Source organism: Onychostruthus taczanowskii, unplaced genomic scaffold, assembly GCF_017590055.1.
Source record: "Onychostruthus taczanowskii isolate IOZ18803 unplaced genomic scaffold, ASM1759005v1 scaffold55, whole genome shotgun sequence".
In the NCBI taxonomy this organism is placed as follows: domain Eukaryota; kingdom Metazoa; phylum Chordata; class Aves; order Passeriformes; family Passeridae; genus Onychostruthus; species Onychostruthus taczanowskii.
Genome location: NW_024503124.1, coordinates 4,755,399 through 4,885,573, shown reverse-complemented (window position 1 = coordinate 4,885,573; position 130,175 = coordinate 4,755,399). Strand labels below are relative to the sequence as shown.

The 130,175-nt window shown below is 51.3% G+C and overlaps 9 protein-coding genes across 22 annotated transcripts; 5 read left to right on the top strand and 4 right to left on the bottom strand.

The window, feature by feature from the left end:
* The first annotated feature begins 12,997 nt into the window (after positions 1–12,997).
* LOC121342612 (GDNF-inducible zinc finger protein 1-like) lies at positions 12,998–21,530 on the top strand. 4 transcript variants are annotated; one of them, XM_041417159.1, is made up of 8 exons: positions 12,998–13,159; positions 13,392–13,579; positions 15,041–15,952; positions 16,536–17,390; positions 18,226–18,320; positions 18,864–19,031; positions 19,766–19,923; positions 20,960–21,530. In XM_041417159.1, exons 3-8 carry the CDS (start codon positions 15,042–15,044, stop codon positions 21,200–21,202), a joined length of 2,430 nt encoding a protein of 809 aa, XP_041273093.1. In that variant the 5' UTR covers positions 12,998–13,159; positions 13,392–13,579; position 15,041; the 3' UTR covers positions 21,203–21,530. The 4 variants fall into 4 exon arrangements, with proteins under 4 accessions (XP_041273093.1, XP_041273092.1, XP_041273095.1 ...); XM_041417158.1 differs by having other exon boundaries at positions 12,998–13,306; XM_041417161.1 differs by lacking the exon at positions 19,766–19,923 and having other exon boundaries at positions 12,998–13,306; positions 20,960–21,065.
* A 111-nt stretch (positions 21,531–21,641) lies between these two features.
* GZF1 (GDNF inducible zinc finger protein 1) lies at positions 21,642–30,766 on the top strand. Of its 2 annotated transcripts, none has more exons than XM_041417163.1 (6): positions 21,642–21,755; positions 22,942–24,219; positions 26,363–26,457; positions 26,925–27,092; positions 27,613–27,852; positions 29,220–29,357. In XM_041417163.1, the coding sequence occupies exons 2-6, from the start codon at positions 22,955–22,957 to the stop codon at positions 29,225–29,227; spliced, it is 1,776 nt and encodes a 591-aa protein (XP_041273097.1). In that variant the 5' UTR covers positions 21,642–21,755; positions 22,942–22,954; the 3' UTR covers positions 29,228–29,357. The 2 variants fall into 2 exon arrangements, with proteins under 2 accessions (XP_041273097.1, XP_041273096.1); XM_041417162.1 differs by having other exon boundaries at positions 21,643–21,755; positions 27,695–27,852; positions 29,220–30,766.
* A 486-nt stretch (positions 30,767–31,252) lies between these two features.
* Positions 31,253–39,867, bottom strand: NAPB (NSF attachment protein beta). Of its 2 annotated transcripts, XM_041417166.1 has the most exons (12): positions 39,736–39,867; positions 39,211–39,643; positions 37,435–37,514; positions 37,031–37,147; positions 36,239–36,285; positions 36,084–36,161; positions 35,347–35,402; positions 35,035–35,119; positions 34,356–34,460; positions 34,048–34,116; positions 33,788–33,838; positions 31,253–32,882 (listed from the first exon to the last, which is right to left on the bottom strand). In XM_041417166.1, exons 2-12 carry the CDS (start codon positions 39,306–39,308, stop codon positions 32,778–32,780), a joined length of 891 nt encoding a protein of 296 aa, XP_041273100.1. In that variant the 5' UTR covers positions 39,309–39,643; positions 39,736–39,867; the 3' UTR covers positions 31,253–32,777. The 2 variants fall into 2 exon arrangements, with proteins under 2 accessions (XP_041273100.1, XP_041273098.1); XM_041417164.1 differs by having other exon boundaries at positions 39,211–39,838.
* Positions 39,868–39,875: 8 nt separating this feature from the next.
* LOC121342608 lies at positions 39,876–44,525 on the top strand. The gene is made up of 4 exons (XM_041417151.1): positions 39,876–40,177; positions 40,328–40,543; positions 40,686–40,866; positions 40,992–44,525. Exons 1-4 carry the CDS (start codon positions 39,879–39,881, stop codon positions 44,523–44,525), a joined length of 4,230 nt encoding a protein of 1,409 aa, XP_041273085.1. The 5' UTR covers positions 39,876–39,878.
* Positions 44,526–44,880: 355 nt separating this feature from the next.
* LOC121342607 (vinculin-like) lies at positions 44,881–48,554 on the top strand. Its single transcript, XM_041417150.1, has 4 exons — positions 44,881–44,937; positions 45,199–45,371; positions 45,631–45,748; positions 46,721–48,554. Exons 1-4 carry the CDS (start codon positions 44,881–44,883, stop codon positions 46,979–46,981), a joined length of 609 nt encoding a protein of 202 aa, XP_041273084.1. The 3' UTR covers positions 46,982–48,554.
* Positions 48,555–48,694: 140 nt separating this feature from the next.
* ZC3H6 (zinc finger CCCH-type containing 6) lies at positions 48,695–62,145 on the bottom strand. 4 transcript variants are annotated; one of them, XM_041417154.1, is made up of 13 exons: positions 61,903–62,020; positions 61,609–61,797; positions 57,779–57,959; positions 57,368–57,493; positions 56,556–56,811; positions 56,216–56,337; positions 56,009–56,125; positions 54,984–55,095; positions 54,355–54,464; positions 53,623–53,876; positions 52,669–53,171; positions 51,980–52,219; positions 48,695–51,113 (listed from the first exon to the last, which is right to left on the bottom strand). In XM_041417154.1, the coding sequence occupies exons 2-13, from the start codon at positions 61,698–61,700 to the stop codon at positions 49,612–49,614; spliced, it is 3,615 nt and encodes a 1,204-aa protein (XP_041273088.1). In that variant the 5' UTR covers positions 61,701–61,797; positions 61,903–62,020; the 3' UTR covers positions 48,695–49,611. The 4 variants fall into 4 exon arrangements, with proteins under 4 accessions (XP_041273088.1, XP_041273089.1, XP_041273091.1 ...); XM_041417155.1 differs by lacking the exon at positions 61,609–61,797 and having other exon boundaries at positions 56,216–56,355; positions 57,365–57,493; positions 62,008–62,145; XM_041417157.1 differs by lacking the exons at positions 61,609–61,797; positions 61,903–62,020 and adding an exon at positions 60,075–61,573 and having other exon boundaries at positions 56,216–56,355; positions 57,365–57,493.
* Positions 62,146–64,772: 2,627 nt separating this feature from the next.
* FBLN7 (fibulin 7) lies at positions 64,773–69,063 on the bottom strand. The gene is made up of 7 exons (XM_041417228.1): positions 68,646–69,063; positions 68,385–68,555; positions 67,936–68,061; positions 67,715–67,852; positions 67,151–67,288; positions 66,016–66,154; positions 64,773–65,899 (listed from the first exon to the last, which is right to left on the bottom strand). The coding sequence occupies exons 1-7, from the start codon at positions 68,956–68,958 to the stop codon at positions 65,527–65,529; spliced, it is 1,398 nt and encodes a 465-aa protein (XP_041273162.1). The 5' UTR covers positions 68,959–69,063; the 3' UTR covers positions 64,773–65,526.
* A 1,953-nt stretch (positions 69,064–71,016) lies between these two features.
* MERTK (MER proto-oncogene, tyrosine kinase) lies at positions 71,017–87,866 on the bottom strand. Of its 6 annotated transcripts, none has more exons than XM_041417222.1 (19): positions 87,750–87,866; positions 83,876–84,224; positions 83,659–83,762; positions 83,390–83,563; positions 82,173–82,259; positions 81,482–81,597; positions 79,135–79,318; positions 78,711–78,862; positions 76,286–76,439; positions 75,840–75,993; positions 74,645–74,730; positions 74,457–74,552; positions 74,180–74,260; positions 73,974–74,066; positions 73,762–73,880; positions 73,442–73,551; positions 73,132–73,291; positions 72,716–72,852; positions 71,017–71,654 (listed from the first exon to the last, which is right to left on the bottom strand). In XM_041417222.1, the coding sequence occupies exons 1-19, from the start codon at positions 87,817–87,819 to the stop codon at positions 71,180–71,182; spliced, it is 2,901 nt and encodes a 966-aa protein (XP_041273156.1). In that variant the 5' UTR covers positions 87,820–87,866; the 3' UTR covers positions 71,017–71,179. The 6 variants fall into 6 exon arrangements, with proteins under 6 accessions (XP_041273156.1, XP_041273159.1, XP_041273158.1 ...); XM_041417225.1 differs by having other exon boundaries at positions 75,840–75,960; XM_041417224.1 differs by having other exon boundaries at positions 76,286–76,436.
* A 5,139-nt stretch (positions 87,867–93,005) lies between these two features.
* Positions 93,006–118,513, top strand: ANAPC1 (anaphase promoting complex subunit 1). The gene is made up of 47 exons (XM_041417262.1): positions 93,006–93,326; positions 94,103–94,264; positions 94,392–94,443; positions 95,002–95,111; positions 95,274–95,356; positions 96,164–96,237; positions 96,474–96,619; positions 97,246–97,466; positions 98,093–98,302; positions 98,567–98,662; positions 98,917–99,007; positions 99,097–99,162; positions 99,315–99,452; positions 99,782–99,922; positions 100,147–100,207; positions 100,490–100,677; positions 101,125–101,199; positions 101,324–101,589; positions 101,892–101,983; positions 102,279–102,427; positions 103,363–103,441; positions 103,520–103,556; positions 103,649–103,719; positions 103,833–104,011; positions 105,919–106,145; positions 107,313–107,431; positions 107,939–108,210; positions 108,718–108,952; positions 109,685–109,776; positions 109,916–110,050; positions 110,169–110,251; positions 110,364–110,442; positions 110,716–110,790; positions 111,318–111,394; positions 111,578–111,668; positions 111,762–111,815; positions 112,079–112,272; positions 112,491–112,577; positions 113,010–113,127; positions 113,892–113,969; positions 114,379–114,446; positions 115,396–115,534; positions 116,072–116,158; positions 116,725–116,820; positions 116,974–117,172; positions 117,637–117,771; positions 118,268–118,513. The coding sequence occupies exons 1-47, from the start codon at positions 93,114–93,116 to the stop codon at positions 118,381–118,383; spliced, it is 5,856 nt and encodes a 1,951-aa protein (XP_041273196.1). The 5' UTR covers positions 93,006–93,113; the 3' UTR covers positions 118,384–118,513.
* The last annotated feature ends 11,662 nt before the right edge of the window (positions 118,514–130,175 follow it).

Below are 130,175 nucleotides of genomic sequence, written 5' to 3'. Positions count from 1 at the left end.
CTCAGAGAGGGGGATACGAGTGAAGAAATCCCAAAAAAAACCGGCATATGGCTCCACAAAGGGGGAAATCCAACCTGCAGTGGAAGCAGGATAATTCCTGCTCAATTCCTTGTTTTCCAAAGGGGTTGGAATGAGATGGGCTTTAAGGTCATTCCCAACCCAGTCCAGCCTGGGATTATTGTTCTCCTGATCCTAATCTTTCCAGAATCTTCTGCCCGTAGATGATCCCGTTTGGAATGTGGGATCCCTTTGCTGGATCATGTCACAGAACAAATTCCATTTAAAAAAAAAAGGGAATTATAAATATTGGCTAATATTTCTACTGGGAAATCCAGAGCCCCCCACATCAGGCTGGCTGCTCCAGCCTCTCTACCTATCCAAGGACAGATCCTGAAATTCAGAAGGGAGTGGAGCTGAAAGTTCAAATATTCCTTAAAAAAAAAAAAAAAAAAAGGCAGGAAAATGGCTCGAAGAACATGAAAACATCGAGGTCATTCCTGGCAGGAGCTGATCCCAGCAAAGCCTGGATTGCTCCCACCAGCAGCATCACCATTCCTGCTTCCCACACTGGGCTCTTCCAGGTTTTTCCTTCTATCCCGCAAATCTTCCGCCTTGGAGAGGAGGAGGAAGAGGGACAGACTCCGGCAGGGCCTTGGATTTGCCCTGGGAATGGGGTAGTACTCATAATTCCAGGGATAGGACAGGAATCCTGAGGGGAAAATCATCTGTTTTCCTTTCTGCTGATGGAGTTTGTGGCTGGGAGGTGAGAAAAATGGGATATTCCCACTGGAATTTTGTTGTTGGATTGAAAGATTATCCCAGTTCGCTTTGTTTCCCCATTGGATGCTGACTCTGGGTACCTTTTCTAACCAGGAATAGTGTGGGATTCTTAGTTCCATATTTTCCCCCCTTTTTCCCATTCCTTTGCAAACTCAGAAGGAATTTCTGGGATTCCATTACTTTAGGGATGTGCTTCCACAGGGAATGAGATGCTTTGGACTGAGAGCAATTCCACAGGCAGGGAAGTGGGATTTGCTCATGTATCCATCTTTTTTCAAGCAGCTGCTCCAGGTTTTTCCAGGGAGCTCAGGATGCCTGGGGAACCAGCTGGGAAGTGCTGCTGGAATTTTATTCCCATCAAAATCAGCTGAACCCAGGATTGCCAGGGAATTACCCTTTGGGAACCTTATTCCACAGAAACCTCATCCCACATCCAAGTAGAAACACAAAGCCAAGGGGAGCCAAAGTGGGAGCCCATTCCTACTTTTTGATGGATTTGTTTTCCAAGGCCCAGGGTTCAGCTGGAAGTCCCACTTACAGTAGGAAAAACTGGGCCAGGCTTCATTCCTGACATCCTGGAACCAGGAAAACTCTGTTTCCACCCCAAAATTTATATCCCAAGTTCAGCACATGGATTGGAATAACCATTCCCTATTTTTTTAGCTCCCATCCTATGGGAATCAGGCTTTGGATGCTGCTGTTTTCCCACTTGGGATGTGGGATGATGCAGATCCCACTGCCAGGGATTCCTGGGCATTCCCTGCTCTGCAGAGCCAGGTCGAGCTCTGATCCACTTCCTAAATCCCTAAAAATCCCAGGATCCTTCTTTTCCATCTGTGTGTGTGTTCAGTTTAACAGGATTTAAGTGGGAATAAAATTCCGGTTCCCATCTTGGCCAAAACAAGGAAATATTTCCCTGGAATTGCTGATACTTTGGGTTTTGCCTTGAAGATTCCAAGTTTCCAACTTCTTTGGATGTGGATAAATCCTTGGAAAACTGCCCCATCCCTGCCCTCAGAGCCCCAAGGCAACTAAAGCTAAAAAATGCTGTTGGCACATTCCAAAGTTGGAATTTTGGAGGAAAAACTGGCATGGGACTCATGTGGCTCCTGGGACAGCTATCCCAGGCTGGCTCCTTCCCTTCCAGATCCTTGAGAGAATCCAGGAACAAGGAATTTGAGTGGTTTTAACCCAAGTCCTACAAGGTGCTTCCCTAAATCCTGAGCTAGGATCCCTGTTCCATATCCAAGGCCGAGCCTCGGAGCCCACTGGGATGTGTGAGCCTGGAATTCCCATGGGAGAATCCCTGTGGCAGGATCAGAAGTATCCCACCTCCTTCTGGGAGCTGCTGGGAATGACAGAATTCCCATTTCACCCTCTTCAAGACCAGGTAGGTTTGACCTCAGTTCCCATAGTTTGTGTGGAATAGATGGATTGAAAATCCATGGCAAAGAGGAGGGAAGAAAAGCACTCTGCTGTTCCCAGCTGTTGGTGCACCAATTCCATGGTGTGGATTGGGAAAAACACCAAAATTCCTTTTTTTCATGGAAAAGATTCCCAGTCCTGAGCAAAGCCTTGTGGGATTTCCAGAGCAATTCCAAACTGCTTTTCCTTTTCCGTGTTGCTCCAAGCTTTCTTCCCTTTGGTTTTGTCCTTTTCAACTCTTTTCCCTCTTCCCACTCCTATTTATCCAAGGAAATGGGGCTGCTTGGGAATTCAATGGGAGGAAGGCAGGAGCTGCTGGCTCCGCATCCGGGGGCTGACGGGGGGATCCAGAGGTGCTTGCCTACTTTTTAATGGGATTGAGGAATAATCTCCTATCAACTTCACTGGAAAACTGATGGAGGGTTTGGAAAAATGGGATCCCAAAAGCTGGAGCCAGGGATAACAGGGCTAAGCAACTGTTAGGGAATTGGGAAGTTTGGGAAAAGGGAAAAACAAAACCAGCTCTACAATTCCTGGGAAAAGTCAAGCAAGGTTTTAATTCCTTACTTGGACTCTGGGAAGCAAATCCTGCCCTTTTTGCAGCATCACCAGGATCTCGGGTTTTCCTGGAATGGGATGGCCTTTGCTCTGTGCTGGTGATTTATGTGGGAATCAATCCCTGCTCCTGACCCTGGGATATTTGGAGTTGCCAAGTTGGGAGTGAGCTGGGAAGCTGGGAAGTGGCTGGGATTCAATCCCAAATGTGTTCCCAATCCCTCTGCTGTTGGAATGGGGCTCAGTGGCCCAGGGAAATGTCCCCAGATCTTCCCAGAATTTCAGAATTCCAGACTGGATTCTGGCCAGAGGTCACCACCGCTGGGGCAGGACCTGCAGCTCCCTTTGGATTCACTCCATTATAACAGAGGCTGGATTAACAGAATTTAGGGATCAAATCCCTGCCTTAAACCGGGTTCTAAACCCCAACCCAAGGTTTTCTTGGAGCTGCTTTGGGAAGCCAGGGCGTCACTCCATGGCTAATGCAAGAGCTCCCAGCCCACGGCAGAGCAGGACACAGATCCTGGCAGGATTTGTCCGGAAAACTCAGCGCTCCCAGTACAATGCCCGATTTCCTGCTGGGAGGGTCCCAGCAAGGCAGGAAAACATCAGCACTTTTCCAGAGGCTCCGAGCTCTGCTTCCCTGCTCCCTGCTGCCTTCGGAGCAGGGAGGATCAATGCTATGATTTTTGCTGGAATTGCACTGCTGTCAATCCTCACCTTGGATCCAGCCCATGGATGCACCAGAGCTTCTCATAACCTTGGGGATGAGACCTCCGTAAATAAAACTTGGGATTGTTAGGAATGTGGGCAATAAAGATAAGGGCTGGGAAGGCTGGGCAGAGTTTTCTGGCTGGAGAACGTGTCCCAAGGCTGCTCTTTTCCCTCCTTATCGCGGCTCCACAGGAGGTGGGTGCTACTGCCAAGGGATGTGCCGGAGCTGGGACTGCCTCAGCTGGAATTTCCCTGCCTCAGCAAGGAGGAAAAAAAAAAAGGGAATACGAAGTGAAAATTCCCTGGGCTGCTAGGCAGGGAATCACAGCTAGAGGAAAAATCTTTCCTTGATTCCACACCCAGATCCAAGGTGTTTTGTTTTTACCCTGAAAATAGGGAAGAAAATGTTTCCTTAGATATTTAAAAGGAATTTTCCCTCTTTTCCAGCATTATTTATTGGTGTTTCCACAGGATCCTCCTCCATGCCATGGCTGTGGGCATACAGTGCTGGATTTGCCTATGGAAAAGGAATGGATGGAGCAAAGGGAATTCTGGGGCTTTGGTGCAGCACTGGGAAAATGGAAACAGCCACAAAAAACATGGATTGGGATCCATTCTCCAGCTCCCGAGATGGGATTTCACTGGTTAATTATGGTCACATTCTCATGTTGGAAAGGAATTAGGGATCGTGTTCCAGGTGCTCCCTGCCCTGCTGTAATTCCAAGGGTTTTACCTTTCCCGGGAGCAGGCCCAGCTTGCCGGGTTATCTATGGCTGTTTCCGGACCTCCCCATGGAATTTGGTGAAGGCCAGCGTGGAAATGGGAAGAGCCCTGCGGATAAGCATCTGGATCCTGCCATTGTTATCCTGAAAGGAGCGGCAGGAGAAAGGTGGGGAGGAACCCGGGATGCTCCGAGCAGAGATGATGTTTCCAAAGGCATAAAATCCTTGGATTCTTGTCCCTCCCGGCCACCTGCAGGCCTGATCCCAGCTGGAGGCAGCTTTCCACTGATCTCACTGGGCAAACATTCCCTCCTCCATGGTTTTGCAGGGAATGAGACACTGGATGCACAAGACTGAAGGAAAAATCCATGGCAAAAAAACAGGAGCCTGTTCCTAAAGGCTGAGCCCATTCCCAAATCCTGCTAGGATTTTCTGAGGGCTCCAAGCTGGATACCTTCAGCTACTGGAGGTCTGGGGGTCCAATTCCTCTTTTTCCCAAGAAATGTGCTATGCCAAGGCCAAGCTTCCCATTAATTCATCCTGCTGGAGCCAATTCATTTCCCGATTAAACACCCCAGGTTTGGTGTGGTTTTTCCAAAATTCCCTGGAAAAGTTGGAAAAGCCTTATCAGGCAGCTATTTGGATACCCTGACAGGGCAGCCAAAGCTGGATATTATCCCCAGGGAAGTGGGAAGCATGAACTGGAAGTGGGGAAACGTGGAAAAAAATGCGAATGTCATTCTCATCCTGCTGCAAAGAAACAGAGGGAAAAGAGATGGGATGGATTTGATCCCAATTAAATGGGATTGGTTGGTTTGTTGCTGGCATTGCCACAGGACCCATGGCTCCTCTTCCCACTGTGTTACCCTGGGTATGGGAATTCCCAGCAGCTAACCAGGATTGTTCGCTTTGAATGACTCCTTGGAACCAGGCACCATCTCCAGGATTTTTAACAGGAAGAGATGGAAAAGTGGCATCCCATGGCTCAGCCGATGATTTCAGGAATGTGCAGTGCTGGCACCGCCTTTCCTCGGAGCTGTTCCCTGCCTGATTTCCCAATCTTTATTTCCAAATCCGTAGCAGTCCAGACTGATCTCCTATGGAATACAGGCTATAAATTTCCCTGTCAGTTCTGGCTCCGAGTGGGAATGCTGATGTTGAAACACTCCCACCTGGATTTCAAAAGCCATTCCCTAAAGGTGAAGAATCCACCCTATCCCGGGGTGATCCACCCAGGATCAAACAGCCACAGCTCCAGGGATGAAGAGTGGTTTCTTTTGGTGGGATCCATCTTTCCCCCTGGAATTGCTCTCAAGGTATTCCAGCTGTTTCCTGGGAACAGCAGCTACTTGTTCTTCCCAGTTCTGTGGGATTTTAGGGATTGTACTTCCCGCTTCATTCCCTCCTCCTCTGGAGGTCTCAGTGCCAAACTGGGGAGCGCAAACCACCCCATGGGAATAGCCTGGAATGTACCCAGAGTTGCTGGAAAAATCCCAAGTTGTGGTCCCAGCTCTGTTGCCATGGTAAGGAGCTCTTGGATTCCATGAGCACAGTGGAGTGGGGTCATTCCTGGTTTTCCTGCTTGCTCCAGCCGGGATCCCAGCAAGAACAGGGCTCCTTACCATGAGCTCCATATCCTCATCTTGCTTTTCCAAAGGGAACTGTTCCAGATTCTGCTGCTGGACACAGCAGGATCTGGCGGTCATTCCCTGCTTGGAATGCCCTGGGATGGCCGGAGTAGTTTCTTGGGAAAAGGGGATTAGAGGGAACAGCATCTTTCCGTCAGAGCAAACTCTGGCTCCTGCCAACATTTCACTGGGAACAGCTTGAAAGGATTGGAAAAGCTCCAGGGAACACGGATCCCCAGAAAAGATCTGCCTCCTCCGTCACAGTGCGTGTGATCCACCGTCATTCCTGCCTGGATGTGAATTTGGGATTACTCAGGGGTGAGGTGATGGATCCATGAGTGTCCCAGATGTGAACCCCTGGGATGGGATGTGTCAGCACAAGAATTCCAAGGCAGTGCTATCCAGCTGGGAAGAACTTTAGTTTCCCAAAGCCTGGATAAGGAGGAGTTATCCTGGATCACGTGGAGCTGCCAGGCTTGGAATGAGCAGCCCCTGTGGAAGGAGCAAAGTGTGGAGATCCTCTTGGAATTCTCTTCCCAGCAAAATAACCAAAGTGGCTTTTCCACCTTTATTGGGAATGTTGAGAAGAAGGGAGAGGTGCCAAGGCACCCTGCTGTGCTCCATTCCCAACCGCTCCATGCCAGGGGCAGCCCCTGTACCTTGTCCTTGGGATTCTGGAATTCTGCGCTTCTACTTCCTTCCCATACACTCCCATTTTCCAGAGGAACAAAATTCCCACCCAATCCTCCCAGCTCAGCCTGCAGTGACCTTGTCCCAGCTCCAGGAAAAGGCATGAAAGCTCAGATGTTGGCATTCCAGTTGGGAATTCTGGGCCTATAAATGGCTCCCTACTCCTATCCCAGTTCCAGGTACATGTCCTGAATTCCCAGCTTTTGCCCCGGAGAGAAAAGTGTTTGTGGAGTCACACAGATCCACTCCTGAACTTTTCCACAGCCTGTTCCCTTGGGAAGCTGGAAATGTGCATCCACAGCATCACCTGGATGAGCATGGATCCTTGGAACTGGATCCATGGACCTAAAAATGACATTTAAGGAATTTGGGATCTTTTTTTCCCTTCCTTTTCGCTTCCTTCCCTTGTCTCTCCCACATTTTTCCCTGACACTTTCAGGCTCCAACCTGTTTTCCTATTTTTATGTTTTCGAAATGGGGTTCCATGTCCTCACATGCCTGGGAGTAGGCAGGCATTAAATCCATCATATTTTGGAATGTTCTTCCAGCTTCCAATGCAAGCCTGGGCTTGCCAACCCCACTGCAGCTATCCTGGTGCTCCCAAGAGATTTTTGGGATAACCTGGAGCCAACTCTCCAGCTGCTGGAAAACTTCCTGACTCCATGGATCCCCCTGAGCCATAAAAACAGATCCATAAAATCACCGGCCTTTGGAATGTTGGTGGGTACCCTGTATCTGATGTTGTGATTCCCATATGGAAAAATAAAGGAATTTTAGATGGAATTCGGTGCCACATTATGTCCAGCTCACAGGTTTTTGTTTGTTATAATTCCCTATGGAATGTGTTTTCCCTGAGGAGAAGGTCCCAGAGGTTGGATCCATCCCTTTCAGTGCTGGAGTTTGCCTTCCCTGTGGGTATCCCAGAAAATTCCTCCACACACTTGGAGCCTTCTCCGTGCTTGCAGCAACATTTTCCTGTTTCCTTGCAATCCCAGTTTAAAAGAGATAATGAATCCAGATGGGAAAAATTGTGGTGGGACATTCTGGGGTTTGGAACTCCAGTTCCATCCAAAGGGATACTTTTCCTTTATCCACCTTGGCATTCCTCCATCTCTGGAATTCCTGGCAATCATTAAATAGCCCGGAGTAAAAGCAGATGCTTTAACAAAGAGCTCGTGGTCTGACCCAAAGTCATTCCCGCTGCTTTTCCAAAGGTTATCCAGCCATTCCCAACCCCACTGCTCCCCAGGAATATGAATTTTTTAATCCCAGTTGGGTAAATATTCCTTTTAAAGATGAGTGGGTTGGTCTGGGAACACTTCTGGAGATGGATTTTTGTACATTTGAAGGTGGACATGATTCCAAAAGCCATTCCTGGAATTAATTCGGATAATTATTGCGATCGTTATTAGGGATAAGCACAAAGCTGGAAAATTAGCTGTGGGAAAACTGAGCAAATCCTTCTCCTCCTCCTCCTCCTCCTGGAGAAATCCCTAATCCACACTTTTATCCCAAAGGCTGGCACGACCCTCGTGGTCATTCAAGTCTCATTCTGCAGCTTAATGACCGTGCCTAATGACCGTGCTGGGAGCGAATGGTGATGGATCAAAAGGGATTAATTGGGATTTTAATCATCTTGGACACTTGGCTTGGGATGAGTTCCTGGTGTTCCATCGGCTTTGCGGGGATGGGGATGGATCTTGGCATAGACCTTCTCCAAGCAGGAGAGCGGAAAGGAGGAAAGATGGAATAAGATGAAGGCAGATGGGGAGTTTCTTAATGGAATGGGGTGTTAGCGTTGGAATTGCTCAGGGAAGTTTGGAGTTCCTATCCCTGGAGCAGTTCTGGAATGGATAAAAGCAGATGGGAATTTTGTGATGGAATGGGTCGTCAGGCTTTGGAATTGCCCAGGAAGATCTGGAGGCTCACTCCTGGAAGTGTCCTTGAATTAGAGATGAAGGCAGATGGGAATTTCTTCATGGAACGGGTTGTTAAGGATTAGAACAGCATAGAAAGGTTTGGAATTCCCACCCCTGGAGGAGTCCAAGGAATACCTGGACGTGGCAGGTTGGACTCGATGATCCGGGAGGTCTTTCCCAACCTCAGTAATTCCATGGGATTCTGTGGGACTAAAGGCAACCTCCCGAGCTGCAGCTGGGGCCGAGCTTCCCCAGCAAGGCCCAGGATGACTCATCCTGAAATTCCCCAAAATATTTTGCCAGGTGTTTGTTTCTCCAGGCAGCTGCTCCTTCCATGTTTAGTCATTCTTGTGCCAAGATTCCACACCCAGACTGGGACTAAAAAAAGGGCATTTTCTCATCCCTGCAGGAGCACCTGGAGGCAGGAATACTCTCCCTGAAAACACTTAGGCTTAAGACGCAGATATAAACTGAAATTCCTGCTTCTTCCCCAAATAATTTGGATTCACAAACCACGGTGAGCGCTCAGGACTAGGGAAAAATAAACACTGAGAGATAAATATTATTGCTGGGAAGCCAGATATTTACATGTAAAAAAAAAAAAAAAATTGGGATAATTCTTGTTGCTAAAAGTCAAGAGGCTCCTGTAGGAGGATGAGAAGTTTGGGATCTTGCGAGGGAATGCTGCTTTCTGGGGAACAACAGAAAAACACAGCCAGCTGTTGGAAAAACACCACTTAATCTGATGTGTTCAGATTTATTTTCTTCATAATTTTCCCTGGTGAACAGCTGGGATCAGCTGGAATTTGTCCGGAATCACCTCCATGAAATCAGCAGCTCTTTTAATCAGAGTCTTGGAACACCAGGAGCGTACATCTGGCAGGAATTCCCTCTTTTCTTGCCATTAGGAATAACTTTGGGGGTTGTTTTGCTGGATTTCTTCTAGCTGGCAGCCAGGTGCTAATCTGAATTTACTCCCTGGGATCCTCTGCATTCCATATAGCTTTATCGTGGAATATTGAGTTGGAAGGAGCCCTGTGGAGAAGAGTGGGGGGAAAAAAAAAGGGATTTTCCTCCCTACCTTCTTTTGCTAATGGAATATTTGTTTTATATTGAACTGTAACTAAACAGGAGGCAGCTCCTTTCCAAGCGGGAAAAGCATTAACATCCTGTCCATTAGCTGGAGACTAAACATTATCCACCTGTATTCCAGATCCCAGATGGAGAAACAGGATCTTTAGCATATTCCATAATCCCCAGACTCAACTATTTCAAAGTTCAACCAGAACTCAACTATTTAAAAATCAATTAAAACAATGTCAGTTTGGGCTTGACTGGGAGTGTTAAGGTGTTAAAAATTCATGGATCAGGCCTTCAATATCCATGGAATGTGATGGAAAATCCTTTGCTTCCAGAGGCAACTTTTGGGTTTGATGCCCACGGTTTAGCAGGGGTTAAAATATTTGGGAGAAGAAGAAGTTTGCAAAGTGCCAAGAGCTTAAAAATGTGTGATAAACAAGTAAATGAGCTGTGCTGAGGATTTATTTTGTGCCAGAAGGAAAACATCATAGATACACTCCCAGAATTTGGATTTCCATCGCCCTAGCACGTCACTTGTCAGGAGTGTGGGGTCAGGATTGCAGGGAATGAATCCCAGAGCAGCCCCACTCCCTCTTCCCCTGAAGCTGTGGGAATACATCCTATCGCAATCACCGCTACACAGGAATGAGCTCCCAGGAAAAATGAGACGGAATGTGCAGAATTCACAGCCCAGAGCCAAAATCTTGGGTGCCTTCAAGCCCAGGGTGCTGCTGAGCTGGCTGCAAGCTCATTCCAGAGAAACCTTCCCAAACTGGGGTCTTGACCTTGGTGGGAGCCCTTCCAGTGACTCCTGGATGTGTCTTCACATCAGGGACATGGAGCTGTCATCCAAAGTGTTGGCTCCATAACCCCAGGGAACACAGAGGGGTGAAAAGGGATTTTAACACATTTGTTGGGGTTTTTTTCTAATTTAATTATATTTTATTTAATTCATTTATCACCTTGATTCCTTGGTTTTCCAGAGCTCCAAGTGTTCAGCCTGGAGAAGCTTTGGGATGACCCAAATGCGGCACTCCAGGACCTGAAGGAGCTACAAGAAACATGGAGAGAGATTATTTCCATGGGCCTGGAATGATGGGACAAGAGGATATGGTTTCCCACTGCCAGATGGCAGGGATAGATGGGATATTGGGAAGAAATCCTTCCCTGGGAGGGTGGGGAGGCCCTGGCACAGGTTTCCCAGAGAAGCTGTGGCTGCTCCATCCCTGGAAGTGTCCAAGGCCAGGTTGGAGCACCCTGGGGTAGTGGAAGGTGTCCCATGGCAGGGGGTGGGACTGGATCATCTTTAAGGTCCCCTCCAACACAAACCATTCCATGATCTTGGAATTTCACGGTTGGACTTGATGATCTTAAAGGTCTTCTCCTATTCCCCCTTGCTTTGCTCTGGTGTTCAGGTTTTTCCCACCAGAACCTTGGTGGGAATTAAACTTTGCTGGTTTTCAGGATTCTAAAATCTTCTTTTTCAGACAAAACACACATGGGCTTCCCTCAATTCCCGTGTTTTTCAAGTGGCACCGGTATCTTGGAAGCATCCTTCCAGGATATACAGAACTCCTGCTCCTTGAGATTGAACATGATGGGGAGAATCCATGGCAGGTTTGATTTGTAGCACGATCCCATGCCAAGATTTCTTATGGAGAAAGGACAAGAGGCTAAGCAGCGCTCAGTGCTGACACACAGAGCAAAGGCTGCTCTGTGCTTTCCATCAGGATTTCCTCTGGAATTTGCATTTTTAGCCCATGCTGAAAGCTCTGTCCCTGCTCCACGGATGATCTGGAGGTTTGCTTGGCTCCTTGGAAGCTCCATCTGCAGTGCCATGGTTGATATCCAAGGTCGGATTCCTCTGGATTAAAGGGATGAGCAGGGCTACAGTCTGGGCAGCTCTTTCCGAAGCCTGCAGCATCCTCTGGTGGAGCCATAAGGAAGGGATATCCATCCAGGGAAAACACATGAGGATGTTTCATTGGGGGGCTCCAGAACGTCCCCCAGCCTTGCTGAGAAGAGCCAAAATGGCCAATGCCCCTGCACTGCTCCAGGGGGAAGGAACCTGGGATTTGGGAACACTTCCATCGCTGTAGATGTCCTGGCTGACCTCGAGCCACAAACACCCAATGGATCAGGAGCAGAACCTGACTGGCAGAGCCAGCTCCCAGTTTTCCCTCTTTTCATGGCTTTAGTCACCACGATCAAAGCCCAAGGTATCTCTCCACTCCCAACCAAGGGAAGTGCTCAGATAGAATCTGAGTTCCCAGTCTCCAGTTCTTTCCTGGATTTTGTTGTTTTGGCTCAACAGGTTGTTTTATTTCGCCATCCCGGCGCCTGGAATTCTTCACCCACCACAGGACATCTGGGACTGGCATCTCCCACAGCTGCCTCCCACATGTTTCATCCCTCCTGTTGAAATACCAAAATTAGGGATTGGGAAATAGCAACTATGATGCTCTTCCTTCTCTCTCCCCACAGGAGAGATATAGAGAATTCCATGGGTTCTGGAGAGCCCCTGAAGCACATCCAAGTGCACGGAACATTTGGAGAATCAAGTGAATCTCCTGACAAACAAAACTAGTGGCAAAGAGCAGAACAAAATCCAGCCTTGGGAATAATCCCTCCTGGGATGGACACACGGATACAGCCCAGCAGTGTCTCCAGAAATTCCCTCCATCCTTGTGGAATTCAGACTAAATTGGCCGGGAGCTTCCCAGCTCCTCTGGGTGAGAGCTGCCGAGCACGCCAGTTTTCCGATAAAGGAAAAGCAAACACCATTCCCTCGTGCAAAGATACAGGAATATTATCCTGACATTTTCAACATGGATCACTCATATTGCTGCTCATTTTTCCCGCTGCAAGAGCTGTGTCTGGACAATAGAAACATTCCCTGGCTACAAACAAAATAATCAGGACTGAAAACGCGGATAACACAGATGTCTGCCTTTCCTGATTTATTTTTTTATGGAGGAATTTATTTTACATTTCCTCAGGGAATTACAGTCATCCAAGATTTCTACAAGCTGTTAAAATGTGAAGAATTTAAAACCTGCACTTAAGTGGGGGGAAAAAATGCTTCAAAAGAGGAATTTATCTTAGAAAAAAAAATTTGGAAGTTCTTGGTAACCCACCTTGAAATTATTTTATGTGATAACAGACAGGAATATGGGATCACCAGTGGGAAGAAACAGGGAGACGCTGTGTTTCTCCTAATTTCAGATTTACCCCGCTAAAGTTCAGAACTTTATACTGATTTATATAAACACCTCTCTTAACTCTGGCACTGATCTCCCAGTATCCACAGTGGATGTCCCAGTATCCTGACGGATATCCCAGTATCCACACTGGGAGAGCCTGAGGAGCTACCACAGCAAACTGAGGACACTCATCACTTAGCTCATTTAACCTCATAAAACCCGGCTTTTTGAAAGCGTGAAAACAAACTGTTTACAAAACGGTTCGTTTTGGGAACGGGGTTTATTTTGGGGGGTGGGGGATTCGGGTGATTTAAGGTTTAAAGGTTTTTTTCCCGGTCCTGTGGGCACGCCCTGCCCGCACTCAAAATGGCGGCGGCGCTGAGGCGCTGAGGCCGCGGCCGCCATGGCGCTCTCGGGCCGGGCACGGCGGGGACGGCGGCGGGGTAAGGGCGGGCCGGGGCCGGGAGGGACCCTCGGGATGGAGCCCGGGAGCGCCGGGAAATCACCCCCGGGAGCGGCGGCAGCGATCTGGGCTGTTCCTGCCGGGCGAGAGGCGAATGCCGGCTGCTGCCGCCTCCGGAAGCGCACAGGTGACCCCCCTCATGTCCCGGAGCGCTGAGCCGAGCTTATGCCGAGCGCTGGGATAAACATTCCCTGTCTGTGCTTTCCTGGCAGCGCTTCCCAGATATCTGCGCACGGATAAAAATCTTGTGGCTGCATTCAAAATGCAGAAGATGATCCCGGCTGTGCCAGTGGCACGAGGAGCAGCACGGAGCGGCGGCATTCCCAGAGGATGGTGAGCGCCGGTGCTGGGCCAGCCTTGGATTCGGCGGGGGAGGAGCCTTTCCAGGGGTGTCCCGAAGGTAACGTGGTTAGGGAGACATCCGAGTGCTCTGTATTTCAAAAAAAAACAAACAAAAAACCCCATACTTCAGGACTTTTAGAGGAATTTGCTCCAGCAGTTTGCTGGAGGGTGAATGGAAATTCTCTGGAGCATAAATGGAGGTTTTTCTGGTGCACAAATTGAGATTTTAATTTTTTTTTTTTTTTCTGGAGAATAAATGGAGATTGATCCTGGACGATGAATAGGGATGCTCTGGAGCATAAATGGGGATTTTCAGGTGGATAAAATAGAATTTTTTCCAGCAGGTGAATGGAGATTATAAAAATATACAAATACAAATATTTTCTTGGCGATTCAGGCCACTGTTGGGCTTTATTTTTTAAAGGAATTGTACGAGTTCCAGTTGCACTGATTCCAGTTCCTTATCAGGAACTCCGTAATTGAATTGAAATGGGGTTTGAGTTTTGTATCAGTTCTGATACAATTAAAGTGTCTTTGCAAATAATCTCTTGGATTAATTATGCTATCTGCAAACCGTGCATACATGTGCACATTTTTTAAATATTTATTCCCAAACTGCCAGGGAAAAACCTGGAAAGAAGTTACAAACAAACCCATGAAATGAGGAGGAAATGGGGTTTTTGTTTAAATCCTTGGAGTGAGTGTTTTGGAGATGTAAGGATTCAGCAGCACTTTGGAGAACTGAAGATCAGCTTCCAAATGGGAAGAGAAAATACAAATCTCAGGGGTTTTTTCTGAAGGAAAAAATGGTGGGAATTGATGGATTTGTGGAAGGCTACTTCAGTTGCTGGGGGGGGGTGGTTAATCCAGAAGCAACTGAATTCGGAGATGATCTTGGAATTATCTCTCCCATCGGGCTCCGTGTCAGATCCTGGTGTTAGAGGAGCTCCCGTGGGAGCTCGGATCGGGATCTTATCACAGATGGGAATCTCGCAAAGGAGCAGCAGGAAATTAGCACGTGTGGCTCTCATTGATTTCTGTAAGCACTGCACACAAACCAGGATTTCCTGCTGGAAAACACGGAGGCAGCAGATGGGCTGGAAGCTCCTGTGGATTTTGGAGCTGAACCTCGTGATCTGCACTGCTTCCAGTGTGCTGGGGTTGTGTTTCCACGTGGGAATAGTTGGCAGGTGTTGGGTTGGGAGCGTTGCAGAGATCCCTGCTGGCTGTGGGAATTACCCAGTAGGAATCTGGATGTGAGCAATCCTTTTCCAGTAGAATTTAGGAAACACTCTTTTGCCCATATTCCCTGAATTTCCTGCTCCTGGGAGATGGTTTAGTTCAGGTGGTGGTGCTCCATCAAAGGCTAGAGGTCTTTTCCAGTCTCAGTGGTTCTACAACTCCACCTGTGAAGGGTGAACAAGGAATTAGGGCGTGGAATTCCACTGGGCTTTCCCTGCCATACTTGAATGGAAAGATAGGAAAAATCATTCCAACGTTTTTCTGTTTCTTCTGGCAGGATGGAGAAGAAGAAAATCCTGATGAAGTCCAAGGTTGCTGCTCCCAACCTCCTGAGGGCTCTGCATTCCCTGTACCGGCTCGGGCACCTCTGCGACGTGACAGTCCTCACCCAGCACCTGGGAATTCAGGAGGAATTCCTGGCTCACAAAGCCGTCCTGGCGGCTTCCAGCAACTACTTCAAGGGGCTTTTCCTGCACCAGGAGATGCTGGACGCCCAGAAGTGCACGGTGACTCTGCAGGACATCTACACTGAGGAGTTCACCTCCTTCCTGGAGTTTGTGTACACAGCAGAGGTGGAGATCGAGGCGGGAAAACTCCAGAGGATGAAGGAAATAGCGGAAAGGCTGGAATGCAAGGATTTGCTTGATATCTGTGAGGAAGTGAAGGCAGGGGGCAGGAAGGGCTTGGATTTGAGCCTCCACCTGAAAGGGCAGAGGGGTGAAAGTAGGGGATCACAGTGGCCTTGTATCCAGCAAGAGGAAAACCCCAGGAACTCTTCCCAGGTCGTGGCAATTCCCATGCAGAGGAAACTTTGGGATAGGCAGAAACATAAGGAGCTGCTGCCGGGCTATGAGCTCATTGAAAGCCAAGCAGAAGGCCTGGAGCAGGAGGCCACAGCTTTTCCAGCCCCAAAATCCAGGCCGGCAAAGCTGCCCAAGTGCAACAAGCCACATTCCCCGACCAGACTGGGTGTGGATATCACCAGCCTGGAAAACACGGATGGTCATTCCCTCCGCAGGGGGCAGGAGCGGAAGCAGGAATCCCAGGCGTGTCCCTACTGTGACAAGGCCATCAGCTCCAAGTGCGGCCTGGCCGTGCACATCCGGACACACACCGGGGACGGGCCCTTCCGGTGCCAGCGCTGCCCCGCCAGCTTCGCCCACAGGGCTGCCTACACCTCCCACCTCAGGTACGGCATTCCTGGGAATGCGCTTCCTTGGGATTCCGGGATCAATCATTCCTGGAGTCCTCCCTGCCTTAGTCCAGAATTCCTTGGATCTGACTCGAGGCGTGTTGAAATAGGGATTTTTCACTTGGCCTTGCAGTGCAGATGACGAGATCTCCTCGATGGGCAATTTAGGGAATTCCCATTGGATTAAGGGGGATTTGTGCAACCAGATTTCTCTTGAATCCTCAGATTTGGGGTTTTAAGTAGGAATTTTGTGTCTCTTATCTGGGCATTTATTCTCTATTTCCTTTGGTTTAAATCTGTAATTTCATGGCCTGGGAGGAAAAGTCCATCCTCCATTCCTGGTCAGGTGAAAAATACAGATCATAATGAACTGAGGCATTTTAATTTTCTTTAATTATCTGGTCCACCTCTTCCTAAAATCTCCCTGTTTTCAGGCTTTCCAAACGTGCTGGGAATTTCTTAAATTGTGCAAGGAACAATTCAAAGGAAAGGACTCTTCCCCCAAGGCCTGAATTGGAACAGTTAAACAATTAATAAGTTTCAATTAAACTTAATGGAAGTTGTTCTCCATTTTTAACAGGAAAATCCATGAGTCTGGGCAAGAGAGGAAACTCCTGCCTGTCTATTGGATGGTGGTTCCACCCACACATGGCCCAAACCCCACAAGCTGTGACAGAGATCCCGACGCAGAGACTTGGGATGGGACACCGGAAACCTCAGGGTGTGAGGGAGATGCCGGGAGTTCATCTGTTGCTGAAGCAGAAAGGAGCAAGGAGCAAGAGGAATCCCAGGAAGCTGAAGGAGGGAATGAAGATGAAGGTGGAATGAGTGTGAAGGGTGAGGAGCAGGGGGGCTATGACACAGGATACTCGGAAGTTGAAGGAAGCAGGGACAACGAGGAATGTTCTGAGGAGGAGGAGGATGACGCCTCAACAGAGAAGGAAAGCAAAGAACCTGAACCGGGGTTTAAGCTAAAGAAGGCCAGTAAAAGTGTGGCCAACAAGAAATCCATCTACGTGATCCACTGCGACAAGTGCCAGGAGCAGTTTGTTTCCCGGAAAAAATACGTGGATCACTGCCGGGATGTGCACCAGAGCCTGCCCGGCAAGGTGTACCGCTGCGAGGTGTGCAGCAAGGCCTTCGCCAGCTACACCAGCTGGAAGGAGCACCGTGCCTGCGTGCACAGCGAGGAGAGGAGGTTCTCCTGCAGCCTCTGCCAGGCCACCTTCAAAAGGAAGCGGGATGTGAGGACTCACTCCATGCGGAAGCACGAGGGCAGGGCCAAGCGGCCGCTGTGCTCCGTGTGCGGGAAGATCCTGAGCTCCCGCACGGCGCTGGTGTTCCACATGCGGACGCACACCGGCGAGAAGCCCTATGAGTGCGGCGTGTGTCACTCCAGGTTTGCTCAGCCTTCCCAGCTCAAGATCCATACCAGGTCAGATTCCAGCCATGCCTGTTCTTTGTCCCTTAGAGCAGGAACGCCAGGATATCGAGTGCAGTGGGATCCGTGATTAATTCCCTTACGCAAAGGCTTTGGCTCCGTGTTGCATTTCTCAGGGTCGGGATTTCGACATGGATACCCTGTCCAAACTTGCACGGAATATCCGTCATTTGGGACAGGCTATAAAATCCCACGATGGCCCTCAGTGACGAAGAGTGAGTCAGGCATCCTGGAGAAACAGATCCTGAGCCATCCTCGCTCTCAGAGCAAGGAATTGCCATGGGATTTCATCTCCGTGTGCAGCTCCAAATCCGCGCCGCTCAGCTGGAGCTTGACGGGATGAGTTGCTCCCTGGTGATGTCTGTGTGGATGTGCCTTCTCCCAGGAGAGGGTGAATCATCCCATGGAATTTCCCATCTTTCTCCAGAGCAAGATTGATGATAATCCTTTGTCCTGACAGCTCAAAATCAGGAATGATTTTGGACATCGTCCTGTTCGGGTTGGAATAAGTTAAGACCAAACATTACGCTCAGATTTTTGTGATTCTCTGTAATTTTCTGTTATTTTCCCTTTTTTCTCCTTTCCCATGCTCTGAGGTGTCTGGGAAAAAAAGATGGATTTTTCAGGGCCTGAAAGTGAGGAAAATGTAAATTTTAAATGGGAGTTTTACACCTGGAGTGTAGCGCCTGTACCTGGAAACACTCAGTTTTCTGAGGGAGCAGAATTTCCTTTTCCTACTACATTTAAAACCCAAACATTGTTTCAAATCCATTATTTTAGGGATCAAGACCTTATTAATTACTAATCTTTGGTGTTTTCTCTCCATTAGATCCCACACTGGGGAGAAGCCCTACATTTGTGAGGACTGCGGCGCTTCCTTTGCCGACAAAGGAAAACTCACCGGCCACAAAAGGACACACACAGGTGGGAATTAAATATTCCAGGTGGTTTTCCCATGCCTTTCCTGTTTTATTGCTGAGATATGAAATAAATGCCCTTTTAAAATTTTTTTTTGTAATTAATGGAAGAGTATCCAAGTACCAGGAAGGAATTCATAGGGATAGAAGGACTTTTAACCTGGAAAAAAGGAGACTCCGGAGGGACTTTGTTGCTTTCCACAATTCCCTGACAGGAGCCAGGGGGAATTTGGGCTGTGCTCCAAAGGAATAAGTGATAGGATGAGAGGAATGTCCTCAAGTGGTGCCAGGGGAGGTTCAGGTTGGATATCAGGAAGAATTCCTTCATGGAAAGGGTTATCAGGCATTGGAATGGGATGGAGTCCCCGTGCCTGGATGTGTTCAGGGGACAGCTGGATGTGGCACTGGTTGCCAAGGTGGGGATTGGGCGCATGTTGGATTCAGTGACCTTGGAGGTCTTTTCCAGCCTGGGTTCTGTGATTTGTAGACTGACTCTGAAGGACAAAATTCCCCTGGGAGAATTCCCGACATCCGGTTTCTGTTCCCTCAGGAGAGCGGCTCTTCAGGTGTGACGTGTGCGGGAAGCACTTTGCCACCAACGAGTACCTGAAGTGCCACAAGCGCTGTCACCTGGGAGCCAAACCCTACAGGTGTGAGGTTTGTGGGAAAGCCTTCGGACTCAGAGCCTCCCTGGCCCAGCACAGCAACGTCCATGCAGGTAATTCCAAGGCTGGAAAAAGGAATGGTGGCTTTGTGGTACCTCCCAGTGTGAATGGGGACATTCCAATTCCATCCCATTGCTGAATTAGGGGATCCCAGAATCATTGAGGTTGGAAAAGAGCTCCAAGGTCATTGAGTCCAAGCTGTGCCCAATCCCCACTTTGTCACCAGCTCAGAGCACTGTGTGCCGTGTCCAGGCATTCCTTGGACACCTCCAAGGATGGACATTCCGTTGGGAAGCAGAGCTCCTCCTGACCATGGCTCATGGGGGCGTTGCGTGGTATCCTAGAAAACTGAGGCCTGGATTGTGCAGCTGAAGGAATTTAGAGTAGAGGATGGCTGTAGCCTTGACTACAGGTATTGGGAAATGAGTGCCGTGTCCAGGCATTCCTTGGACACCTCCAAGGATGGACATTCCGTTGGAAAGCAGAGCTCATCCTGACTGTGGCTCATGGGGGCGTCCTAGAAAACTGAGCCTGGATTGTGCAGCTGAAGGAATTTGGAGTAGAGGGTGGTGTAGCCTTGGCTACAGGTATTGGGAAATAATTTATCATGGAATGGTGGGGATTGGAAGGGACCTTAGGGGTCATCTCATTCCCCCCCTGCCATGGACACCCTCCACTTTCCCAGGTTGCTCCAAGCCCCTTCCATCCTTGGACACTTCCAGGCAAGAGCCGGCTGCTCTCTCCTGAGTGCCCCTAACCCCGTGTTTGCTGGCGCTGTTATTCCCAGAGACACGTCCTTATTTCTGCGAGCAGTGTGGGAAGGCCTTCACGCAGCAGGGAGCTCTGCGGCGGCACCAGCGCATCCACACCGGCGAGAAGCCCTACAAGTGCCGGGCCTGCGAGAGGGCCTTCACCGACATGTCCACCCTGCGCCGGCACGCGGCGGTAGGGCATCCCCCGGGATCGTCCCCATCCTCAGGGCCACCTCCAGGCCGCCAGAGTCACCCTGGCAGCGGGAATTTCCAGCCCTCCAGAGGGGCTGTGCTAGGGATGAGTTTCAGGGCAGGGCGGTGAGACGCCATCTTAAAATCTCTTCCTGAGCTTTGCGGGGTTTTGCTCCGACGGCACGGCAGCTCCCGGTGCTGGCTGCCAGTCCTGTCATCTCCCGGCCCTAGGGGAAGGGTCACCATCCCTGGAAGTGGCTGGATACAGCACTCCCCGATGGTTACCATCCCTGGAAGTGGCTGGATACACCACTTCCCGATGGTCACCATCCCTGGAAGTGACTGGATACAGCACTCCCCGATGGTTACCATCCCTGGAAGTGGCTGGATACACCACTTCCCGATGGTCACCATCCCTGCAAGTGGCTGGATACAGCACTTCCCATGGTCACCATCCCTGCAAGTGGCTGGATACAGCACTTCCCGATGGTCACCATCCCTGCAAGTGGCTGGATACAGCACTTCCCGATGGTCGTCATCTCCAAGATCTTTTCCTCTAAAAGATTCCGTGCAAATGTTTGGGGAAAGACTCGGGATTTTAGATTTTTTATGGATTAATGCAGAGTCTCCAATGCTTTAGCCCTCATTCCAGCCTCGTAACACCATGGTTTATCCAGCCTCGTGCAGCACGTTAACAGAAATTTACACATTCCCAGCTGGAAAACGCTGAGCTCAGCTCTTCCCAGCGACCTCCAGGTCCTGGAAGTGACAGCGCAGACAGAACAGGAGGTTCCCTTCCAGCTCCAAGTCAATATTGTGCCTGTGTGCTGAAATTCCAGCTGATTTTGGATGCATTCCATGGCAGCAGAGCCAGAAATTCAGCACGGATTTGGCAAAAGAGCCTTGTTTGTGTTTGAGTTGAGACTTGGAGCGCAGGATCATGGAGTTATCCCAAAATTGTTGGATGTAGCTGTGGATGAAGTAAAACATTTGGCAGATCTAACTGTTTTCCTGTCCCACTCCCTCTTTTTTCCCAGATCCATGACCGGAATGCTCACTGGAGAAGCTTCTTGATCGACCTCACACAAAAAAAAGACCACAATTGGTCCAAAATAGAGACTTTAGCGGAAGCGCATCCGGGAGGGGATCCCGTGCTGGAAATTGGGACAGTTGACCACGGGAAACTTTATAAACCAGGAAGTGCTAAAGCAGCAGCAGCACACGAGACACCTGGGCTTGGGGACACCGGGGACACTGACCCCTCCCTTTTGTACTTATAAAGTCAGGTTTAGACCCAAAAACGGGCGGTTGGAGGCAGAATGGTGGGAGTTATCCTTTGGAATGCAGGGAGTCATTCCCAATGGTCACTGCAGCTGCCTCGGGAGCTGCATTGCAGGTGCCAAAGGGGTAATTCCTCATGTGGGTGTTTATTCCACTGAAATGTTTGCATCTGTCCAGAGGTTTGTTTTTCCCAAAGCTGTGGGAGCATCCCATTGGGAACGGGCAGGGCGGGGTGTATGTTTATATAAACACAGCGCGGTGCCGCCGCTGTAAATCACCAATTCCTCCTTTAATAAAGCTGCCAGTGCCGCCCAGCCCGTCCCTCCTTCATTCGCCCGGATTTCCCAGGGGAAAACGCCGGGATTTGGGAATGCCAAAGCCGGGGGCGCGGTAGGCCGCGTTGCCTAGCAACAGACGGCGCGCCTCGCGACGTCACTTCCGGCGCGCCTCCGCCGGGGTCGTGGTTCGTCAGCGCTTCCGGCCGCGCCCGGGGCTGAGCGGGAGCGGCGGCCGGGAACGAACCGGGAACAAACCGGGAACGGGCCGGCAGCCGTGAGTGCGGGGGCCATGGCGGGCTGGCCCCTCCGCCGCCTTTTTCTCCCCTCTTTCCCCCTTATTCCCCCCCTCTCCTCCTCTTTTTCCCCCTTTTTTCCTCTCCTCTTTCCCTCCGTTCTTTTCCCTTCTCTTTTCTTCGCCCCCCCCTTCCCCTCCTTGTTTCCCCCCTTTCCTCTCCCGTGTTTTTCCCCCGTGTTTTTCCCCACCCCAGCACTTCCATGTGATCCAGGGTCCTTTGCAAATGGGATTGGAAGTGGGCACTGTGGGGTTCTCCATGGCTTCAGCAGCAGCCGCCTGGGAATTCTCTCCCCATTCCCCTTTGGGCTGGAACTTTTTGCCTCTTTCCAGCCAGTTTTGCCTCTGGAAGGGGAGGTATTCCTGAGAAATGGACAGTGCTCAAATGGAATTGGAGAGGTAGTTGTGAAATAACAGGAGAAGTAGTTGAAAATCATTTTATTGGGGTAAAAAAAGTGGCACTTTGGTGTCACCGGTTGTTTATAAAGCAGTGGGTGGGACACCACTTAATTCCCAGGACATGGAAAGAAATTCCTCAGATTGCGGTAGGAACAGGGTTAGACTCAACAGATTCCTCAGAGCACCTTGAAGTCCATAGAAACCTGGTTTGTCCTGGGGTTAGATATTGGGGAAAACACCCCAAAACTTCCACGCTTTTTACAAGCTTTGGAGCAGCTTCAAACATTCCTGAGAAATAGGGCCCGATGGAAGGCTGGAAATGGGCCTTCAAAATGTGCAGGCTGTGAGTCCATTTTGGGGAGCTCCCATCATTTTGGGGATTTTCACTGTGTGAGTACCATTATCCATCACACAAGAGCTTGGAATTTTATGTGGAAAGCATTTTCAGGCAGGTTTTTAGGACTGCAGTGAACTTTTGCTTAGTCTTGCCTTCCTTTTATTATTATTGCCTGGTGAGGCCAGGAATCATTCCTTAATTCCGGGTGCCAGCTCTGTTTGATCCATCCCTGACCCAGAGGGTTTCATGGAAAACTGGGGCTGGGATTTAGGCTCAGATTCGCTTCATGGTTTCCTTGAGGCGCTGGAGATCCGTCCGAGGTTGGATGAAACCACCTCGGAGCTCTTCCCAACCCCCGCGATTCCACGAAACTCCCGGCCGCCGCAAACCCGCGGCGTCCCGCCGGCTGACGTTGGGGGGTCTCGTTGGCAGGGAGAGAGGGAAGATGGAGAGCAACCCCGTGCTGCTGGAATCCAAATCCTCCCCCATCAACCTGCTGAACGAGATGCAGCAGCTGCGGCTGCTGGGCCACCTGTGCGACGTCACCGTCAGCGTGGAGTACCAGGGCGTGCGCGCCGAGTTCCCGGCGCACAAGGCCGTGCTGGCCGCCACCAGCAAGTTCTTCAAGGAGGTTTTCCTCAACGAGAAGCCCGTGGACGGCCCCCGCAGCAACGTGTTCCTCAACGAGGTGCAGGTGGCGGATTTCGCCTCCTTCCTGGAGTTCGTCTACACGGCGCGCGTGGAGGTGGAGGAGGACAGGGTGCAGCGCATGCTGGAGATCGCCGAGAAGCTCAAGTGCCTGGATCTCTCCGAGACTTGCTTCCAGCTGAAGAAGCAGATGCTGGAGTCCGTGCTGCTGGAGCTGCAGAGCTTCTCGGAGTCGCAGAATTCCGAGGAGGAGAGCGCCGCCCGCCCCAGCGCCGTGCCCGCGGCGAAGGCCGAGCGGGACTCTACGGGTTGTCCCGTCGCCGCGCCCGGCCGCGGAGCGTCTCCCGAGGGGCCGGCCGCCAAGTCCAAGGAGAAGGTGGACAAAAAGAAGGAAGTGCTGAAGGCTCCTTACGCCAAGATCCGCAGGGCCAGCGGGCGGCTGGCCGGCAGGAAGGTGTTCGTGGAGATCCCGAAGAAAAAATACACCCGGAGGCTGCGGGAGCAGCAGCAGAACGCCGAGGAGGAAAAGCAGCCCAAGGGCGAGGAGGGAGAGCGGGAGCAGGAGGAGAACTCCGGCAAACCCGAGGAGACCTCCCCGGACAACCTCCCCAAGGGCGAGGAGGACAGAAAGAAGCGTGGCGGCGCCTTCAAGTGCGGCACGTGCCAGAAGGAGTTCCTGTACGAGAAGAGCTTCCTGAAGCACATCCAGCAGAGCCACGGCATCGCCTCGGCGCTGGAGTTCCGCTGCGAGACGTGCGCGCAGACCTTCGCCAACCGCTGCAACCTGCGCAGCCACCAGCGGCACGTGCACAGCAGCGAGCGCCGCTTCCCCTGCGAGCTGTGCGCCAAGCGCTTCAAGAGGAAGAAGGACGTCAAGAGGCACGTGCTGCAGGTGCACGAGGGCGGCGGCCAGCGCCACCAGTGCCACCAGTGCGGCAAGGGGCTCAGCTCCAGGACGGCGCTGCGGCTGCACGAGAGGACGCACACGGGACACAAGCCCTACGGCTGCCCCGAGTGCCAGGCCAAGTTCTCCCAGCCCTCGGCGCTGAAAACGCACATGAGGTAGGAGCGGCTTTCCCCGGGCTCCAGGTGCGGCCCTCGGGGTCGGGTACGTCCCTGTTTTCCCCTCAAACGGGGTGCAGCCTTCAGAGGATCCCAAATCTCTGTTTGCTCCTTCAGGGCCTCCGAAATCCCTGTTTTCTCTTCAAATGTCGTCCAGTCCTCAGGGCCTCCCAAATCCCTGTTTTCTCCTCAATGGGGTTCAGCCCTCAGAGTCTCCCCAGTCCCTGTTTTCTCTTTCAGGACCTCCCAAATCCTTGTTTTGTCCTCAAATGCAGTCCAGTCCTCAGAGCCTCCCAAATCCCTGTTTTCTCTTTCAGGGCCTCCCAAATCGCTGTTTTTGCCTAATACAGGCCCTCAGGGCCTCCCAAATTCCTCTTTTCTCTTTCAAGGCCTCCTAAATCCCTGTTTTCTCCTCATATGGGATGCAGCCCTCAGAGCCTTCCAAATCCCTGTTTTCTCTTTCAGGGCCTCCCACATCCCTGTTTTCTCTTTCGGGGCCTCCCAAATCCCTGTTTTCATATGGGGTGCAGCCTTCAGAACCTCCCCAATCCCTGTTTTCTCTTTCAGGGCCCCCCAAATCCCTGTTTTCTCTTTCAGGACCTCCCAAATCGCTGTTTTCGCCTGATACAGGGTTCAGCGCTCAGGGCCTCCCAAATTCCAGTTTTCATGTGGGGTGCAGCCCTTGGGGCTTCCACAATCCCTGTTGTCTCTTTCAAGGCCTCCCAAATTCCTGTTTTCTCTTTCAGGGCCTCCCAAATCCCTGTTTTCTCCTCAGATGGGATCCAGTCCTCAGGGCCTCCCAAATCCTGGCTTTCTCTTTCAGGGCCTCCCAAATCCCTGTTCTTACATGGGGTGCAGCCCTCAGGGCCTCCCAGATCCCTGTTTTCTCCTGATACAGGGTTCGGCCCTCAGGGCCTCCCCAATCCTTGTTTTCTCCTCATATCCTGCATGGGCCAGGCCTGTGCTGCAGGAAAATCCAGGTGGGATTCCTCCAGCACATCCTTAGACTCAATACGACGACAAGTGTGGAAATATTTGGGAAGGATTTGGCAGGGTTTTCAATAGGAAAATGACGGATTTGGGGGCGAAGTAGGGAAAACAATGGATCTGGGAACAGGAGGAGGTGGCGCGTCACCGATGTCACCCACACAGAGCTGATCCAGCACCTGCTGGGTTTTATCTGTCCCAGGCTCTTTTTATTGGGGAAAAAATCATCCCTGAGGGGTTTTAACCTGATTTTATCAATTTTATCTTTCTGAGGGCATTTTTATCAGGGCAGAAGTAGATTCTGAGGGGTTTAACCTAATTTTATCCCTTTTTTTTATCAGTCTCAGGGCAGAGCCTTTTTCATGAGGGCAAAAATCATCTCTGAGGGGGTTAGCCTGATTTTCTCAGTTATTTTATCTGCCCCAGGGTGTTTTTTACCAGGGTAAAAATCATTTCTGATGGACTTTCACCTGATTTTATCAGTTATTTCATGTGTCTCAGGGCAGACATTTTGATCAGGGGAAAAATTCCTCTCTGAGGGGTTGAGCCTGATTTTATCAGTTTTGTTTTTCTGAAGGTGTTTTTATCAGGGCAGAAATTAACTCTGAGGGGCTTGACCCTGATTTTATCAGTCATTTTAGCTATTTTAGCTTGTCTCATGACAGAGACCTTTTTATCAGAGTAAAAATCTTCTCTGAGGGGCTTGACCCTGATTTTATCAGTAATTTTATCTGTCTTCAGACAGAGACATTTTTATGAGGGGAAAAAATCCTCTCTGAGGGTTTAAACCTGATATTTTTCCATTCCCAGAGCCCTTTCAGGAATTTTGGACACTGGAAACTCAACGCTGCCTTAATTTCGGGTGCGGTGGCAGCCGGTGGTGGGGATTTCTCATCCTTGGGGATATATTTTTGCCACGTGGATGTGCCTCTCCAGGAAAAGCAGCCATCCCAACGCCCTGAGAAACTTTCTCTCACATCCCAAAGGATTTGGCGCCACAACCTGGAGAGAATTTTTGGGATTTGGCTGCATGTCACCTTGAAAAATCCGCTTTTACCGTAACAGTTTTGGATGTGGGTGTTTAGCCAGCAGTAGGGATCAATGGGAATGAGGGACAGGCTCATCCTGGAGTTCCAACATTTCTTTTCCCTTGCAGGATCCACACAGGGGAGAAGCCCTTTGTGTGTGATGAGTGTGGGGCCCGCTTCACCCAGAACCACATGCTCATCTACCACAGGCGCTGCCACACAGGTGAGGCTGGAAAACCGGGAAAATCCAATCCCAAACATTCCAGGGAAAATGTTGCCTTCAGAAAATGCTTTTTGTTCACGTTTTTATGGATAAAACGAGATATTGTCATCTCCTGGGTGGGATTTGCCTGAGAAGGGTTCCCAAGGATAATCCCGTGATCTGAAGCTGAGGGAGGGTTGATTTAAATTGGATTTTGGGAAGAAATCCCAAAGAGAGAGTGGTGAGGATCTGGAACAGTTTTCCTAAAGAAGCTGTGGATTCCCCATCCCTGGAATTGTTCCAGGCTAGGCTGGGAGTGGCTTGGAGCAACCTGGGGTAGGGGAAGGTGTCCCTGCCCATGGAATGGTTTGGAACTGGGTGACCTTTAAATATCCCCACAGTGAGGACATGCTCTGGAATTTCTGTGGGATATTTAAGAGCATTCCCAAAGCTCTGCTGGTTTAATCCTCCTTTTCCCCCTTTTTTAGGGGAAAGGCCTTTCATGTGTGAAACCTGTGGGAAGAGCTTTGCCTCCAAGGAATACTTGAAACACCACAACCGCATCCACACGGGATCCAAACCCTTCAAATGTGAGGTTTGCTTCCGGACCTTTGCCCAGCGGAATTCCCTGTACCAGCACATCAAAGTCCACACAGGTAGGATGTGTCCCTTTTCTTTGATCATACCCCTCACCTCTGCAATATTCCAGCAAGGAATTCTCAGCCAGGTTTTTCCCCGTGTGCAGTGCTTGATGTGTCATGTTCTCCCCTTCTCCCACTAGTTCTGAGTGACAGCAATTCCCTGGAATGCTTCCACAGGCTGTGGAGATACCTTAATAAGCTGCCAGGATCATTGGTGATGGAGAGCTCTGGTGTAGCTCCAGAGGTTTATCCAGGGAGGGAGGAAAATGGGATATGTTTCCAAACAGGGAGTTTTTGGTGTCTCCAGAGCGATCCCAGGGCTGGGGGTGGCTCAGGGGTTCTTGCTCAGAGAAGAGTGAATAAGGGGGAGGGATACTTGGATTCTGGGCAGGACTTGAGTCTCTAACGGAAAATCCATGGGAAAACAGAGTGGCAGCACATCTTCATGGGGCTGGCAGGAATTTGCTGCCTCCAGACGGGTGGCAGTGTGACATTTGTACCACCAGGCTGTTTTCCCCTGACCATTCCCTGTCAGCCAGGGGTTGCTGGGCATTCCCGAGGCACAGCAGCTGTGCTCTGCCCGCGTTCCCAGCCTGTCTCCCATGCCGCATTCCCAGGGGAGCGGCCGTACTGCTGCGACCAGTGTGGGAAGCAGTTCACGCAGCTGAACGCGCTGCAGCGGCACCACCGCATCCACACCGGCGAGAAGCCCTTCATGTGCAACGCCTGCGGCAGGACCTTCACCGACAAATCCACGCTGCGCCGGCACACCTCGGTACGGTCCCGCTGCCCCGGCATTCCCACATCCCGGCGGCGGGCGGCTCAGCGCCGCCACGGCTCCTCGGAGCCGCGCTCCACGGGATTGATGGGATAAGCCCGGAGCGGAGTTCCGACTGATGGAAGTTGGGGTTAGGTGGGATGTTGGGAAGGAATTGTTCCCTGGGAGGTTGGGAAGGCCCTGGCATGGTTTCCCCAGAAAATCTGTGGGTGCTGCTTTCCTGGAATTGTTCAAAACTGGGTTGGACAGGGCTTGGAGCAACCTGAGACAGGGGAAGGTGTTCCTGTCCATGGCAGGGCGTGGGATTGGATCATCTGTACGGTCCAATCTTCCAACCCAAACCATTCCATGACTCCAAAACAAAAACCTTTTCTGATGGAAATTGGGGTTAGATGGGATGTTTGGAAGGAATTGTTCCCTGGGAGGTTGGGAAGGCCCTGGCATGGTTTCCCCAGAAAATCTGTGGGTGCTGCTTTCCTGGAATTGTTCAAAACTGGGTTGGACAGGGCTTGGAGCAACCTGAGACAGGGGAAGGTGTTCCTGTCCATGGCAGGGCGTGGGATTGGATCATCTGTACGGTCCAATCTTCAAGCCCTTCATGTGCAACGCCTGCGGCAGGACCTTCACCGACAAATCCACGCTGCGCCGGCACACCTCGGTACGGTCCCGCTGCCCCGGCATTCCCACATCCCGGCGGCGGGCGGCTCAGCGCCGCCACGGCTCCTCGGAGCCGCGCTCCACGGGATTGATGGGATAAGCCCGGAGCGGAGTTCCGACTGATGGAAGTTGGGGTTAGGTGGGATGTTGGGAAGGAATTGTTCCCTGGGAGGTTGGGAAGGCCCTGGCATGGTTTCCCCAGAAAATCTGTGGGTGCTGCTTTCCTGGAATTGTTCAAAACTGGGTTGGACAGGGCTTGGAGCAACCTGAGACAGGGGAAGGTGTTCCTGTCCATGGCAGGGCGTGGGATTGGATCATCTGTACGGTCCAATCTTCCAACCCAAACCATTCCATGACTCCAAAACAAAAACCTTTTCTGATGGAAATTGGGGTTAGATGGGATGTTTGGAAGGAATTGTTCCCTGGGAGGTTGGGAAGGCCCTGGCATGGTTTCCCCAGAAAACCTGTGGGTGCTGCTTTCCTGGAATTGTTCAAAACCAGGTTGGGTTTGGACGAACCCAGGCCGGGGCTTGGAGCAACCTGAGGCAGGGGAAGGTGTCCCTGTCCATGGAAGGGGATGGGTCTTCCAACCCAAACCATTCCATGACTCCAAAACAAAAACCTTTCCTACCAACATCAAATACAAGCTTGATCCAAACTTTGTCATCCCATATCCAGCCTTCTCTCTCCTGGTTATTCCTTTGCAGATCCATGATAAAAACACCCCCTGGAAGTCCTTCCTCGTCATCGTGGAAGGAGCCACAAAGAATGACGAGGGGCACAAAACGGAGCTTCCCGATGAGGAATACGAAGCGTCCCCCAAAATCCCAGAAAAGCTGCTGTCCTTCCCAGAGAACAGCCCCTACCAGAGCCTGGCAGCAGTCCCGGGAAGTGGGAATTCCAGCACGGACTGTAAGGCCTCTGGAGCACAGGAGTCCCTGCTGGGAGAACTCACCGTGCTCCACACACAGACGGACTCTGGGCAGCCCCAGCTCCATGCCCTGGTGAACATGGAATAATTCGGGATTGCCTCCTGCTCCTTAGGCTGCACCCCTTGTACAGTCCTTGGCCTGAGGGAGGCTGGTGGTGGGAAGCTGGGAAAGAGTGGATTTCCAGCTTTCCTCTGGAAATTCCTTCCCCAGCTCCACCTCCTGATGGTCGGGCAGGGTGGCACCACACCAGGGAATTTGTGGGAGTTGATCCCCTCCGCATTCAGGGGGCGGCTCAGGTACCTTGCTGGTGCAGGTTTGTTTTCCAGGGAATTCAATGCCACATGGACAATCAGGAGAACTGATGTTTCTCTGTGACATTTGCTGCATTTTCCCCAGTGGAATTTCATCCAGGAGAAGTCTGGCTAAATTTGCTTTTCAGGAAATGTTGGTATCCTCTGCTTTTGCCAAAGATCCCAAAGAGTGGGAGCAGCTTTGGAGTTTCATTCCAGGAGTTTGGAGTCTCTGAGCAGCAAAAAGGGGCAGGTGGCAGCCAAGTGCTACTTCCTTGATTTTACAATTGCAGGGAAACTGGAGCAGTCTGGCACTGGGATCCTGTCAGTTCTCACCTTCCAGCTGCTCCAGCTCCCATGGAATTGGGCAAATACGAGAACAAGACATCTCCTAGAAGACTGTGAAAAGGAAGGGGCTCAGTTCAGAGGCTTTTCCTGCTCCATTTTAGTGGAATGGGATTTGGGGGATTTCCCCTGGCCAGGGAAGGAGCCTTGGAGTGTTGTTCCAGCTGGGCTGACTCCTGTTTTTTCGCAACAGCAGCTCGCTGTGCTACGGTTTGATGCTTCAAACCTTGGGATGGGCTTCCCAGTGTAAAAACCCACAGCTTTCCCCATTCTTTTTCCCATTTCTTTACCTGTTCCTGTAGTATTCCCACAGCAATTCCTCAGCTGAAGCTGTGAGCAGAACTTTGGGAAAGATAAGCACAATGCAGCCTGGTGAGATCCAGCAATAAAGACACCCCCCCACCTGTGGCACAGAGCTATTTTTTGGGATAAAGGGATGGCGGAGGCGTTCTCATGGAATTCTAAGCTAGAAAAAAGGGAATTTTTGTACCAGAGGACATTTCCAAGAGGTTATATTTGAGATATTTATTCCTGCTGGAGCTCAGTTATTCCCAATGGAAGGAAAGGGGTTGTAGATATATTTAAGGGCTGAGCACTTGGATCCGGAGACGGGGAATGTTTTGTACTCTGCGAACATACGGAAGTGAGTTACTTGTTTGAGCTGTTCCTATTAAAATATGGAATATGGAGACCTCCCAGCGACTCAGTCTTATCCAGTGGGACACTTTGGGATATTGACAGACTTGGAAAGTTCACCTGGAGAAAAGAAGGTTCCCTGGAAACCTCAGAAGGGGCCTACAAGGAAAAGTGGGAGGGATCCTTCATCAGGAATTATAGTGACAGGACAACAGGGAGGGAATGGCTTCCTAGTGACAGAGGGAGAATTCAGGTAGGTTATTGGGAAGGAATTCTTTCCTGTGAGGATGGGGAGGCCCTGGAAGAGTTTTCCCAGAGAATCTGTGGCTGCCCCATCCCTGGAAGTATTCACGGGGTTTGGAGCAAGTCAGGATAGCAGAAGGTGTCCCTGGATCAGGATGAGCTTTAAGGTCCCTTCCCACCCAAACCATTCCATGATTCCAAACAGGAATTGAAGGAATCACACCCCCTCCCAGCCTGCATCATCCCACCATGCTCCAGCCTTTTGAGTTTTCCAGAAGAACCACTTCTCCCTCCTTCCATCCATGATTTTCACTTTATTCATGTACAGTCACACCAAACATGATATTCTTGCTAAGGCCATTTCCTTAAATAAGTTTTCCGAGTAGAGAGTGACGGAGGTGGGGCGGGAATACAGCGGGAGTGGCGGAATTGTCACCTGGGAACCGTCACAATTCACCATGGATACTGCAGAGGACATGCTGGAGCTACTCACACACAACTACCAGGTGTAGGGATGGAGTAACAGCCCTCCTGCTCCTCCTGTCCTACAACACTGACACAGGGAACGGCAACAGAACCGAAAAAACACCGGGAAAAGTGGAGCCTCCCAAGCTGTGCTTCCCCTCATCCCGGCTCCCACAGTGCTGGACGCCTGATAAAGCCATTCCTAAGGATGGGAATGCACGAACTCTATGTGCTTCCAAACCTGGAGCTGGGAGATCCCCCCTGCTGCCTCCCAAGCTCGGGCTTTTCCATCTGGCTGGGATGTTTGGGATGAACACAAGGACCTGTGGGAAACAGAGATTGGGAAGGGTGGGAAAACACCAAACCAAGGAGAATTTGGCATGGATCGGGATTTTTGGTTTTCAGAACTTTAGAGCCCAACGAGCCAAGCTCTATCCAAAGCCCAACATTCCAACCTGACTTTTCCAGAGGAAAGAGGGGCTGGGGCTGCCTGGAGCCTCCAGAACAGCCCTTAATTGCCGACTTCACTCTTCCCAAAGAGTGACAAATTGCACAAGTTCCCGACGCCTCCGATGCATCCTTGAAAAACCAGGCAGCTCAATCCTCTCTCCGTAACAACATACCCATCAATTCCTGCAGGAATTTTTCAACTTTTCCCAAGCAAACTGTGTCCCCCCTGCCACCCGAATTCCAACAAGGCTCCTGTGGGATCAACACCTGCATGCAGCCGAGGAGTTGGAATTTAGGGATTGTGCCCGGCACACGCAGAGGGTGAGGTACAAAAATAGATCCTTCCTCAGGTGGAATTATTTGGAAGTGGAGAGATGGGGATGCACCACGAACTAAAGTGGAAAATCAATCCAAGAAAAGTGGAAACCAACCAGGACCTAGGGCTGACACCGATCCTAGGCTCCTGGAACGCCTGTGGCGTGGTAGGGGTGTGCGGGATATTCCCAATTCCCAAAGCCTCTGCCTAGCACCACTTCCAGACCCCCAAATCCAAGTGTATCCAACACTTGAGAACGGGAAAATGGGAACACAACGGGCTGGAAGCGCTTATTTGTACTGTGCTGGCCTGGATGGAATATTTACATGCTGGAATCAACGGAACAGCAGGAAAACCGGGAGCTGCGAGTGCAGGCACCGGGATGAGCGGGACCAAACCCGAGGAGGAGAAGGAGGAATTCCGCTCCAAGGGCTTCTCCCGCCTGGCATCCGCCCGGAGCGTCACCACAGAGCGGGGGCTAAAGAAACACAGTGAGCCATGGGAGTGGGAAGCGACGAAAGAAAGCGCGGGATTGGGTCGGGAATTCCCGAAAAGTCCTCGGCTGGAGGCGGGAAGGGCCCGCGGGCGTCACTTGAGGTCGCCGTCGCCCTCGCCCTGGATGGTTTTCTTGATGCGCAGCAGCATCGTGGTGAGCCACTGATCCAGCCGCGAGATGGAGTCGAATTCCTTCACCTGGCACCGGCAAAAAACGTGGATCAGGGAGCGGGCGGGAAAGGGAATGAGGCGGGAATGCGGCGGGGATGGGGAGGGGGGAGTGGCAGACATGGGCTCATCCTGGGAATGAAGGAGAGGGGAAAAGGAGAGAAAAGGGAGGGGGGGAGTGCAAAGAAGGACAACAAAGGGAAAGGAGGGGAAAAACAAGGGGAAAGGGAGGGGAAAATAAAGAAAAAGGAAAAAAAAGGGGAAACAAGGGCAAAGGTGAAGCAAGGGGAAGATGGGGAAAAAAGGGAAGGGAGAATAAAGGGGAAGAAGAGGAAAAAAGGAAGAGGAGAAAGGGAAAGAACCAAGAGGAAAGGAAGGGAAAAACAAGAGGGGAAAAAAAAAATCAAGGACAAAGGGGGAAAAAATGCAAGGGAAAAGTGGGGGGAAAACAAAGGAAAAAAAAGGAAAAAAAAGGGAAAAGAAAAACAGAAAGGGGAAAAAGGGAAAGGAAAAAGCGGGGGAAGGAAAAAGGGGGAAAAGGAGGCTAGAAAGGAGGAAAGGAAAGAAAGAGGGGAGAGGGAAAAAGGAAAGGGGTTGAAAAGGAAGAAGGGCAAAAAAGAAAAAGGGGAAGTGAGGGGAAACAAGGGAAAGCAGAGGAAAAAAAAGGGAAAAGGCACAGGGCCACAGTCCAGAGAAAAATCTCTCCAAATCCAACCCAAGCTTTTTGAGCTCCTGTCAAACACCAAAGGAGCTGTAGCAAACCCAGGCAGGATCTGAACTCTCCAGGAAACTCCAGGAATGTTGAAGGAGGAAGCTGGGACCTTGCTGGAGCAGCTGTCCCCTCTCTGCAGGTTCCCCAATACTGAACAGGGCACAGGCATCCCAAAAAAGAAAAGGAAGAAGCAGCATTCCCAAGTGCACCCATGAGTACTCACAGCCTCGGTGTAGGCCTCGCTGTTCTGCTCCTCATGAGCTTCCAGCAGTTTCTGGGAAAACACCAGGAAAAATTAGGGAATGCTCTATTCCGCATGTTCCCATTCCAGCATCTCATCCCAGGGAGCAGAGACCATGAAAAGCACCCACCACAAACGGGGGTCTGGGCCAAATCCAGGGAAAAGTGAGGCTGATGTCCTTTAAAATACTGGGATAAAAGAGAAAACCCCTGGAAAAGTGGGAAAGCCCCCTGGTTACTCACTTTCAATAGCTTGCATTCCCGGGAATCTGTGAAAGCCGGGAACATTTCTTCATATTTCTCCAGCGCAAGCTGAAAGAGAGAAGAGTTCCCTTCACACACTATTCCTATTTTTTTTCCCAGCATTTGCCTTCCCATCCTCAAACTTGGGAAAGTATCCACCAAGAATCCAACGTGACAGTGGCACATCAAGAATTCCAGCCACTGCAGAGGAGGGATCAGGGATTTTGGGGAAATAGCTGTGAGCCCACTGAGCTTCTCCCAGCTGGCCGAGGCTGGTGAGGAGGAATTGGAATTCTGGGATAACTGACCTTGGCATTCAGCTCATCCACGATGAAGTGGCACAGGGCAGCTTTGAAGAAATATTCTTTGGCGCTGTACTTGAGCAAAGGGTTATCCATCGTGTTTGTTCCCACCTGGACAAAAAAACATGGAAAAAGGGGGCAGGAAAGGAAAGCCTGGATTAAACCAATTCCTATTCCACCCTGAGCCACAGGGCTGGAAATAAAAGGCAGGGAAAAAATGCCAATAAGCTGTTGGGAAGCAGGGTGGTTTTGAACTCATCCCAAGGGAAGTCAGATCCCACAGGCTGATCCTTGGTTGATAAGGAAATGAAAAAACAAATCCATTTGGGAAAAAGTTGCTCCAGAATTTACCCTCTAGAAGCACCAAGCAGCACTGTTGGTATTCCCAAGTAAATATCCAACAAAAGGCAGAGCTGATAAATTCCAGGAGGGAATTTTCTGTCAAAGGGAGTTGTAAATATATTCAAAAGTGAATTTTTATGGATTTCTCCCAACCTTTTCCTGGAAACACTGAAAATCATGGATGTGGCACTTGGGGACACTTGGCCATGCGGGGGGAACAGTGGGACTCTGACCTCAGAGAGCTTTTCCAGCCTAAACAATTCCCTGATTCTGGCAGTTTTGCCAACCCCTGGGCCCTTTTCCTTGGGAAGAGGTGCTATTCCCATGGGATTTAGCTCCTGACCTGCTCGTAGATCTCGATGGCTTTCTGGTACTGCTCCAGCTGCGCTGCATAGGCCGCCACCTTCAGCAGACATTTGTTGGCTGAGCTGCAACCACATCCCAGAAATCAGGCCCTGAATCCCAGGAATTCACCAGCCCACGCCCCAGCACCCCGTCCCAGAGAGAGAAGTGGGAACCCACAGCTGGGATTTAGAGGAATTCTCTTCAAATAGCCCAAATCAGAAGTGTGCTGGTTGTGGGAGTGTCTGGGATTGATCCCTCTTCCAGAGATAGATCCCTGTTCCAGCCCTTCCCGCTGATCCCAAGGACTTGCCTGTTGGATTCCTCTCCCTTGTAGTAATCTGCAGCCTGCTCGTAGTGTGCGATGGCCTGGGGACAGAAATGTGGGATCAGTCATCCTGGGATAAAGCACCCCAGGGAACAGCACCAACATTCAGGGACAGAGATGGGATCCAATGGAGCAGAGCCAAGGAAGAAAATCCTTGCCTGCAAAACAACCCCTAAATCACATCCCGTTTTATCCTGCAAAATTCCAGCAGGAGATCTGCAGTGGGATTCCTGCTCAGGGAGTTTGGAAGTGGGAACAAGGGAATCAGTGCTGATATGGGAACTAAAGTGACTAAAATGGCTCCATGACACTCCCCAAGAGCTTTTCCAATGGGAAACACTGAGGTGGATTCTCACCAGAGCATTCAGCCAGTGCTGCTGGCACAGGGACACACCAGAGACTTGGGATTGCTCCAGGAAAGCCTCCAGGCTGGGAAAACCATTAACTCCAACTCAGGGCTGGACTGAACCTACACCGGGAATTCTGGTGCTGGATGGGAGAAGGGAATTCTTGAGCTCAGGGCTAAGAAATCCCAGAATGGTTTGGGTTGGAAGGGACCTCAAAGGTGATCCCCTTCCACTGGGGGGAACAACTTCCACTATCCCAGGCTGCTCCAGCTTGGCCTTGGACGCTTCCAGGGATATGACAACCACAAGTTTTCTGGGAAAGCCATGCCAGGGCCTCTAGTGATGTCACTGATGATGTCACCAACGTCCCCTCACCTTCTCGATGTCCACCAGCTCGGCCTCGTAGATCTCAGCGATGGTGATGTGGTGCTTGGCAGCGATGGTGAAGCGGCCCTGGGGACGGGAGGGGAGCGGGATGAGGCGCGGCGTTCCCGGGAAGCCGCGCGGCGTTCCCAGGAGCGGGGCCTTACCATGTCGGTGTAGATATCGATGGCTGCGTTTAAGCAGTTGATGGCCTCTGCAGCGTGTGTGAGAGACAACAGCGTCAGCCACGTCCCACTCCCAACTCCCACCCGGCAGCCGCTCCAGGGAATAGCTACCTACAGAGGGGGCTCTGGAATGACCTCAGCCCCCAGCACCTCCAGCAATTCCCAAAGGGAACAAACACCAGCATGACCCAACCCCGTGTTTGCTGTCTGCATCCCCCAATGGAGCAAACTTCAAGGGATCAACTCCAAAACACTGCTGTTTTTGAAAGTGGGAATTTGGGAGTTTCACCACTCCAAAAGGGTGTCATCCACCCTGAGTTTGTTCCCATGTCTCCTGGGATAATGCTGGTGGGAGGTGGAGGGTTTGCTTCCAGACCTAGCTAGGAAAAAGTGGATTGAAGACCTTCCCAAAAATCACAACCAGGTTGAAAGAATCCCAGATGACTTATTCTCAACCCAACAAAGGCCAGGACTAGGGAAAGCCTCGGGGACACGGCAGGGCTCCTACTGCGATCCAGCCCAGTGACTGCCTGACGCCATTCCTCAGGAAGCCATTCCCTAAAGCCAAGCCAAACCAGGATGGAAGCTGCCAAAAGTCCCAACACCCTGCAGCATCCCAAACCCCAACAAACACCAAGAGGAGACGCCAGGATAGCGCTGACCTCCCGCATCATCCCAAAGCACCTTCTGGAAAAGCAGGAACGCAGCTCTGCCAGCAGTGAGCGTTTGGCCGGGAGCAATCCCGCATCCCGCTGCCGGGTTCCGCCGCCTTACCTTGCGGATCTGCTTTTTTGTAGGCGTTCCCGGCGTCCACAAAGCTGGTGGCTGAGTCGTGCTTGCTCTGGAGCTGCATGTGCAGCTTGGCTGCCTGGCAAAAGGCATTTCCTGCCGCTGGAAAAGAGGGAATACCCATCCCGTGAATCCCGTGAGTGAGTGGGAATGCGCTGCTTCCGGGACGCGGGGAGACTCAGGGATGAGGGGCTTCCCAAGCAGGATCACCAGCTGGCATCTTAAAATTCCCCCAAGACCCTTCAGCTCACTTCCTTTGTCCGCTCTCCCAGTATTTAAATAGGAATTGCATGGACACAGAGACCATTCCCCATGGAATAATTCACAGGAAGACATTTGGGTGCTCTGGGATGATCCACGCACCCCCAGATCCCAGAATTTGGACTCACCACTCCAGTTTTTGGCGATCTTGAACATGTTGGCAGCCCTGGTGTACATCTCACAGGCCTCCTCCACCCGGGTGTTGCCCCTGGAATGCAGCAGGAATGCTCCTGAGGCGAGGCCAGGCCAGGAGGGAACATGGCTCCGGAGCCAAAATTGGGACTGGGATTGGGAATCTCGGCCTCTCCAGGCTCTGTGAGGCTGATCCCACTCCCCATGTGAGAACACTGAAAGGGGAATGCTGGATTTGGGGGCTCTCCCGGAATTCCGAGATGCCAAAGGTCAGATTTTTGGTAAGGAAATGCTGATTATTCATGGAAACCCTGGGAAAAAATGAGGCTCTGGGGGGATCTCCTTGCTCTCCATAACCCCCTGACAGGAGCCAGGTGGGATCAAGCTCCGCTCCCACAGACAAAAAAAAGGAATCCCAGCTCCTTAAGGTTGGAAAATCCCTCAAGCCCATGAGTCCAACATTCCCCCAAAATCCATGTCCCCAAGTGCCACATCCACACTGCTCTTAAATCACCCTCACAACAGGGATTATTCCATTTTCTTTTCCATCCCCTGGGAATTCTGGCACTTTTCTCCCCTCGCTCTCTCCCTCTGGCAGCTGAGCATGGTCAGTTTGGAAGCACAAGTGGGATTTTTGGATCCCTCCCTGCCCTTGGAAGGCACCTCTGGCATGAGCCAAAGCCAATGGAGGTGGCACCGAGGAATGCTACACTCGGAGAGGCCCCTGGAACAGGGCAGCTCCCAGCCTTTTAATCCCAAAAATTAGAAATAAAGGGATAACAGCTTTTGTGCAAGGTGATGGAGCAATTCCAGGAAGAGCCCAAGTGGGAAGAAGGCATTTGGCCGGCACTGGGAAACCTGGACATCCCGTTTGCAGGGAAGATGCCAAGAGCCGAGTCACCCCCACCCCCCACCTTTCCTTCCTTTTTTTTTCCCTCCATCCGTTTTTAGCCCTGAAAATTAAAAATTCCTCTCTCGAAATCTCTGCCTGTTCCCTCCAAGGATTTTCAGGAATTTGCCACCCGGATTACGCTCCTGGAGCAGGCCCTGACTGATTAATCTGCCGGAGGCCAGAGAGGAATTTCTATTTAAAACTTGTGGATTTTAGGGCGGCCACAGCCGATTTTTCCGGGTTGATGGATAAAAACCTCCCGGCCCTCACAGAGCATCGCTCCGGGAATGTTCTTTCCTTAAAAAACTAAAGAAAAGCAGCGCTGAGGTGGCCAAACCAGCCCGCTTCCAGGCACTCCCCCAGGAACAGCGAGCCTGGAGCAACCAGGCCCGGGAAAAGGACGCTCTGCCATTTTCTGGGATAACGCCGGCCGCAGCCCGGGGGTGCCGGTGTCCCCTGGGATTTCGGGAGAGCCCATCCGTGCCAGGGTGAATCCCGGGAGATTATTCCCCCCGGGATAAGGCCGGGACGAGCGAGGGCCGGGCGCGGGGAGGGGACAGGAGCCGCAGAGGCCGAGCGCGCCCGTCACATCCCTGTGGCCATGGATGGCCAGGAGGGGCTGCTCCAGGGGATCCGGCTTTGGATCGGGATGGGAGCGCTCCGTGTGCCCTGGCGGGGATAAGGAAGACTCTCACCCACACTGGGGGGCAGGAGTTAGGAAAAAGGGGGAAGAGATCGGCAAGGGGAGGATGGAGGAGATGGCAAAGGGGGGCAGGAAATAGGCAAGGGGGCGGATGTAGGAGATGGGGAAGGATGGGATGCAGGAGATGGGAGGGAGTTAAAAACAGTTCCCTGCATGGGGGGATGCGGGGCCGCTCACCCGAAGAGCCCCCGCAGGAAGGAGTGCGAGCCCTTGACCCGCTTCTCGGCCTCCGCCATCAGCTGCACGGCCTCCCGCTCCTTGCCGGCGCTGTCCATCGCTCCCGCTTTTCCTGCTCTCCTTCTTCCTCCTCCTCCTCCTCCGCCGCGGCAGCGGGAGCGCGCCGGGCGCGTGCGCGGGGCGGGGCGCGCGCAGGGTGCGGGATGCGGGATCCGGCGGGGATCGGGGATGAGCGGCTCCTCCCGGCGGCTGGGACCCGCGCAGCCGCGGCGCTCTGGGTATTCCCAAAAGCGGGATTCCTTCGGGAGCTAACTCAAAAGGCGGCTCTGGGAATGGGAGCGGGATCCCAGCTGGCGGTGGGATCTGTGGCAGATCAGTCCTTATCCTGGAGGTTGTTTATGTCACTCTGCGAGTTTCCAGGGAATTACCGCACCTGTAACGCAGGCGAGCTGAAGCTCAGATTCCCGGGCGGTAGGCTACACTCTCCTGGGAATATTCCACACTAAGGATAATCAGAAGGGTCACCTGTGATCCTGGCCCCGTTACATGAGCGCACATTTGAGTTGTTCAAAAACGCTCCTGGAAGCAGCGAGCCCCGTACGGGGAAAACTGGGATATTCCTGCTTGATCCTTCCCCTGCGCACCCGGGCCGAGGGAATCCCATTACCATGAACGCGCCGAACTACAACTCCCGGCGTGCCCCGCGGTCGGCGCGCGGCGCGACGTCATCACCCCGCGCCCGTTATCTCCATGGCGACACTGGCGCATCCCGGCGTCGCTCCCATGGGAACGTCCCGCATGGCGTCCCGGGAACCGCGGGAACCGGGGAGGAAAGACCTCGCGCTCCCCCCGGCTCGCTGTCCCGAATCCCTCCCTCTGAGGGAATGCCGGCTCTGCAGTGCCGGGAACACCGTGTGATGATCCCCCGGGAAAGGAAATCCCGGCTCCGGTGTCCCAGGAATTCCAGGTGAGTGACCTGGTTTCAGGGCTGGGCGAAATTAAAGCCGCGAGCGTTTCCCAAGCCAGGAACTGCCATCCCCATCCAAGCTCGCTGGGAAAACCGGGAGCTGTTCCACACTGGATCCCAATTAACCCCAGGGGGTTTTCCCTTTTCCAGGCAGGACAACATGGAGCCTTTTTCTCTCTCTGAGCTTGGGCTCCCAACAGAAAACAAAGCTATCCAGGGAATTCTCTGCCCTATGGCTGTGGAGCTCTGCCACCTCCTCCTCGCCCTGGAACGGGAAGATGGGATTTGTCCAGCCTTTCCCACTTTGGGGGAAAAGGCAGGAAAATTAGCCAAAGCTATGGAAGAACTCGCTGCTGTGGCAAGGAGGTGAGGTGCATGGGAGTCTCCCGGCTGGATTTTGGGGCTGGGAAGAGATGGAAAAGGTGGCAGGGAGCTTGTATCCTCCTGGAGAGGTGGGATAGGGAGCGGGGAAGAGACAGGAGTGCTGAGCCCAGTCCTTGCATTCCAGGCTGTCCGAGGATTCCGGTGAGGAAGGGAGCACAGAGATGTGTCCCGTGGGTGAATCCCTGCTCCAGGCTGGGAGGGACGTGGTGCTGGCAGCACTCCAGCTCCAGGAGCATCCGGACAGCCCTCGGCACCGAGAGCACCTGGCAGCGGCCGCCAGGAAGACTCTGATGGAGACAGCAAAGGTGAGGGGACACTGGGAAGGGCCAGCAGATCCATGGAGCAAACCACACCTTCCCCCCGCTCCAGGGATGGAACGGGAATGGGAATTCCTGACCTGAGCAGCTTTTCTGCTTTGTTTCCTGGTTAGATCCTTCAGCTGGAAGAGGCTGCAGGGATGAGGAGGATCACTGGTGCTGCCAGCTGGCTCCTGGAATGCCTGAGCGTGCTGCGGGATGCCCGGGACACTCCAGGGCTGCTGGCTGCATTCCAGGCCTTTTCTGAGGCCGTGCTCCTGCTGAGCCGCCTAACAGCCGAGCGCCTCCAGGAACTGGGAGATTGTCCCAGAGGGAAGAGCTTGGCCCAGGCCCTGCAGCTGCTCCACAAGTGCGTCTCACTCATCCACACAGCCCTGACACATTCCAGGGACAGCCAAGCTGACCTCTCCCAAGATTCTGTTTTCCAGCTGACGGAGAGGGCCATCAGGGAGCTCCTCTCCCTGCTCATGGAGCCACAGGACAGGAGTGGGATCTTCTCCCAGCAGATGAGCAGGCTCCAGGCTCTCCTCTCCCACTCTGACCCCCTGCGCCTTTCCCAGGGTGGGTTCAGCTCCCACTTGGAAGCGGTCATTCTCCATGGAATGCTGCTGGCAGAGTCTTCCAGGCTGGATCTGCAGCTGGAGCTGGTGGAACGTTGCTGGGCCCTGCTGCAGCTGAGGAGGAGCATCTGCAGCCACATGAGCCAGAGGGAGGGCCAGGGAGAACAGGGCCTGGAATGGGAATGTCACAGCTTGAGGGAGGAGCTGGAAAACCTGGACCGGGCAGCGCTCAGGGCCACGCTGTGCCAAATCCTGGATGGATTCTTCGAGGAGAAGGAGCCTCTGAGGCAGCTGGTTGAAGGTGCCCTTAGCCTTGCTCATTCAGGTTGTTGTCCAGCAGGACCAGGAGGAATTTTAAGGAAGCTCCAGCCCCTCATTGTCGCCTTCTTCGCTCAGGCCCAGCGGATACTCCGAGCGGCCGATCTGCTCCTGGCCAGGTGTGTCAAGGCCCAGACTGCCAGGGAAATCCGGGAAGGCATGGAGCACCTGCGGAGCCTCCTGGCCAGCCTCCCTTCCCTGCTCATGGAAACAAGTGGGAATACCATGGAGCAGCTCCAGGCCCTGTGCTGTGCCTGGGCCAGAGTCACCAACAGCCTCCTGCGCTGCTTTGAGGACACCATCGGCATGAGGGAATTCCTTGAGTTATCCATCCTGGAGCTGGCCAAGCAAAAGGAATGGTGTGAAGCAGCACTGGAATGCTGGGATCCCAAGGGATTCTCCTGGCACACCGCTCGCCTCATGGGCTGGGCGCGCTGGGTGGTCGGAGCCACCACCCGGCACGTGGACAGGACCACGGATCCCATCTTCAGGAATGGTTTGCTGGTGTGGGTGGAGCAATTGGCCAAATCCATCCTGGAGCTGGGAGCAGTCACGGCCCTCATTCCAGGAAGATTTTCCTGCCTCCAAAGCCGGGATGCCTTTTCCCAGGCATCGAGCTCCCTGATGGACTCTGCTCTCCGTGTCCAAGCCGGGCTGGATGGGTCCAACCACCCGGAGATCCTCAGCCCGCTCCGGGAGCAAGTGCGGAGCACCAAGGTGGAAAAGGGGCTGGAGCTCAGCCCATCCCACGCTGGGACACGAACCAGTACGGATGAGGCAGCATTCCAAGGAGATACCCAAAGTCATCCATCTTCACCACCAGCTAACTTCCACCAGGATCCATGGAAAGGGGATACACACCCAGTCATCACAGCTCTCCTGGGAGCATCCCAAGCTGGTGACCTGGACACTGTCCGTGCTGCTTGCTCCGTCCTGCTGGAGCTCTCCGATGGCTATGTGGAAGCAGCACGGGAAGCGCTGCCTGTGGCTGAACCCCCCCAGCTCCAGGTGCTGGAGCAGCACTGGGATATCAAGGCACTTACCCCAAGGATCATCAGCCTGGCCAGAGAAACGGTCCCTGGGCAGCTCCCTGCTCCAGGCAGGCTTCTCCCAATGGCACTCAGGCTCTCGGGGAGGATCCAGGAGACTCGGGAGTGCCTGGCAGCTGTGGCAGGCTCTTGGAATGGTCTGGCCCAGCAAGTGCTTGGATTTATCCTCTCGGGTGACTTTCCAAGAGGGAAGCAGGCTTTGGATGAGACCCTGCTGGGCTTAGCAGGAGCAGTGCAGGTGGCAGGAGATATTGCAAGCACAGCCTGCAGTAGGGAAAATCCCAATCCCTCTCACATCCAGGAGAGCTTTCTGCAGCTCCAAGCCAAGTTTTCCTGTGCTCAGCTGAACACCAAAGGGTTCCTGGAGAAGGCAGTGTCCTTCAGGGAATCCTGTGCGATGGAAAAGGCTATCCTGGAGCCGCATGGTGTCCGGTGGGCCATTGGCATGCGTGTCCTGCTGGATGCCATGGATCAGTTTGTGGGCAGGGATGTCCTGTTCCTGAGGGAGCTGAGCAGAGCTGCGAGGAACAAGGTTGGCCCACGGAGCCTCCTGGCTGCTGTGGCTGAGAATTCCCTCAGGTTGCAGGAGGCTGCTCGGCTCTCCTACTTATCCTGCCCTGGAGACCACAGTGCCAGAGAAATCCTGGTGCTCCGGGAGGAGATCCAGGTGCTCATGGAAGCGCTGCTGGATGTGTCCAACACCCTCCTGCTCTCCCCACTGCCTACTGCCAGCTTGGCCATCCGCTTCGAGCTCCTGCAGAGGGACGTGGCCCTCAGGGCCAAGGCGTTGTTGCTCCACATGGAAAGGGTCAACATGGAACAGCTGCGGCTCATCCAAGATGTGGTTGGAGCAGCTCTGTCCAACCTCACCCAAGAGGAGAGGAGCAAAGAAGGTTTTGAGGAGAAGGCAAATCAGCTCATGGCTGATGTCCAGAGGGTCAGAAACACCCTCCAAGGTGCTCTGGAGGCCAGTGCTCCACTTCCATCGCAGCCTGACCTGCTATCCGTGGCTGACCACCTCCTGCTCCTCACGGCTGATGTGGTGGGAAGCGCCCGGCAGCACTTCCAGAGCCACCAGGACACTGGGGATCCCTGCCAGGACACTGGGGATCCCCACCTGGAGGGCATGGTGTGGTACTGGTCGGCCAAGGCACACTACCTTGTCACACAGCTCTGGGTTATCCATGGAATCGACAGGGACATCCTGCGGTGCCCCACAGAACGCCTGCAGCGGGAACGCTTCCCAGGATCACCCAACAGCACAGCTGGACTCTCCCCAGCCCCAGAGCTCACTGAGGCAGCAGGAATTCATCCATGCAGGAGCAGAGGAGCGAGTGAAGCCATGCGGGAAGTGCGTGAACTGGTACAGGAGCTCTTTTCCCTGGGTGTTGGTCAGGGCTGTCCGTCATTCCTGGTGCTCCCAGCATGGAGCAGGAATGTGAGGGATGCTGGCAGGGCCTCTGGAGGTCAGCAGGCTGACCCTGGGCCACTCAGGCAGCTCAGGTTGCTGGCAGCCCTAGATTCCTGGATATCCGATCAGCCAGGCTCTCCTACATCCAACCCAATCCACCATTTCAGAGGCAGAGGGGCTGCAGCACTCTCCCTCACCTCCACACATTCCCTCTGGGAATACCAGCAACTCCATTCCCATGCGTGTCAGGAACTGGGAAAGGCTTTGGCACAGACCCAGGTCCCTCAGCAAAGTGCTTTAGAGCTCTAATTGTGCTGGGAATTAATTGCAAACTGTCAGCTTGCAGGACACCCCACTCCATTTGGAGATGGCTCCAAGGGCTTTGGATTTAGAGAGAAGGGCTGGTGGGAAGGCAGAGTAGGCCCAGAAGGGGGTGTGCACATCTCCCACCAACTTTACTCACCAAAATCTCCTTCAGAAACACCCAGGTGGAGGAAACCACTCGGCATCGCTGTGTCCACACATTCCAGGTTTGGAATCTGCTCCATTACTGTCTCAACAGCACCAGGATGGCCCTTCCAGCATCTCCCCTGCAAAGCAGGAGAGAGGAAACTGTGACAAGTGGCAAGGTGGCCCCAGCAAGGTGTCCCAGGTGACCCAGGACATGGCCACAAGGATGCTCCACATGGCTCAGTTCCTGAGGAGGAAGGGCCCCATTGCGGTAGGCAGCGTTTCCTCCCTCTTGTTTTCCCTTAGGATCATGGCAACTCCATCCCAAATCCCCGTGTCACCCAGCTCTTGGGAGAGTGGCACCAGCTCTATTTATGCAAAATACTCCAAAATCCTTCCTCCTGGTTGGATGCGAGCTTGGCATCCTGTCCTTTCCTCAGGATGTATCTGAGCCTCCTGGACCTTCCCTGTCCTGCAGGAAAAGCTTTTTTAGCTTCTCTCCCCAATCCCATTGATTTTTATCCCGTTCCAGAGCAAGGAGCAGTTTGTTGCCTGTGCCAGGCAAATGGTTTCCGATGGGCAGGTGGTTGTTAAGTTTGGGAACATCCTTGCCAAGCACTGCCTGGACCAGAGATGCTCCATGGAGCTGCTCCGTGCCACTGAGCACATCCAATCCATCAGCAGCCAGCTCGGCATCGTGGCCAGGTGAGCTGCCAGCAGCTGGATCACCTCTCCCAAGGTCATCCCAGAGGGATCCTTTCTCCAAGGAATGTGGGTTGTGGTCCCCAGAGGTCCTAGGGGAGGTGGGTGTTGTCCAAGAGTTGAACAATTTGGAGGCCTCCCTTCCCTCCCATGGGTTTCCCTGCTCCGATGGTGCAGGGGATAAGCTGGGTTTGGAATAACAACACTCACTGTCAGGATGTCCAATGTCCTTCCAATAAAATCCTTTGGAATGTCTTTGAAGGGTGAAAGCAGTGACTGGGGAGAGCAGGGCCTCCTCTGAGCTGCTGCTCAGCAACGTGCAGAACCTCATTCAAGCAGTCCAGCATGTCCTGAGGGCGGCCGAGGCGGCGTGTGTCAAAGTGAGTCCATCATGGAATCAGTCCTGGAGTTATTTGGGTGGGGAGGGTTGCTCCAAGCCCCATCCCACTTGGCTTTGAGCAGTTCCAGGGATGGGGCAGCCACAGCTTCTCTGGGCCAGGGCAGTTCCATGCTGTGGGAGTTTCTCATCCAGGTCTTTCTATGGGAGCTGGGATCTGGCTGCTGTGGGACTCCAGCTGGAGCAGATATTCCTCCTGGAATACTTTCATTTTGTGCTTGTCTCGTGTCCAAAGCCCACCCTACATCATCCCAGGCATTGACTGTCCTTTTAGTCACCTTTACCTGGTCCATTCCCCACTTAATTTTTGGATCATAGAGCACCTTTATTTGGAATTAGTCCATGCTATCCTCTTTATTCCCAAAAGCCAAATTCCCAAGAATTTCCCATGCAGCTGCCATCCAGAGCTAGCTGATCTGACTGTAAAGTCTGTGGAAGCAGATTTTTCCTGGAAACAACTGGAAAACAAGTGCAAACACCACCAGCCTCTCCCTAAGGCAGCATTTCCATCTGAATCCCTTCCTCCTCTATAATCCTACTGCTTTTCCTGGGATCAGCATCTCTTTTTGAAGGAAACACATATTTTTTAGAATCCCATTTGCTGAACAGTCAGCCCCAAGGGTGACAAAGCTCCTCCTGTGCTTAATTAAACTTAGCACTCCCTCCATTTGCCCATTTTTCACTTTGCTGATGCTGAATTAATTAATTAATTAATTTTTACTATCTAGATCCCAAAGTCCTTTATGACCTGGAAATTTCCCTTTGGAAAATTCCCTGCTTATCAACAAACTGCCCTCCTTTCTCTCCCTGTAAGAAGCTTTTGAAGCATTCTGAAGCATTCTGAAGCATTAAGAAGTAGCAATGCCGTGTGGATCACACACACATTGGCACATCCAGACTTTTCCACAATTTAGGATGCACAAGGATATATTAAACCAATTCCTTCATCCAACAGGGTTTGGGACAACCCCCAGCAGACCCCGAAGAAGAAGAAGTTGCTTCTTTCTGCCAGCAGTGGAGGAAAAACCTGACACAGCACAGAGCCAAGGAGGCTTTAAATTCCGACCGGGATGAATTAGGGCTCCGGAAAACTCGAGGGGCAAAGGCTGAGCCCACCCTGATGTCTGTGGTGCAAGAGCAACCCCCTCGGAGCAGGAATATCCCAAAGCATCCCAATCCTAGGAAAGGACATACAGTTATGGACAGACATCTGTAAATCCAGAGGGGCTCCTTGTCCCAGTGCCGTTGGAAGCAGAGGAGGAATACTTTCAGTGTGAAGGATTCATGCTGGAGTTTTTCATTGTGGCAGGAAAATCTTGGAACAGGCTCCGTGGGGAGGCCAGGAATCTTCTGGTGAGTGTTTTATCCCCAGGTGGTGAGATGGGATGGATGGGGCTCTGGAGAATCCTGATCCAGTGGGAGGTGTCAGAGGTATCCCTGCCCATGGCAGGGGGTGCAATGGGATGAGTTTAAGGTCCCTTCCCACCCAAACTATTCCATGATTCTGTGATCCAGAGATGCTCAGGCTTTGTGCCATCTTTCAGCCTTTCCTCCGTCACATATCCAGGGATACAGCAGTGGGGAGTCTTTTGTCTTACCTGCTGCCCCTGAGCCTGCAGATTTCTTCCCAAAATCCCACTCAGCACCAGGATTCTCTTCTATCCAGAGTAAACATTCAATCCCCAAGATCACCTACCTCACTTCCAGAGTGTCCTAGAGTGGTGACACTGCTGCTCCTCTGTCCTGGCTCTCCACATCCATCCTTCCCAGCCTCAGGATCATGAGCTGTCCGATGGAAACACTGTTCCATGCTGGAATTCTGCAGGAGAGGTGGAAGGGAGCCTCCCCTGTGGAATACACAATCCAACACCACAGCAGATCACAACTGGCTCCATGGTGGCTGCAGCCCATTCCAGCCCACCTTGGTGTCCCACCTGCATCCCAACCACCTTCCCCAAACCAGGAATTCCATTACGTGCATGGCAGGAAGGAGTCTCCTCCGTATTCCAAGAAAAAGCAGCAGCAGGCACACTGCAGAGTCTGGGAAGCTATCTGCAATGGATAAAGCAGGGGAGGGAGGGAGAAAGGCAGGAAGGAAATACACATGGAGACAAGAGGCTGTGAGGACTCACAGGCCTTTGTATCCATGCCCTATTTCCACACTATTTTTCCCTGCTGGCTTGGTTTTTTGAGGAAAACCTTGACCAGCCACACCAGTGAGTAGATGAAGAAATAACAGACTACTAATAAAGCACTAATGGGTTACTCCAAAATAACAACCCAATTCCATGTCTATTCTCTACTTTTGCTACACAAAAAAAACAAAACAAAAAAAAAATTAATGGAATTCCTGCTCTGGCAAATCAGGAAGGCAAACTGAAACCACGAATGCCTTCAGAGATGCCTCCTCTGCTGTGCAGGAATCACAGGCTTCCCTTGGCTCATCCATGCAAGGCAAAACCTCAGAATTCGGGAAAAACACTCTGCTGTCCCAGTGGAAACACCACTTGGCCAAAAAACAAAAGGAAAAGGTCCATGACCATCACTTGGCCAAGGGAAAAACAAGAGGAAAAGGTCCACCAAGGAAGAGACTCAAAGCAGAGAAACCTTCCAAAAGAATGGGAAGCAGATGATTGATTGAGCAGCCACCACATTGTTATTGGAAAAGCAGCTGGCTAGGAATGACTGCACTTCCTCTGGACAAAAAGCAGCCCCAGGAGGTCTGGAGGACAGTTGTGCTCTCCCATGCAAAACCTGGGGAATTCAAGGCATGCAGGATGTTCCATGATGGAAAATGGCAACTCTCTCCATGAGACCTTGGGATCAGGTACAAGGTTATGTTAAAACCCCACAAACCATCCCAAAAAGCCCAGCTTTAGTCCCCCTCCTCCCAGCTGCCACCGTATGCACACGGAGTCGTCTCCAGGAATTAACTGTACCCTTTTTAATTGTTTTGTTAAAAATGTCGTCGAGACACCATGAATACAAGTACTGCAGTTACAGCCATACAAAAAAAGCAATACAAATTAAGCAGCTGAATACAAAAATACATTGAAATACATGAACACCACAATGGAACTCGGAGCACTAAATCCCAATCGTGTAGGCGTGGAAAAAAATTAAATAAAAACCTTTTTTTTTCCGTATTAGACAATGTAGTTTTCTCCACTTCGAACAGTTACTTTTGCTAGTTATGTACTTCACAATTTCTTCTATGTACAGCATAGAATAAAATACTTTTAAAAGATATGACATTTTTCATCCTCAATATGTGATATAGTCTCTTTTACACTAATATTGACTGCAGGAATAAAAACTGTCCGTGTCTTACATCAACTCATTGGAAAAGGAGGAGCGACGCTTTCCTTTGAATTCATTCCCGTGAGGTTTTCCATCAGTTCAAGGGTTTGGCAGTCCTGGAACGGCATCTCTCCCGGGAATTCATGTACATAATATTGCTTGGATCTATACAAATGTGGCAATCGGATCTAAGTGGTGGTTGGGAAAGAGGCAGCTCACACATATACAGCTCTGGGAATTTTCCATGACTTATTTACAATGAAAGTGCTTTTCTCAGCTCTAACACGATCCGGGGGGATTGGTTTCCTTTCTACAGGTCAATTATTAGTCTCCCTGAAATTGGAAAGAAAAAGGATTCTCTAGAAAATACCACAGCTTTGCAAACACTCGAGCGTACTGGAGAACTGCGTGTGGTTCGGAGATTAGCAGCTGAAAAGTGGTGGGAATTATAATTTAAAAATAAATAAAGCCAAAAGAGGTAACCCAGGTACAAAACAGCAGAGAACTGCAATACCCACAACGGTAAAAAGACTCCAAAGCCGTCTGCTAACAAAACGGGGAAGCAGTTGGATCGAAAGTCTTGAAAACATCTTTTAAGGATTTATCATCCGACTCCCCGTTGGGATCGCTCTCCGGGGCCTGCGTTACCTGTCCGGGCTGCCTCACCTGCCTGGGGTCGCTGTACTGGGGCCGGATTAATCCTGACAGAGCCTGGATTGGGAGATTATGGACGGCAGGGGCAGCGCTGGAGTGTTTAGCCTGAGATTTACTGGTGCTGTTTGCCTTGTCTGAAGCAGCTTCTGCTGATCCTTCCGTGGGTTTTTCCGTGTTGGAGGCAGCCTTCTGCTGGGACGCATCTTCCACGAGACTCGGCTCATTTTTACTGGAATTTTTCAAAATACTTTTTTTCTGGTTCTCTCCATTCTCTCCCGAACTGGCTGGAGCCGTGTCCGAGGATGAGCTGTGATCCCTGGGATCGTACAAACTGATCCCACTCAGGATGGAGCCGGGAGTTCCCAGCCTAACACCACTGGATGATAATTTGGGTGCATAGGGAGGCAGAGCATCGGGGTCGGATTTCGGAGTCGTGGCTTCCGAGGGCTGGGATGAGCTGGCAGCAGCTCTGGCGAGCCGGGGGTCAAATTTGGGAGGGTGGGAATCCTTCCCGACTCCGTGGTGAGCATCTGCACTTGACAGTCTATGGAGTCTGGGATCAACGTTCTTTTGCAAGCGAGGATCCCCCAGTTTGCTGGAGCTACTGGCATGGGAATCTGTGGATGGATCCAAGTAGCCACCCCGGCCCACAAGGCTGTTTTTGGCCTTGGCAGCGAGCCGGGGATCTGCTGGCATCGCGTTGGGGTGTGGATCGTTCTTCAAATTCCGCAACTTATTCAGTCTCTGGTCAGCAATGAGAGGAGGGAGAGGCAAATTGATGGAAGAGACGGGGTCGGGTTTGGGCAGAGGGATTGGGAGCAAGTCCTCGGGGGCCCACACAATGTGCTTGGCAAAGTTGGGTTTCATCAGGGTCACATCCATCTTAATGTGGCTGAACTGCCGCAGCTGGGAGCGGGGATCCCGTAACGTGACGCCCGGCAGAGGTTCCAAGGGAATGAGGAAAGCTCGTTCCCTCAGCTCTCTCTCCGAGTCCTCCTCGTCATCATCCAGCCCTTTCTGCTTGACCTTCACTCCGGCGTGGGCGTGGTGCAAATCCAGCTTGGCCCCGGCCAGGGAGGGGCCGGGATGGCCGCCCTCGCTGACCTTGTGCATCCGCGGATCGCGGGCCAGCCGGGGATCCAGGGACGCTGACTCCGAAGGCTTCCTGGGATTGGGCCTTGGAGAGGCCCGGAGTCTGGGGTCAGCAGCCTGAGGCCCCACACCTTTGTCTTTTGCCAGCCTGGGATCCGTAGGCATCCCAAGCATGTGCTGCTCCGTGGAATGTTGTTGCCGATTCCTAAAGTTTTCGCTTTGTTTCTTTAAGGTTTTGAGGATTGATTTAACACTGCTCCCCTCTTCCTCCTCACTACTGGAATACCAGTTGACATTGTCATCTAAAAATAAAAGGAATGCCACAAAATTTAGATTATTCCAGCAAATAATTCTTAGAGGATCCAACACTCCCTAACAGGAAACTCCTCAGTAAAGTCAAACTGAAATGATCTGATATTAAATCACTCCCAGTGTCATAAAAATCACAACCTCAAATGACCAACATCCATTTAATCAAAGAAATGCCGTAACACAAAAACCTGGAGGTAATGGAGACAGAATGCAACACAGCCTGGGAGTGTCCCCATATTCTTCAATATTAATTTGGGACAGTAACCTGCTTTCAAACAATCCTTACTGGATCTAGTAAAAAACCATATCTAAAATCTGAGTCTTGATAGGAGAAGGAAAAGAAAATGGCCCCTTGCAGTGGTCTTTAATCCAGGTAAATTACGAATTTTCTGCCTTACTTAAGCCAAATTCCAAAGTTTGTAGGAGAAGTTGAGATTCAGGAAGGGAAGAAATTACAGTATTTTATTTTAAAGGATATCAGAGAAGCAAAAAGCTGCTCTATAGGAAACAGATCAAGAGGTGCACCTGAAGAAACAGGATAGAGGATGCACTTCCAGTCCTGGCAGCGAGAAACAACCCCTCTGGTCCAACAAGGGATTTTCCAAAGTAATTATCAACCAAAGGACCTTTTAAAAGTGCAACTAGATCCAAAAATTATTCACTGGAGTCAGGATGGACTGAACCTACACTAAGATTCTAGAACAAGCTGGGAAGAAGAGCTGAAAATACTGAGCTGCTGCTGCTTCCAGTAACTATTCCCAATAACTGTGAACAGTGACACGATGTGAGTCAACGTCAAGCGATTTGTTGACCACGGCCATTAATATGATGAGAATTCCAACCAAATCCTGCTCACCTTCATCTTTGCTCATGGCCCTCTGGCCCTGGCTGCTGGCAGAGTCTCCATCCCGTTGGTGCTTCTGGCTGAGCCTCACATACAGGGCCTTCTGCATGGCGGGCAGGAAATCGGGCACGTTGATGCCCTGGTTGTGGCCCATGTGGCCACCCATGCAGTCCGACTCGCCCCCGCCCGGGTGTGACTCCGGAGCCATGAGGTGAGCCTGGTGATCTGTGAATTCCCCGTGCCATGCTCCATCTGCAGGACAAAACTCCAGTTAGCAGTTATCCTAGAGTAATGTTGACAGCTATAAACATGGAATCATGGAATGAATTGGGTTGGAAAGGAGCTTAAAGGACATCCAGTTCCATGCCATGGCAGGGACATCTTCCCCTATTCCAGGCTGTTCTAAGCCACATCCATCCTGGCCCGGAACACTTCCAGGGATGGGGCAGCCACAGCTTCTCTGGGAAAACTCAGCCAGGGCCTCCCCAGCCTCATAGGGAAGGATTTCTTCCCAATATCCCATTTCCCCCTAAGGCGGCCTCCCCAGCCTCATAGGGAAGGATTTCTTCCCAATATCCCATTTCACCCTAACGTATAACATGACTTAACAACGCAACTGAACAGCACGAGCTGAGAAAGCCAGAACACTGAAGACATTCCATGAAGTTTCTATCCAAAATTCATCCGGCAGATGTCCTTACCTCCAGAATTATTGGCTGGCTGAAAGTTGTGTACAGCTTGGTGGGAATAATAGTTGTCGTAGAAGTCAGCCGGGTTCTGCATGGGCTCGTACTCCCCGGGCATCTGCTGGTACTGTGGCCCCGGGGGGCAGTGATTGTCCCTTGGCATGTTCACCATGTGTCCCTGCACTCCAGGGGAATTGTAGGATCCTCCCATCCCTGGCGGGGTGAGGGGTGGCCCACCCTGCTGCCCCTGCATGGGCATTCCAGTCTGGTTCTGCGGGCCCATGTATCCCGGGGGAACGCCCTGCATGGGGGGGCTCTGCGGCATTCCCGGCCCTTGGGGGCCTCCGCAGGGATGGTGCCCAGGAGAGCCAGGGTGCATCGGGGGCCCGTTGTGTCCTTGGGACATGCCAGGACCTGGCCCTGGACTCGAGCCTGGATTGTACATGTGCTGGGAATGTGGGTCGTTGCCCTGGAATGGCGGCCGCGGCGGTGACGCGCTGTTGTAGAAGCTTGGCGGCCTGGAAGCAGAAGAAAATCAAGGAATCAAATTTTGGACCTACAAACACCAACAGTTTGGCTCTCTTTGCCCCCTCCCACTCTTATTTGACCTGACATTGGATAAAATTCCCAAAGGAGCATTATTTTCCAACTACACCCATTCCACATTCCTTAACTTGGCCAAAACCACTTTTCCAGTATTTGCTCATCTCCACCAGTCCTGCCCAAAAAAAGCTAACTACAACAAGACTGGAGCAGGGAACAAACTGCTCCACCTGCAGATGAAGATACAAACCAAGAGTCAACTTCTGGAAGGTCAGGCCTAAGTTCCTTTCTATGGAAAACAGGAAATAATCCTGGTATCAACTATCTGGCAGATCCTCAACTTAGCCCAGAATCCTGACAGGAACAATGATTAAAAATTAAATGATAAAAATCCAGGAGAGTTCTCCCCAGAATTCCAACACCTACTTCTTCCCAATTTTGTGTGCCAAATCCACAGTGGGCTTCACAACGATTTCAAAAAGAGATGGGATTTTCTTATAATCTCCTGAAGGATCCTGGTAATTCTCCATGTCGGACTCGGAGAAGGGATATTGCTCCGGGGGGGTTGGCAGGAGTCCGACCCCCGGCGGGGGTTTGGGAAGTGGAACAATGCCCCGCTTCCGGAGTTCCTCCAGCTCCTTCTCATCTTCATTTTGGGGTTCCTCCTCATTATTCAAAACCTGGAACAAAGCCATGTGGCAAACATTTAATCAGTTTTCCAGTATTCCAGTTCAATTTAGTCTTGCGCCTTTTATTGAAATATTATTTCCATATTTAAATAAACAACTTTCCTGTTATTTGCTAAAATACTGCTGGATACTGACATCCAACTCAAAGGAATTCTAAACTCATTTTTGGGAGTTGTTTTTCAGGACACCAAATCCCAGCCAAGAAAATACTTCTCTATTTCAGGAAGGAACAATTTCCCAGAAGTCCACTTCTTTCAAACAGGAGTGGAAGGAATTATTCCAAGATTCCTCAAGTTTTTAGTGTTGGATTCACACCCATTTTTTTAAAACCTGGTGGGCAATGACTGGAGAGGGAATATCCCAATAAACCAGAGCTCAGGGCTTCCCAGAGCACATGGAAAAGGCTCCTCCATCCCTTCCCCACTCCAAGTGCAGCAATCCCAATATTCCCAGTACTCAGATCGCTCACCTTATCCAACAGCTCCTTGGTTTCCGCAGTCAGGGGTGCGTGAGAGAATTTGCATTTATCTCCTTGATAACACTTTGCTCCTGTGTGGTAGAACTTGCAGGGGAATTCATGTGAGGAAGGAATTAAGGATTTCTAACATTTTGGTAAGGTTGCAGAATTCAGCTGGCAGCTACCCCTCAATTCTTCATCAGGAATTCATTGTTATGGTAGGAATTTTGGAAGCTAACAACCAACTTACCTTTTACTTCCATTTAAAATCCTCCTAAAAATGGCATTTTTGTGGCCTTCAGATTTAATTTTCCAGTTGTGATTAAAAAGGGAAAGGTCTCAATACCAGAGGAAAACACCAGAATAATGACAAAGAGGAATAGATCAGGGGTGTAAAGGTGTGGATAAATGTATCTAGAAGTCCAGGGATTTTATTTTTGAAAATGTTACAAATCAGTCATTTTATATTTAATTTTTCCTCTGAAGTATTTGAGAAAAAGAATCTTGTAATTTATCTACACAGTAGATGGCAGAGTCTTTTAAGAGACATTCCTTTAGAAATCATTTATATAAAAATAAATAGAAATAAAATAATAGAAATTAACATTTCAGGTGAATTTAGAAGTACTTTTAAAGGATATTGTGCAAGTAAATGCAGTTCTCTCCTTTGGTGCAGTAACCCTGGATGTAAAACTTACAGATTTCCTTTTTCTTTTCAATCTCTGCATCATGATCAAATTTACACTGTTCTCCCTATAAATAAATTGGGGAAAAAAAAAAAGGAAAAACCATTATCCATCTGAAATGCTGAGAAATTTAATTCCATAGTAAAAAGAACATCCTCCTCAGCTGAATTTAGATTTTTCATCTTTACCAACATTAAATTCCATTACAAGCAATAAAAACTGTAAATAGAGGGGGGTCTGAACATAGAGAAAATTCCTGGATTGGAATTCAAAGGAACAGATGGAATGGTGACAGAAAACAAACCCTGTTCTCTGCCTTCACCTAGGAATTTGCATTAAAAAGGCAATGAAATAATATTTTATTGAATTGCTTTAATATATTCTGTTATTCTTTAGGATTACTTTGCTGGATGGGGGTCTGGGAATTTTTTTAGGATTTATTTTCCTGAAAAAGACACCAAGTGCTCTTTCAGTCCCTTCTAAAACTGAAGGTGGCAGCAAATAGTCATCAGAGCCAAAGGTATTTAAAGGCAGCAAGAAACACAACATTTCACTTTTATTTCTACCATTTGGGTAGGAAACAGAAAATTCCACTGCTAAATCCCAAGGAACCAAATAAAAATGAGAAGCATTCAGTGGTTGTGTTTTCTAAGAATCCCACTTTTTAAAGTTTAGCACCACAAAGCAGTTCCCAAATAAGCAGGAAATAATTTAATATATTCAGGAATTATTGCCTCTTTAGATTCCAGACTTGTGAGAAATTATGGCATTAGTACATTATCATTCTCAGGGTAAGTTTAAGATGTTTTTATTAATAAAAACATCAATTTTTATTATAATTTAAATCAAATGTGTAACAGAAGGGGATGTTTTTCCACAAGTAATTCCATCTAGAAATCCTCAGCACACCAGAAATCAAAATATTGAGTTTCAACACCCAAGTTTGTTAAAAATTTATCTTAAAAAATAATTAAATTTACCTTAATGCACCTCCCTTCAAGGAAGTATTTACAGATCTGTTTGCCCTTGTGCTCCACTGTGTGCTGGTTGATGAACTCCTGGCTCATATTAACCCATTTCTTCACTGGCTTGCCATCCTGGAAAAAAAAAAAATCCACATTTTATCAGCTCCTTCTTGGAGCACTGGTGATGCAGATACTGGGAATAAGGACTGGAATTGCAGGTACCTCATGGAAGCCATCGGATCCTTTATTGCCACCTCTGCCCCTGCCGCGATCTTTGCGCTTCAATTTCTTTTGCATTCCACGCCCTCTTCCGACGTTGTAGTTGTTCCCTCGTTGGGAAATGCCTGGAAAACAGGAATAACCTCATAAAAGGATCACAGAAATTAAGGGAAAATGATTCTCTCATGGCATCAAAGAGAGACAAATGGAATAAATTAAATCCCTCCCTTTCTACTGTTGAAAATGTTATTTCTGATCAGCCAAAATATCCCAGGAAAACCATCCCTGGCAGCTTCCCTCATCCAAGTCTCCACCCCAAAAATGTCACCAAAACTCCCCTTACCTTTCTGGATCCCTTTCATGCCCTGTTTCTTCACTGGTTCCTTCGGGAATGGAGGTCCCAAATCCCCACTGGAAGTCTCTTTAGCTTGTCTGTACTGTTTGAGCTGGTCAGCAAAATCCTCATCCTTTTCCTCCTCGTTGTAATTGCCAAAGTTTTCGTCACTGTAGTGACTGTAGTTGTCATATTCCTTACTTTTGACATTTTTTTTATGCTGCATTTTCTGGGAACTCATGTAATTCCCTGACACGTGTCCATGCTGTAAGGAAAGGTACTGCATTAGGAAGCAATTCCATATTTCCAAATCCCACCCCTCCAAACTGCTCTAAAAATCTATTTATGGAGCTTTTTTTATCATTACCAGATTTGCCCAAAAAAAGCATCAGTAAGACAGGGAAAATCAGCTATTCAGGAAAAATTAATAATTTTAATTTACCAGCTGAAAAAAGCCAGGAAAATTGAGCTCCCAAAAAGCAGGATCAACTTTAGATATTGAAAAGTGGCTTTTCAAGAGTTTTGTCCTTTGAATCCAGCCTAAATCCAGTGCAGGCACTAAAAAGATTCCTTAATAATAAAGATCCCTTAATTCCTGATGCCACGATGGAAGAAAAATTGGTATCAGGCTTATTTTCTACCACAGATCCTGCTTTACATCTGGGAATCTCCTCAGGGAGATGAGAACTGGATGTGCTTCCAGAAATCCAGGAGAACAGGCACAAGGATGGAGCCAAACTTCCAAACCCACACTGTTTATATTTGTATTTTTGGAATGTCACCTCAATAAGGACATGAGGAATGAGTTTGAAACTTCCTACCTGACTGAAGGAGGAATCATAATCCCTGTAGGAAGAGCTGCTGCTTTTTTTGTGGGGCCTTTCCGTGCGCTCCATGTCGGAGTCGTGGCTGTAGTCGGAACTGTCATCGCTGGAAGGGGAGTTATGCTAGAAAACAGAACAAAAAAGCTGGGAATTTTGAGGAAATCATCTTCTTTCCATAAATATAATGAGCACAAAAGTGATAAATTTACATTGTGCATCTTATCCTAAAAACTCTCAAATCTCTCTGGTTCAGCTTCCAAGTCCTGGGCTTAACTTTGAACATTTAAGACCACTTCAATTCTTAATGGTAATAAAACCATTTTAGTTCCTTTGCCAATTTCTTGGATCCTTGTCATGGACACCCCTAAATCAAATCAGCACTTCCAAAATATTGGGTTTTTCCCTAACCTTATGCTTGTCCCGTCTTCTTCTTTTGGATTTTTTCTTTTCCTTCTCTTTTTTGCGTTTTTTCCGGGATTTCCGGTGGCCTTTCTCGTTTTTCTGTTTATCGTCTCCTTTTGAGCCGTGTTCCTTCACATCCTCATAGGCTGCATCATCTATTTCCCCATCTTCCAGCTCCCCATCTTCCCTGGAAGAGGGATACCAGGAAGACAATAAAATTGCATGTTATCATCCAGCTCGCCTGTCACTGGAAAAAAACAGTTATGAAGTCTGAAGCAACCCCAAGCTGTGATTTTTGGGATAAATGGATATGCCAGGGAGAAGACAAGACTGCTGTATGACTTGGAATTTTTTGAAATTACATTAATGAAATAAAACTGGAACATTAATATCCCTGAAACACCTGCAGCTATCCCAAAAATCCAATTATGTTTTGATGATACCAGTTAAACTCATTCCCTCAAGGATCAATTAAAATATCCTCTTCCATAAAACACCTACAGAAAATGCTCCTTGGGAACAAGTTGTTCCCATGTCCCAGTTCCTCTGGGAATTACACTCATGGATTTCCACTTCTGGGATGCATCCAGGACTGGAATAACTTTCCATGTAAACCAGTCTCAGTAATACAATCCCTTGGATTGCATGGCAGAGGGAAGATTACAAAAGTCCTCTAATCTCTAAAGTTCTTTCCACAACATCCAAAGCATTTTCCAAGGACTGAGCTTCAAGAACGAAAAAAAAAAAAAAAAAAAAAAAAAAAAAAGGTGGGGAGAGAAGGAAAAATGAGGAAAAAGAGGGAAAAACCCAACAACTGGATAAATATGGATTGAAAAGATAATGGTCAAATATACCATTTCTTGGAAAGTAAATTATTTTTCAAGGAAGTGCCAAGGCAGGAATTCTCATCTGGTTTAGCTGCTTTTATTCCCATTTCAATCCCAAACTGGAGCTGTGCACCAGGAAGGGAGAGCAGAACCTCCTTCTCACAAGTTCCCCCCTCTCCCACAACCTCCAGACACTTGGATCTAGATGGATATGTGAAAATAATCCCAGAAAACATTCCCACTGTCTGAGTGGATTCCTAGAGCAGTGCTCAAATGGATCAGAAAGGCACAGAAGCCAAATGATCTTCCAGGGAAAAGCAACCTGACGAAATCCCTGGGCAGTTCCACAAATATTTGGGAAGGAAGAATGAAAAAATCCTAATTCTGGTACTTCAATTTTATTTCTAACCTCCAAACCTGGATTTTAGCTCCCCTTCCTTGACCTTATTTCAGGTCATCCTTAAAAATAGAATTCCTTATGCCCAAAGAAGATTTACTCTAGAAGCTCCTTAAGTCCAAGATCCAAACCCAGGATGCATTTTCTGAAGTATTCTGGGAATCTTTAACCTCAAACATTACTGAGGTTTTTAAACTTTCATTCCCCATCTTTTTATTTAAAAACAATTTTACTTTAGGTTAAAATTCCCTGATGGCTAAAATTCCCCAAATTTTGATACTAAGGTGCTGCTTAAGAAATTAGGAATTAATAAGGAAAATAACTCCAAACAACAGAGAATTTTCACTGGGAAAATCAAATAAAAGCAGAGGGTGGCTGGGAGCAGTAAAAAGTGAAAGTAAATTAATTTCAAGCTATTTTCTGGGAAATCTGGCACTGTTTTTTGTGTAAAGAAACTTGCCTCCAACTTATTCCTTACCCTGCCATGGATTTACCCACACAGAACCAAGAAATCCTCACAAAATCCTTGCAGAAAAAATTTTTCCAGGACCCCTGTGCTGGAAGGCTCAGACCCTTCATCACCAAAATATTGTCAACAACAGGAATTAACTAAAACTAATTAAAGAACATTCCTGTCACGAGAAAACTGCATTAAAACAACCTTCCAAATTGGAATATTCAAAGTGTGGACAGACAGGGTTTTAAAAATTATTCTTTACTAAGTAATTTCTTTATCATTCAACAGATCAACTCAAATCAAACTATTAACAGAATTCCTGCTGCTGCACAAATTGATTGGGAATCACGAGGTTGCCAGTATGGGTGTTGCCTGCAGTGAACTGGTTTTACTGGTCCTACATTTGCACACCTGATGTAACACAAAAACTTCAGAGTTGGGCCTTTTTTGAAGTGAATGAACTCATTTTACAGAGCTAAAGTTTTAGAAAAAGTACAAGTTATGATCTCCCAGGTCATGTGTATTGTTGCTCTTCACCTCATAAATTAAAACATTATAAAGCAACACTTGTAAATTAAAATTAATTAGGTTGTTAGGTGGCACTTATTGGCTCTACTTCACAATTACCAGCGTCACAACTGGTTGTACTGGTGGGAACAGCTGGTGAGAGGATGAGAACTCCAAGCTGGAAAAACTCTGCTCCCAGCACTACCTGGAGTCACTCGGGCTTGTCCTCAAGGATTTGAGAACTGCAGATATTTTCAATCCCTGAAACAGTGAAAAGTCACAGCCTGATTGCAGGAACTCCACAGCACAGCTCTGCCCCAGCTCCAGAGATCCCAGCGGGTTCCTGGTGTGCACTCAGAGCGTGACACAACTTCCACCCCTGCCAAGGACAGCAGGAAGGGGAAGACAAGACCCGGTAGCTCTGGGCTCTGCCTTGGACTTGCACTAAACCCCAGGCCCATTTTAGGGATCACTTCCCAAGGACAAGCAGGAAGTGGAAAACAAGCACCAGCAGCTCTGGGCTCTGCCCTGACCCTTGCACTAAATCCCAGGAGCATTTCCCAAGGACAAGCAGAAGGGGGAAAATGAGCACCAGCAGCTCTGGGCTCTGCCCTGACCCTTGCACTAAACCCGAGGAGCATTTTGGGACCACTTCCCAATTTATAACACAGAACTCGGGACTCTTTTCTCCAACGAGGAAACAGTTTTGCATTTACCCACAAGCTTTTCTTTTTGTTGTCTGTTTGTTTGGTTTTTTTTCCCAGTGTTTCCCTGTCCTCTGAAGTACCACAAATGGTTGTGGAGCTGTGTGGGAGGAGGCCAAGCCCTGGGAATGCCAAAACCCCGGCGTTTTTAACTCCTGCAGCTTTGTCAGGAATGCTCAGGGTAGATGTAGGCTCAAGCACTGGTAACTGCCACCCTGGCACAGTATTTTTGGAACTAGTTAGGAAGGCCAGAGCTGCCTGGAGAAAGGATTTGAATTTCCAGCAGCTGCAGGAGAGAAAAGGAGGGAGGGAAGGAGGGAGGGAGCAACAGAGGTCCTTTCACCAGGAACAGGACTCTGGGTTTCTGCGCATGGGGATTGAGAGGTGGCAAAGATAACGTCAGTCAGCCCTTAATCTGCATAAAAAAGATCCAGTTAAATGTGTAAGGTGGAATCTGGCAAGAAAATGACGTTAAATATGGCTCTAGTGAGAGATTGTGGTATCAACAAAAACAGCCAAAAATAAAAAACCCGCCCAACTCGGAGCACCCTTTCCTGCCTGAGACAGAGAACAATGGTGACATTCAACAGACACCCCCTGGAAAGTGCAATTTATGGAAAGAATGGCAAACAGCCCCCCTTCCCAGCCAGAATAAATCAATGAAGATGTAAAAACGCATGCATTCCAAAAGGAAAAATTAAAACCTTGCTAAAAAAAAATGCACTTTTAATGCAGTGACACCCCCCCTCCCCAATTTGCATTCCCCACCACCACCACCCCGCTCCAGCCTGAAGGTGACCTGCCCCCCAAAAACATCGTTAACCCCCTCAGGCACATTAACAGAGCATCATCATCAGCATCAGCATCATCATCATCATTACCAGCATCACCCCACTAAGTACCACCATTATGAGAAGCGGAGAGAGAGAAGAATGTTACTCGACCTTTCGTCCCCTGCATGTTGCCTGTCAGAGTCGGGCATGTTTGGGTCAAGAACTGGGTTTGGGGGTTTGGAGAACAGGCTTTCAAAGGCCATTGTGCCTGGCTGTGGTGTGGTGAGGAGGAGGAGGAGGAGGGAGGTGGAGGAAGGCAGGGCCCCGCCGCTGCCCGCGGTGCGGAGCGGCGGGAGGAGGCGATCCCGTGCCCGGTGCGGGGATCCCGCCGGGGTTCCCCGCGGGCGATAACGGCGCTGCGGGGCCTTACCCAGGCCGGCAGCTCCCCGCGGGCCGCGCCCAGCCCGGCGGCGGCGGCGGCGCGCACGGCCGCGCTGGGGGCGGCTCGGTGAGGAGGAGGAGGAGGGCCGGGCCCCTCAGTGAGGAGAGATGATGAAGGTTTGCACTCACGGTTACTTAGTGAGACACTAACGGGCACTCAGCGCCCGGGCCCGGCCGCCCCGCGCGGGCGCTGCGGGGAGGCGGTGGCGGCGGCGGCGGCTCGAGCGGCAGCCCCGGGGCACAGGAGAGCGGGAGGACACACACACGGGGGGAGGGAGGTGCTGCTGGCCGGAGATGGCGGCCCTAATTCTTCCTTACAAACATGGCGCCCGCGCGAGGCACTCGCACAAAATGGCGGCGGCGGCTGAGGGAAGAGAAGGAGGAGGAGGAGAACGGCGGCAGCAGCAGCGGCGGCAGCGGCCCCCGGCGCTTTGCCCGCACACGCTCGCTCAGCGCCCGCGGCCCGCACACGCCGCCACCGCCGCCACAGCGTCTTCCGAGCCCGCCGGGGCCGCGATGTCGTCGCGTCCCCTCACGCCGCCGCCGCCCGCCGCGCTCCTCCTCCTCCTCCGCCGCCACGGCCCTGGGCCCGCCCCCCCCGCGCGCCGCCATTGGCCGCGGCCGCGGCGTCTCGCGCGCTCATTGGCTTTCCGCCACGCCCGTCAACGTCGCGGCGACGTCACGCGCGGGCCCCGCCCTCCTCCGCTTCCCCTCGGCCGCCGCCGCCGCCGTGCGCGCGCGAAGGGGGCGGGGGCTCGCCGCGCGTGGTGTCACGTGCCCCGCGCCCGTCACGTGATGGCGGCGTCCGGGGAAAAGGGGGGAAAAGGGAGGGAAAGGGGGAAAAGGGCGGCGGCTTCCGCCTGGCGAGAACCGGGACGGGCACCGGGAGTGGGAATGGGCCTCCCCTCCCGCCACTGCGTCATGGCCGCCGCCCCCCCTCCCCTCACGCACTGTGGGCAGCGCCCCCTGGCGGCCGGTGTGTGTGAGGGGAAGCGGCCCGTGCGTCATTAATTAGTGACGCTCGTAATTAAACAGAGAGTGTGTGGCCCCGGGGCGGGACAGAAGCGGTCCCTGGAGTCGCCGTCGGGGTCAGGGCGTGACAAAATGCGCGATAAAGTGGTTCCAAGACAGTCACTTAATAAAAATGCGGTGGGCGAAGGGAAGACGTGTTTGTCAGAGTCACTTCAATGACGTTTAATCAAAACGTTCCCGGGAAAAGTTACATTTTTATCCTGTCCAGGCTGTTTCCCTGCCTCTCGGGGCTTTTCAGGACACAGAACTCGGCTTTATTCGGTGCTAGCAACCGAATAAACTTTATGAAAACAAGGCGGAACGCTCGCATGGATTCCCACGGCGTTCCGAGCGGGAGGAGCCTCAGATCCTTAAGGGAAGAATCATCTCCCTTGGGCCTCGCACACCTGAGCAAGGCAAAGAGGACCCAGGGTCCAGATCATCAGGGAAATCAGGTAAATCCAAGGAAAAGGCTGGAAAACAGCATTCCCACAGGGGACGAGGTGGCGGCGGCTGGGGAGCGTCATTAGGGCTGCTTAGGACTAATTATCCCCATCAGCACAGGTGGAGCCCTGGAGCTGATGCCCACAGGACTCAGCACCATCTCCCCAGGCCATAGGCAAGGAAAAAAAGGGATTCTAAATCTGGACTCGAAGGAAGAATCCTAACGTTTTGGTTAAATATTCTGGGGTGGGAAATGGTGGTTTTGGGACAGCACATCTGGGGCCAGCTGTGCCCACCGAAGGGAAGCAGAAGCATTCCTGCTATTTTTTCAGCTCCCAGATATTGTTTTCCCAAATGAAAGCTGTGTTTCAAGACCAGAAGAGCCTCGCTCTGCAAATTCCGACCTCAGGAAGTCTGAAAGATGCCGGAGCGGCTGCTCTGGGAAGGGAAAAAAAATCTCCTTTAGTCAATTGGAATGGCAGCCAGAGGTTGAGAAAGGCAAAGAGCCGAACTTAAACTTTTCCAGGGCTGGAAGGGAGAAACCAGCTCACCCTGGCCTCGGGAATTAGGAAAATGTTGTCAGTTTGGGATGGTGCCGCAAGGAAAAGCCTCCGGAGCGTGGTCCAGGCGCCCGTCTCCAGCTGTGTTATCCGGAGAAAGCAGCAGATGGAAACTATTCTGCCTTGTCAGGAGCTTGTCCTCTCCCAGATTCCTGGTTTTCAGCTCCCAGATTTTGTTATCATCCCACAGCAGGGTCATGGCCTGTTGGAGGAGCATGTCCAGCCAGGCTGGGAAGTGGCAGGGAGAGGAGCAGCCGTGCTTCTAGAAAAGCATTTTCTCCTAATTTTTGGGGATATTTTTGAAGCACTCTGGAGTTTTCGCTTCCCTCCCCCAGCACAACCCTGGGATACATTTTCCTGCCCAGCTCCACGTCCAGCCACAGCTCCCGCCAATCCAAACATCCTCCATCCGCTGACAGCAGCCCTGAATGTCCCTTCTTGTTCTAGTGGAGAGATCCAACCCCTTCCCAGGCTCCTATATCCCCCAAAAATCCAGGAGCTCAATCCCCCAGAGGAGACATCCATCTTGGGAAGTCTCTTTCCCCAGGACACGGAGTGGGAATGGTTTTAGTGGGTGCAGCTCAGCAGGATGTAAGGGAGTGAGGATTCCCAGGGGAAAGGATGCTCAGGGATGAGGATTCCCAGGGTGAAGATTCCTTGGGGGGAAGGATACTCCAGGCTGAAATTGCTCAGGGATGAGGATGCTCTGGTGGGAATGAGCCCCCTGCTATCAGCCAGCCCCTCCCAAACAAAACAAAGCAGGAAAATAAAACCATGGATAACAGGTTCTTGCCCTCCCAGACCCCAATTCCCCTTGGACTGCTCTGGGTGAGCATTCCCCCCATCCACACGTCCATCAGGTGCTTCACTCCAGTGACATCCTTTACATCATCCTTTAATTGTACTAAATCCAGTGGGATGAGGGAACATGCAGAACATGCACAAGCAGGAGGGTGAATCCCCATGGGAAAAGCTGAATCCCAGCTCTTCCCAGCATTCCTATGTCAGGATGGAGGCTCTCAATGATGAAGCAGGGAATATTCCCACCTCCACATGCAGCTGAAGCTCTGCTGTGAGGAGGATCCATGGGGGATCCCCATTTGAGAGGTTTAAGGAGCAGGGATAGCCCTGGAATTCCTCCTTTGCCCCACTTGCCAAGGAGGACGCCCAGGTGGATGTTCATGGAGTGCTCCAGCCCTGGTCAATCCCAGGGGATTGAGGCACCAGACCTCGATCCCCACAGGCTGCCAGGGGGATTCTCAGCATCCAAAGGGAAGTGAAGTGTGTTTTTAGGGAGCAGGACTGGGTGCAACAAGGCAGGGGAGCAGGAAAGGCCACGAGCCTCCGTCTTCCCACACACTTGGCTTCACTGCTTCCTTAAGGAAAAAAATGGGAATTCAAAGGAAATCAGGGCTGTGGTTTCCTTCAGGGCTGTGGAGCCGGGATGAGGATGGGGCTTCCCACTGCTTGTCCACCTCATTTGGTGGTGTAAATCCACCTAGATACGTGTAAATCCGCATGGGAAGAACAACTTTGGGACAGAGCGGAGAGGGGTCCGGATGTCTACAGAGCAGCTCCAGCCTGGACTTCCCCTGGGAGCCGCGGGATGCCGAGCAGGGAGCAGGAGCCACCCCTAGAACTCGTAAGCCGAGACGAAGAGAGTGATTTTGGAGAGGTGCTTGGCCTGGAACGCGCGATCCAGGTACTCGGCCATGTCCACGTCCACATGGATGGTGCGGGGCCCCTGCAGGCTCTGCACCAGCAGCAGCTCCCCGGTGTGCCGGTCCGAGCGCTGCACCACGAAGTGCCCGCGGTTGTTCCCGCCCGCGATGCCGAAGCGGAGGCTGTCGGGGCCCGGCCGGCCGGGAGCCGCCGCCGTGGCCATGCGGAACAGCGGCGCCGGAGTCTGCAGCTTGGAGGGAAGAGGGAGGTAATGGAAGGAGATGGTTTTGGGGGCCTGGTGGCACGAGCGACTCTCCATGGGGCACGGGTTGCGCTCGCACTGGCTGCAAAAAGGAAAAGCAACGGGAGATTTTTCGGGAACGCGGCCTCCGCGCCCCCCGCCTCGCTGGCACTGGATCCATAGGGATGCCGTGCCGTGGATTTCGTGCCCCGCACTTACAAGGGGGAGGTTTTGACGTAGGAGACGTTGCCGGCGGGCGGGGGACACTGGGGGGTGACGCACTGGAATCCCCCCCCGGTGTTGATGCAGGTGCTCCCGCTTGTGCAGTTGTCCTGGGATAGGGAGCACTCATCAATATCTGGAAAAGAGGGGCGGGAAGCAGGGTCAGGGCCTGGAAGCCTCCAACTGAGCTCACCTTTCCATCAGAAAACAGGCAAAACCACTTTGAAACAGGTTAAACATTATCTAAAAAATATGGGAGCATCCTGGAATTTCGTCTTCTCTCCCCAAGGTCTGCCCCAGGCCAGCATGGGTTAAGAGCAGCTCTCTGCCAGCAGGAAGGCAGCTGCTTTTCCAAACTTTCTGCTTGATTGTTTGGAAACACCGTCCCTTTTTATTTACTGAACACCCGTGGGACGCATGGCAGGAGCTGGAATGCAGAGGATTTGCTGGGAGCATTAGTGAGATGCCATGGAATACAGGAAAATCAGGAAGGAATGGGGAAATAGGGATTTTCTCACCCTGAACTGCAGCAATCAACCCTTCAGGTCACAAAAAATTCCCTGTTTTACAGGAGCCTTTCAGCAGTTTTGGCCTCCCACCATTCCCACCCGCTGCCTTCCACTTGCACCCCAGTTTCCTTGGATTGGGGGAGATGCTTCCACTCTTTGAACTGATCATGGAATTCTGGAGGTTTAACATTACTTTTGTTTTTTTACAGGAATTCCCTGCTCCAGGAATATCCCCTACAGCCACAGTGGGGTCATCTTGAAGGAGGTGCAGACCCAAAGTGTCGCTCCATCATCCAGAGGGGAGAGGGAAAGGGATAGGAGGGAGAGGGAGAAGTGCAGCCATGCTTCCAGAAAAGCATTTTATTTTCATTTTTAGGTTTTCTTTTGAAGCACCCTGGTGGAGTTTTCCCTTCCCCAGCACAACCCTGGGATTCATTTCCCCACCCAGCTCTGCATCCAGCTGGAGCTCCTGCCAATCCAAACATCCTCCATCCGCTGCCATCCTGCAAAGCATCACTCCATCACCCCCCTCCCCTCTACACCAGCCTTTCCCTTGGATATGGAGAAAAAAGTGGGGGAAAATGGCAGAGCACTTGGGACCAAGGGGATTCCAGCCTCCTCACCTTCGCAGCTCTTGCCGTCGCCCAGCAGGACGTATCCGGCGGGGCAGGAGCAGTGGAAGGAGCCGGGAATGTTGACACAGGCATGGGCGCAGAGCCGGGGTCCCCCTTGCTGCTGGTACACCTCACACTCGTTGAGGTCTGCGGAGACAGGGATTCACAAGATCTCACTCCAGCCTCCTGGGAAAACCCAGGGAGCGAGCGCGGGCTGGAGGAGCGGGCATGAGGTGGGTTGGGAAGGGGCTGACGGCAGATTCCAGGGAATGGGAGCAGCAGCACGGCGGCTGCTTGGGGGCTGTGACGCGCGGTGTCCCGCAGAGGGCGACACTGGGCCCAGTTTGCACTCAGCCATCCATGGCTTGGATCAAGGGGCTGGAGCCTCCTGATGGAGCTTGGAGCAGCCCCCGCTGGAGATATTCCAGAACCAGCTGGACCCAGCACATCCTGTGCCGTGTGCTCTGGGATGGTGGGGCTGAGCCGCTGCGGTCCCTCCCAATGTGATTCTATGAGGGGTTGAGGGGATCAGGCACCGAGGCAGCCGCGCAGCCCTCCCGTATCCCGGCTCACCCTGGCAGATCCCGTTGGAAGCCGTGCCGCTCATGTGGAAGCCGGGATCGCAGCTGCACTGCTGGGTCTGGGCGATCTGGGCACAGCGGGGCTGCCGGCTGAAGGCCGGGTCGTCCGTCACGCTCCAGGTGGGAGGAGCTGCGGGAAAACGGCGGGATGGGGAGTTGGGATGAGGTGGGGGATGAAATACTCCCATTTATCCCCCAGCAAGGGTCACCCACCAGTCTGAGCCTGGTACTGGCACGTAGCTCCGGTCCACTGCGGGGGACAGAGGCATTTGAAGTGGTTGAGACCCTCCAGGCACGTCCCGCCATTCTGGCAGGGGCTGCTTGAGCACTCTCTGATCTCTGCGGGAAAAGCAGCCACGTTCCATGTTATCTCCTTTTGGGAAGCAAGGCTCAGGAGTGCTGCACACACTGGGATGCTTTGGTACCCTGTGGCACGTCATAGCCAGGATACCATTTCCCCTCATCTCTCCTGCTGAGCTGCTCCAGCTGTAATTCCCAGTTTTCCTTAAGACAGAGAAATCCCAAAACCATGGGAGCTGCAGCATCCCTGGAACTTTGGGGGGTAGCTGCGATCCCTCCCCATTTGAGCACCTCGATATCCCCCTGTGTTTATATAAATCCATTTTCCCAAAGGATATTCCAGGGCAGGCAATGAGCAGTACCTGCACAGTGGGCCTCCTGCCCTGTCCAGCTGCCGTTGGCCTGGCATATCCGTGTGCTGGAGCCCAGGAGCTGGAATCCTGGATCACAGGCGAAGTGAACCTCGTGATCCACCAAATATTTGGTGCCAAACTTCCTCCCATCCGCAGGGGCTTGGAGGGCAGGACAGGTGGCTGCAAGACCATGGAAAGGGGATGAGTTTGGAGGGGGCCCTATCCTTCCAAGCCACCCTGTTTCCCTGGAATGCTGTCCCAGGGACTCACCGGCGGGCGGCTCTGGGGCAGCCTTGGCCAGGGAGGCGTGGATGGTGCTCAGGCGGCTCCTCACAGCGCGCAGCCCTTCGGAGAACCGCGTCTCCTGCCCCTTCAGCAGCTGCTGCATCTGCCGGATGGCAGCCAGGAGCTGCTGCCTGCTGAGGCAGCTCTGCGGGAACAGGGATAGGGAAAGGGATGGGGACCTCCCTGTGCTGCCCCTCCTCCCAGGAGCCAACCTGCTGCCCGTGGGAGGAGGCCGGAGCGGGAGTTCCGCAGCATCCGATGTTCCCAGAGCGCACTGACTTTGTATTTTTCCCTGCATTTATCCAGATCCAGGAGTATTTTCCACCTAGGCCTGCGCTCCAGGCAGGACTGGGATCGCTTTGTGGGAGAGATGCTATAACTCATGTTTCATCCTGCAGGAGCTCCAGCCCTGTCCCACTTCCACATGACAAAAGAAGAGGAAAACAGCTGTCTTGTGAGCTCTGCCGTGGCCAGGAACGCTGGTGGGACTCCTGCCTGCAAACCGATCGCTCCCACGGGACTGACTCATGCCGGAGACGGGCACCGTTATTATGGGATTCCTGCGGAATTGACTTGAAACCGAGGAAAAAGAGCAAAGCCGTTCCCAGAGCTCAGAAATCTGGGGAGCGCAGTGAGGAGAGAGCGCACAGGGTCTGGGCTGGGGGGCTATGGAATTCCAGGAAAGTGAGCGGAGGTGGTGGGCTCTGTCCCACCTGGTCGAAGGGATTTCTTCCCCCCTTTCCATAACAGCACTGTGGAATGATTCCCGTTTCCAAAGAGCTGCTGAGGGTGGAGAGAGGACAAACACAGCAGCCCAGGCAATGCACTCGGTGTCCTCTGCTTCCCCGGGAGCAGGTTCGGGGGTCCCGGGCTGCCGGGGGGGATGAGCCGTGCTGTGCTGGCAGCTCTGGAATACCCCGAGCCCAGAGGAAGGGAGGCAAAAGCAAATAGATGCTGGCGCGTCGCTGGCTTTAATAAACAGCTCTTTGTTAGGGCTGGGTTTAACTCCGTGAGCCAGCGCGAGCTCCGGCGGGATGCTGAGCCATCGCAAAGCTGGAAAATCCCCCCCCCCCCCAAAAAGCCCCAAACGGGGGATCCTTTGCTCCCGGTGTGCTGGGGGGCAGCTTCAGGTGTGGGGTAAGAAGGGCGAAAAGAGCCCAAAAGAAGCCGCGCGCGCTTTAGGCGCGGCTCGTGTGCAGTTTGAGCGCGGCTTGGGGCTTTGCCCACCTGTTTGCCGGGGCAGCGCTGCGGGGCTGTCGGGGCTCACGGCAGCGAGCGGGAAGCGGAGAGGAGCCCCGCGCCCCCCCCAAAGCCCCTCCCGGGGTCCCGGTCCCCCCTCACCTGGGCGGCCGGCGCGGCCGGGAGCGGCAGCAGCAGCGGGCGCCGCCCCCGCGCTGCCCCGTGCAGGGGACGCGGCGCTTCCCCGCCCCGGCGCCGGGCCGGCCCCGCGCATCCCCCGGGACACCGGCCGCGCTCTGTGGGCATCCATCCCCCGGGACACCGGCGGGGCGCTGTGGGCATCCATCCCCGGCGGATGGGGCGCGGGAGGGTGGCTTTTCCCCCAGGAAAGCTGTTTCTGGTGCTGCCGAGAGCGGGCACCGTGCAGGAGCCCCTGTCAGCCCCCCGGCTCCGGCGGGGACGGGACAACCCGGGCCCGGCAGGGAAACCCTTTCCCAGCCCTGCGCCCCCTCCCCAGCTCGGCTCCCCGTTTTCCAGCGACTGCACCCCATCTCAGTCACTGCACACTGCATCCCTTTCCCCAGTCCCAAAATGCCTTCCCCAGCTCCTGCAACCCCCGCCCCCAGTTCGGTACCCCCTTCTCCAACTGCTGCACCCCCTCCCCAGCCGGGTCCCCCCATTTCCAGCCCGGTCTCCCCCAAGGAAAGGCAAGAGGTGCTGGGTCCGTTTCTGGTTGCTGCCGAGCAGCCCCAGCTATGGAAGAAGCAGAATTCCCCCCAAAAGGAGAAGGAGCAGAAGGGCAGGGCCAGGCCATGTCTGGAGGCCTCCTGCCCTCCCAGGACCCCCTCAGGCTCCTGTCTCCCTGGTTGCAGCAGGAGCAATGGTTCCTTAGGATGCAGATGGGATGGAAGGAAACCCATCAGGGAGAAGGGAATGTGGGAGCACCCACTGTTCCCACTGGGGCTCCCATTGCTGTTTTCCATGGGGATCTCTTGCAGTGTGAAATCCCCCAGCACTCTGTAGAGCTGGAGCACTCATCATCCAGGGGGATGCCCATCCCACAAACCTTAACACGTGATGGAAAAGGGGGAAAACACCAGGCCCTGCAAGGCCACCTGCCCCTCAGCACCATCCACCCCACCCTGCTCTGCTCCTTCTGGAGAAGATGAATAATTACAGCAAAATAATTCCACTGTTAATTCCAAACCCCTGGGACTTCAGCCCAGGAAAAAGCTCCTGGGGAGAGCCAGCCTCCACCAGGAAAACCGTGCAGGAGATAATAAATAAAAGAGACGACTGTTTATTAAAATATTCCCTCTGTGTCCTTGCTGTGGTGCCCCTCACACCATTCCCAGCGGCACTTCCGAGTCCTCCCCGCAGCTCCCGGCACGCGGCCGCTCCGACGCCGGCAAAGTGCTGGCCTGGCTCCATCGGCTCCCCGGTTCCAAGGCCTGGCAGGGAAGCAGTGGCACATAGGGCTCCTCCACGGGGCCAGCGAGCTGCTCCTCCACAATGTACCTGGCGTCCCACGGCTCGCTGGGATGCACATCCACAGCCACCAGCGCCGCCTCCGCGCCGGGGGAGCCGGGCTCCGACGCCTCCCCGGCGTCCAAATCCGAGTCCACTTGCGGGAAGCCGGAATCCTGCGTGGAGTCCGGGCTCTGCTCGGGAAGGCCGGTGTTGATGTAGATGATGTCCCCGCATGCCTTGGCGCTGGGCAGGTTTTCCAGCAGCTTCTCCAGCTGGACTTTGAGCTGGGAGAAGGTGGGGCGAGTGGCAGGGTCGGCTCTCCAGCACTCAGACATTATTTCATACCTGGAAGTTGGGAGAGGAGTGTGGTTAACAGAGGATCCCAGCATCCCAGAATGGTTTGGTTTGGAAGGGACCTTGAAGCTCATCCAGTCCCACCCTGCTAGCATGGGCAGGGGCCCCTTCCACCATCCCAGGTAGCTGTCTTTGAACACTTCCAGGGATGGAGCAGCCACAGATTCTCTGGGCAGCCTGCACTCCTCTGGATTAGGGGAGGTATGGGGACCCAGTTTTCCTCCAAGCTGGGCAAGCCTTGAAATTCCCATTAAATCAAAGAGAAACCAACTCCCTCTGCTCAGGCTGCTGTTAGAAGTGTGAGAAGTCTCTTCCAGCGCAGCCCTGGGATCTGTTTCCTGGGAACATCCCAGCTCTGTGTGTGAGATGCCCAGTCCTTCCCTTGGCAGGTGCCTGCTCCCAGGCTGGATGTCAGGGAGCCCTGGAAGCTCCCAGCATGTCCCTGCCAGCCTCTCTGCCCTCCAGCAGGCTGGATTCTTAGAGGTTCCTGCACTGCTTCCTTCAGGAACAGGCAGTGGAGAGGAGCCTTTTAGGAAATGTACAACTCTGTTTATCCAGTTGGGATTCAAAGCTCTCAGCCATGGGGGGTTAAATATTTTCAGCTCTAACAGCACTGGAGAAAAACTCTGGAAAGAAGCTTGGGAGAAAGTCCTTTGCTGAGCTGCTCAGAAATCCAAAGGTTTGTGTATTCTGCAATTTCTCTTTCCAGGGGGACACAGATTTATAGATTTGAGGCAAGGAAGGGACCTAGAGGGAGTTTTGTGGAACAGAGGAGGAGCATCACCATCCAGGACCTTTTTTGCCAAAACAAATCCAAAAATAAAGAAATAAAATACTAAAATGTCCCTTCACTGACTGCTCCTGGTGACCTTGCCAGCCCTACAAACCCATTGCTTCCCCTAAGGATAATAGCTGGGATTTTTGCCTGGAGTTCAGCAGATGCTGACACATGCTCTGCTCCAGGATCCAGCTTTCCTTAGGCACGCTGTGCAAACATTAAGGGGTTTGTTCCTAGGAAAATCCATTTTCCCAGCTGGGATCCCAGGACTCACAGCTCATCCAGGCAATCCTCGGGCTTCTTCAGGCGCTGCCCATGGAAGAGGTACTCGTAGATTTCGTGGTTCTGCACCCCTGGGTACGGCGTCATCCCGCGCGTGGCGATCTCCCACATGGTGACGCCAAATGCCCACTGCCAGCACAAAGGGAAAAGGCCAAGGCTGAAGGGACACTTCCAGGAAGAATGAATGGAATGAACCTTTTCATGGGGAAAGGTCACTGCCTGGCATCCAAGGGAAAGCGAGCAGAGCTGTGGTGCTCCCAAAACTGGGAATGACCAGGAGAGAGGCGAGGGGCCCACTCAAGGAACCGACTGCGCCAGCGGCAGAAGGGCTCCGACAGCCTCCTGCACTTCCAGGGAATGACACCAACAGCAGCACGGGGGGCTGTCCCTCCAGGCACAGGGACCTACCACGTCACTCTTGGTGGTGTAGACACGGTCAGCCAGGGACTCGAGGGCGATCCACTTGACCGGCATCTTGGCGATGCGGCCCTGCCGATAGTAATCCCCGCTGTAGATCTTCTTGGAGAGCCCGAAGTCTGCCACGCACACCGTCATGTCATCCCGCAGCCTGGGGGCAAACAGGGATCAGGGCTGAGCACACAAACCCCAGGCTGAGCTCTGGGTCTCAAAACCAAGAGAACTTTTATTGAAAGGAGCAGAGTTGTGCTGTAAATCCACAAGGTTCATTCCGTGGGACGGAGCAGAGGAAAACACTCACATGCAGTTTCGAGCTGCCAAGTCCCTGTGGAGGAAGTTCCGACTGCTCAGGTATTCCATGCCCAGGGCAATGTCCACCATGAACTTCACCAGGGTCTGCAGGGGCACAAACTGGGGAGGGAAGGTGGGGGTTACACAGTGTTGATCCAAAAGGCTTCCCTATCCAGTGCTGCCATCCCAATGGATGAGCCAATGGCAGCAGATGAGCTCTCATCCCTCAGACCCTGCCATTCATTGACCCACGAGCCTGCAGGAGCTGCTGAGGGGGGTTCCGTTCCCACCTCAATCCCATCCCACTCCTCTGCTCCTGGAGCTCCCTACCTGGGGGGCCATTTCCAGCCGGGAGCGGAGCAGGAAGCTGTGCAGGTCTCCGTACTTCATGAACGGCAGGATCACCATGGGCTTGGGCACTTGCAGGGAGCTCAGCTCGATGCACACCCCTGGGAAACATGGACAACTCACACAGTGCCCTGGGAAAAGGGATCCAGGTCCACCCAAATCCCAGCTGGAGGGTGGGAATGGACAGCCCATACCGAGGAGCTTGATGACATTGGGATGGTCAAAGTCCTTCATGCACGCTGCTTCACTGAGAAACTCTTCTATCTCCCTTTGGGAAAAGTTATCCACTGGGAAGCAAAGAGAAAGACAGAGCTTTAGAACACCAAAATGGTGTCAGGATGCTGTTCCTGAGAGAGGTACTGGGAATGTTGGTATCCAGTGGGGCAGAGAGACAACTTACACTTCATGGTCTTCACAGCCACCTTCTGTGGGGGCCCTTCGGGCTGGCTGAGCCGTCCCTCCATCACGGATCCAAACTCCCCTGCACCACAGGAAAGAAGGAACCCCTTTATCCAAAGCACCACCTTTCAGGACATCACCAGACCCCTAAGATCTGGAATGCTCCAAGATGGAGCCAAAAGGCTTGCTCCTCATCAGTGACAGAAGGAGGACAAGCTGGGCTCGTGCAAGGTTCCCTGCCCATGGCACAAGGTTGGAATGAGATGAATTTTACTCACCCTCTCCCAGGACCTTTCCCAGGCTCAGGGCGTTTCTGTCCACGACAACATCCTGCAGCTTCTGCTGCAGCTCCCTGCTGACACCCAGGCTTCCCACTGCAAGAGAGGGGAACAGGAGCTCAGGCACCTCCCACCTGCTGCCATTTCCCCTTCCAGCTCCTTCCAGAGGGATAAAAACGTATCCTTACGGGTCAGTTCCACAGCTCTCCGACAGTAGGACTTCTTGGCTGTGTAGTTCACTGCCAGCTCAGAGTTGTTCCTGCTGAAAGCATTCCTAAGGGAACACAAACACATCTGCTGTGGCTGCTTCAGATGGATGAAGGAATCAGCATGGCAGGGGCAGGAGCCCAGGGGATGCATAGGAAAAGGGGAAATGCATGTTCTATTTCCTTTTTCCTGGATCAGCACCATCGCCTGCAACATCTGAGCAAAACAACAGCTCCACAAACACCACTGAACCATCAAGGAGTGAGTCACGGAGCTTTTGGGGAGGAAATAGGATACTCATTTCTTACTCAAGGAGCAGGAATACTGTTGGAGCCCTGCAGAGTCCAGCTCTGGCATGCAAAACCAGGGCAGGATGCTCCAGAACTGGGAAAGCAGGGAAAGAGTGACAATAACCAGTTAGGAAAGGGATCCTTACTCGGTACCAGTTTCCAAACTGGGAGCACGGGGCAGTTAAACACCACTTGGGAAGTCACGAGGATGAGTGAGGAGTGCTGGGTTACTGCAGGAGAAAACAGCCCTTTGTCTGTGTTTTTAAACAATGCTGGGCCATTGAACCCGGGCGTGGGATGAGGCAGGAGGGTTTCTCCAGGACATGGGATATTATGGGATCATAGAATCATGGAGTTGAAAGGAACCCACGAGGATCATCCAGTCCAGCTCCTGGCCCTGCACAGAGACCCCAACAATCCCACCCAGTGCATCCCTGGGAGCGTTGTCCAAATGCTCCTGGAGCTCTGGCAGGCTTGGAGCTGTGACCATTCCCTGGGGAGCCTGTTCAGTTCCTTCTGGGGGAAGGATCATTTCCTAAAATGCAGCCTAACCTCTCCTGATACAGCTCCAGCTGTTCCCTTGGGTCCAGGTCACCCTCTGGTGACCAGTGACACCCTCTGCTCTCTCGTTTCCATGCCAAAACACCTCCCCCACCAAATTGCACAAGTTCACTTCCCTTTAAAAATAGGAATAGTGAGCAAAAGGTGAACTGCTGAGCTAAGGAAGGGAGGGGAAGGAAAAACCCACTTAGTCCCTCACCACAGGCACAAAAAATGTCATTTGTGGTAACAACATCAGTCCTGGAGACAGAATCCTTGTCCCCAAATCCAGCATGGGCTGCTGGCCCCCACCCCTTGGGAGCCACCCTGTTTTCCATCCCCTTACCCATATTTTGTCTCCACACATCGTTTCTGGATGACCACGGACAAGCAGAGGATGACTCCGACGGCAATTGTCCCGCAGATAAATCCCAGGGCTATGACAAAGGAGTCGGCATTCCCGGAGGCTGGAGTCGAAGAGGGGGCTGAGGTTATTAATCCTAAGAAAACATCCTGTTAATGGAGCCGGTGAAAGAGTCAGCCTGCAGCACCTGAGGCTTGGGGCAGGAATTCCCAGGGGTTTTCAGCAGAGCCCAAAGGATTAGGGAATGAGGAAAAAAGGGAATGAGATAAAAAGGGAATGAGGAAAAAAGGGAATGAGGAATGAGGTTTTCCTGCTCCCAAATCAGGATCCTTGTCTGACAGGGAAAGCATCTGAAGGAGTGATGCCAAACGGCCTCATGGAAAGCACGCCCTGGGCTATTCCCAACATCCAGCTCTGCACCTCCTTACCACTGGCAGGGATGAAGATCTCCACGGGAATGCTGAAAGGTCCCACTCCCCCCTTGGTGACAGCGGCCACACGGATGGAGCAGGTGGCGTTGGTGGCCACCACGGGCAGCACGGCCACGCTGCCGTTCAGCCGGACCTCGTCGGAGACGATCTGCTGGAGAGAGGAAGGGAAGAAAATCCTGGGCTGGGGAAGGCAGGGAAACCTGGGGATTTACTGAGAACTGTCCCCTTGGCAACCTTTGGAGCTGCTTTGCTTTCCCAGCTCAGAGGAAGTGCAGCACCCGGCTATTTAGAGAGAAGAATGGCCCTGTGTGCAAGGGCCAGATGGGATCGGGAACGGAGCTGAGCAGTGCTTCCCGTTCAATCCCAGCATTCCTGGCCCTCTCTGCCTTACAACAGCAGCAGCCAGAGCCAGAAAAGAGGCAGGGAAGGATCTGGCAAGGAAGGGAAAGGCTCTGGTGACATGGATTGTGACCCTCAGCCTTCGTTGTGGCCAGTTTGGCCACTGGAGCCCTGTGAGCCTCAGCACCCATGGATCCATGTGCTCCTGGTAGGATTGTCCAAGTGCTCTGGAAGTAGATCCTGAGCTCAAAAACCACTCCTTCTGTGGCTTTTGTGTCCAGCTAATTATAGTCCCGTGTATTTTATATATTTTTATGTATATTTTTATGTATTTCCTTGGCTGGTACCATGGCAGGAGGCAGCGTGGCTTGGTAAAAACATCGGAGCCTTTCCCTGCAAATTCCACCCTTTCCTGGTTGTTTCCAGCTGAGAAAGTGCTGCTGCTGCTCCCTGCCGATTTCCAACTGCAAAACAGCTGCCCAGCTGCAGCCAAAACATCTGGCAGGCTGCTGTGCCCAGCAGTGCCTGGCTCCTGAACATCCCACAAAAAAAGAGCAGGAGCTGAGAGGGATGAGGACAGGGAATGGAGCTGAGGGGGATCAGTGGGTGAGGAAAAGGAGCTGAGGGGGATCAGTGGGAAAGGAGAGAGATGAGGAGAGGGATTCAGAGCTTCTCAGATGGAACCAGTTTCTGTTCCCTGTCCCAAAAAAGCCACGGAAACAGATGTGAAACACCCAGGGCCTGGGAATGTGTGAGCACCTACTGGCAGCAGCAGGAGCTGGGACCTGTTGTCACCTCTGCTCCCACATTCCTGCCTTCCACCTCCTCGTATTCACATGGGATCCTTTCCCTACCACCAGCCTAAAACTGGGATCTTTCCCTGTCCTAAAGGGCTCTGCTGTATCATCTGAGGACAGACCCAGATCATGAGCACAAAGCAGGGATGACCTGCCAATTTTAATGGGATTTTATGAGCTTTGTGGTAGTTGAGGAATTTCTTCCTGTCCCAACTCAGGCAGCCTTGGCTCCAACAAGGACTGCTGGCTAAGGAGGAAAAAAAAACAACTTTTGGGAGTTTTCTGGTTGTTGAGAGGCCTGCAGGTGGCCCTGTGACACCAAAATCCGGCTTCTTTCTGACTTTATCCTGCAAAAACTGGTGGTTATTTTGGGGCAGTCCAGATTTAGCCGGTGCAGGGCCACAACTCAGAAACTTTATTTCATGGAATCATACACACAGAATCATTTAGGTTGGAAAAGACCTCTAAGATTATGGAGTCCAACCTTAGAAGGAGCTTTTTGAGGAGGCAGAACTCCACTCTCGTGTCTCAGACTAATGGAAAAATTGAGAACTGGAAAAAATTTCACTCCATAAGCTGGAAAAATGGACAAAAACTAACAAACAACAACAGCAACAATAAATCTCTCACGGCTTAAAGGGCAAGGCCTGGGTTTGGCCTTTTGCTGGAGAGAGACAGCTCCTGTCAGCACTTTTTTTCCGAGTCACAAGACCATGATTTTGTTTCCCTGGCTTCATTCAGGCTGGATCTATATGGGGGAGCAAAAGGAGAACAGAAAGTGCAGCATCCAACAAAAAAAGGGGATGAGTCACTGTTTCCAGCTGGGGTCACTCTGCCAGCCTGGCACGGAGGAACCCAAACCACAGCTGGATCCATTCCTGCTGTTATCCACAGGCTCTGGATGGGATCTTTTGCCCAGAGCCCAGGCCAACCTTGCCCTAGCAAATTCCTGCAGCTGCTTCCCAAATCCTAGAAAAGGCAAGTAGGGTGTGCCAGGTGATTTCATGCCTGAATCACACTCACAGAGAGGCCTTTGGCCAAAGAGTTCCTCGAGCTCTGAAATTCTGTGCTGTGGGTTAAGGAAGGGATAAATCCCATCTGAGTAAGGAACAGATCAAAATCCAAGGAATGCAAGGCCAGGAGTGGTTTGAAGCCCACATGAAAGCCCAAAACAGCAGAGAAATGAGCTCCAAAAGAACCTGTGGAAGCACCAAAACCCATCTGGACATGCCTGCTGGGAATTTTTCCAGGATTTAGCCATTCTTCCCCATTCCCTGGTGACTCACCATGCCCTCGGAGTTGTGCCACCTGTACCAGATGTGGTAGCCCTGGAGCTCCCCGTGGATCCTCTCCAGGGGTGGCTTCACCCAGTGGATCTCCAGCGAGGAGCTGGATTCATTGAAGGACACCGTGATGTTCAGCGGCGGCGTGGTCGGAGCTGTGGGAATCCATGGGAAAGGAGATGAGGGAAGCTGGGAGAAGGGGTGCAGAGATGTGGGAATCCATGGGAAAGGAGATGAGGGAAGCTGGGAGAAGGTGTGCAGAGATGTGGGAATCTTATGGAAAATGAGCTGGAGTTCATTGAAAGCCCATGAAAAAGGGGGAAGTTTCCTTTCCCACCCTGGGAGCAACCAGGACTCCAGAGGTGCCTCTCCTCCAGAGGGACTGAGGCAGGGAAACCCTTCTCAGTGCTCACTCCCCATTTCCTACCTCCCTCCGTGGTGCTGGCCGTTATCCAGGGGCTGAATGCCGACCAGCCAACCTCATTCCCGCAGGAAACACGGATGTTGTACTCTTCCATGGGCTCCAGCTGCTGGATGTGATACACGTGGGGAGGCACCGAGGTGTGGAAGGGCTGAAGGGAGAGGTTGCCTCTTGGAACAACTTCCTTGACCTTTAATTGGAAAATCAGTCCACAAACAGGGATTAGTCAGCAACAACCTGCAGGGAGAGATGTTGGAAAACAGGATCCAGAGCCCTGCCTCCCATTTGAACTCTGCAGGGAAAAGCTCCTGCAGGGAAAGCTCATGGCAGGACATTCACAGGGCACAGGGAGATGGCTCCAGCACGTGTGGAGCTGGGAACATTCCAGGGATGTTGGGAAGGAGGGAGGGATAATTTGCTGTTTCTTGTGGCATGGAAAAAAAGGAGCCCTGAATAAAACAACCAGGCAGAACATCCCAAATAAACAAAATAAAGCTCCTTTTTTGTGTGGCACATCACTGGAAAACAGGATTTATCTCCATGGGATGTAACGGGACTAATCCCAATCCTTGTCACATTTAGCAGCATGGATGAATTCAACATCCCAAAAACAAGTCCTGCTTTTCACAGAGACAAATTTATGGATGTGGAGTCCCCATGGAGCTGCCCACAGAGCCACTGCAGCTTTCCAGGAAACATCTCATTTTGTGGGAAGTACTACCTGGATTGGGAAAGAGGGCGGAAAGAGGGGAGAGCAAGAACAAGGACAACCCAACCCACATGCCCAGGGCCATGCACTCCTCTGAAAAACCTCCATCCATGGTTTTGGGATGGCAGGACACCTATCCTTGTGCTCAATCAAAAGAGCCCCCCCATGGTATCCCAGGATGGTCTCAGCATCTGTTTTACAGCCAGAATATAAAGGAACAGCCTTCATCCTCAGGTTTTCATGGAGAAATTCCCAGAAATGCTCCAAGCAATTCTCTGGAAAACTCTGCAAGCCTGGGGTTGCTGCAGCCACACACCTGTCCTGGTCACACATCTGTCCTGGTCACACACTTCCCAGCCAAGCAGCATTCCCAAAGTCAGGATTTGGAGGGGCAGGTTTCCCTCAGCTCCCCATTCTTTACAAATAATGGGAAGGAGCTGAGGGGTTGCCTGTCTCCTGAAAAAGTCAGGGAATGCCACTTCCATCCCCAAGCTGTCACAAGATGCTCTGAGGGAGGTGAGCAGTGACCAGAGGAACACACACAACGCTTCCGGGACCAGCCTGATCCTCAATTGTCTTCTGAGAATAACCCATCAAATCCATGGATTTTGGAAGGAAATCAGGATGTTTGCAAACTGCAACAGTTGGAATTGACAGGTGGGCCAGCTGCAGCCCTCGGGAATGAGTCACTGGCTCAATGGGCCCGGGGATTATCCAAGGGGACAGCAGCAAAAGGGCTGAGTCACTGCTGTGTTTTTGCCAGAAACCCTCTCCTGTTTTCCACTTTCAAAGGCTATTTCCTACAGACAGACCATGAATGTTAAGTCATAGGAAATTCCTTGGCTCTCCACCCCTCTTCCCAAGCTCCGGCTGAAAGGCAGCAGCAGGACATGGTGCTAATATTAGCCCTGGTACCTTTCTTCCCTGAAATTCCTTTCACTTTTACCTGGCTTCAAAGGTCTCCTCTCTCCACGTGTTATCCCAGCTGGAGAGGAGATTTTCCAGGATAAAAATCATATCCATGAGACAGCAAGATGGGCTTGGACTGGCAAAGCCAGCCACGTGCAGCAGGTGGAAAATGCCTGCAGGCTCTACCCATGGAGATGGCATTCCCTGAGTTCTCCAGGATACAGGCAATCCCTCAGCTCCTTCCTAGGAGTGGGGAGCTGAGGGAAACCTGCCCCTCCAAACCCTGACTTTGGGAATGCTGCTTGGTTGGGAAGGGTTTGACCAGGTCCATAAAATACATGACAACCTGACTGTGTTGCCTAATGGAAAGGGGTTCCAAGAGAGCCAGAGAGGGACTGGAGTGACAGGACAAGGGAGAACGACTTCCCACTGCCAGAGGGCAGGGACAGATGGGATATTGGGAAGAAAATATTCCCTGTGAGTCCGTGGCACAAGCTGCCCAGAGAGGCTGTTGCTGCCCCATCCCTGGAAGTGCCCAAGGCCGGGTTGGAGCAACCTGGGATAGTGGAAGGTGTTGGACGGGAGTTGGAACTGGATGATCTTTAAGGTCCTTCCAACCCAAACCATTCCAGGATTCCGTGAAATCTGTGCAGCTCATGCCACCCACCAACTTCCACCTGTGTCAGAGCATCCGTGTGGGGGAGTTGCAGGGATATGGGAATTCTGGATGCTTACCTGGACACTGCAGTTGTTCAAGGCAGAGAAGGCATCAAAGCCCGGCACCCAGGATATCCTGATTCCATGGGCTGTCCTGTTGAGGACCTGCACACTGACGGGAGCCGATGGAATTCCTGCAGGGAGAAGCCAAGGGCAGTCAGCTGGAAGCCTAAACACAAACCTGGCACAGTGGCTTTTCCCTGGAGCTCCCAGGGCTCAGTGTGTGACCCCACATCCGAATTCTGCGGATGTGCTGGACCACCGGATAGGGAAGCACAAAAATGTCACTTTCAGAACTATTTTGGCCATTTCTATATTTGTGACCACTCTGGGCAGCTTAAAGACCATGACTTATTTTGGGGAACACCTTCCTCATGCTGCTAGAGCGGCTCCCATCAGGAATGTCAGCAATTTCCACTGTTTCCTATGGAAAATTCCTATGGAGCACCGCCCTAGTTATGAAGGAAGGAAAGGAACGATGCAGCCCTTCCGAATCCCGCTTTGAAACTGACACTTTTGCTTTCAAATTTAGATTTTGGTGCTCCCTCCCCTATCCCAGTACTGGGAAGACCAAACGTGGATGACCACGTTACAACCAGATCCCGCTGGATTTTAATTACAGGATTGAAGCCAGGATCTCCCTCAGCTTGTGAAGGATGAGTGCTGGGATGTGTTGGACACAGGGGTTTAGCAGGGAATGGGAGCTGACCTTTGATGTTGACCTGGCCCGGGCTGGATGCAGTCAGGCCTTTGCTGTTGTGGGCCTCGCAGCTGAACAGCGCCGGCTTGTTGAGTCCTGCCGGGAAAACACAGCCCTGTTCCCTGGATATCCCAAAGCCATCCCAATCTCAACCAGCTCCCCACCAGCAAACACTCAAGGTTTCCTTCTTAGCCTGTTTTCACTTCCCTCTGTGATACTTTTCTGCCAGTGCCTGGGGGTGACCCCAGGCTCCAGCTGCCCCACTCCCACACCGGGGGCACACGTGTGTGCCATCCCTGCCGGATCCGGCACAGCAGGGACGGGATGTCCCTACGGAGCCCTTGCACAAGCTCCTGAGGAAGGGGTTGTTTTCCCTCCAAAAGGGGAAAGGCAGAAAGCAGAAGAGCCCCTGCCACGGCCTGGTCAGATGATTTAGTGCTGGTCAAGGATTGCTCAAATCCCCCAGCTGATGGCAGAGAAGGACCACTGGAAATACCCGAGGGCGGATTCTCCCAGCCTGGGTGAGGTGACCCTGGGCTTGGGATGCCTGTCCCACGCCAAGGTGGACGTGGGGAGTGTTGGCTCATCCCAGCAGTGCCTCAGGGTGCCAGGCCTCCTGGGCCAGGAGAAGCTCTGCTCCAATGACCCAGCCTAGCGGGTGCCAGGCGGATGCGAGGACATCCAAGAGGAATGAGTCACTTCTTCCGGCTTTCACTGCCTTTTAAAGGCCGCCTGCCGCTGGATGCCAAGACTGGGCAATTATAGCCCAGCTCTTAATTAACCATCAGCCTCCTCCTCATGAGCAAAGCAAGAAATACCCCATCTTTTCCTCTGCAGCAAAACCAGAATGGGGGTTTATGGGACACCAAGGATTTTTCTCCCTGTGTCCCACCAGCTGTCATGGACACACAGCACAGGGGGCATCCCAAACTCTTCCAGAGACACAAAGTGGTGACCAACACTCCAGCAGCCCAGGAGAGCAGCCAGGTTCCTGTTGGCACAGCCAGAGGCTGGCGGAAAAATCTGCTGCTTGCTCAGGAAAGAGTTGGTTGAGTACCCTGCCTCCTCCAGGGAAGGGATTTCTGGCAGCAGCCAGAGGAGTTTGGATGGGGCTTCCTGCCCCAGGACTGTGCATGGCACAGGAACAGCCCCTCCCGGCAGGGAGCAGCTCTGGGACAGCACAAGGCACATTCCCAGCAGGAATGGCAGGGCCACTCCCAGCTCACCTGGCACAGTCAGGACCGACGGGGAGATGTGGGGTTTCTGGTTGACCTGGATGTTGTTCTGGAACCAGTAGATCTCCACAGGCTCTGGAGGTCCCACAGCCTGGCACGTCAGGTTGAAGGGGCTGTTCCTGGTGACATTCAGCTGCTCGGGCTGACGGATGAAGTGAGGGAGACCTGCACGGACACAGGGAAGCAAAGGATTCCTCATTTCTGGCTCCCAGCTCCTGGTCACTCAGCCAGGACACAACTCCACAGCTGCTCCAGCTCACCTTCCAGCAGCACCAGGATGGGATCAGACACCACCTCCACGCCGGAGATGTTGAGTTTGCAGACGTAGGAGCCGTTATCCGAGCGCTGGGCACCGAGGATGCTGCCGGACGGAACGGACACCACCTCAGGGCTTGTGGCTTCCCATCTTCCCTGGGAGCCAGCCCTCAGGGCATCCCTCATTCCCACCTGCTCCAGAAGGCCACCTGGAGCACTCACCTGAAGGTGGAGGTCATGGCCACCTCCTCCTCATCGGGGATCTCAAAGTGGCTGCTGGCGATGCGATCCAGCACGTGCAGCTCCCTCCCGTCCTTCCAGAGGGAAATTCCCGGGGCATCGGCCCGGAGCAGCTCCTGAGGCACTCGGATGGAGCAGTTGAAGGTGACGTCCTTGTGCTCGTTGATGAGCACGTGTCGCACCGTGGGGTTGAATCTGAGCTGTCCAACAGAGCTGCCTGGGGGCTCCTCCCTGGTGCTCCGCTGGGGCCACTGCCCGAGCAGGCTCCGCTGGGAACGCCGGGAATGTGCCAACAGGAATGGCCTCACACCTCCTTCCCCATCAGCATCCTCTGCAAGGGAACACCTGTGGTTTGTCACCACCACCAGCAAGTTTGGGAGACCTCGCAGCAAAACAACCCCACTGCTTCCAGGAATAATTAAAGGCAGCTCATTTCCATTTCCCAAAATGTCATCCCAGGATTCTGTACAGGCAGCACCTCTAAAAAAGTCGTTTTTAAAACAAACAGGAGCAGCTCAAGCTAAAGAAAACACTCAGCCACGTTTCTTTGGGAAGAGGAGAGGCAGGAGCTATTCCTGCTGCATTACACCCCCGGGACTGGAATATAAAAGGATCCCTGGGCAGCAGGAATTTGGGACTTTACTCCAGCAAACCCTTTGCAGGGCCTCATCTGAAGCATTTTCAGCTGGGGCAGAGGAAGAGCTCCCGGCTGGAATTTTGCTGATTTTAAGCTCTGCCAAGAGCCTGTCCCTTCCCAGGACAGGGAGAGCAGGACATGCTCTGAGTCAACTTTTGCTAAGTGCCTCCACTCACTGCCTCTCCCAGGAAAAGAGCTGCAGACAGAAGAAGAAATGCCTTTGGACAGTGTATAGGAGCCAGCTGCCGTTCAGTGTTGCTCTCCCAGGGTCTTCTCCCACGTTTTTTTCCCAAGGGAAAGCTCTTTTTGAGGACTTCATACCCCCACCTCCAAGTCACCAAATGGCATTTTCCTCCTCCCTCCCAGCACTTCCCACCAGCCATGGCTGAGACAAACAGCAGCTCCACTTAAAGCAATTCTCTTCCAAAAATGTGTCTATTTTTGAGATCAGATCTAGGGGATCCACCACGTGGAGGCTGGTTTTCCTGGACCATTTCTGAGCTTCCTGAGGCTTTCCCAGCCATCAGCAATCCCGAGCTGAGTGGTAAATCTCCCTTTCAGCAAGCAAAGGCATTGTGCCAGACAGGAATTTCAACTAAATTAATACCCTTTTCCAAGAAAGAAAAGCCAAACAACCACTCACAGTTCAAAAGATAAAGAAAGCACGGTTTTTATTGAACCTGAGCTCAGCTGAGTTTGTTTTTGGGCAGGTTTTAGCTCTCAAACGTCAAACAACAAGTTTTTAAAGCTACGTCATCACTGTTGCGAGTAATGGGGCACGAGCCTGGTGTGTTTTTCACAGAGCCAAGAAACACAGCCCAATTTTGAGGTTGGATATATCCCTTTGCTAAATCTCTCCCTATTTTTAACCCTCAAGAAATGCTGCTTGAGGACAGAATGCCAGCAGGGTTTTTCAGTCCAGAGGGAAGGGGGAGGCTCTCCCTGCCTCTCCCGCAGCACAATGGGTTTCCCTTTCAGAAAAAAACAAAAAGAGCTGCAAGCTTTTCCAACCTGTGTCCCTGAGCCTCCCAAAGCAACACAAACACAGCCCATGTGACTGCTGCAAAGCTGCAGGGACAGCCATGGATGTGCAGCCGCCTCTCCACAGCTCCCAAAGGATCTGCCAAATGCAAACAAGCAGCGACCCCAAATTCCCTTCCCTGCCCTGCTCCTCCCGGAGGTCACTCAGGCTGGAGCCGCTCCCTGCCTGGCACAATCCAGGCTCCAATTTCTATTTTCATGCTCCATTTGAAGGGTTCTGGCTCTGGCCAGAGCAGCTCCCCCGGCACAGACCCCTGGCTGGGGAGGACATGGATTTGTGCTGTGTCCTGGGATGGTTTCTGCTTCCCTGGGCTGCTTCAAGCTTAAAGGCAAAGAGCAAGGAGGATCTCAGCCTTGTTTTCACACTAATTAAGTGGGAAGAGGTGTTTGCTGGCCCGGGAATGAAATACTTTCCTCTCTGACTCATGAGAGTACAGGAATTCCTCATCTCCAACGCTGCCTTTGGGTACCCCAGAAGTTTGGGATGGGGATATCCTCACAGCAGTTTGGAAGGCACTCGCCCTGTGTGGCAGGACAGCTCTTGCTTGAGTCCAGAGGAGTTAGGCTGGCTCTAAAATCCCAGGCTAAAGCCAGGGAGCTGCAAGCCTGGCGTGCCTGTGTGGGTGCCGGAGCAGCTCCCGTCCTAACCACAGCCAGGCCTGAGGCAAAATCTGGCGTGGAAATCAAACCACTCGCAAGGGCACTGCTGCTCTCCTGGAACACCTGGAACTGCAGCAAAACTCCAGGGCCAACAGAGGCAGATCTTGCTGCACAGGTCCTGTGTGCCCTTCTCCCTGGAGAGAGGAATTTTAGCAGGAAAATCGGACGGAATACTTTATCGGGAATGAAGAACAATAAGCACACCCCGCGAATGAAACAACAAGGTCTTTACTGCAGTCATGATGCATCCAGGTCTGCCAAAACACTGGCTGCATCCCTAGCCCTGGAATTCCCACTGCTGGGAGTAATTCACCTGCTGACAACAGCTTCTGCTCAGGCACTGTTGAGCAGGAGGACTGAGGAGCCCCTGCCTGAGGGGTTTCCAACCTCCCATCCCCTGGGAGCTGTGGTAGACCTGGAAGTGTCGGGTCAACATTGGACTCAATCATCTTTTACAAGCCAAACAATTCTATGATTGTAAGAAATTCATTTTCCTCGGGGCTACACCTGAATCCAAAGAAATCTTCCTTATTCAAACACCTTTTGCACAAAGCAGCCCAGGATTCCCGGTTACATCCACAGAGTTCCCCTCACTGCAGGCTCCTGCTGTGACAGTCAGGACTTTAACTCCTCCCTGCCCAAAGCAAACACTCAAATTCCTGCCTTCCCTGCCAAATTCCATCTGCACAGCAACTCCGAGACCCCTCAGCAGCCCTGAGGTCCCCCAGCAGCTTCCAAAGGTCGGGCAAGCCCCGATCACAGGATTTTTGAAAGTGCAAAAATTACTTTATCTCCTCATATCTTTCTGCAAATGGAGTTGAAAAGCCACCAAACTGCCTGCACTACAAAGCACCACAAACCGTGGTGATTCCTGAGCATTTTTCTCAGCATCACTGCTTAGCTGGCTCATGGCTAATGGGATAAATCCCAGACTGATCTGCCACAATTTGTGGTCCCTGCCTCTCGGGGTGTCCCCAGCAAGCACAGGCACATCAGACAGTGAAGTATTGGGGCAGGACCACGCTGCAGAGGCAGAGCTTTGTCCTGGGACAGCCAGACTGTGTCCCAGGAAATTCAAATCACGTCCCAGAAGAGCCAGACCCTGTGTTCCAGAACAACACAATCCTGTGTCCCGGGACAGCCAGACCGTGGATCCGAGGACAGACAAACCATGTGTCCCGGGACAGCCAGCTGCTGTGTCCTGGCACAGCCAAACCGCGTGTCCCAGGACAGCCAAACCCTGTGTCGCAGGACAGCCAGACTGCGTGTCCCGGGACAGCCAAACCCGGTGTACCGGAGCCGCCAGACCCGCTCCGGGTTGCGATGCGGCCAGAATCCCCTCGGGAGATCCCTGCGCAGCTCTTCCCCGGGACGCACCGGGCGCTCGGCGGGCGCGCAGTGCCCGTGCTGCTGCCGCCGCCGCAGCCCGGCCCGGGAAAGCGCTCCCCGGACAAGCTCCGCTCGCCGCCCCCGTCCCGGGGCCGTCCCCGGTTCCCTCCGTGCCCCCTGCGGACTCACCGGCCGCTCCACGGGGCGGGCGCAGGGCCGCCAGCAGCGCCCAGAGCAGCGCCCAGCGCCCGCCGCCCATCGCCCGCCGGCACCGCCGGCGCCACCGCCTCGCCCCGCCCCGGGGCCGCCTCCCGGCGGGGGAGGGAGAGGCGGCACCGGCGCTGCCGGGCCCAGAGCGCTCCCCCAGGGGTGCGGGGCCACCGCTGAGCCCTGTCCCCAAGGGCCACACGGGTTTTACACCCCGCCGCGGTGGGGATTCACCATTTCCCTGGGCAGCTGTGCCAGGGCTGGACAGTCCTTTCCGTGAAGGAATTTTCCCAATGTCCAACCTAAACTTAGTCTCCTGCCACAGCTTGAGGCAGACGCCTCTTGTCCTGTCGCTTGTTACCTGGAGAGCAGAGACCGACTTTCACTTCACTTCCTCTGCCCCATCCCTGGCAGTGTCCAAGTTGGATGGGGCTTGCAGCAACTTGGGCTAGTAGAAGGTGCCCCTGCCCATGGCAGGGAATGGGATAAGTTTTAAAGTCCTTCCAACCCAAACCATTCCATGATTCAGACACTTGTAGACAGTGACAAGGTCTCCCCTGAACCTCCTTGTCTCCAGGCTGAGCTTCCACCCCCAGCTCCCCCAGCTGCTCCCAGTGCTCCAGACCCTTCCCCGCCTTGATTCCCATTTCTGGACACACTCCAGTGCCTCCAAGTCTTTCTTTTCACACGGGGCCCAAAATTGCCTCCAGGATTTGAGGTGAGCCTCAGCAGTGGTCACACAGGGGCGTCACTGCTCTGGTCCTGTGGCCACACCACTGCCATTGGCCTCCTTGGGCACCTGGGCACACCTGGGCACACCTGGGCACACCTGGGCACACCTGGGCTTGTGTTCATCCACTGCACACCTTGGACCTTTCCCAGCCTGCAGTGCTCCAAGGGGTTGTTGTGACCCAAGCACAGGACCAGTCACTTCACCCTATGGAATGTCACCCCATTGCCCTCTGGCCTGTCCAGCACGGGAATGCTGTGCTGAAGGCACTGCTCCTTCTCACCCGGCCCACACCAGCAGGACAAGAGGGGACAAGGACAAAACCAAGGAAAGGAAGAAGACCCAGGTGAAACCAACATGAGCTGTTAACCCAAGGCAAACTGAACACAACTCCTGTGGCATGGGAAGGAAACAAGGGAGTTTCTGGATATTTAGACCCTGCCCCAGTACTGTCCTTGCATGGGGATATTTGGGACCAAGAGGTATCAAGGCCATGAGTGTTCCCCCCTCCATGGGAAGAGACTGGGATTTGGGGAACCAGCATGATGATGTGGCTGAAAGGCACTGGTGTTTCTCTGCACCAACCTTTCTGCTCCCTGAACCTGTGGCACAAGTCACTGCCTGCTGCACTCTTCCCAAAGAATAGAACCATACCTAATCCACTTTGAAGCCTTTTCCATCTGGGAAGAAAAACCTCCTTAAGCTCAGCAAAAAAACTCCAACAAATCACTCCCAGACTTCTTTGACTTGCAAAGCTGCTTATTCACTGCACATTCCCAGGCTTTGGTGACAGGGATTGAATTTTCCTCCCAGCTTCCCACATCTTGAAGCCATCAGCAGCCAAGGAAGGGCTCATGGAGTTGGAGGCCCCGAGGAAAGGGGAGAAGGAAAACTCACTAAAAACTGCTCCAAGAAGTTGAAGCAACTTCCATGCAGATCCAGCAGCACTGCTTTTCCTACAAATGTTGGGTACATTCCCTGTGGATCCAGCATCAGGGAGCAGGACGAGACCAGGGACAGACATTTGTCCCATGCCTGTCTTTTGTGGTCAGTCTTTGCCACATGAGTGCACTTTGATCTGGCTGCATTCCTCGCTGCTCCTGCTGGCTTTGCGATTTTTGGGAACAAAGCAATGGAAAAGCCTTTGGACTTTGTGGGCTGCAGAGTGGGAATGGCCCTTGCATCAGGATACAGTCGCCCCACTAATATGGGGTAAGGAAGAGAAGCAGTTTGTGCAAAAGAGGAATTAAAAAAATAAACAAGAGCATGCAGGACCATAAAGAGGATTTCAGCAGCTCCCAAAAATCCCCTGATTTGGGTCATTTCTTTGAAGCAGGTTGGGTTCTGCTCCAGCTCCAGAGAGTTTGTTGCACAACCTTGACATGAGGAAGAGGCTGGTGCACGCAGAAGGAGGAAGAAGTCAGATGGGAGAAATCAGAGGAGAAGCTTTCAGGTGAGGTTTGTGATAGGAAAGGCCTGGAAGCAGCTGGCAGGAGCCAGTCTGACCCCTTTGGCTCTTGGATACCTCGCTGCCATCCTCCTTCTCCTCACAGCCTATGGAATCCAGGAGGGGCCTCTTTTGGAGCAGGTGACAGATTTCCAACCTCAGAGCCCAAACTCAACACTTGCTGGGGGTATTCACACAAACCACTCGTGGGTTTTGGCCCCTGACTCACCAGATCTCCCCAAGCAGCATCCCCTGTTCCCACTGCCCAGGGTTGGGAATCAGGGCGCATTTGGCCCTAAGAATACCTCCTGGGGCAGCAGGACAAGGAAAAAGGCAACTGATGTCAAAGGAAGGAGGGACAACCTTTCCTGGAAACAAACACCGCCTGCCTGAGCAGCTAAACCAGCTAAACCAGTCGCTATCCAAGGTTATCCCATCCACACCAGCAAGGTGTCCATGTTTTCTTGCTGTGTCCTGCACCAGAGGGAGAGATCCTTATCCTCACACCTTCTCCTGCCTGGGTGAGGAGGTCCCAGAAGATGCCTCTCCGCAGGGATCCTCAGCTCTCCCTTGGCAGGATCCCAGAGATGCAGGTGCCTGAGTCTGACCCCTTTTTTGCAATTTCACTTCAGAGCATTGACTCTGTTTCCTCACCAGACTTTTGGGAGACCTCGGAGTCAACACAACCTTTGGGAAATCGGATTGTTTAGCAGAAGTGGCACTTGGCAATCAGACCTGTGGGCTTTTGTCTGCTGAGGGTTTTTTCCCCCCAGCTATTTCTGTGTTTTTATTTTCATTTTGCTAAATCATTCCTTTATTTCTGCTTCCTCTTTGGGCCTATTTTTATTTCAATTTGCAGGGGCTCCTGTTCTTTCAAATGCCAAACTCCTTTGGCAACACATCCTTAGCTGAGGGCAGCTGGCCTGTTTGTGCTCAGTGCTAAAAGCCAGGCACAGGATGCAGCTCCCAAACAATCTGCAGGGAAAAACTGAACATTTTGTGATGCCACTAAAACGCCTTTTTCTTGCTGTGCCTGCTCTGGGCACTGGGACACACTGCAGCTCTTACCGGGCACATCCTGTCCCTTGGCTCAGCTGGTTCTTCCCAGAACAATTTCTCCTGCTCTGCAAATCACTTTGCAAAAGCAAAGGTTGGACAATGGCTTTTCCCACCCTGCTTCTCCTTTCTGAGAAGAGCTTCTGTCCCAACTTAAACCAAAGAACCCCAAAGCCCAGTTTCAAGTATGTTTTCGATTCATCCACAGCTTCTCCCTTCTTTGATTATTGTGAAATTCAAGTCTTGAAAATAAATAATTTTCCCTTTCAGTTCCCATCGAGCTACTCCATACAGGTTTTAGAGGAGGGTTAGATGGCATATTGGGAAGAAATTCTTCCTTGGGAGGGTGAGGAGGGCCTGGCACAGGCTGTCCAGAAAATCTGTGGCTGTGTCATCCCTGGAAGTGTCCAAGGCCAGGCTGGATGGGACACAAATCCTATGAGAACAGAAAGGGTTGTAAAGCACTGCAAGAGGCTGCCCAGGGAAATGGTGGAGTCATCACCCCTGGAATTGTTAAAAAAAACCAAGTGGATGTGGCACTTGAGGACGTGGTTTAGTGGTGACCATGGTGGTGGTGATGGCTGATGGTTGGGCTTGATGGTCTGAAAGGTCTTTCCCAAGCTTAACTCCCATCCAGGAGGGAGAGGGGATGGCACAATCTCCCTCCACTCCAGACACAACAGCCCCTCCTGTGTGCCAGAAGCCAGGATTTTAGCTGGGATAAGTCAGCAGAGCCCAGACTAACACAGATTTATGCTAATCCATGTCACGAGCACGTGGAATGTTGGGAACAGTGTTGTACCCATGCCCAGGGGCGGCTGCAGAAGCCCCACCAGTCCCACAAGGTAGTTTCTTATGCACCATATCAGAGAATTCCAGAATCCCAGAATGTTTTGGGTCATAAGGGACCTTAAAGATAATCCAGTGTCACCCCCTGCCACGGGCAGGGACACCTTCCACTATCCAAGTGTGCTCCAAGCCCTGTCAACTTGGCCTGGAACACTCCCAGGCACGGGGCATTCTCTGGGCTAATGTCCATGCCTCAAACACAGACAGCCATGGAGCCAAACAGGGATTGTAGGGAATAACAGACAAGGATCCCTGGTCCTAAATACCAGGGAAATGAACAAGATGTGACTGGAGAAGGGGCCATGCAGAAGTAGGGCAGGGCTTTTCTGGAACAAACACCCTTGTTCCAGTTCACGGAGACACAACAATAACAACAAAAAGAGAGTGTCAGCACAGAATTCTTTCTTCCTTTATTTCGGAGCCCCTTCAGACACTGGAAGGGGTTTTAAGATCTCCCCAGAGACTTTTCCAGGTGAACATTCCCAATTCTGATGGAGATTGAGCCAAAGATTGGATACATCTTCACCCCATCTCTCTGAAAAGGAGTTTAGGAAACAAGAGGGTTCATTCTGAATCTCCCTTACCCTTTCCTCCCTTTTACACCCCTGGCTTCCATCAAAATCACTCTATATGGATTCTGATTGTTCTTTATCCTGGGATTCCGGGATGATTTGGGTGGGAAGGAACCCTAAACATGACCCAGTTCCTTGCCATGGGCTGGGAAACCTCCCACTATCCCAGGTTGCTCCAACCTGGCCTGGAACACATCCAGAGATGGGGCAGCCACAGCTTCTCTGGGCAACTCTTCCAGTGCCTCACCACCCTGACAGGGAAGAATTACTTTCCAACATCCCATCTAAATGTATTCTCCGTGAGTTTAAAGACAGTCTAGCACAACCCCAGGCTGTGAGCCGGCCGATCCATGACGGAAGTCGCCACGGGAGGACAGCAGTCACCAACCACTACCGACAGCGCTCGGCGGGACTGCGGCACTGAAACGGCATTTTGGGGGCAGTCTCCCCTCAGGATGTGCCGAGGGGCGCTGCATTCCCCCCAGGACACGCCGGGAGGAGCAGCGTTCCCCCGGGAGCGGCGCGGGGCCGCCGTGAGGGGCGGCCATGGCGGAGCGGGCGCGCGCGGGGCAGGGCGGGAGCGCCAAGATGGCCGCGCCCGCGTGAGGGGCCGCCGGTGCCGCTCCCCGCGCGTCCCGGTGCCCGCGGGAGCCGCCGGAGCGTCCCGGAAATAATGTGGATATCGGGGCCCCATGTCGGACCACTGTGACGAGAGGGCGACGATGATTGCGGCCGGCGACCTGCAGGAGTTCGCGCCGCGGGGCCGCGAGCAGAGCCGGCGGCACCCGAGCGCCCTGAGCCTGCAGCTGCGGCGGCTGCAGCCCGCGCCGGAGCTCTGCTCCTCCGACGGCGCCGCAGGGCTCGTGGGCTCCCTCCGAGAGGTCACCATCCACGACCGGCACCGGGTACGAGCCTTCCTGAGCTGGGGGTTGGGAGGGAAGGGAACTTCAAGCCCATCCGGTTCCCGCCCGCCGGGCTGGGACAGCTTCCAGCAGACCGGGTTGCTCCAAGCCTCCTCCAGGCTGGCTTTGACTTCCAGGGATGGGGCAGGCTGTGCCAGGGCCTCACCAGCCTCCCAGGGAAGAATTCCTTCCCAATGTCCCGTCTCACCCTGCCCTCGGGCAGTAGGAAGCCATTTCCCCATGTCCTGTCCATCCAGACTCGTGTCCAAGTCCCACTCCAGCTCTCTTGGAGCCCCTGCAGGCACTGGAAGGGGTTTTGAGGTTTCCTTGGAGGCTTCTCTTCTCCAGGTGAACACCCCCAGCTCTGCTGGAGATCCAGCCTAAGACTGGATCCATCCGTATCCCAGCTCTTCTCTGAGAAGAAGTTTAGGGAGCAATGGGGTTCACCCTAAATATCAGAACTCTGCAAAGGGTCTCCCTTACCCATTCCTTCTGAGCTTCCATCAAAATAAGTCTAAATGGATCCTGGTTGTCCTTTACTGTGGAATGCCAGGGTTTTTCAGGTTGGAAGGGATCTTACAGATCATCTCATTTCACCCCCTACCATGATCAGGGACACCTTCCGCTATCCCAGGGTGTTCCAAGCCCCATCCAGCCTGGCCTGGACACTTCCAGGGATGGAGGAGACACAACTCCTCTGTGCCAGCACCTTGTAACTGGCCAAACTCATCACACCTATGGCTCTTGTGGCTTTTCCTTGACAAACCTCCGTTTTCCAGGAAAGCTGGCAGCTGAGGAAAGGCATCAGTGATGTTGGGGAGGAGGTGGATTATGATGAGGAGCTGTACGTGGCCAGCAACGTGGTCATCTGGAGCAAGGGCAGCAGAAGCCAAGCATCCACCGTGTACAAGGCATTCACCGTTGACAGCCCTGTCCTGCAGGTACAGAAATGTGGGAAAGGGGCACTGAGGGAATCCACAGACCCTTCCCAGACAGGGAACACGGGAAGGTGACGTTGTGTGGGAGCAGCTCGTTCTGGGGAATTAATGATGCTGTGTTGGGTTTCAGGCCTTGTGGTGTGACTTCACTATCCCCCAGGAAAAATCGGAAAAAGCTGATGGTGAGTGTCCTGCTCCTTGTGGTGCTGGGAAAATGCTGAGAGCTCAGCTCTCTTGGCTTGGAATCATGGAATTGTTTAGGTTGGGAAAGCCCTCAGAAACTGCTGAGTCCAAGTGTTGCCAAGGCCACCACAAAACCACATCCCCAAGTGCCACATCCACGTGGCTTCTATAGCCCTTGGCCTTTGTCAGGGCTGGATACTCTTTTGGGGATGAACTTTTCCCAATATCCACCCTGAATCTCCCCTGGTGCAACTTGGGGCTGTTTCCTCTCATCCTGTCCCTTGTTCCCTGGAAGCAGAGCCTGATCCCCACCTGGCTGCACCCTCCTGTCACAGAGCTGTGCAGAAGGTCTCCCCTGAGCCTGCTTTTCTCCAGGCTGAGCTTTCTCAGCCAGTCCTTGTTTTCCAGCCCCTTCCCAGCTCCATTCCCTTCTCTGGACACACTCCAGGAGCTCATTCACCGTGGCTTGAAATGTCAGAATTTACTTTTTGTGTGTAAGGGATGTCTGAAACAGAGTGAAACTTCACTGTGTAATTGCTTTGTTCCTTCCTTTCCAGTGTCAGGCAGTGAGGAAATAGTGGAGAAATGTATCTGCATTTTGCAGAATTCCTGCATAAACGTGCACAGCATGGAGGGGAAGGATTACATCGCTGCTCTGCCTTTCCAGGTAACTTCTGCCATGCTTTTTGAACACTTTTGTCCACATTTATGTTTCCCTGCTCTGCATAAAAAGCCTGAACATCTTATTTTCCTATAAGACCCTCAAACATCATCAACACAGCACATGGTTGATTTTTTTATCCCACCATAAATCCATATTTTTTTATAGGTTGCAAATGTCTGGCCAACCAAATATGGGTTGTTATTTGAACGCAGCAGTTCTTCCCATGAGGTGCCTCCAAGTCCACCCAGGTATGGAATGAGGAATTTGAGTGGTTTCTTGTTGGATAATCTAATAAGGAATGGAGGAGTTGGAGGGCAGTGGTGAAAGATCCATGTGTTTCTGATAGGAAAAGGTAAAATTGGGTGGAAAAGGAGGAAGTTGTGTTTGGCCCCTCCCTGGAAGTGTTCAAGGACAGCTTGGATGGGGCTTGGAGCACCCTGGGATAGTGGAAGTGTCCCTGCCCATGGCAGGGGGTGGAATGGGATCGTTTTAAGATCCCTTCCTACCCAAACCATTCTGGGATTTTACTGATGTGCTTCTTCCAGTCTTTTTATCCCATCCTAGTGACTCTGAGTGAGCACACTCAAAGCTGAGTGTTAGAAACTATTTGGGAGTGCTAGTCCTGGGAATAGGATCTGGGAATCACCAGCCTGATTCCATCAAGGTTTGTCCTAGGAATTGATTCCAGGCTGTCATGGACAGCTGGGAGAGTCACTGAGGGATTGTCTTTGAGACATTTTCTCTCAGCTGCAGGATCCCATTTCCTCTTTGGTGGGGATCCCGTTCCCTGCTGAGTGGGGATCCCATTCCCAGTTTGCTGAAGCTCCCAGCCCCTGTGGATGCCAAAGGAAGCAGCTGGACAATGCACTGATGAGCAGCCTTAATCCACTCTTTTGCGTTTTCCCCTGGGATTCTCTAGTCCTCGGAAGAGCTGGGATTAGGGATAGAGGTCCTGAAAAGTTGAATCTACTCAATCAATCCAACAGGCTTTTGGAGATGGAATCTGTGTCCCTGCTGTCACATTCCAGGCTCTGATGTGTATGGCTTTTCCCTAGGGAGCCTTTGCCGACGATGTTCAGCATGCTGCACCCCTTGGATGAGATCACCCCTCTGGTCTGGAAGTCTGGAGGTACATTGGATGTCACTGGAGTCCCTCAGGGTGGCAGCAAATCCCAGTGTGTCCTTGGAGCATGCCCTGTGTCAAAAAATCCGGGAAGAGTCACTTCCAAGGATGCAGTTAGAGTGACTGCATGAACAGGGAGGCTGCCCAGGGGAGAAACACAGATTGTGGAAGGAAGAGAGTGTGGGAAATGCTCATGGTGTTGTTGTGGGGCTGATCCTTTGGAATGCATCCCTGTTTTCCAGGAGTGTTCGGATCGTCCCGGGTGCAGTACGTGGCTGACCACACGCTGAGGATCGTGTTCCTCAGCGCTGACCCTTCCATTGTGATGACCTACGACACTGTGCAGAGCTTACACACAGTCTGGGCCCTCAGGAGAGTCAAGCCAGAGGTGCACATTCCCTGGGGAATAAAGATCCCTGGAAAATAGCTGTGTACATTTCCAGGCCCTTATGTGTGTCATAAGGGATTTGGGATTTGTTTCATTTATAAGAGTAAGATGTTTGGTGGGGCTGGCTCTTTTGGTTTTTAAGAATTTTTTTCCATGGATTTACCTGGAGCAGGGGGATCATGGGGTGGTGGTGGTCATGGATTATGTTATTAACATATTATTCCATACATTGGACCAGAAAGCTTAAGAAAAGAGGAAAGTAACTCAGTGCCATGAAAACTTTGACAGTGAGGGTTGTGAGGCCCTGGCAGAGTTTCCCAGAGAATCTGTGGATACTCCATTCCTGGAAATGTTCCAGGTTGGACAGTGCTTGGAGCAACCTGGGATAGGGGAGGGTGTTCCCGTGGCAGAGGGTGGAACTGGCTGGGCATTAAGGTCTCTTCCAACCAAATCCTGTGATTTTGTGAAAACCATTGGAGCAGTTTCTGTGGGAGTAGAAGAGCAGGGTTGATGGGATTAACTCCGTAGGCTGAGCATGAATTTCTAACATGTAACTGATGGGAAAAACTGTTGGAAAAGCCTCTCCTTGGCTGTCCTTGCCCACATGCCGTTGTTTTTCCTCCCAGGAGCAGAGCCTGGTGCTGAAATTCCCAGAGCAGGGGGGCACCCCCCAGCACATGGCCACCAGCAGCTCCCTGACCGCTCATCTCCGGAGCTTCTCCAAAGGAGACTCCCCTGGGGGCTCCCCTTTCCAGAACTACTCATCCATCCACAGCCAGAGCAGATCCAGCTCCTCTCCCAACCTGCAATCCCGCTCTCCCACCATCTCCAACATGGCTGCTTTGAGGTGGGCATCCACAGCAAATCCCAAAGGATGGGACCTGTGGAATAGCATGGACACATTTTGCTCTCTGTCTTTCCATCCAAGGCTCAGGTGCCTCTTGTGTTGCAGCACCTGAAATTTCCCTTGGAATGCCCTTCCTGTGCCATTATCCCAACAGGAGGGTAGTGCCTGTGCCAGAGCCAAGGAGGCTGCTCTGTGATGGATCAAGGAATATCTGAAGGATGTTTGAGTTCCAGGAGTGTTTTGGGCTGGCTTCTCTAAAGAAATTAGAGGGAAGGGGTTGGGAGGGATTTTTTGTGGAATGTACCATCTGAAATCCTTTTGAAATCTCATCTGTTGGATTTGGACAGAGATGCCTGGAAAATAATTACAGAATTGTTTTCCTGTGCTAGAAAACCAAAGGAAATCAGCAGTGAGCTAGTTCCTAGTTTAGGGTTTGGTTGAATTTTAAAGTCAGTGGATGAGTTCCCTTGGGATTCTCCCTGATTTTGAAGATCTACTTTTTGGCCAGATCCAATGTCTCTGATTCTATCCCAATTTTGAAGATCCGCTTTTTGGCTGCATCAATATCTGATTTTTCCGTGATTTTGAAGATCCCCTTCTCATCCATATCCTCTCTCTGCCTGCAGCCGTTCCCATTCCCCAGCCCTGGGAGTCCATTCCTTCTCTGGAGTGCAGAGGTTCAACTTTTCCAGCAGTGCCCAGTCCCCAAGGAGACCCAGCGTTACCCATTCCCCAAATTCCATTTCCAACGACTCCTTCCTCGTGCCGGAGACGGAGCCGATCGTTCCTGAGCTCTGCATCGACCACCTGTGGACAGAAACAGTCCCAAGCATGAGGTCAGGTGGTTTTCTTGGGATGAGAGTTGGGAAGCAGGAATTAAAGTGAAATCACAGCTTATTTGAGTGTTTTTTCTGCAATTGGAGCCATCTTGGAGTCTTCATGGACTTGCAATTCCTGATTTTTTTGGGAAATGATGCTCCTTGCAGAGAGCTGAGCACTTGGACCAGTTTTCCCTGGTGTTATTCCAGGCTTTCTGAATGGTTTCATGGAGTCTCCAAAGCAAAGCAAGTTCTAACCTGGTCCTTGTGTCTCTTTTCCAGAGAGAAGAATTCCCAGGCATCCAAAGTGTTCATTTCCACTGACCTTTGTGGGCAGAAATTCCTGTGCTTTTTAGTGGAATCCCAGCTCCAGCTTAGGTGAGCATTCCCTGGGGACATGTGAACCAGGAGAAGCACTCCAGAAATTCCCAGCTGGAAGTACATCAGGGGCTTTAATTAGCTAGAAAATGAAAAATAAGTTGATTTTTTTTTTTTTTGGGCAAAGCAGGGAAAAGGATGAAGGAACCACAAAACCCACAAAAAATTCACTGCACTGTTGGAAGTCTGTGTTTTCTTTCTGTAACAACACCAAGGACAAACCTTTTATGTTTCCTGTTCTCCCTAATCCCTAGGTGTGTAAAATTCCAAGAGAGCAACGATAAATCACAGCTGATCTTTGGATCTGTCACCAATATTCCAGCAAAGGATGCGGCTCCAGTGGAGGTATTGTTACCTGTGGAATGTCCTTGTCATGCAGCTGGTGCCTCCTTAATTAAACACAAGGAGCTGAATGTGCTGCTTGATTATTCCAGGGAATTGACACACTGCTGGTTCTGGAAGGCAGTGGGAATCTGGTGCTTTATTCCGGAGTGGTTCGGGTAAGCGACACCTTTTCCGTCCCTAATTTATATGCAGTGCTGGAAAGGGAGTTCTGAAGCATCCATGGCATTAATTGGACAATTAAATAATTTTTGTGGGGGTTATTTTTAGAGAAAAACTTAACTTTGTGTTTCCCTTTTCCACCAAAAAGGTAGGAAAGGTTTTTATTCCCGGGCTTCCTGCTCCATCCCTGACAATGTCCAACCCAATGCCTCGGCCAAGCACTCCCTTGGATAGTGTCAGTACTCCATCCAAACCTTTGAACAAGCACCTGGGACCCCTGGAAGAGGTAACAAATAAGGAAATACTCCTTTTGTTGTTATGATCAGTGTTTTTTTTATCTTCTAAGGTGACTTTTGGAGTTGAATCTTTCCTTCTTGTTTTGTAAATCCGCTGAATAAACTGTTTAAAGATTTCTGTGGTGCTGCCCTGTTTATTTATTTCTGTTTGCCATGAAACTTCCAAGGCAGGGGTTGGAAAGATTTATAGTAATTTCCAAGATTCTTGTTAGTATTTCAAACCCAAAAATTATAGCTGTTCTTTGCTCAGATCCACTTTAATTCTGAATTCCACTTCAATTTGAACTCTAAAATGGGCTCGTTTTTCCCACTTTTCCAGAGCGTGCTTTTGTCACCAGTTCCGGAATTAAGGGATTCTTCCAAGCTCCACGACTCCCCCTACGTTGAGGACTGCACTTTCCAGCAGCTTGGGACTTTCATCCAAGCTCTGAGGGATCCTGTCCACAACAGAGTAACTTTAGTAGGTATTTCCCTGTCGTTTGGGGCAACACTTTTGGTAACAAAGATTATTTCAAGATAATTCCAAGATTTCCAGTGTTTCACATTAATTCCACATCTTAATGTAGCAAAAGCCAGGATTTGGGAATATATTCACCCTCTAAGGAGTTCTGAGTTGATAGAAAAAGACTCTGCCTGCATTTAATGCATTTCCTGATTTATTTCCACTTTTGTTGAATTTTTCAGGAGCTCAGCAATAACACCATGGTTCGGATCAGTATTCCTGAAATCGCCACCTCGGAATTAGGTAGGATTCCAAAGCTTTAGGTGGCTTTTGCTTTGCTTGGGGAAGGGCTGAGATGCCAGTTCATACATGGCTGGTTTCAGTAATGAGCAAAAAAAGGAGTATTTTCTCTTATTTTTCTTCCAAATTGGAGGATTTCTGCTTAAGAAAGAGCTGTTGAAGTTTTGTGGCTTTATTTAGAGTTAAAAGCAGGTCCAACAAGAGGAACCTGTGGATATTTCCACCCCTGATGAAGCAAATCCCAGGAAACCAGAGCTGATGGATGATTTCCTTCTTTTCCAACAGTGAAAAGATGCCTGCAGGGAGTGAAAGCCATCCTGCCCAAGGAAACAGCTGTGCAGATGTTGGTGAAGTGGTACAACGCCTACAATGCCCCAGGAGGGCCCAGCTACCACTCAGAGTGGAATTTGTTTGTCACCTGTCTCATGAACATGATGGGTTACAACACTGAGAGGCTCTGCTGGACACGGAATGTGAGCAAATCCATTCTTCACTTCTAATTTTCAGGCGTGTTTTACTCTGTCTTTATCGTGAGATACATTTACAAGGTGCTTATTATAAAAATAAATGATGGGGATTTGATTCCACCTCAACACCTAACACTGCTATATTAAATTTGGTTTATCTTATCCATGTTAAATTGATTCTGAGTTTAAACACAGGTCACAATTCAGATTGTTATTCCCTAAAGAGGATTTAGTATTTCTGGGGTTTGTTCAGCAAATCCAGAAGTACCTCAAGCCACATCATGTCCTACTTGGCTTGAGTTCAGATGTTGTTATTCACCTAGGAAACTTTGTTTCCAAAGAAATCACAAAAAACCTTGGTTCCTAAGAAATCAAAAAGAAAACTCTTTATTTAATTTTTCTTTTTCTATTTATTTATTTTATTTTTATTTCTTTTTCTTTAATTTGTTGCAGCTTGATTTTGAAGGATCACTCTCTCCAGTCATTGCTCCAAAGAAGGCAAGGCCATCAGAAACTGGGTCAGATGAAGTAAGAAATGGTTCCCTCTGTTATATTTGGATTGGTTTTTAGGGAAAAAATTCCTCTGTAGCAGTGCTTTGGAATTACCTTTCTGGAAAATTTGTTCACCATGGATCCTCTGTCTTTGCTCTAGGACTGGGAATATCTCCTGAGCTCTGACTACCACAGGAATTTCGAGTCTCATCCCATTGCCAAAGCTCTGCGCCTGGACCCTCTGGAAGTTTCACCTTCCAGGGATGACTTTTCCCAGAGCCTCAGTTTGGATTCCTCCACCCTCCTTTTCTCCCACATTCCTGCCATTTTCTTTGTTCTCCACCTCATCTATGAGGAGCTCAAACTGAACAGTCTGATGGGAGAAGGACTCCGCTCCCTTGTGGTTCTCCTGGTTCAGCTGGCCAGGTATTCCCACTGGAAAATCATTTCTTTTGATGGAATTGCCCAAATTGGAGCAAACTTGCCCTGTATTTGAAGGAAAGGAATATTCAAAACCTTTCCTATTTGTTCCATGGCTCCAAATTCTTCCCCAGTAGCAGCAGCTGCCCAAAGGTGGCATCTAGGAGGTTGGAATGGTTTTTTCCCAGTCTGTGACTGCCCTCTCTCTCATTCTTCTTCCCCAGTAGCAGCAGCTGCCCAAAGGTGGCATCTAGGAGGTTGGAGTGGTTTTTTTTCCCAGTCTGTGACTCCCCTCTCTCTCATTGCAGGGATTTGAAACTGGAAGCTTACATGGATTATTACTACAGGGACTACCCAGCCCTTGTCAAAACCTCCAGGCAGACCTGCATAATTGACCAGGGTGAGTTTAAGCCTTTGACTAATCTGTGATTCTTGGATATTCCCTTTGTTTTTAACATTCCCCTCATTCTGGAGGATTATCCTCTGCTTATTCCTTTGAGATAACTCAAGGCATCTATTTAAGGAAGAAGAATTTTCATTCCTGTCATAAAATCCCATCTGACAGGTGGGATCTGTAACATTTTGTGGGGAAATGCTGGATTTTTGTTGTTGAAGGAAATACTGGAGGAATAGGGAATGGTGAGGAATTCTTGTGCCTTTTCCCTGAGCTCACGGTCTTTGCTGTTCATCTTAAGTCCAAACAGGTTTCATGCTCCATCCCTCCTTTTTTTCTGCTGAGCCTCCAAGTATCTTCCAGTGGCTGAGTTCCTGCCTGAAGGGAGAGGGAGTGCAGCCTTATCCCTACTTACCAGGGATCTGTGAAAGGAGCAAACTGGTGGTACTGGTGAGTACTGGGGGACAGGGAATACAGGGAATGTGCCTTGTTCTGTCAGCACTGCCCTGTGGGCAGGGTTTGCTCCAGCTGCTGAATTTCCTGGGAGTGAAACATCCCTAAAGGAGGGTGAAATAACAGAGGGATTCATTTACTGGATGTATTGGAGCTGAGCAGCTTCACCACTTCTGTGTTTTTCTGTGTTTTTTGCAAAGTAATAGTGGAACTTGGAATTATATGTATTTTGGGAATGAGAATTCCCCTGTTTTCTCCTTGGGCATGCCCCAACATCAGTATTTAGTCCTGTGAGTGCTGATGGTATCTCCTGGTCAGCATCACTTCCTTACTCATTGATGGGAAAACCCTTCCAACTGGGAGCAGAGGTGTCAAGCCTGAGGTGCCTAAGGAGAAAATCAGGGAGAAAAAGCCAGGATCTATTTTCCTCTTCTCTCTGCCTTATCTGCCCTTGCAGAGCTCAGAGTTGAAAGATCTTCATAAAGCCCACAAAATCATTTTACCTGGATGTTTTTCCCAGAATTTTCAAAATGTAGTGGCTGATCCCTTGGATTTTGCTGTCTGGACCGAACAGCTTTTCACTTGGAACCTTCACAAAATATCCAAGATGTGGAGGAGACCAAGTGGAAAATGTGTGTGTCCTGCAGGAGAAACACAAGAAGGATAACTGGGAACGTGTTTTTCTGTTGGGAAGATATTTATATTTTATCTCTGGAGCAATGAGGGAAAATTCAGTGCATTGTTTCAGGGTGGATTTTTTCCCCCAAAACTTAAAGCTTTAAAGTTTGTTATTGTTCAGTTGTTTCAGTCTCCTTTTCCCCACAATACACCTGCCCCACTTCTGAGGTTGTATTCCAGTTCCTGCCTGTTTTTCTGGGAAGCAAAGGAATATCAGCCCCAAAATGACTTTTTTTGGTGTCTCTCCTCCCCAGAGTGTGGCTCTGTATATCCTTGGGGATGAGAACGCTGTGCTGAACGAAGCCTCCCATTATTTGTACAAGATCACATCAGGTAAGGATGCTTTGACTCCATCCTGGGAGTGCCTCGAGCTTGGAAAACAAGGAATTAACACAGCCTTGTCTTTCCTAGGCCAACGGAAGCAGCAGATGGAGCAGGATGACAATCGGTATGGAAACTTTTTTGGTGTTGTTTTATTGAGTTTCTGACTTCCTGCTGACTTCTGGATGAGCTTTTATTGGCTTCTCCTTAATTTTCCAGGTGCAGTTTCAAATCCAGCACTTCTGTTTCCAGCCTGGCTGAAAAATTGGTTCTTTGGATGACCAGTGTTGGTAAGAGCGGAACAACAACATTCCCAAATAACCATGTGCTTGGATAACAGGAAGCACTCTTTGTCTGGGATTGATAACACTTATTTGGGGTTTTTTCCCTCCTTAATTTTAAGGTTTCACCTTGAGGGATCTGGAATCTCTTCCCTTTGGTGTGGCCCTTCCCATCCGAGATGCCATCTACCAGTGCCGGGAGCAGCCGGCCTCGGACTGGCCGGAAGCCGTTTGCCTCCTCATCGGCCGCCAGGATTTGTCCAAGCAGGCCTGGGAAGGGAGCCTGCAGAAGGGAAAATCCGTGAGTATGGCCACAAAGGGATTTCCCAATCCCAGGGTTTGGGCAGAGCACGCAGCTCAGGAATTTCCAGCTTGATTCCCAAACTGAGGGCGACAAAATGGAGGATTTACGTGTACAGGGGTTTTGGTGTGAAAAGCAACATCCAGCAGGGATGGATAATCATGGATAGCTGGGAAAACTCAGGATAAATCACATTTTTAAATTTAGACAAAAGTTTTACCTCCAGAGCTGTTGGATTCCTCCTCCTCCCATTCTTTGGTGCTTTCTCCAGAGGCTCTGCCATCAAGCCATGGCAGAAGGAGAAGGAAGTGGTATTTGTCAGAGGCTCATTGTGTTGGCATGGCTGGCATCCTCCTTTCCACTAGAAGAGCTGCATTTGGAAATACACTTGCCATATTTCTCTTTTCTTCCCCTAAAAAGGTTTCAGTTATTTGTATCCTGAGGTGAAATTATTTAAAAAACAGTGTGCTGTTTTTCTCTTTAACATTTTCTTCTTATGGTGACTATCACCAGCATCCCAAGGAATTGCATCTCACTGAAATGTCCTTTGTTGAAAGCCAAAAGTCTTCTTAAGGCTGACATAAAACCCCTTCATGGCAGAAGATTGGAGCCTTTTCCAAAGTCAGGAATTGGTATTGAAATCTCAAGTCAGGAATTGGTCAAGATCCTTTTTTGCTGTCTCAGCTTTGGAAAGGATATTAAAGTTATTCCAGTTTTCTGCAACAAAGGCTTTATGACTAATTTCATATCAAAACTGTAATTAATTTGGAAGAAAGGTTAATTAACTCCAGGTCAAACCCCACCTGCCACCACACGAAAAATCCTTTTTGTTTGCTGCTGGTGGAAGCTGTGCCCAACCGAAACCCTCACAAATCATTGAAAATGATGATAAATTTGATTTTATCACTGACTTTATAACAATGCCTCGAATTGATGTGACCTTAAAAGGCCAAAGTGAGCTTCAAACCCCAAATTGTTTGTCATTTCTCAGGAGGGCAGGGTGGAGTTTCCTGTTTCAGAACGGACGCTGCTGCTCTGGGTGGTGCAGTTGTGTGTTGAGATTGAGTGTGGATTTACCAGAAGAAATTGGGTTTCATTCATCAGCTCTTCATTTACTCGCCTTCCTGGGGCCACACGTTCCCAGAGACGTGCAGGAAGATCTGTTCCCTTTGGGTCCTCTCATCACTTGTGTGATGTGAGCAAACAGGAGAGCAGAGTTTTAGAAAAGCATTTCTTAAATCTTGTATGGGAAAAGGGTTTTCCAAGAGTGGTCCTAAGCTTTGGTGCTTTTCTGGTCATGTGTGGAAGTTCCAAAACCATTCTGGTGCTGTGATGAATCCCAAGTTTTATGATAGTGAGGAAATTTGGGATTTTCTGCTGTGCAGGCTGTTTGTTTTAATGGGTGATTTGCTTTTCCAAGGTGGTTGTGGAGGGAATCCAAATTGATGTGTGAAAACATAAACATTTCAAATATTAACACAGGGTTTGGAGCAGAATCTGCAGAACAGCAGCTCTGGTTGGGCTGATCACAAACTGGGATAATCACAAACTGGACTGATGGTGTAGGCAGGGAAAGGAAAACTTTCCTACAACTGCTCCAAAACAAGGAAAGATTTTGAAAGGACAAGAACTTCATCACACGTCACCTCCTCAATGCATTTGAGATGTCATATCCTTTTGTCTTTAGTTATTTATCCCATTTGGTTGTGCAAAAGTACTTGATTTCCATCTTTGGAAATCCTCTAGGCCTTTAAATTCCTGTAAGGAGCATGGGAATGCTGTGGCCCTCCATCGGTGTGTCTGTCCCTTCTGTGTCCAGACCCATCATTGTGCAGGGTGAGTTCAGGTTGTGGTGCCTTCCTGGCAGTTTCCCCGCCCTGGAATTGTCTTTTCCCTTTCCCTTGCAGTCCATGGGCACGGTGCTGTCCTCGGATATTCCGTCGGCAGCCGAGTCGGAGGAGGATGAGGATGGCATGAACGACATGAACGAGGAGGTGATGTCCCTGATCTGGAGCGAGGACCTGCGGGTGCAGGAGGTGCGGAGGCTCCTGCAGAGCGCCCGGCCCGTCCGGGTCAACGTGGTGCAGATGCCAGAAGCCAGTGACCACGAGTACATCGAGGAGAAGGAAAACAGGTAAGGAGTCCTGGAAGCATGGAATAGCTTGGCTTGGCTTGGGTTTGGAAGGACCTTAAAGCTCATCTCATTCCAGCCTCTGCCATGGCCATGGACACCTTCCACTATCCCAGGTTGCTCCAATCCCCATCCAGTGTGGCCTTGGAAATTTCTCCACTTCCAGCTGTTTCTGTTTCCCAGTATTTCATTCAGCTGAAAGGTTGTGGGGATATTTTTGGAGGCTCAGAATCTAATTTTTAAAAAAATCATAATCCAAGTCTTTGGAGTTCCGTGGATCAAAGCTCTGCTGGAGTAGGGGGCTCTTGGGAAGGACAGCACATTTGAGGTCAGCTTCCGTGGATCAAAGCTCTGCTGGAGTAGGGGGCTCTTGGGAAGGACAGATAGCACATTTGAGGTCAGTTGGGGTTGAAGGGATTTTGTAGCCCTTTCTTCTGCCCCAAAAATGTGAAATATAAGCAGGACCTACTCTATAGAGACCAAACCATCCATGCCCTGCCTAAAGCTGGAGAACCCTTTGTGATAGGCTGGTCTTGAGAGAGGGGACTTTGGAATTCCACAGAAAACACATTCACTGTCCCATCCCATTCCTTTGAAACCTGTGTCCAGTGGCCTCGATTATCCCTGTCCTGCTTTATTCACTTTTGGGGGGGGGATTAAAAACCTCTTCTTTAAAAACCAAATTAAAAAGCAAACCTGAGAACATCATTACCATGCAACATGTTCTGAGTCTGACCTAGGGAGCTGAGTAATCTAACAAGTTGAGAAAGTGTTTCCAGAAATCATAAATCATAGAGAATTGTGGTCGGCATTCTTGGAAGCACCTTATCACCTCTGTACGTGGGTTATTACTCGGTGTTATCACCACTCATAGCAGGATCCCGCAAGGCAACCACCTTTACTTGGCTTTCTCCTCTCACCTCACTTCCAGCACAGCTAGGGAGTGTCCATGGAATGGATTTATTGAACCAGCTTTCAGGGAAAAATAGTGCCAGGTTCCACCAGCTAGAAGGTATCTTGGAGATGAACCTTGTAAGGACCAAAGATTTGGCTCAAAAGGAGAAGGAAGGAGGGAATGAGGGAAAAATGGTTCTGTCCAGTACCTGTTGTTTGTAGGTTGTTTATATTTGGGAAAATTTTCCATATGTTTTGGATTCACCTCCCCACCAGGTTGCTGCAGCTGTGCCAGCGAACCATGGCGCTCCCAGTTGGACGAGGAATGTTCACCCTGTTCTCCTACCATCCTGTGCCAACGGAGCAGCTGCCCATCCCTAAGCTGAACCTCACTGGTACGTTGGTCAGTCTATCCCAGAGCTGGATGGGCTTTCTTCCATCTGTTTCCCATTACAGTAATTTTTATAGCATCTTCTCCACCAAGAATTTCACAGCTCAGCTGAACCTCACTGGTACGTTGGTCAGTCTATCCCAGAGCTGGATGGGCTTTCTTCCAGCTGTTTACCATTACAGTAATTCTCCACCAAGAATTTCACAGCTCAAGTGTGGGTTTTGTGGGGAAGCAGCTGCTCTGAGCTTTGAATCTGCCACCTAGAATGGTGGAAGATCCTTCTGCAGTGGTCAGGGCCAGTGTTACCAAACACTGAAACCTTTTATTAGCTACAGAAGGAGAGAGAAGTGGAAAAATGGCCTAAACAGTGCTGGGGTCATAGAGGATGGAGATCCTGCAAAGGGCTTTCCTGACATTCCTGAATATTCTTGGATCGGAACTGTTCCCTCACTTGGCACTGGATGAAGGGTTTGGCTTTTCCTGAGTGCCATTACCCCCTCTCCCCTGGCAGGCCGTGCTCCTCCCAGGAACACCACTGTGGATCTGAACAGCGGGAACATCGATGTCCCCCCCAACATGGCCTGCTGGGCCAGCTTCCACAACGGGGTGGCCGCTGGCCTGAAGATCGCTCCCGCTTCCCAGATCGACTCCGCCTGGATCGTCTACAACAAGCCCAAAATCGCTGAGCTGGCCAATGAGTACGCTGGGTTCCTCATGGCCCTGGGCCTCAACGGGCACCTCACCAAGCTGGCCACCCTCAACATCCACGACTACCTAACAAAGGTGAGGCCTTCTGGCACATCCAAGAGCCAGATCCCGGTGGGATTGGATTCTTTAGGCAAAACAAGGAAGGGGGGTTTATTTGAACTGCTGCGTTGGAAGTTTCCTGGTATGGGAGAATGTCTGAGTTGCTTCATTATGGTCATGGTGCATGGTTTGGGTTGGAAGGATCCTTTCTCAATGTGAGGAAGGACTTCTTTCCAAGGAAGTGGCAGAGAACTGGCTGTCCAGGGAGGGCATGGAGCCTCTGAAGAAACTCCATTCCAAACCCACCTGGATATATTCCTGTGTCTCCTGCTCTGAGTGATGATCTCCAGAGGTCCCTTCAAATCCTAAATATTCTGGGGTTCCGCAGAATGAGGAACCTCCATTTCCATTCACAGATTTCCAGCAGTGTTACCACCAGATCCTTCCATCCTGCACACAGCTCATTGGGATAGGCCCCTGGAACACTGACACAGAGTTTCCCATTCCTGGACGTGCCTCACTGCTCCTTGTCCCTTTACCCAGGGCCACGAGATGACGAGTATCGGGCTCCTGCTCGGCGTCTCCGCTGCCAAGCTGGGCACCATGGACATGGCCATCACCCGCCTGCTCAGCATCCACATCCCCGCCCTGCTGCCGCCCACCTCCACGGAGCTGGATGTCCCCCACAACGTCCAGGTGGCTGCCGTGGTCGGGATAGGCCTGGTCTACCAGGGCACTGCCCACAGGCACACTGCCGAGGTGCTGCTGGCTGAGATAGGTGGGTGCCAACGCTGGAAAAACAGGATGAGGGCTGGGATAGTCACCGTGTGCACTGGGGAGTTGGGAGTTGTAATGTTGGCGCCTTCCCACCACATTTTCTTCCCATTTTTCCAAACCTCATGGTTCCTCTTGGGAGCTTGTGCAGCATAAAAAGGAAAGTCACTGGATTTAAGAAAAGAAACATGGCAGCATTATTACTGTTCCTACTTCTTCCACCTGGAAATTTAGTGTCCTAAATTCCCCTGTTTGGAATTTTAAGGGTTTTTAACCACGAGGCCCTAAGAGCTGATGCGAACAGCAGATTTATGATCTCACTTGTGCTCTCATTCTGAGTTAATTTGTAGCAGCTTTTCTCTGTGTTTATGTGGGACTATACTTGGAGACTGTGTGGTTTATTAAACAGGGAATAGGATGAATTTTAAGGGTGAAATTGTTGCGTTTCTGGAAATTTGATATGTGCAATCCTTTTTTAGCAACAGCATTTGGATTGGTTCAGGATCTTAAAGTATCCTCGGTTAAACTTGGCATTTTCACCATGGCTCTAAACTCCAACCATAACATTTAGGAGGGAGTTGCTATTTGGGAGTGGATGGATGAACTGCCAGCTCCTTGTCATTCCACTGGGGACTTCCCTAAGGAGGGACAGATATTTTTCTTTTCTCCTTTCAGTAGGAATTAAGCAATAAGCTGGAATTCTCAAAGGTGAATTTTGCTGGTTTGGTTTCTCCAGGGCGTCCCCCCGGCCCAGAAATGGAATATTGCACAGACAGAGAGTCCTATTCCCTGGCATCAGGGCTGGCCTTGGGAATGGTGTGCCTTGGGGTAAGTCAGCTGCAATAAGAAGACTCATTATCCATTGGGATGGCATTCCAAGAGCTGTTCCATGCTTGGCTCCCAACTGCCTGTGGGTTTTTCTCCTAGAGGGTGGCACTCCCATGTTTTCCTTCTTTCCATTCCTTAGCATGGCAGTAACCTGATTGGGATGTCAGACCTCAACGTTCCCGAGCAGCTCTACCAGTACATGGTGGGGGGGCACAGGAGATTCCAGGCAGGAATGCACAGGGAGAAGCACAAATCTCCCAGTTACCAAATCAAGGTACGTGGTGCCAGTGCTGGCTCATTTAAGTTGGAATTCTGGGAGGTGTCTCCTTGACTTTGGGAGCATCATTCCCTTCCAAGTGAACCTGTGGGAAGTGTTCCCTGTGTTTTCCCAGGAAGGAGACACCATCAACGTGGATGTGACGTGTCCAGGTGCCACCCTTGCACTTGCCATGATCTACCTGAAGACCAACAACAGGTATTGACCTGGGAATTCCTGCAGGGTTAAACTGCCCTCGTGTTGACTCTGCTGAGGTTTGGAATTGCTGGAATGTGACCTGGAAATCCTTTTCTTCTGCCTTGCCCTGCAGATCCATTGCTGACTGGCTCAAAGCACCGGACACCATGTATCTGCTGGACTTTGTCAAACCAGAATTCCTTTTGTTGAGGGTAAGATTTCCCTTGGGTTCACTCCTCAGTCTATTTAAATGATGTTTAGGAATTCCAGTCCAACATGCCCATCATTCAGAATCCTTTGCTTCCCAGCCAAACTCACCCCTTCCAACAATTCCTCCTTGCAGTGTGGCAGCTTTCTTATCATGGAGACATAATTTAGGGAGAAATAGATGAAAGACACAATTTGCGGGGAGTGTTACATTAATATTTAGATGTGTTTTTGTAGCTTTTCCCAATTCCATAGATAAATTTTCTCCCTTTTTCCAGACCCTGGCTCGATGCCTGATTTTGTGGGATGACATCCTGCCCAATTCCAAGTGGGTCAACAGCAATGTGCCTCAGGTAGGTGTTTGTTTATGTGTGGTGTGTTTGTCTCTCAATTTTATACCTCCCTGCGTTGTTTTCCATGTGGGTATCTCCATAGTCATGTCAGGAGCACAAGGAAATTAGCATTAACATGACAGAGGTGACTGTTCCCTGGGATCCCTGGATTTGGGAGGACCAGGGACTGGAAAGGAGATGACTGAGGAGAGATGGGATTGTTCCAGACACAAAATTATGTCAGGGAAAGGAAGGGATTAAACTGTTCCCTGCATTGCCAGATCCAAAACTGCCGCATGGAGTTGGGCACTAGGAATAACTTCCCAACAGTGGAATCAGTGATATTCCAAGATATTGTATGAAATTTTTAAGACCAAATGAGCTCAATTCCTATGAGAATTACAAGTTGCTTATGGTCTCTGTTGGGGAAAAAACAGATTTTCCTTCCCTTCGACCTGTTTGGTATGACTTATGAGCTCTTGATGGCCAGAGTTTCAATTGGTCATGAGTTTTTCCTTGGATTTAATTTCCTTTCCTGCTTTTTACAGATCATAAGAGAGAACATTATCTCTCTTCATGCAACAGAGCTGCCTTCCTCTGAAGACCTGAGCTTGGAAACGCTGGCGTGAGTATCCTAAAAATCTCCTAGGGAATTTTGCTGTCCTGTAAAGGAGAGTTTTGTTATATGGGATATCCTCTAAAGGATGAGTCTTCCCTTTTATTTTTAAGGGATGAAGGAGTTTGTGCTGTGTATTCAGATGAGGAGAAGAGGAACATTTAGTCATTTCCTGTTTATGTTGTTCCTCAGGCAAGCTCACGTCTACATCATCGCCGGAGCGTGTTTATCCCTGGGATTTCGTTTTGCCGGGTCAGAAAATCTGGCAGCATTTCAGTGCCTGGTAAGAGGAAGGTTATTTGATTCCATTCACTTCCCAGGGAGCTGTCACTCATCTTTTGGATCCGTACTCACTGGGCATTCCTTTTCTTTCTAGTACAAATATGCCACGGATTTCCTGAAGTGTTTGTCAGCTCCGACAGCGTCCATAGTAAGTTTTTCCAAGCAAAAAGATGGCTTTGTGTGACCCTTAGAAAAACCTCAATGGGAACAAACCCAGCCCTTTTAATTTCCTGGATTACATATGATATATAGGATGTGGCAGAGCTGCAAATCATTGAAGCACTTTGCTGTCTCTCCCTCCTTCTGGGAAATGTGATTTTCAAGCTCCGGGGTAGAAAGTGGTGAATCATCCCACCCGGAATGTGCTGTTGGCCATGGAATTGTGATGAAACCTCTCTGTTGTGCTTGAAGACAGGTCACTATAACCTGGAAACGTGCCTGAGTGTCCTTCTCCTGGCCCTGGCCATGGTGATGGCCGGCTCTGGGAACCTCAAAGTGCTCCAGCTTTGCCGTTTCATGCACAAGAAGACGGGGGGAGAGATGAACTACGGCTTCCACCTGGCTCACCACATGGCTTTGGGGCTGCTCTTCCTGGGAGGAGGAAGGTAATGGGCCTTTTCCAAAGGCAGATCTCAGCCCTTATTTCCATTTTCTCCATTTCCCTTTTTTAAATACATGGATGCACAAAGGCGTCTTCTGTTGGCACAGAAAGTCTTGTCTTCATGCGCTTTTGGAAATTCCTTTCCTCGTCCCACCAAAGTATTTTGGCCTCCTGTGTTTTTTGGAAGAAAAACTAAAGGGCAATGTTGGTTTTTTTCTACAGATATTCCCTGAGCACTTCCAACTCCTCCATTGCTGCTCTTCTCTGTGCTCTGTACCCTCACTTCCCTGTTCACAGCACGGACAACCGGTAAGGCTTTTGTGGGGATCCCATTTCCTTCAGCTGAACCATCCTCTTACAAAAGACAGATGATGGATTTTTACCAAAAATCAATATTTGGAGGTTCTCCATTAAAAAAAAAAAAAAAAAAAAAAAAAAAAAAAAAAAAAAAAAAAAGTGGGAAATGGAAGAACTGACAGTGGTGAGGATCTTTGGTCAGTGAGGAAACACCATCTCTGCTGTACTCCTGTGACGTGGCTGCTCCAGTTTGCTCAGCTGGAAAGATTTTCGTGGAAGATCTGTCCATTTGTGACCTTCAATTACATTTGTTTCTGCTCCATTAAGCCCTGTTCTGTTAATTAACCAATACCATGGCTACACAAGCTGTATTTGGGTGTGGAGCTGCAACTGGATGTCTGGGATCCTTCCTAGCCCATGCTGAGCTCCTGGTTCCCACCCCAGGTACCACCTGCAGGCTCTGCGTCACCTGTACGTGCTGGCAGCTGAGCCCAGGCTCCTCACTCCTGTGGATGTGGATACCAACACCCCCTGCTACGCCCTCATAGAGGTCACCTACAAGGTAACGTGGCTGGGAGGCCCTGAGGAGCTGTGGGATGACCAAACACTCGGATTTATCCCGGTTTTCATTGGGGTGGCCTCCAGTCTCGGGTTTGGTTTCAAGCTGTGGTGGAGACGAGGTGAATTCTGCACAAACAAGTGAAGGGTTGGGCTCAACCCACGCACAGCTCAGCTGTGCTTTGGTGGCATCTGGAAGCAGAAGGGAGGACAGGGAGAGTCACCAGTCTTCAAAGAGGCAAGGAGGGGTGTCCTGACTGACCCACGTTCTTCTCCTTCTTCAGAAGGATTTCCAGAGGCTCAGAGGTAGCTGGAACCATTTGTGGTTTTCCAGGCCTTCTCCTAATTCTGAGATGAGCAACTTGGTGTTTCTCTTTGGTGCTTCCATCAGGTGTCCTTCAGGGAAGAGTCCTTTCTGTGGGATTTATTTTATATGGGAGAGGGGAGATGCTCAGAATTGAGATTTTTGAATTTTTAGGGGGAAGAGGTGCATCTCTGTGATTCTGGCAAAGAGTTCTCCATGTTCCCATTACAGCTTGCTTCCCAAACCTTCACGTTTCATCCTTGCCCAGCGTTAAGTGTTCATCCATCCATTCATGGAAAATACAACCTGGGAAGTCTGTGTTTCCTGACATGAGTCCTGTATTTACTTAGGAACAGAACCCCCTGCTTACTGTCAGGGCAGTTGTTTCCCACAAGATGCCCTTTTCCTTCCTTTTCCCATGGAAATGAACTTTTCTAACCCGTGGCTCCTGTGATGTTTTGCAGGGCACGCAGTGGTACGGGGAGGCCACCGAGGAGCTGATGGCACCCACACTTCTCCCAGAGCTCCACTTACTGAAGCAGGTAGAGGAAATCTCTGTTTTAATGGAAAATCACCTGGATTTTGTGTCACAAGTCTCAAGACCTGAGATCTGATGGGTTTTGATTCCTTAGCCTGACTCTGGATGATATTGTTCCATTATGATTCCAAAGACAATTCTCTGTCTTCTGTCTTGATCAAGATCTTCCAAGACCTGATGCAGCAGGGAATTCCCTGTAGGAGACACAAACCTCCTCCTGAATTTTCTGTGTAGGCAACACTATAAAACAGCCCAGAAAAAAAAAAAAAAAAAGAAAAAAAAAATTAGAAATCTCTTAATTCAATGATTCACTGTAAAACAGCCCAGAAAAAAAAAAACAAACAAGAAAAACAGTAGAAACCTCTTAATTCAGTGATTTTGGTTATTTAGTAATAAAATGTTTCTATTGACAGATCAGAGTGAAGGGCCCCCGGTACTGGGAATTATTAATAGATCTAAGCAAGGGAACAACTCATCTCCAGTAAGTGTTTTTTAATGCTCAACTGAATCATGACCTCGTAGTAATCGTATTTCATGTTTTTTTTAAACCCTCCCACAGCTCTGGGTTGAAACCTGTGTTTCATCAAGTCACTGTTGTGCATCTGACAGCACTTTAGGGGGGAAGAGAGAAACTGCAGAGTTGGGTTTCACCCATTGAGGTGAATAATTCATGCAAAAAAACAGGGTCGGGGAAAACCTGATAGTAAAACCCACAGAGACTGGCAGTGGGATGGAGGCACCAGAGAGCAGCTACAACTCATGGTTTTGGTTTGGTTTTGAGTGGTGGTGATATCACATTTCCCAGACTGTTGGGGACTGTTACTGCCCTGTGAAGTGCTTTTTCTCGTGTCACCCCATGTCACGCAGTGCCACCCGCCCTCGTGACACACTCGAAACGTGGGGGGCAACTGTGGGAACCAGAGATTTTACCGGAACGCAGGATCTGGGGTGGGGGTGGGGGGTGGAAGTCATTCTCATCTTTGCACTCCCCAGTGAGGGGTGGGAGAAACCAGCTCCATCTTTGCTCACTAATGTGGTGCTTTTAGGTCATTTCCTTGCCATTGATCAATCCCAGAATCATTTAGGTTGGAAAAGACCTCCAAGATAATGAGTCCAATCATTGATTGCCCTGTTGTCAAGTGGAAGGATTAAATTAAGCTCAGTCCATTAGTACAGCCTGCTTTGGGTTGGAAGGAATTTAAGGATCACCCAGTGCCACCCCTGCCATGGGCAGGGACGCCTTCCACTATCCCAGCCCCATCCAGCCTGGCCTTGGACACTTCCAGGGATCCAGGGGCAGCCACAGCTTCTCTGGGAAACCTGTGCCAGGGCCTCCCCACCCTCACAGGAAAGAATTCCTTCCCAGTACCCAGCCTGAATTTCCTCCCTTTGAACCGATTCCGTAAATCAGCCCCATTGTGCCATTCCAGGTCGATCCTTTCCAAGGGTGGCATCCTGTACGTGAAGCTCCGAGCTGGGCAGCTCTCCTACAAGGAGGATCCCATGGGCTGGCGCAGCCTCCTGGCACAGACCGTCACCCACCGCAGCTCCGAAGCGCGGGCGTTCAAGGTACTGCTCCCGGGGCAGCTCCTGCCAGGAATGCTGCTGAGGGAGGGAATTCTGGTGGCTTTCACAGGACAGCCACGTGTAGATGCATCTGCCGTGGGCAGACACAAGTGTTGGACACGTCCTGCCTGTGAAGTGCTTGTCATGGAATCATTTGGGGTGGAAAAGTCCTCCAGGGTCATGGAGTCCAGCCTTTACATCATTGTATTCAAATTTTAGATCATGGACTCCAACCTTCAGATCATGGAATTCAACTTTTCGATTGAATCCAACCTTTAGATCATGGAATCCAACCTTTAGATCATTGAATCAAAATTTTAGAACACTGAGTCCGACCTTCAGATCACCTAGTCTAGCCTTTATATTGAGTCCAACTTTTAGATTGTTGAGTCCAACATTTAGACATGGATTCCAACCTTTGGTGTGGGTTCCATTTTCTCCCTTGTGTTCTGGACACTTTGGAAATCAGTTGTTGCTATCTTTGTGCACAAATGCAAAAAGTTCATTTTAGGAATGTGTTTTAATCCCTTTTTTTCCCAGCCAGAAGCAATTTCCGCTTTCACTTCCGATCCTGCTCTCTTTTCCTTCGCCGATTATTTTTGCAAACCGACTGTGGACATGGGCCAGGTAGGAAGTGTTGGTCTGGGTCAACACTTATTCCATGGATAAAAAGTAGGGAAAACCTGCCTTAAACTCTAGAGCAGAATTTAACCCTGCAGTCAGCAGGAGCAGGGAATATCCTGCAGGATGTTGTGTAATACAAGGGTGATCCTCTGATTCCTATTGGTTTGATATTGGGATTTTTTGTCCCATTCCTTGAGGAATACATTTAACAAAACCAGAGAGCCTTGAAGCATTTAGGGGAAGTCACAGAAGGTGTTTTATATGGAATTTCTTTTAGGGTGATCCTCTGATTCCTATTGGTTTGATATTGGGATTTTTTTGTCCCATTCCTTGAGGAATGCATTTAACAAATCCAGAGAGCCATTAAGCATTTAGGGGAAGTCACAGAAGTTGTTTTATATGGAATTTCTTTAAAAATTATTTGAGGGAGGGCATAAAACCCAGTTTAATTATCCCAAGTTAAGTGGTATCATTAATTATCCCAAATTCCTGTGATTCCACTGCATGGATTAACTTCAGTGGAGGCAGGAACCTGGAATAAATTTTGCCTGACACCTGTCTTTCCTCAGAAACAGGAAATCCTGGACCTTTTCTCCTCCATCCTTTACGAGTGCGTGACCCAGGAGAACCCGGAGATGCTGCCCACGTACATCGCCATCGACCAGGTAGGAGACTCCTGTTCCTGTTGGAAACAACACTTTTTCCCACTTTTGGGGGGCAGATAGTGGCCATTCCATGTGCTATTCCAGAGGAGTGAGGGCAGGGTTTGAGGAGTCGTTTACTTCCTGTTTCATTCCTGCTCCAATTCCCGCTGCCAGGCCGTGAGGAGGCTGGAAAGGCGGGAAATGTCCGAGACCTTTGAGCTGTGGCAGATGAAGCTGGTGCTGGAATTCTTCAGCTCCCGGAGCCACCAGGAGAGGATGAGCAGGAATCCAACCCGAGGGCTCTTCATGAACTCGGAATTCCTGCCGGTGATGAAGTGCACCATAGATAACACCTTGGATCAGTGGCTTCAAGGTAAGGAGGAATTTCAGTCCAACCAGTGTTGGAATCCTGAAATGGTTTGGTTGGAAGGGACCTGAAAGACCATGTCATTCCATCCCCTGTTCCTCACCTGGTTCTTGTCTTGCTGATCCAGGTTGATTTTTGCCTCAAAAGTATGGAAAACTGATGAGGGAAGGGAGGGCGTTTTCAGTGTGGTCTGGAACATTCCCTGGAGAATTGTTTGCCTGGAGTGGTGGGGGATTTTTAGCAGGGAAGGTGATGTTTCCCAGAGAAAATTCCTTCCTCATCTTGCACAGGGAGGATTTTCCCAGAGCAAAAGCAAACGGTGACCACAGCAGTGTGGCCATGGCAGAAGGAAGGAGGTCGGAAAACAACCTCCCATCCCACCTTCTGTGTGGAATGGAGACTTCAGTGGGATCTCTCTGTGGAAATCCTGCTTCCCAAATGTCACCAAAGGTATTCCTTGTGCCTTGCAGCCGGAGGGGACGTGTCCCTGCATTCCTACCTGAGCGGGCAGGCTCCAGAGGAATCCCAGCTGAGCATGCTGGCGTGCTTCCTGATTTACCACTCTGTGCCCACACCGGGGCAGCTGGCAGCTGGAGGCCTGGAAGGTGAGTCTGGAGCTGGGATTTGGGAAAATCCTGGATACTTTCACTGGGCAACTTTTCCTTGCTCTCCAGCAGCCTGGGGACACGCCAGTCCTGAGGTTACTAAGGGAAAAGAAAGGCAGCTGGATCTTGATTTTGGGAGCTCTGTTCCTTGCTTAGGGCTGGGACAGAAATGTCACCACATCCATGAGGGATCGGGGCCCATCCCAGGAATCCTGTGCCAGCCACAAATTCCTGTGTCTGGGCATGGAAAGTTCCAGTTGTCTGTTACACACCTCTCTTCTGGGTGTTCTTTTCCTCTGTGTTCTCCCTCTTCCTGGATTTGGGATCTCTTTTCAAGGAGATTTGAGATCTCTTGTAGAGCTTCACTTTCCAGCCAGCACACAACAAACGGATCCATGGGATGACACCTCCAGAGCTCTCTGAAGCCTTCCCCTCCGATTTTGCACAAAACTTTGCTTATTTTTACACCCTTTTCCTTTGCTTTGGATGTTTTTAGGGAGCAGGAACTTCTCGGAGCTGCTGCTGAAGCTGCGGAGGCTGCACGTGCCCGTGCGGGCGCTCCTGCGCCTGGCGCCGCTGCTCCTCGGCAATCCCCAGGCCATGGTGCTGTAGTCCCACCAAGCTTCCCAAAATCTCCTTCTTTTTGTACCTTCCCAAACAGCAGACTCACCCCCAGCTGTGGCAACCACGACCAGGAGTTATTTATAAATTGTTATGAGGAATTTAAAAAAAGAGCTATAAAAGTGAGGTCATAATAAATTTACTTTTGTAACGAAGGTTTGTTTCCAAATGTGTGGTTTCTGTGGGGAACTTGGGAAAGACCTTGGCTGGGAATGGTGCTTTTCCTTGGCTGTGTGACTCCTTTGCTTGTGGTGGATCTTATTTCCAGACAATGGAATTAATTCCTGGTTTAAACACTTTGTTTTCCCTTCCTCCTTGTGTATCCCCCTGGATGAAGTTGGAGCAGGGCTCATTCCTTGTTGGTTCCAGGCAGAGCTGATCCTTAACTTGTCACCAAACACATGGAGTTACTCCATGAAAAGCAGCCAGAAGTTGAGGGATTACTCAGCCAGAGCCAAAGGCTTGGATTCTGATTATTGTGGTTCCAAATTTAATCCCGTTCTGTGGAATTTGTGCCAATTTCTCCCTGTTTTTTTTCTCAAATCCTCAAGGATTTTGCAAAGGGTCAAATTGGACCCTTGGATATTGGACCCTTGGATATAAATTGGGTCAAATTGGAGGAGGACAACCAGGTCTGATTAAAAAGAGAGCAAAAGCAGGAAAATTATACAAACCTGATTCTTATAAAAGACAAATATATTGTGTATTAACAGTTTTTCCTACTGCTTGTGGTGTCCTGAAGGAGGTAGAGCCTGTGCCAAATTCCAACCCTCATCCCTTTTTTTTTTTAAACTGTTCAGAAACTTCTCTAATTTAGTAAAAACACTTAATTAGTTTAATTTATCACACCTACTCCACAAGCACCTTCCTTATGTGGATTCAATGAACCCATGAACAGATGGGAAATCAGAGGAGCCAGGAGGTGTCCTGGGGCAATCCCGGATGTTCCTTCCCCTAGGAGGTGGGTGCAGCTCAGGGAAGTTCCTTCTAAACTGTGGAAGTGGGAAGCATGAAGTGCTAATTTTCCGGAGGGAATGACAGTGGGCTTTCATGGCATCCTGGAATGGTTTGGGTTGGAAAGGACCTTAAAGACCATGGCCAGGGACACCTTCCTTAAATCCCCATCCAACCCCGGCCTCAAACGCTTCCGGGGATGGGGAATTAAATTCCCCACGACTTTTCCAAGGACAAGTACTTTTTTTTGCCTCCTTAAGCCTCTACCCCAGCCTCAGAATGAGCCTCCGGGTTTATCTCAGTTGCACAAAGAGCCGAAAATCCAAATGCTGGATTTGGAGCGGAAAGCTGAGAAACCTGGAGGTGTCCTAAATCCTCTTGCTATCCCGATGGCTCCATGGGGTTTATCCCGCATTCCCAGAGTGCCGCTGCCTTGTGGCCGGGCAGGCTGGAAGCTGAGGATTCATTCCACCACGAATAAGACGAAAAAAAATGACGAGCAACACGAAACCGAGCATCTCTAGGGGACCTCGGCGTCGGGATGCTCCCGGTTTCCGCCGGATGCGGGAAAAGCACCATTCCCAGCGTTTGGCCAGGGAGGCGACTCCGTGGGCGGGGGTGGGCGCGGGAGGCTCTGGCGAGGAGCTCTGGGGCTTCCTGTTTCCTTCCGCAGCTCGAGCAGAATTTGAAAGCAGCGGCTCCGTGAGCTGGACCAATGATCGGGGCACAGCGCGCCCGGGCCGCCCGCGCCCGTTACGGCCCCGGGCTGCGCTTCCCGGCTCCTCCCGGGAACACCGGGAACCCCCGGCCGCGCCACCCACGGTAAGGCGCTGCTCCCTTCGGCCGCTGCCAGGAATTGCGGGGGGGAAGAAAAAAAAAAAAATTATGGAAGCAGCGGGAACGTTTGGGATTTCGCGCGGGGTGCTGCTCGGGGTGCGCGCTTTGCCTCGTCCCGGAGGGATCTGCTGGAGGAGCCCCGGAGGCGGTGTGGAGCTGGGAGGGATTTAGGGATGCTGCGGGAGCTGCAGGGAGGGAAGCAGCGCTGCTCAGGCACGGAGAAGAGGGAGGTGGGATGTGGAGGTTCTCCCTGGTCCTGCACCCGGGTAATGCCGTTCCCCATCCCTGGAAGCGTCCCAGGCCAGGTTGGACAGGGCTTAGAGCAACCTCGGCGAGGGGAAGGTGGCCCTGCCCATGGCAAGGGATGGGCTGTATGGAACATTCCCACCCCAGTCATTCCCTGATACCATGACAATGGCACAGCTGGGAACGGAGGCCGGGCTCCGCTGGCGTCATGCCTACCCCCACAGCGCTTAGTCACCTTTTTGGGGTATTTTGTGCAGCCTTCTCCAGCTCGTTCTGTGCTCTGCTCTGGGATTTGGGTTGGGAAAGGTAGCAGCGAGTTCCCCTCCCGCCTCTCCCGCTCTCCACCTGCCATCCAGCACATCCCAAACTGCGGTTCCCTGGGGCTGTCCCGTGGGATGTCCCGGAGCTGAGGGGCTCTGCCAGGGGCTCAGCAGCCCCGGGCTCCCTCCTTTTCCTGCTCTGGCTCGGCTTTCGCCCTCGGGATCATCCGGCGGCAGCACATTCCCTCTCCAGGGGGGGAATTATCCTCGTGATCCTTCTGTATTCCCGCTGGGCAGCCCCTGGGGTGTCCCGCGGTGGCTGCGGGCAGAGCTCGGCTTCTCCAGCTCGTCCCATCCCATGGATCGCGGTGCCGGCTGCGCTTCCCGTTGCATCATTCCCGGGAAGGTGCCACGGCCGGGACGCGCTGCTTGTTCCAGCCCGGCCCCATCGCCGCCCTCCCCACCGACTTCCCTTTGGTTTTGTTGGCTGGGGCTCGCAACTTTTCGGCAACAGTGACCTCTGTCGGCATCGCCACCGGGGCCACCGGGCCCGCTGTCCCCCAGCTGCATCCCACGCCTCCGTGGCAATTCCCAATCAGGCACAAACTGGACACGGCTGTTTGGGACGGATCCCGCCATTCCAGCTGCTGCGGAATCGCACGGCCAAGCAGCGGTGCCGGGAGGCGGCTGAGAGCCGGGCCCCAGTTACCGAAAGGTGTCCCCAGGACAACCCCAGAGCCGGGAACCCGAAAATCCCGGGTTTACTGGGCGGCCAAACCTCCGTGACTCATGTCAGCAGTGCTGCTGCCACCCGTGACTAATCCCGGGAGCGCTCCCTGCCCGGGGCTCGGCTCCATCCCCGTCCCTGCGAGTGTTTGGCACCGCTCAATAACAATAAAAAATCCAGGTGAGGTTACGGGAAAGAAGGGATGAGCGCGGGCTGCCAGGTTGGTTTGGGCGTCACCTCGGCTCCTCCATCCATCCTGTGCACACTCAGAGAGGCTTTGCCTGCTGGGAAACGCTTCCCAGCGCCTCTGGAGCAGCCCTTTGGAGCACGGATCAGCAGCTGCAGGTGGCGGCGAATTTTGGGAGGGCTGTGGGGCCGTGGCGGCGGCCGGGGAGTGACTCAGAGGCGCTCTGGGGCTCTGTGGTTTTGCTTTCATGGTTTTGCTGTGACTTAGCAACTTGTTTGTTCGCTCTGCGGGAAGGCAGGTGCCGGCATGCCCGGCAAAGCAGCCGGATCCCGTGGGATTCCAGCTATCCCGAGGGATCCCTTGGGGCGTTGCGTCGCCCAGGTGGATGTGGCTGAGCCCCACAGGTGATGCAGGCAGTGGTGTGACATGATTCTTGGGGATCTGCGTCCTGCAGCAGCTCCGTCCCACTGGGAATATCCAGCAGGAGCAGTTTCCACCTCTTTCTTTTCAGAGGAAAAATGGGATTTTTTTGACGATGATTCTGGCGTTCCCTAAAGCTCACAGCCGCTCTGGGGGTTTCTGGAGAGTTGGATCTGGAAGCTGGGCTGGCAACCTGGCATTTTCCAGGGAGATGCTGATGGCTGCCAGCACATTTTCCTGGTGTTTTGCAATATTGAGGGTGGAAATAAAGGTGGAAAGGGAGCAGGCTGAGTGTTTTCCCACCACAGTGGAAAATACTCACAATCTTCATGTTCCTCCTTCCCATAGGATGCTCGTGGTGTGATTTCTTCCAGGAAGGAAGGGCATTTCCCACCGGCTTGTGCTGTGCTGGGAGGAGCTCCAGGGATGTCGGTGGGAAGCACTGGCCAAAGAGGAGCATCCATCTCCCAGTTTTTGGGGGGAGTAGCCAGGCATTTGGTGCCACTGTAGCCAGTGTGGTGCTCCGACACCTCCAGAATTCCACAGTTCCTGGGTTCATTTGGAGGTTTGTGATCCCTGGAGTCTCAGCCAAGGGAGCTGGATGGGAAATGGGTGAAAGGCACAGATGAGGACAAAAAAAGGGATGGTTTTGGGTGGTTTTCCTCCTTCAGCTGGGCCAGGCCATCGCTCATCCCATGTCAGCTCCCTCAGGCCCTGCTGGGTTTTCCCTTGCGCTGCAGTGATGGTGCTGGAAGGGTTAAATCCACCAGCAGGTCCTGAAGACAGGGACTGAGGTTGGAATGCTCAGCTGGACCATGGCATCGCCATGGAGCACTCAGTGCCAAACACCCCTGGATCCCAGCTGCCTCTCCGGTGTCATAAATCCAAGTGTGGTTCGTGTGGATTTGGAAAAGGCTCATTAAAGGTTCCCGGAGCTGCCCCTTCCCTCTGTGTCACTGCCCCCAGGGCTGCTCGTGCCCCTGAGTCATCTCCAAACTCCAGCTGGATCCAGGAGCACGGCCCTGCCCTAAGCCGACCGTGGGGCGCGGTGTTTTCCCGAAATACAGCAGCTCCAGAGCACACGGAACAGAAATGGGAAAACCCATGGAACAGAAGTGGGAAAAACCCAAAGTGGGGACAGCAGCAGGGTGACAGCCACCCCTGTGCTGCAGGAGAGAGGGAAAAGGTCCCTTAGCTGGGAGGGAAAGGGCTTGGAGTGGGGTGAGCATCTCCGGAGCTGTTCCCTGGGGAATGGGGATGGTTTCCATCCCTCACATGCAGCCAGAGCCTTTCCTCGGAGATTTGCTGGGAGGTCACAGCTTTTTTTAGATGGGAATGGGGGTAAAACGGGGCTTTCCAGGTTGGAAGAATATCCAAGGCGCCTGAGAGCTTAGGGATGCATTCCCTGGGTGAAAGAGCCTCCCGCTCCCATTCTGGGATATCTCATTCCCTTCCCAAGCTCCTCAGCCAACAGTCCCCATGGATTTGGCTCCAGGCCCTGGGAAACGAGACCTTTCCCAGCAAAAGCTCTTTCTGATGAGAAAAAACTCCCTGGTCCTTTCCCGGTGGGGGAAGTGGGAGAGCCCCTGGGCCATGGGAAAATCTCCTTCCCCACATCCTGGCGGGAGGGACAGAGTCATATAAACCCTCGGCACATCCCGGGCTGGGAGCTGCAGCGAGGAGAGGCCAGGTAGGATGTGGGATGGACTTGGTCTGGTCTGGGATCCGTGGAGGGATCCCATGGCAGGGGATCCACGGGTGGCTGTGGGAATTGGTGTGTGGGGAATTTGCTCCAGTGGGATGCTCTTGTGCCTGGGAAGTAGGGGGCTCTGAGCAGAGGGAAAGTGAGACTGAAATTAATGGAATTACAGTTTTCCTTGGGTGATGGATTTTTATCTTGCTCTACCTGGACAATTCCTGCAGCCCAGGGAAGGATGCTGGAGCCAAGGTTTCAACTCTCATCCCAACATCCCCCCCATCATTCCCATTAATCCTCAAAATCAAAGAGTTAATGACATTCCTGCAGAAACTGCTGGATGGGGCTGGGTTTTCCCAGGGAAGCTGATCCTGATCCCTTGCTATTAAATGACTATGAAAGGAGAAGTGTGGGAAGCACAGGGATGAATCCCTGTGGTGGAGCATCCTGCCTGCAGTCGGAGGGGCACAAAGCCATGGATCATTCCCACCCTGCAGCCCAAAACCCACCGGCATAAACCTGGGAGCAAGGGGGCAGAAATCCCACTCTTCTCCTTCGTCCAGCATTCCCAGTGCTGCTTCCTTCATAGGTGATTCCCTGTTTCTGGAACGGAAGAAGCAGAAGAGGTTTTTGAAGCAGCATAAACTAAAAAAAACTTTTTCCTTATTTTTTCCCCAGGGAATCAGCAGAAGCATGGCTGTCCCTCTGGGATTAAGACTGGAAAGGGGGATCTTGTCCCCTTCCCAATTATTTAAAGGTGGGAAACAAGTGCAGCCAGCACTTTGGGATTTTTCCACCCATTCTCATGAAAACATACCCAGTCCTGGATGTTCCCTCTGCCCATCTCAGACACTCTGGAGGATGTGGGGAAGGAGCCGTGGATCCGGTGAGTGCCTCCATGGGATGGATAAATATCTCCATGGGATGGATAAATATCTCCATGAGATGGATAAATGTCTCCGTGGGATGGATAAATATCTCCATGGGATGGATAAATGTCTCCGTGGGATGGATACATATCTCCGTGGGATGGATAAATGTCTCCATGGGAAGGGTGGGCAAGGCTTCAGGATGAGTTTCTTGGGGTGCAGGTGCTGAGCTGAGGGGACCAGCCTGGGAATCCCGTGCTCCTGATCCGTGTCCCGCTGCCGGAGCGAGGCTGTTGGTGCCACCAGCACTCCCAGCAGCACCAGCTCGGCTCCTGGGCTGGAAACTGGGGTTTGGGGAGCAGAGCAGTTCCTGGAACTGCAGCCCCACGTCATGGGGGGCTGGGTAATTTGGTGGCAGAGGAGGAAGGGAAAACCCCACGGAGCAGCGCCCGGAGCTCCGGCCAAAAATGAGTCAGCGGTGACTGGGGCTGGGGCTGCTCCTGTGGCTGCTGCTGGGTTTGCTGGTGCTGCTGGTGCTGGCTGTACTGGGTTTGCTGGTTCTGGCTGTACTGGGTTTGCTGGTTCTGGTTCTGCTGGTTCTGGCTGTACTGGGGTTGCTGGTTCTGGCTGTACTGGTTCTGGTGGTTCTGGCTGTACTGGTTCTGCTGGTTCTGGCTGTACTGGGTTTGCTGGTTCTGGTTCTGCTGGTTCTGGCTGTACTGGTTCTGCTGGTTCTGGCTGTACTGGTGCTGCTGCTGGTTCTGCTGGTTCTGGTTGCACTGCTGGTACTGGTGGTGCTGGTGTTGGTACTGGGATTACTGGTGCTGCCTTGTTTGGCCGCAGCATCTCCCAGCTGCTCCTCCCCCTCTCCCTGTGCCCCTTCCCAGGACTTTTGGGCAGCTGCTCTTTTCCCCTGCCGGGAATTCCCAGGAATCCCATACAGGAATTTTGCCATGTCCATCCCAGCACCCAGGTCCCTCTGGAGCCCATTCCTGTGGTGGTGTGATTCCAAGGGAACCCAGGGTATGTTTTGGGGATTTGGGGCTTTCCAGATGTTTGGGATTTATTTTCTTTTGGAAATATTTGCCAAACGTTTGGGACCAAATCCTGGCACGAAGGTGCCCCTTCCCAGGCTCTCTGAGCTCTTCCACATTTTTCCATGACATTAAAATCAGGGAGGGGAATTTAAGTCAGGAAAGGCAATTAAAATCCAGCAGGGAAATTAATTAAAATCTATCAGGGCAATTAATTAAAATCCAGCAGCTCCAAACATTCCCCTGCATTTTATATTAAAATAAATCCTCTATTTGTATATTCATATAAAAATTAAATTTATGTAAATACATTTCTATTTATATGTAAATGTATTTTTCTATATTTACTTTTTACATTTATTTCTGTTCAAATAAAATTATTAAATATATTCTCACATGTAAACTGTTTGTATGTTTATTGAATAACATGGTGATTAATACATCAAAATATTTGTTTATTAAATAAAGTTGAAAAATATATTTATTAAATTAAATTTAATAACAGAGTGTGATAGAATAGATAGAATGAATGTTATGTGATAAATATAATGAAAATAATATAATATCTATATAACAGCAATGATGTCCTTAATAGTACAAATTAAGCTGAGTGGGGGGTTAATTAAAAAAAAAAAAAAAGGTGAAAAAAAGGATTATTTTTGTAATGGGAAAGGATTGGGAATAAATACAAGGATTGGGAATAAATGCAAGGATTGGGAATAAATGGAAGCACCCACAGATTTAATGGCTACTGCTGAGAGAATCATGGCAGGTGGGTTTCTTGGTATTGAATTTTCCAGAATAATTCCTAAAGGCAAATCCCAGACTCTGGGAAAGTCCTGTCTGATTTTCCAGCTGGATTTCTTGATATTGAATTTTTCAGCTTAAATCTCAGAGACAAATTCCCAACCCCTGGGGAAATCCTGTACAATTTTCCAGTTGGAATATTTTTAAGCCAACTGTTACCATTTTCCTGGGATAAACCCCATTCCCCCTCAGGTCAGAGTGACCCCCCTCAAGCATCCACTGCAAAATTGTGATGGAGCAAAATCAGATCTGCCACAAATTCCCCTTTCCCCCCAATTTTTCCATTCAGCTGCCCAAGGGATGCTCAGGGAGCCATGTTGGCAGGAGGGCAGCTCAGAAGTGCTGGAAATTTGACTGATAGAATATCCCGAGCTGAAATGGACACACAAGGATTATCCAAGTCTAATTCCTGGTGCTGAACTTCCCAAAAATCTGGTTTCTCCACCCGTGGTAAATGGAGTGGGAAAACCCTGAGGATTTTGGGGACTCTCAGTGTTCCACTCTCCCCACACGAGTCAAAGCAAACGGATTCATCTCGATTTTCCTTCTCTGCAAATATTCCCAGTCTGTTTGACCCCGGCAGAAGGAAGTGGATGAGCCAAACCCCAAATTCATCCCCTGTCCCCTCCTTTTGCCACCTTTGGCTCAGGTTTGAGATCAGTGACGTGGGGAGGGAGGGCGGGCGGGGGGGAGCGTTTGACGAAAATAGCGACGTGGAAATTCAGCCCAGCTCGAGATTTGAAATGAAATCGTTCGAAATGAAAGATTTCGTGCCTGGCTGAGGCTGTTCCAGCCCCGCTCCGTCCTCTGCCCGGGGTGTGGATGTCTCGGGACAGGGAGCAGCATCCCAGGAGGGTTTTGAGGGCGCTTTTGGTCATCGCTTCTCGGCACCAAATAGAGGAAGAATAAGTTTCAAACGAAGCGTGTTTTGTTTTGTCACAGGAAGTGGAGAGAGCTTTGGGAGAGCCCTGAGACACTGACTCGAAATTCTGTATTTTAGCCTTTTCCCGGCCAAGCCGATGCCGCGGATCGGCGCCTGCTGGGAAGCGAGGGGGATTGCGATGGGGGGAGCAGGGCGGTGGGACCCCCTTTATCCCATTTACCCTCAGGGGCGAGGTCTGGGGCTGCAGGGCTTTGTGTGCTGGAGGCAGCCCTTCCTGGGGGAGCAGCTGGCTGCTGTTCCCTGCTGGGGGGAGCCCGAAATTGTGTCTTGCGAGCCCCTCGGGCCGGGCTGCGGGCGCTGCCGCCGCTCCGCGATTCCGTTGCCGCCGCTCCCCGGGAGCCGCCGGGCTCGGGCGCCGCCGGCAGCGGCAGCCTCGGGAAAAGGAGCCGGGTTTCACAATGTCTCGGTCCTCCCCCGGCCGGGCAGCCCGAGCCGAGCCGCCTCTCGCCCTGAGAAACCCAAAAATTGGTTATCTCCGCGCCGGGAGGGCAGCGGGGCCGCTCGGAGCGGCGCTTCCCTGGCGGGCGCGCCGGGAGAGCCGCGGCTGCTCCGGCATCCCCCAGCCCAGCCCGGCGGGGCCACAGCTCCCAGCCCTCCCGTGCGGCCCGAACCCCCCAAAAAACCCTCGGTTTAACCCCTCTGCTCCTCCTGGGCTGCTGCTGCTGCTGGCCAGGACCGCCTGCCGCGCCGAGCTTGGCGTGCCCCGGGGTGACGCTGCTTGAATTTCAGCCAAATTGCCAAATTCCCGCTTGCTCCTGCGGTATTAATTTGCTTTTTGGTTTCGCTATTAATGTTGAAGGGCTGCGAGGTCGGCGGCGTTGGCTTTCGGTGGTAATTCACAGCCCCACTGATTTAATCCACGCTCTGCCGCCAAAACCGGGGCTCACCCGGGGTGTTTGGGGTATTTGGGGGTATTTGGGATGGGGTTGTGCCCACTGGTGGGGAAAATGCTGGGAAACGCTGTTTGGGATCAGGAAAAATGCAGTGGGTCACGCAGGGCTGAGTTTGGCTTCTCCTGCGAGGGGGAGATGGAATTAATTCCAATTAAACTGAGGGGGTGGGCAGGGGCTGCTTTGGTGTCACCCAGCACTGCCCTGGGGCTCGTCCCCGCCTTGGGGACACAGATTTGGGCAAACGCTGGTTTTGGGGTTAAATCTGCCCTTTTTCTCGTTGTGCTGTGGTTCTGCTCTGCCTGTCCTCGCCACTGTACCCTCGTGAAAGGTTGCAAGCAGTTTTGGGAACACGTTGTCTGCCTGAAACATGTCAGAATCGGCCACAAATTGCAGATGAGACTGATAACAAAAGCCAACAACAGAAAATAAGTAGAAAAACAACACGGTGGAGGCTGAGAGACCACTGAAGGGCTTTTTTGTGTGTTTTTTTAACCAGCTCTCTCACGATGGAAGTGAAAACACATGAAAAGAGAAATGCCTTTTGTTCTCCCACTCGAGTTAAGATGCTTCAGCACCAAACCAGGGTTGAACCCCGTGGCTGGAGCTGCTGCCCAGCCCAGGGACTCACAAATCAGCATTTTGGCACCAGTGAGGGTGGTTGGATATGTTTTGGGGGAGTTTTATGGTATATTTTTAACCTTAAAAAATGTGCCCTGCAGCACGTGGGTAACTCAGCTCATTTTCTCAGCCCAGCCTGCTCTACCTGAACATCTCTGCTCGAATAAATCAGGCTCCAGCTCAGAAATTAGGATGAGGTTTTTATTTTCGTTCTACTTATTTCGTCTTTGTTTTTATAAATAAATACAAATCACTCAAACTGAAACTCGATGGCTTTGGTGATAATCAAAGAGCAGCCCTGGGGAAATTTTTCTTCATTACCATGTTCTTTCACAGCCCACACTCGGGGTTTCGGGAGGAAAACTTCTTAACCTTTGCAGCAGCAGCACCCGACACTTTTTGAAGTCCCGGCACGCTCAGACTCGGGGTTCACATCGCGGAGCTGCCTTGCCATCACCTTCATTTCAGGGTCATGTGGAGAGGAGAAATTATCTCAGCCCCCAGCCCTTTCCTCCCCTCAGTTCACCCCTTTTCCCTCCTTCAAGAAACGCAATTAAAAAAAAACCCCAAGGAAATGTTGGACTCCCCCCTTGCAGGGCTTGGGTTTTGTTGTTGTTTTTTCGGTTCTGTGGGGCAGCTCTGTTCTCTACCACCTTTGTACAGCATGTTTTAGTATTTGCAGCTCACTTCCTGTATGAGGTTACCTTGTTTATCATAAAACCCCTATTTTTAAACCCATTTCTGCCAATAAGTCATTTGAATGGTAATAGCAGGCGCGTGTGACTGTCCCCTCTGCCCCTGGCTGACCTGGGGACTCTGGTGGCTCCAGGAGGGATAGGCATTGGAATGTGGGCTGAGGGCATCCCGTGGCTCTTCCCTCAAATCCCAGGGGGATTATCTGTGTGAAAATCACCAGGATTTCTGAAAATCCTGACTTTTTCAGCGTGGGGTCACACGTGGTGTGAGGATGTGGACAGGCAGAGCTGCAGCGCTCACCATCCCTTCCATCCTTAGGGAATGGCCACGGTGCCATCTTCCAACCTGATTTTCATTAATTCCCAGCCAGGGGAGCTGTGGGATTGTCAAAACACGGTTGGCTCGGCCCACTCTGCCCATAATTGCAGCGAGAGGAGGCGTGGGTTAATGAACGGCCCGCGAGGCCGGGAAGCACCGGCTACCTGTGTGTCCTCCTGGGAGAAGGGATGGAGGAGCCTGTCACAAAGGCAGCCAGGAGAAATCCATCAAATCCAGGGAAGAACAGGCCCTGTATCCCCACAAGGGCTGTGTGAGGC

Bases quoted from the DNA above. Each gene is read 5' to 3' on its own strand.
- LOC121342612 (XM_041417159.1), top strand. From the start codon at position 15,042: ATGGAGAAGAAGAAAATCCTGATGAAGTCCAAGGTTGCTGCTCCCAAC. The intron at 18,321-18,863 runs GTGGGAATTAAA...CTGTTCCCTCAG, and splicing joins CCACAAAAGGACACACACAG to GAGAGCGGCTCTTCAGGTGT. The intron at 19,032-19,765 runs GTAATTCCAAGG...TGTTATTCCCAG, and splicing joins GCACAGCAACGTCCATGCAG to AGACACGTCCTTATTTCTGC.
- GZF1 (XM_041417162.1), top strand. From the start codon at position 22,955: ATGGAGAGCAACCCCGTGCTGCTGGAATCCAAATCCTCCCCCATCAAC. The intron at 24,220-26,362 runs GTAGGAGCGGCT...TTTCCCTTGCAG, and splicing joins GCGCTGAAAACGCACATGAG to GATCCACACAGGGGAGAAGC. The intron at 26,458-26,924 runs GTGAGGCTGGAA...CCCCTTTTTTAG, and splicing joins CCACAGGCGCTGCCACACAG to GGGAAAGGCCTTTCATGTGT.
- NAPB (XM_041417166.1), bottom strand. From the start codon at position 39,308: ATGGACAGCGCCGGCAAGGAGCGGGAGGCCGTGCAGCTGATGGCGGAG. The intron at 35,403-36,083 runs GTGAGGGGACGT...TTCTGTCCCCAG, and splicing joins AGCTGGTGGACATCGAGAAG to GCCATCGCACACTACGAGCA. The intron at 32,883-33,787 runs GTGAGTACTCAT...TGCCGGTGCCAG, and splicing joins GCGAGGCCTACACCGAGGCT to GTGAAGGAATTCGACTCCAT.
- LOC121342608 (XM_041417151.1), top strand. From the start codon at position 39,879: ATGAACGCGCCGAACTACAACTCCCGGCGTGCCCCGCGGTCGGCGCGC. The intron at 40,178-40,327 runs GTGAGTGACCTG...TCCCTTTTCCAG, and splicing joins CGGTGTCCCAGGAATTCCAG to GCAGGACAACATGGAGCCTT. The intron at 40,867-40,991 runs GTGAGGGGACAC...TTTCCTGGTTAG, and splicing joins CTCTGATGGAGACAGCAAAG to ATCCTTCAGCTGGAAGAGGC.
- LOC121342607 (XM_041417150.1), top strand. From the start codon at position 44,881: ATGGCCACAAGGATGCTCCACATGGCTCAGTTCCTGAGGAGGAAGGGC. The intron at 45,372-45,630 runs GTGAGCTGCCAG...ATGTCTTTGAAG, and splicing joins CAGCTCGGCATCGTGGCCAG to GGTGAAAGCAGTGACTGGGG. The intron at 45,749-46,720 runs GTGAGTCCATCA...TTCATCCAACAG, and splicing joins CCGAGGCGGCGTGTGTCAAA to GGTTTGGGACAACCCCCAGC.
- ZC3H6 (XM_041417154.1), bottom strand. From the start codon at position 61,700: ATGGCCTTTGAAAGCCTGTTCTCCAAACCCCCAAACCCAGTTCTTGAC. The intron at 53,877-54,354 runs GTGAGCGATCTG...GCTTTGTTCCAG, and splicing joins CCAAGGAGCTGTTGGATAAG to GTTTTGAATAATGAGGAGGA. The intron at 53,172-53,622 runs GTAGGTGTTGGA...TTCTGCTTCCAG, and splicing joins GCACACAAAATTGGGAAGAA to GCCGCCAAGCTTCTACAACA.
- FBLN7 (XM_041417228.1), bottom strand. From the start codon at position 68,958: ATGCAGGGAAAAATACAAAGTCAGTGCGCTCTGGGAACATCGGATGCT. The intron at 68,556-68,645 runs GTGAGTCCCTGG...ATGGTCTTGCAG, and splicing joins TGCCCCAGAGCCGCCCGCCG to CCACCTGTCCTGCCCTCCAA. The intron at 67,853-67,935 runs GTGGGTGACCCT...GTTTTCCCGCAG, and splicing joins CCAGTACCAGGCTCAGACTG to CTCCTCCCACCTGGAGCGTG.
- MERTK (XM_041417222.1), bottom strand. From the start codon at position 87,819: ATGGGCGGCGGGCGCTGGGCGCTGCTCTGGGCGCTGCTGGCGGCCCTG. The intron at 83,763-83,875 runs GTGAGTGCTCCA...CGTTCCGTCCGG, and splicing joins GCCATGACCTCCACCTTCAG to CAGCATCCTCGGTGCCCAGC. The intron at 82,260-83,389 runs GTGAGCTGGGAG...TTTTCCCGGCAG, and splicing joins GTCGGTCCTGACTGTGCCAG to GACTCAACAAGCCGGCGCTG.
- ANAPC1 (XM_041417262.1), top strand. From the start codon at position 93,114: ATGTCGGACCACTGTGACGAGAGGGCGACGATGATTGCGGCCGGCGAC. The intron at 98,663-98,916 runs GTGAGCATTCCC...CCTAATCCCTAG, and splicing joins GAATCCCAGCTCCAGCTTAG to GTGTGTAAAATTCCAAGAGA. The intron at 110,443-110,715 runs GTAAGATTTCCC...CCCTTTTTCCAG, and splicing joins CAGAATTCCTTTTGTTGAGG to ACCCTGGCTCGATGCCTGAT.